Genomic DNA, 116119 nt, shown 5'->3' on the forward strand with positions numbered 1-116119 from the left:
GAGGTATTAAAACTTCAGTTCTCATCCTGCCTTGCTGCAGGTGGTCAGGGGGAACCTTCCCCAGCAGCAGGGCAGCACATGCTGTGTCAGCACATGCCATGTGTCCTGCTGTGGTCCTTCTGTGCTTTGGCTTCTCCAGGATGCAGCAGGAGAGCAGCAGAGCACAGGCAGTGTCCTGCTCAGGAAAGACTGCAGGCTCCTGTAGGTCACGTCAGGTCTGTCTGTCCTTCCCACTCCCTTTCAAACTGAGGGGGTACCCCCTGGTCCTTTGCTTCTGACTGGGAGGAAAATACTTGATTTAGTGAGCATTTAATGGCAGGATGAAATCACATATGAAAATGTAGCTGTTATGCCTGATGTGTTCCCTCTGCTAACAAGGCAGCCTAGGATTAAGTGAAGTATTGCAGGTGCTGAATGTTTGTGCCATATGCTTAATTAAGGCCAAGGGGTTTTTTTGCTGGTTGTTGAAACAAAACTGGAAAAGGGGAGTACGAGCACTTCACAGAAAAAAAAGTTTTGACATTGTAAAATGTTGGAGAAAATTAATTATTTCAGGATCAAGTTGCATCATTATGTTCTCTTCTTACCCTTTAAAACTAAAAAAGAAAATGGGTTTTATTTCACTTTTATTTCTAGTACAATTTACTAGAGCTTTTCCAAATACTTCTAAACTCAGAAAAGAGGAAGAAGACAAATTGTCTCAAACATAGAAAAATTTAATATTAAATGCCTTGTGGTACAATTGAAATATTCTATTCCCTTTCTATTCTAAATTCTATTGTTTTACAAAGCATTAATATTTGTCTAATAGAGTTATTGTTGGATTCTAGTAAACATCTCTGAATTTTCTCTGTTCTGCTCCATTTACAAACTCAAAAGTTGTGGAATAATTCTGGGTTTGAACATAAACTGAACTTCACTGATCCTGCTCACTGCCTGTTAGTCAAACTACATTTTTTTGATAGGGTTTTAAATTCAATTAAGTTTCTCTGAACATACCACAAAGTGAACTTATTGCCATTGCATTTTTTTGTGCCACTGCAGCTACCGTTCACTTAAAGTAGTAAAATGCCACTTTCAAGCTTAAAGCAAAGTTGCTGTGTTGGTGCGAAATAAACTAAGTAATTCAGCTTTCAACTGAGACACAAGCTGAAAGAATTGTGTAGAAAAATAAATGACTTGCAACAAGATGATAGTGAAATACAGGAAAGGTTTTCAGAACTGCAGCTTGTGCCCTATTTGTGGAAGGCAGGAAGGTGGGTCACACTAGGATTAAAGGATGAGCTTGTGCAAGTCATGCAGGCTGGAGCTGTTGTCCCCAAGAGCCAGCCTGGGTCTCTGCAAGGTGCAGCCTCCTGGATACATATTCCCAGGTAAGGATGCAAGACAAACTTTCAGTTGAGGCAGTAAATCAGCTTCACATGAGGAGACCAGGAGGAACCCACACCTGGACAGGAACACAGAGTGTTCTGATGGTTTTGTAGAATTTTAAAGAGTGCTTGCTGCACCCATGGAGGCAGAGGATAAGCTTGAAGACCCACAGTTCTTAGAAGACCCGTGTTCCCCTGAGCCTCAGGGCCTTCCAAGCAGGGACTCTCTCAGCAGGAATACAAAGCTGCTTTCTCCTGCTACAGGGAAGCCTGACCAATGCCACCTTGGAGGTGCCTGTGCCCCACACAAACCTGTCAGACACTTCAGCTGCACTGATCTGAGGCTCATGGCCATCCTTTCTCCAACCACAGCTAGAGGCCAGGAACTTTTTGGAGCTTCTGCTCCCCCTCTGCATATCAAAGGCTTTGGATTTCCCTATCTGTGTGAACTCTCTTCTGTGAAAATCCTATCCAGAGCACAGGAATTTTCTCTTTCATCAGGATTGTCACAGCAGCAACGCATCAAAGCACCCGTGGGCTCTGCTGCAAAGTACCACCCATGGACACACACAGTGAGTTAATTGCTACAGCAAGAGGGAAGGAGGAGGCTAAAGGACTGGCTCTTAAGGTGGCCACTTCCTTTAGGACTTCAGACAGGTGACTTGCCCTTCAGGATTCTTTATCTGTGAGGCAGATCAAAATTTAATTCATCAAGGCCTGCACTTGGCCTAAATGCAGTGTAGGCTAGGCAGAGAGGAAGATTGATGTCCTACATGGAAGAAATAGATCTTCTTCTGGTTTGGACTCCGCTGGTTTTACTTTTTTTTTTTTAAATATTGGCACCATTGGGAGAGTTCCCATTTGCTTAATTAGGCCACATGTGAGGAAATAGGAAAGACATTTGGTATGTTTGGCTTAACCTGCTAATTTTCATTAAGATCCTGAGCTGCCCGGGGTTCAGATAAAAGTTCTTGACATTAGGAACTGAATATCCAAATCAGCTGGGAAGAGTAAGTTGTTGGGAGATTTTTGGGTTGGCTTTGTTTTGTTTTTTTTGTTTTTTTTTAATAGCAGACAAACCCACATTTTCATTGCAGTAGACAGATGATTTTCAGTGCTCAGCTTATAGCTTAGAACAAAGACAATATTGATATACCATCATGTTTGGTTGGCAAACGCTTCTAGATACTATTCCGAGTTTCTGACAACACTTTTAAAAGCAAATGAAAATGCAATTAATTAATGGGCAAGTTATGGAAGGACTCTTAGTAAATCATGTCAATGATGTGGTGTTTGAAGGAAGCTCTCAGTTTCCTGGCACGGAAACTACATTTACTCCTCAGTCAAGTGTATAGCTTGACCAAAAATATAACCCGTGGTATATTTCCTAAGGGGGAAAAAAAAAACCAAACCAAATTTGTCAGCTACTGCTTCCTATTATTTCTTCTCAATCCTTGTTTCTTTCCAATAGCTGTAAACACACTTGAAAGACTGTCTAACTTAAGTGGAACTGACTCCAAAAGGTATATCTGCAATAAAAATATCTGCAAAATATAATCAGGGTTGTTTTAGCTGTTCACACCATTCAGTTAATAAACCATTTTTCCTCTATATGGGCCCTTATCTTTTCAAAAAATAAATTGAAGGGAGGAGGAGAGAGGGAGGAGCTTATGTTTATGACCAAACAAATAGTTTCAAAACAAACTGCTTTAACTCAAAGTCCTCATATGTCATGTAAGAAGAGCTGCACTTCTGCAGCACCTTCTCACCCTTGACCCAGGAAACTTACTGAGATCTGATCATCACGAAAGTCAGGATGAGGACTGTTTTGAACAATAACATACACAAGATAAGAGAAAGTGGGAAGTTCACACTACAGACACCTTCAGAAGGTGTGGTTTACAGAGATAGACTGAGTATCCTCATTGCAATAGAGCTTGTTGGCTACCTTGATGAAAATCAATTTTGAATCCATTAAAAGCTATATATTCACCAAATTGGGAAAAGTCAGCTCCTGAAGTACTTCCATTTACATCATGCTCAAACACTGCTCACCTAAGAGAGCAGGACCTGGGGCCACAGACCCACCCAAATTCAATGAGTGCTCTCCCTTGGGCAAGGAACTACTGCTAGGAAAAGGAAGCACACACACTGTGATCAAAACACCTGACAGTGTTTTGTAAACAAAGGCCAAATTTCCCAATGGATCACAGGGAAAAAAAAAAAAAAAAGAAAAATAAAAGTAGGCCACAAGGATCTCAATCAAACAGTAATAAAAAACAATTATGAAAAGAACCTATGGCCTAGAAATAACTGATTTCTGGTTCAATCCCCACCAACCCAGTGTCCAAACCACAGGTAATTTCCCTATGGATTTCAGGCAAATGAACTTCTGTCTCAGCATCAGAGATGGAGGTGTACTGGTCAGCCACAGCACAAACTATCATGGGCCTCTGACTGTGCACACTGTCACTCACCCAGCAAGAACTGGTACCAAGCTGTAAAAACAGCTTACCAGGTAGAATTAGAAGAAGGTCATCTTTCTTGCAATGCTTTACAGAACTAAGCAGTCCCAAGGACCTGCTTACTGAGCAGCACCTTTCCTCTACAGGCACCAGAGTAGTCCATAAAAAGGTCAGGTTAAAGTTAGCTGGCAATGCAAATGCTGTCAAATGAGGGAATGAGCATGGGGAGAAACACTGATGATCATGCCTCAGAAACAGCACAGCACCTTACAGTGCCCAGGTAAAACACACCATCCCCAAGTGCCAGCTAAAGGCTGCTGTGGCTGCTCACAAGGAAACCCTGAGAGACAGCAGAGGCTGTTCATCAGCCCTCTCCATGCACACATTCCCTTTGCAGTAATACTCCCCCAGGCCAGATCAAAATGTTGAACCTTCTGAGGTGAGCAAGGAAGGAAACCATGATGAAGTAGTATCCTTCCTCCAGTGCATCAACCACAGGGCTCTGCACCCTGGGATGTGGGAATCCTTGCCTTAAGCACACCACAGACATGCTCAGGAGCTCTGTCAGTGAGTCACACCCTTCCCACCCCTGCCTTGTGCTACCTGTGAGCCTCAGTTTCCCCCAGCTCTAACAGCACAGCTTAGTGCCTGCTAGGAGCAGAGCTCATCTGCTTGACTGCAATGACGAGGCCCATAGACAAATAGAGCACTTTGATACCACTGCCCCCACCCACCTGTAACTGAATCAATTAAGTTGTAAAAGACACGAGACCAAATCCAACCTATGGCCAAACTCCCTGATGTCACCCAGACCATGGCACTGAGTGCCACAGTCTTTCCTTAACCACCCAGGGACTGCACATCTCCTGGGCAGCCTGTTCCAATGTCGGATCACCCTGGCACAAAGAAATCCTTCCTGATGTCCAATATGGTGCAGTTTAAGGCTACATCCTCTCACCCCACCACGAGCTACCAGCCAGGAGAGGCCAATGCCCACCTAACTACAACTTTATCAGGAGATGTGCAGAGTGGCAAAGTCATCTCTGAGCCTCCTTTTCTCCAGGCTGAACACAGGACTTGTGCACCAGACCCCCCATGTGCTTCACTGCCCTTCTCTGAGCACACTCCAGCACCCCAATGTGTCTCCGGAATCGAGGGGCCCAGAAACTCCGGGGTGTGACTCCACCGGAAGAAAGGGGGAAATGAAACACTCATCGGCAAACTGTGCATCGCGATTCAAGCCCCCAGCACAGCCGCCTTCCCTCCAGTAGGTGCGGAGGGGCCGTGCCCGCACCGATCGCTCCTCACACGGTAGGCACCGATGAGATCGCAAGGAGACTGGCCGCTCCCGGAACAGCCCCACACCCCAGCACTAGCACCACCACTGCCCAACCCGCACGGCGTAAATAGCACCGGCGTTTTTATAGCGCCCCTTCCCAGCAGCCCCCGCGTGCGGCCGCGCCGATTGGCCGCGGGGCGGGCGGGCGCGCGCGGCCGGGCGGGGCGCTTCGAGAGCGCGCCGCGCGCGGAGCCGGGAGCGCGCACGGCCCGCCCCGCCCGTTTCCGCCGCCGCCGCTCGCGCTCGGGCCTGTGGAGCAGGAGGCGGCGGGAGCCGGACCAGCGCAGGCCGCAGGTACCGGGGGGCTCTCTGCCGACCGGGGGGCGCGGGGGGGCTGATCGCCGGCTTTTCTTCTCCTCTTCCCCTTTTTCCCGCCGCCGGGTGGGGCCCGCCCGCCCCCTCCGGGAGCCCGCGGCCTGCGGGCGGGGGTGGCCGGGCCCGGCCGGGCCTCTCCCCGCCACCGCCGCGCACAAAAGGGAAGGGCAGGCGGGGGCGGCCCCTCCGCGAGTTCCCGGGGCCGGTAACGGGGCTTTTTCCGTGCGGCGGGAGCGGGGGAGGGGAGGAAGGGGCGCGGCCCCGGGGCTCCCTCGCGGGAGCCGCTCGCGCCCCGCCCGGGGCCCGGTGCCGCCGTCCGGCCGTGGGCGGTGCGGAGGGAGGCGGGGGCGGCGCTGCCCCCCCGGCCCCGCGGGGTGACACGGGCGGCACCGGGGCTGCCCCGGTGAGTGGCAGCTTGTTGTGTGACGTCACCGCCGGCGGGGCCGCGCCCCGCCCGCACCGGGGGTCGCGCCCGGGGGTCGTCCCGGGCCCTCCGCGCGCACGGGGCCGCGCCGGGGCGCCTGCGGAGGGCTTGCCAGGGATTTGTGCGCCGTTGAACTTTTATCTTGGGGAGAAATCGGCCTTTGGAGCGAAACTGGAAAGTTTGGGCGGTGTTTCTTTGGTGGAGCGGCTGCAGCAGGCCGGGGAAGCGCCGGGGGTGGTTTGACACGACCGGAGTCCCGTGCCTCGGCTGCCGTACCTGGGCTCAGAACTGCCCGGTGTCAGCTGCACCCTGCGTGAATCTCTTCTGCCAGGAAACCCATTCCTTCGAGGGCAACAGGAACCTCGAGACCGCTGTTTAGGTTTTAAAAATAAGACCCAAAAACTTCTTCTAGAGGTCTGGAAAGTTACTTATTGCAGATACTCAGGATGAAGTATTGTTCCAGTCAGATGACACCACGACTACTTTGATATCTCTTTAAGAGGTGTCTGGAACGGGGGTTTGTTTGTTTTTAGTTGCTGCCTCATATCCAGCTTTTGTTTCTCTGCTGGTACAGTTCACCTGTTTGTTGCAGGGGAACCCTTCAGGAGCAGTGGTTCCCACCCACCCTTTCTCTGTGTGATACAGTATATGGAGAAAATTAAACCTTAAGACCTCCCTAGGTAATGTTAAGTTTGTTGTTGCTTTTTTTCCCCTCCAGAATTTAGCCTGTCAATTCTGCCATCTGTGTGAATTTGAAATGGTGAACTTCTTCCAGAAACAGACTTCTGTGAATCTTCTTTTTATCTCAGAAATTTCAGAAGTTAATTTTTTGTGCCCTAAATGTTGCTTGTCACTCTAAGTGTTAGGTTGTCTGATGGCTTTATTTCAGGATATTTTTTGCAGTATGGAAATATTAAGTCTTTCCCTTCCTGAAAAGAGTGTTTGCAAAAATATTTGCTTACTGTTGAAGGCTCTTCTGATACATGTATTCTTTCTTCCTGTCCTGTTCTGGTCTTATCCAGGTCTTCAGCCACACAGCACTGGCATTTCTCGTTCAAATATACAGAGTCTAATTCTGGCACTGATTTAGACCAAGGCTGCATGTCTAAAGAAAGAAAAACATTAGACTTATTTCACTTTAATTAGTTCACTGGAATGTTTAGCAGCATATTCAGCATAAATGCTTGACATAAATTAGTTTGAATGGGTGATTTGTATCATTAAACACTAGAATGCACGGGATTTTTAAAAATAATTTTTCAAGACATGAATGCCCCTTCACACAAGGGGCAAAATAAATTCAGTCACAGCAGAGCTCAGCTGAGCAGCTCTCATGTTATCCCTCCTGGTTCACCAAGCTCACGCTCTGGCCGAGTGCCACAGCAGCCGAGCGCCAGAGGCGGGGAGTTCTCTGAGCCAGGAATTGACAGTAAAAACATCCTAAATGATCTTAACCGCCACCAGGATGTAGGACTGGTGATGGCTCTTCAGATAAGCAAATTCCAAATGAAAATGTTTTGGAGGGGTCTTGGAAGTATTATCATCTTTCCTTATTTTTCTGATGGTAACTCTCTTTTTTTTTTTTTCTGGTTTTTACTCTTAATCTTTTTCTCTCAGTGTGCAGAACCCTGTGGACTCTTTCTTCATGCCATGTGTGTGTGATCTGCTCTGCACTAGACATTTATGACCTTGGCTACCTTTTCATTAGCCAAGTGTATCTTCTCAGTTTCTCTAACATTCCCTGCTGCTGTGGTATCATCAGGTTCTTTCCAAGTCTCAACTCAGACACCATCTTTTACCTTTAATACTAAATCTCATCTCTCTCATGTTCTACTCTGTTGCCCTACAATATGAATTTAAATGCAGTGTGAACTAAAGTGGAGGAGAAGTCTAATTGGGTGAGTTTGAGGAAGTTAGGATGTTGATAAAGTACAGTAAATGTGCCCTTGAAATCTTAAATTAATCCACGATGAGCTTGTCCCAGTAAAACACATAATAAGGGTGAAATTGTAATACAGAACAGTGCAATGCAAAATAAATGTGCCAAATGAAGGCTGACCTTCATTTCATTCCCAAGATACAGCTATGCCCCTGCACACACCTGAATGCATGATATAAATCCTCTGCTTCTTGCCTTTTGGTATAATTCCTCTCCTTCTATAAATAGTGGATAGCTAAATAGAAAGAGGTAGTTGCTTATTACTTTCCGGTAAATCTCAAAAATAAGCAAAAATACCCCAAAATACTGTCTGTGGTACACTGGTTAAGTTAATGCTACTTTTACATCTCTGTTTGGTGCTTTCAGGTCTTGGTGGGATCCCTGTTAGCACTCATGCTGAACTGTGAATAAAAAGCTAATTTGAGTTGGTAGAGTGACACTGCCCTATCCATCCTCTCTTCTGTCCTTTTCCTATCACCATATTTTCATGCGGGAAGGATATTTGAGACTATAAAGTTGAACTAAAATATCTCTAGACCACCTTTTAATTAAGATATTTGCCATCCACACAACTAACTGCCAGTCTTTCCTAAGTGAATCATCTAATTAAAACTAATCAGAAGAAGGTTTTCTGTCTTTCTCTGACCACCTTTCATGACCAAGGTCCCTTGTAAAACGAACAGATGGAGAGTCACAAGTATACCCAGTAAAATTGGGCAGTACACCAAATATGAGGTTTTGCTTTCCTCAGGCTCTGACAGTTGTGGGTTTTCTGCTTGCTTTTTTATTGCTGTTTTTTAATCAGAAACAGAGCTCAATTCAGTCTCTTTGCAAAGTTAATTAGCAGTGCTTTGCAACCATAAATAGTTCTGTCTCACCTGGCCTGAACTGTCACTTTTGGAGCAGGTTGCTAGTGTGGATGTGTACACAGGGATTCCTCCTCCTCATCCTCACACTTTTAAGGAAGATGGTCTTTGCATGTATCAGTGGTATGAAGGAACTAGCAGCTGTCCAAGTACGAGTTATCTCTGTTGGCATTCTTTGCCAGCATTTCATTTTTCTTATGTTTTACACCTGGAGGTTCTTTATTCTTCATCTCCTGTCTGCTCTGTTGAAATTGTGTGAAGTGAGAAGGCTGTCTCACAGTGGGATCTTGACTGGGTGCTGACCAAGTGAATTGGCTCTGTTTTTGAACCTCAGTCCAAGAGCTGTTTGGAAAGGCTGGGTTCCATGTAAACCACAGCAGAACTAGGCTTCTGCGCTTGAAATTGAAAATGTTGTTGGGAGGATTTGAAATTATACTGTGGAATGTTGACAGATGAGAATGAGCATGCAGTTTGGGATAAAGAAAGTGTTAGAAGTAAGAATACAGCCTTCAGAAAGTTTAAGTCATGAAGTTAACCAGAAAAGTAAATAAGGACATGAACTATGGCAAGTCAAATGAAAAATACAAGGACCTGCTAGAGAAACTCTTGAGAAGCATCATAATAATAGCAGAAAAAAAAAAATCCAAGTTCATCAGAAACAAGAAAGATGTAGGATTCTGGAGGGCCAATAGATGGAGAAGTGAAAGAAATATTTGATGATGAAGCCAGGAGTAGAAAGATGACTTATGTGTATTCCAGTTTCCTGTGGAGGAGTCCAGGAGTCCAAAGAGGTTCTGTGCCAGATATTCTCTTTATGGAGAGCAAGACTCATTGGAAGATCTGTCTCTGTTTGAATTGTCAGCAAAGTAATTTATAGAGCAAAGTGATAAATACAGTTACAAGATGCCAAGACCAGATGGTGCTTGCCCAAGGGTTCCAAAGGAAACTCAGGCCTGAAATGACCAGATTACTAATTATGCTGTGTAACTTCTCAATACCTTGAAGCCACAGAAGAGGAGTTACGTGGTAGCAGTTCTTAAAGATAGTTCAGCAGGATATCACAGTTCAGTGCCTTTTTAAAAAGAAAAAAGCAAAAAAAAAAAAGCTAACCAGATGGACCAACAACTTAGAGTAGCAGAAAGCAGAAAGTGTGGCTTTTGCAAAGGAAATGGTGCAGCTCATATCTACTGGAGGTTTTGGATGGCTTGAAAAGCACAGAGAAGGGAAAGTTGGGACAAGAGAAGAGGGATCTGTGTTACATCTCTACTCTTCAGCATATTCTTATATGATCTGGTGAGAAAGGTGTTGAGGAAGAAGGGAAGAAAAGACCAGGGCTGATGAAGAAGAATTGCAGTTAGTCCTTCTGATTGAATTACAGGCAGCAAAATGCCAAATGAAATTTATTCCAGATAAATCCAAAGCAGGGGATAATCTTAATTTGTTTATGCACTGATGGGGTGAAAGTTAATTATTGTCACTTAGAAGGAAGAGCTTGCCATATTTCTGTGAAAATGGAAGCTTAGTGTTCAGCAGAGATCATACGAGTTTGTATGAGGGGCTTTGGGAAAGGAATAAAAAAAGGAAAACAGGGATAGAGTCATGGCTCTTAGTCCTCAACACACTGATTACAGTGGGTTGGCACAAAGAAAGATGTGCTTTGAGATACATTGCAACTGGAAAGCAAAGATGAGGCTGAAAAGAGTGATCAGAGATAAGGAATGGATTCCATACAAGGGATGCTTAAAAAGATTTGAACTCCTCAGCTTGGCAAAGACATGACCAAGCACAGTCTGGTCTAGATCAAAACTGATGATGCCTCTCCCTCAGTCTGCACTGAGACCACAGAATGCAGCACCACAGAGTGCTTTGAATGGCAACCATTTACATGGCCTCAGAACTAAACAGGTGGAATCACAGGAGACAACACTGTCAAATGGACTGTTGGGCATAAGGAATAAAAAAAAAAAAATTACCACCAGGCTGTCAACTGAGAAAATGCACTTGTGGTGGTATCAGTGCATTTGCTCCTTCTTTTACTCTGTCTGGGATACTTGCATGTGTCAGGTAGTGCTGGGCTTGCTGGGTGTTTGATCTGAACCAGTGCAGTTTCAACAGATGTCTTGTGGTGGAAGAGCAGGAGGCAGGAACACAGGTGAGTGTCAGTTGTGGGTACAAGAAGATGGTTGTCTGGAGGAGTTAGTGTTAGTTTTTCTTGTCCATATGTGCTTTACTGCCAGCACCTGAAGACAGAGCCACCACACCCAAGCAGAAGCTTGCTTGGCTCATTGTGATGTGCCCCACATCCCATCTGATGTGCAGGAGATGTCTGGGAAGAGAGGACACCAAGAAAAAACTGGCCCAAATGCAAAGTGTTTTGCAGATTACACACGCATGGAAATCCACAGATCTACTATAATTACCTCAATATTAAGCCCTAATCCCATTTTGTGCAAAGTAATCTTGGGACTCGGTATTGCGTAAGAGAAGTGCTCTCCTAAGTCGTTGTGCCAACAGATAGCAAGGATGTAGTCACTGGGGACAAATGACCAAGAGTGTTCCATGGGGGACAAGGACAGCATCAACAGCCACAGATCCTGATGGCAGAATCCTGCTTTCTGTCACCAAAATCCAAACTTTACCATTACAAGTCCCTCTCCAAGGCTGAAGGCAGAGGAAGATAAGGCAGAAATGCTCTAATTAGTCTTCTTCCCTGGGTTGTGAAATTGTGTTAATTTACTAATTATGTAGCAGTAGGGGGTGAACAGTATAGGGGTGAACTTTGCAGGTAGTTGATCAGCAGCACCCTGCTGAGTTTGTTGTTAACAGAAAGTGCACTGACAATGTTAAGACATAGTTTTGCTTGCACATATTCCTGGCTTAGTTTCTAAAAAAAATTGTCTTAAACATGCTTTAAAAACATATTTCAGGAACCTTCTTTTGCAGTATTTTTCTCCTGCCAAGTGTTGAATATGAGTTAAATAACCTGGCTTGGAAAGGAAATGAAGGCATCTGTTTTGTTCACACTTAAAAAACAAGAAAGTGCAAAAAAGCTCTACAGATGAAATAAGAGAACAGTAGTAACTGAACACAGAAAATAGAAAACAGAAGCTCAAAATTGTGGAAAGTAACTGGGAGGAAAAAGGAGCTCAAATAACTATGAAATTATGGATCTAAAAAGTTGAAATGTGGTGAGGCCTTGCCATGTGTCCTGCTGAGAGGCCCCTCCTGCCTTTGCTTTCAAGCTGGCTTGTCCCATGTGCTCTGGTCCTTGTTTCAGGCCCCAGCTTTGCTCACTGCTCCTTAGGGTTTGAGAGAAGCATCCAGTTGTTTTCTTGTGTGATTGCATCTCTTCCAGACTGTCCTTTTTCCAGTTCTGCTGTAGCTGTTCCTCATATGGTCACTGTTGTGTAGTTTAATCATCCATGTGCCCTGCTCTGAGTCATTTCCAGTTCATTTATAGCCTTTTGACATGGGAGGATCACAGCTGAACACATCAGAAGATGCAGTCATGCGATGGATTCCAACATCATCTTAATGGTTTCTGGTTTGTTCCTTTCTCCTAGTTCTTAATACTGGAATCTTTAAAATTGTGGCACTTTGGAGTATAGAGCTTGTATTTTAAAGGAATTAACTATATGACCTTTGAATATTGTCCTTGGGTGGCAGTGATCAGCTCACAGTCCATCATTTTGTATAGGAAATTGAATCTGGTTTTTACATTGCATATCACTTCACATTTCTCTCAAATTTTACTGCCAAGGCACAGAGCCTGTTAGAGTTCTGAAATCCATCACAGTTAGCCCTTGCCTTTATTACCTCTGCATCTTGACATCACCAGTAAATTTTGTTGTATAGCTATTTTTCTTTGCTTTTTCAGGTCATTTATGAACGTTGAGCTGTGCAGGTTCCACGGGTGTTTTTCTGAGAGTGCTGAGCATTTCCTTCTGCCTGGTTTCCTATCTTTTGGCAGATACTTATCTGTACACAGAGAACTTCCGTGTAATCAGGTATTCTGATTATCTCATTAAGTTAAAAAAAAAGGGGGTTTAATGATGTTGCACACGTAATCTGACCAGACTTGGTAATTGACACCTCTGTTTTGATATATATTTTAGCTCTGAAGATCTCTGGCCTGAAAATGGAGGGGGTTTATATAATTTTTTTTCCAGAAAGCTCTTTACATACTGTAGCAGTTTGAGTTTGAGAATGCTAATATGCAGTAATAATAAAGAGAAGTAGGACAATCTTAATGATATAATCCCATCAGACTAAGACATCAATCCCAGGTACAATAATGGAATAAGTAACAAAGTGTTCAGGAAAGAATTAAGGCGATGTCACTCAGCCTGGACTGGGGGGAAATAGAATCGAGGTGTTAATTGTTTTAGTTAGGTTCTTAAGTGCAAGTGTTCATCTTAGCCTTCAGTTAGTATGTGACAGTAATTGCATGTCATTTTCAGTCAGAAACTAAGGCAGAACAGAATCAATATGGTTCATATTAAATTTAGTAGAAAGAGGGCAGCTGTGAAAGGCAAGTGGAGACTCAAGTGAATCTGTGTGTAGTGAGAAGATAAGGGAGTTGGATTCTTTGGCTGTGTTTTTTAGGGGTCACCTGGAATTTTGCATTTCCAGTAATGGGAAATTTGCACAGGTCAGAGAACTGAGGAAGTGACAAGGAAAACTTCATCATAATGCAGAAAATATAATTGACTGTGACTGTGGGAGTAAGGAGCATGGTATAGGATTCTCTGTTACTGATATTTTAAAGTCAAGATGGTCTGCACTTGAATTAATGCACGGGGTGAAATGTACTGGGGAATAACCAAGCAGTGGCTTGTTTGCACTTGAAGTGCATCTCAGGGTGTGGTTCTCTGATACTGTGTGGATGGATTTAAGGCTCCTGCTCCTGGAGCTGTGCTGCAGCAGCCCTGGGGCATTTGGAGCTGTGGTGGACAATGTGGGATGGGAAGGTACATACAGTGCTCTGCTGCTGGGTTCTCACGGGCCCTCCTGCCTAAAGCACTTCATCAGCACCTCTAGCACTTTGTTGCTCCTTATGCCAGGAATAGACAGTCACTACTGTCAAAGGTGTAAAGGTAATTAAAAAAAAACCAGCCAGCTCTGTGTTAGGGTGCTTCAGTCTGGAAAGGCTGTTATGTGAGTGCAGGAAGAGGGTGAGCGGAGGCAAATTGTTGACTCCCTTTCCATTTCTGAATTAGGAGGCTGTAAAAGAAACTAATAGGGACAATCTTGAATTTGAAGGAAGTGGCTTTACACAATGTGTAATTAAGTTGTGGGAACTCCCTCCACAGGATGTTGTGTGTGCTGGAAGTTTACATGGGTTCAAAGGGAGTCTGGACAAGCTCATGGAGGAGAAATCTGTTTGAGGTTACCAAATTCATGGGAACTACATCTGACCTGAGAAGGTCCTGAGCTGAAGGCTGGCGAACACGCAGGGAGAAGCTTCTTGTTCACTTTTCCTCTTCTCCTTTAGCACAAGAATCCAGTCCTGAGCTTATGCGAAATGCCAGGCACCGAGATGGAGAGACCTAAGTCAATGTCCCTATTTCTGTGTATGTAGGCCTGCTGTAGCAGATGGTCTGTGAGTCTCTAGGTGTAAGTTTAGATGCAGGAGCAAGTTGGTCTAGTGGTCAGTGTCTATGTTGGAGCTGCTTGTGGAACACAGTCCTGGGTGTAGAGGGTTGCACAGGTCATGATTTGGGTGTTTTATGAAAGATAGTTTGTGTCTTCCTTGGCAGTGCTGAGGCATCATTCCTGTAAAGCATGGGCAGGTGCTCTGTAGAGGGAAGGAGAGCAAAGCAAGATGCTTTGCTCTTTCCTGTGGTGCTTTATAATCAAGCATATTTATTAGAATCCAAAACAGTTTTCTTCTCTGAGAGGAATATGAATTGTGTGTTGTGTCACAGGTTTTTTCCTGAAGAGGAAGGCAAGGGCAAAGGCTGTAATTTGATATGATGAATCCTACTTTGAGACTTCACATGATATCTCGGATTAGACACTGTGTCCACATGACAACACGGATCTAGTGCTGACAGCTGATTCAGGTTTCCTCCAAAACATTGCACTGGCAGGCTTTATGCTGCATGAGGAATCTCCTGCCCCATCACAGCCATTGCAGAGGCAGCATGAACAGCACTCTTTGTCCTTAACGAAGATGCACTGTATGCCCATGCCTATTAAACACCTGTTGTGTACTTTTGGGTAACTTACTCATTGTATAAAATTGATCAGTCATTAAGGGTTCACTGGGGCTGGCAACCAGTGGTGCTAAGACCTAATGCAGTTAAGCTGACCCTGTTCCCAGTTCTGGTGATGTAGTACAAAGAGGCTTGAGCTGGTTATTTGTGGAGTTAGCTGAGACCTGGGGAGGTTTATTAGCTGGGGGTGAACACAGCTATGCTGCTGCTGGTTTAAACTGGCTCTGGAAATGTACAGCTCTATGTGCAAGGCAGTTTTTCCAAACTAGTAAAACATGCCAGACTTGAGCCTGGTTGACACAGGCTGAATGAACTATTATCAGAAAGATGAACACTCAGCTTTCCCTGTCCAGAGACCTTCCCAAAAGACCTGTGTTCAATGTTTAATCCCATTGGATACTATGCTGATCTTCCATGTCAGTTTTTCAATTGTACTTACAACAGAAAAATTCAGTTTCTGTGTGGATTAAATTTAATGTGCAACATCAGTAGCCTGCCCTATGCTTTGCCACCTTTGGAACTTCTTTTAAGTGTTAGATTTCATATGTAACCCTCCCAAAAAGCCCCAGCAGATAGCTTTTCCTCACCAGCTGCTCCCACATAGTGCTGTAGTTAGAAATAGGTCTATTTTGCAGTACTGTCAAACTGCTTTATGTACTGGCTGCAGTAAGGAATATAAATATAGCTATTTCTCAAAGGCCTTGTTAGCAACACTTTAAATAATGTGGCTTTTTGGTTTATGAGTGCAAGTGTCCACAGGCAAACTTGCACAGAATTAAGAAAATCTTAGTAACTAAAATGAAATGTGTTGACTGTCCCCTTGATAGAGGTGATCACATTTATATTTTTAGTGTTTTGATACTGGTAGCTTGGAATTGAACGGAGTGTCCATCCCAGTAATGCTTGGCTTCAGGTTGTTCATGGTGTCAGAAGAGCAGATCACTCTGAGCTCAGTGTGTCTGGCTTTACTGTCACTGTGGCTGTACAGATCAGTTCAGACAATAAATAAATGGTTGCTTGCTTCATGTTCTGGGGTATGTATGTCTTCCAGGATTTTTTAGGAACCCTGTAGCAGAAATATGTATCTGACTCCTTTATGTGATTGAGTCATGTTTTTCCATAATTTTTTTTTCTTACTTTTAATTCAGTCTCAAGGCTGTTGACTTTCCAGTTTGCAGTTTCTCTAAGAGGTGAACTGGTGTCACAGTTTCTTTTACTTCACAACTATTGCTGTGTAAGAGCAGGGCCATCCTTTATTGGTTTTGTGGGGGAAAATGGCATGATAGCACACAGGCTTACATATGCTGAAGGAAGCTGATTTAAGGGAGCAGGATTAGCATTTCAGCAGCAAGCTGCAGTATTTCTGGTACTAGTTTATATGTGCTTTCACTAATGAGAAGTGAGAAGCCAAAAAGGATTACAGAAGGCATAGTTGCTGACATTTTCCATTGGACTTTAGTGGAGGAGAGGTTTGAGATGCTTGCCTGCTGTTGGGAGATGTGGGAATTCTGGATTCTGTTCTGGTGGAGTGGTTACATCTTTCTGCTGTTCTCCTCCTCACCTATTTGCCTGACCCCTTCCCTGGTCATAGTCTTTGGGCCACTTCACCCACTCAGATCTCTGTGTTCAGTCTTCTTCTTCACTGACAGTACACAGCTGTCCTAAAATCAGTTCTGTTTGCTTCTGGACTGATCAACTTTGGACTCCAAACTGCCCTGCCAGTTTTCAGTATTGATGCCCAAGCTTGCTAAATGGCCAGAAGAAAATTGTGAGAAAAGCCTACTCATCTCCTCTTGATCCCTGGAATCTTTGGGAAAAACTCTTTCCTAATCCACCTCAGGCTTGAACAAAAGTGAGTATGTTTTAAGAGTAAGTGCAGGTACTGAGGCAGAGGCAGTTGAGGGACTGGCACAGAGTCAGATTTCCCCTGTGGTAGGTAGAGGGCAGGGCCTGACTGGTCAGGGTAGGAGACACTTGAGCAGGGTTTCTTCTCCTGGTCCCTCAGCCTCCTGCTGCCCAGGGCAGGGCTGGCTGAATGAAGGGAAATAGAACAAGTGAGAAAAGTGCCAGGCTGTAATTCACTCAGCAGCAAACTGCTTCAGTGCTGTGTTGAGGAGTCAGCAGCAAGGCAGTCTAAGATTTCAAAACCTTTACCTTCCAACATTTTGGTTTTAAGGACTTCAGCAAGATTAGGTGGGAAAGAATTTAAAGGCTGTTCTGCCATTCCCCGCAGCATCCTTTCTGCATGCTGAGCTGCTTCTGCTGAGTTCTTGCTGACATGCAATCATCCAGAAATTATTTTTTTTACAAAATTCTGCATCATGTGAAGGATCTGCCTGTATAGCATAGCAGGCAACATAAAGTTAGTAGTAGTTAATTGATAATTGAAATTAAATATAGTTGTGATACCTATGTGATGGTAAAGGGTTGTTTCTTCCATCAGTTACTTTCCCCGGGATGAGATCCAGAGTAAGACAGACAAACCTGGCATGTTTGTTGCCAGCCTATCCAACTTCAGAATGTCAACAGTGTGTCCAGAATCCTCTCTCATGCTGTGTGGCCTTGGAACCTGCAGGAGAGGAGGCACTAGAAAAGTTGTTCCTAGGAAAAATAAATAGCATGCTGAAGAGGCAAATTCCCTTGCTGTAAAGGGTAACACTGGGGGGAGTATGTTTAGAACATGGGAAAAAATATTTTCCCCATTTCTAATTTTTCTGGAGTATTTGATGGATTCCTTTAACAAGCAGGGCTTTATGCTGCAGGAGTCTTGGAGCGTCACTGCACTTAGAAACAGCAGCCTCCTGTAACAAGGATATTAGTCTGGCAACTCAGCAAACAGGAGCTCCTTGTGTTGTAACCTCCTCTGATGTTAGTGGGATTGAGTAAATGATGTCTAAAGCTCCTGCAATACCTGTGAAAGACACTGGCTAAGGCTGGGGAAATGTCATAATTGAATCTCTTCCATTCAGATGAGTCACTTGAGTCATGCTGTGAGAGTTTCCACTTTGAATCTAGCAGACTAGCTGGTTTTGAGAATCTTATAAATTCAAAGGTGGGAGGAGTGGTTCATCTAAGAGTAGGAAAAATTGCAGATCTCTTGCCTTGCTGCAGAAGACAGCACAGATTCTCCTAGAAGATCACTGCAGCCATTCTGCTACACTAATTGGGATAAAATATTGCTTGCTCAATGTGTGCTTCATCAGTGATGCAGTCCCAGCAGCTTTCTGGGTTTATTGGAGTCACCCAGCTCTGTGTATTGTGAAAAAGGATGGATGTGTGGTACTTGTGTTCAGTTACAGTGAGTTAGCAGTAGCATGGATTTGGTCTGTTTGTTACATCCTCTCAGGTAGTTCATAGAGGTGTTTTAGCTCTTCATGTAGGCATGTGCTCACTGTTGAAAAGCTGTGCTGCAGCAAATAGTAAACTGTGTGTTACATGAAACTCTTTAGGCCAGCAAAGTGCTTTGATTCCCACATACTGCTAGTACAAATTTGATATATTTCCATGTTTCAGAATACTTGATGAAGAGAACCAGAGCATGTCAGAATGCAGCAGAAAGACCCAAGTGCTGTGAATGCTGTTAGTGTTGTCCTTGCGACACGCACCACTAAGATGCAGCTCCATTCTAACAATCCATGTTTTTCTCTATTGTGCTACCAAGATGATGTTTTTCTGAGTCTTTGCCAGACCTGACAACCCCTTACAGCTGCCCACTGGAGAGGAATGTATTTATTTTAGCTAAAAATTACTGGCTGAAAGGTGCTGATGTGTAAACTGAATCCTCTAAATTAGGAAATTCGAGGAATTCCTAAATTAGGAAGTTCAAGGTTGGATGAGGCTTTGAACAACCTGGTCTAGTGAAAGGTGTCCCTGCCCATATCAAGGGGTTGGAATTATATGATCTTGAAGGTCCCTTCCAAGCCAAACCATTCTATGGTTCATTTTTAATGATAAGTAGAAAGAAGTTGTGATTTTTGGTGGCGTCCTTCCAAGGTGAATGGAGGTGTCTAATGATCAGAGATGACATATCTACCCAACATTTATAATCTGGGCTCTTTCTGAAAATTGGAGATTATAAGTGGTGATCTTTCCCTCCTGCATTGAATTTTATACAGCACACTTGTTCTGGAAGGAATTGTTTTTTGGTAATGCTGTGGAAGGTGAAACTAAAGTAAAAAATATGAGGATGCCATGGGTCACCAAAAAATGACAATGTGGTTGAGGCTTTTTGTGATGGTCCAGAAGGATCCTCTAGAAGCTGTTGATGAGGGAATATTAATTCCCTAGATTTTGAATGTACAGGATAGAAGGAACTTTTGGGCAGGTTTGATATGTCCTGGTGATGGTCCTGCACAGAACTGTGAGCAGGAGAGCCTCATGGGGCGGGTCCTGAGCAGTGGGAAGGAAGTGGTTGAGCACACACTGCTGAAGGGCATCTTGGTCCAAATGATCTTAACACATCTCAGGAAGCATTCAGACAGATGGTTTCGTGATAGCTTTTCTCAGGAAAAAGGTACTGAGGAGGTAAAATAAAGCTACTGAAATAATTTATATATATGTATGTACACATATATATACATACACACACATACATTTCTTCAAGCTTTTTTTCAGGAAGGGTTTGTAGAAAGACCTACATTAAATAATGGGATTGGGGTTTTTTGCACAAGTGTAGTTTCCTTGTAGACCTTAGGCATAGGTATGTTGTAGGGCCAAAGCATAAAATTCAACTGGCAAGGAACACTTAAAAATAATCCAGGTGACGGAAGTATTTAGAGGAAGATAGAGTTGATCTGATAATCCGTTGAAAAATACAGTTATCCGTAGGTGATATAAAAGGTCACCTACCCTGAGTGATATTGCAGGTAACTCAGGGCATCACAGGCCAGTCCCAGCCACCAGCAGAGAGGGGAGAAGGAGGGAGGATAGCAGGGAAAGACAGATTATCCCATTCCATCAGCTGCCCACTGTGTCTCCAGGGCGGTTTCATCAATGGCCTAGATAATTATCTGGGAATCATTACTATTAAACTTGCATCTGACAGACTGTGATTAAACTGGAAGGCAGAGCTAGAACCTGAAGGCAGAATAAACCATCAGTCACTGTAAGGATAAATAAAAGTCTGGCAGTGGATATTCAGCTGTGTCAATAGAGAGCTGCTCACTGTATAGAATCTGAATGAAAAAAAGTCTGTGAGCTATCAGGATTTAAAAGCTGTCTATCAACAGTGTTGTCTTCTGGGGAGGGGAAGAAGAAAGAAAAAGACATATAATTCCGGATTGGTGTTTAAGCAGCAGGGTATCCCAGAAGATTAATGAAATTAATCCTTCAGCTCTGGGCACTCTACATAGAGCCCTAGTAGAAATACTGGATTCAGCTTTTGGGCTCCACACTTTGGTATATTTGTGCCAATTGGAGTCTGCCCAGAAGAGAGCAATGGGAAAGTCTAGGAAATATGATTTACAGAGAAGGCTTGAAAAACTGGCATTATTTTGCCTGAAGAGAAGACTAAATGAAAGCATGTATTCTCAACTGCACTGGGGAGAGGGAATAATCCATTTCTTTATGGCCACAAAAAACAGCATAAACAGTAATGAGCTTATATCACATCAAAGAAGGGTAAGGGTACACATTGAGGGAAATTTTCTCATTGTAAATATTGTGGAGCACATGAGTAGATGACTTCAGAACTTTTGTAGGACTTGAAGGGCAGATTAGCCAAAACTGACATTAAATAGAGGTTACAAGTCATTAATCTTGAGTTGGTACAGAGGACAGATAATTTCCAGTTCTGTAAAATTCAAATATTACCATTGCTAGAAAGTATTCTAAGCCATCTAAAATGATGGACAGAAAACTTTAATAGGGCTTGAACAATTTAAAACTGTCCACAAATGTAAAAATAACCCAAGTCCCTAAGGTAAATAATTTTAACTTGTGTACATATATATTTACAAGATGGAAGAAACTCACTTTAGACATGGATTTAGATCACTTGAGCAGTGATGCCTGACCCTTGCTGCTTGGTGGGTTGAAATGGTATCTGGAGCATTCTCTGTACCTGGAGCAGAAGTACAGAATCTCTGTAATATCCACTGCTTCTCCACCATCTTAACAGTACCAAAGTTTGATTTTAGATGGTAGTTTTACCTTTTTACTTAATTTCATGAGGCAAGAGAAGAGGTGAAAAGGATAAAATGTTGTTGCTCTGTCCTTTAAATCTCTCCTGTGCTTCTTTGAGGCCTTCTCCCCTTGCCAGCAGCCCTGGTGATCCTCAGAGAACTTTTTTCTGGGTTTGTCATGGCAAAAGTTAGCTCACAGGGTGCTCCCTGTGTGCTGTTTTGGTCATGCAGTCATAGGTATTGTGGTGGCATTGCTGTTTGCTCCGTTTCCAGGAAGCTTCACGGGATGAGTAAGCGGCTTCCCCTGGAGTGCCTGTATGTTATGGAGAAGAAAGTTGGATGGTTCTGTCCTCATTGCACTCCCCTGTAGCCAGGTCACTCCCTAAATTTCTGGTTTGTCCCTGCATTGGGGAAAAACACCTGGAGAAAAGAGAGAGCAGGCACATACATAGTGCTGGTTTTGTTTGCTTTGCCAGATCCAAAACAACCATCTCCTTCGGCCCCACCCTGACTCCAGGCTTTCCTTAAACCTTTTCAAGCTTCTCTACTGCCTTTTTGAGGCCAGAGTTGCTTATGAGCAGGTTATAGATTTGTATGGTCCTGATACAGATCAGTTCATTGCACAGCAGAGATCTGTGTGGGTCTCCACTTACTGCAAGCCAACAGCAGGCTCTATTCCTGGGATCAGCAATGCCCAGGAAAGCAAGTTGAGGAGTGAGATGTGTCCTGCCAAAATCCTTTGCAGAGTGGTGGTTGTAATCTGAGGAACTGAGTCCCTTGAGATCCTACTGTTGGTGCTCTGATGTGGCAGCAGGTGCTCCTCAGTCCAGCTGACTGGGACCGTGTAGTTAAGACAACTCAGTGTGATAAAAAAGTGTTACTCCACTTAAACTGAAGCATCTTGTATATGATTACCTGGAATGCACTTCTGAGAGGGTGCCATGGGACAGTGCTGCTTGCTCACTTGTTATCTTTGGGTGCTGCTATCTCAGCCTTTAGAACAGATCAATATCTGCCAAACTTGACTTTCCTTCCTATTGTTCTTGCGCCTAATGGGCTCAGTATGTTGATAAGTGCTGGGGAGTGTTTTTTCTGAAAAGAACAGGAATCTGAATTTACCCAAGTCCAGATACGTCTGTCTCTCTAATGGACATGTATAATCAATTTAAAAGGTCTTGTTCATTGAAGACTCGGGGTTTATTAATTATTAGCATCTCGGTTAAAAGCTGCAGCAGTTGAATTAACAAGTCGTTTTGTTTTTCAGCTATGGCAGCCATTCGAAAAAAGCTGGTTATAGTGGGAGATGGTGCCTGTGGAAAGACCTGTCTGCTGATTGTATTTAGCAAAGACCAGTTCCCTGAAGTGTATGTTCCCACCGTCTTTGAAAATTACGTAGCAGATATTGAAGTGGATGGAAAGCAGGTATGTGAACCTTTCTCCAAGAGCCAGAATGAACTGGTGTTTGTTAAGAATAGCATGGACATCTCTACACTCTACACTTCCTTAATATGTGGTTAGCACACGTGCTTAGTGCTTATATTGTAAATATATTTTTAAATATTATGTGTATTTCTATGGAAAAAAACACTGACCTTGCTAGAACGTGCTCATATCCAGTGTCTGTTTAACAAAATGCATCTAACTGTACACAGTCTGAGGTTCTAAAAGCTGTGCAAGCAGTCTGAGTAGAATGTTTGCAGCAGGTGAGAGGGGATGGAGCAGTGCAAAGATGCTGAGGGCATTGGGGCTACTAGCCTTTGGAACAGAGTCCTTGTGTTCATAGGGAACCTGGTATTGTAATTAATGATGATTAATTCCTGGAGAGTTTGTTTTTTGGTTTTTTTTCATACCAACTCATTGCAACGTACAGCATCCTTCTAAGAACAGATGACAGGTTGATTTTTGTGGTGTACATCAGCATCTGTCCTGCTTTTCTGAAGGAACACAATTCTTAGCACCCAAGTGTAGCCACAGCTCACTGAGCTTCATCTTTAGTTTGTACTTTAGTATAAAATATTTCATTTTAGTTTTAAATATTTTAAAAGTCAGTTTTTAATCAGTGGGACCTCTTGAGTCCTTTTTTACCATACAAGCAGACACCTGCTCCAAGCTGTAGGGACTGATCTCTGGGCAGGTTGCCTTCTGCACTTCTGTCAGCAGAGTGCTGGGTGATGTGCAAAATTGTCACTTTCCAGGATACCCCAGAAGCACACAAAGCAGGAACTTTGCACCTTGAAAAAGCTCAGCTATTTACAAACCCTCTCAAAGCAGCCATGGCCTGTGTCTGTTTGGGTACTGTGCACAGAGCTGACTCTGCCATGGGACTGCAGGTCAGTCATGTGGCAGGTCTTGGTCCTGGTGGTGCTGAGCTTCCCTGCTCTGTCCCTCTATGACTTTGTCTTTGCTCTGGGGTCAGGTATAGCCAGCACTTTTTTCAGCCCATTCTAGTTGAGATGCAGTGACTGATGAATTGAAATCACTCACTCTTGATCCTGACTGGAGAAAAAGAGGTTTTTGAGCTAGTTTTGGACTTTATGATAAATTTGATTTCCTAATGTTGCAGGAATGGGTTAATTATGGCTTTAGTCCTCATAGTTTATGCTATCTGAGTCTAAAAAGCTTTCCTCTCCCATAATGTCAATCAGTAAAAGAAAATTTACTTTTAGACTAATATTAGGACATGGTTTTTCCCCAAGTGACAGGTTCTACAGTTTCTATATTGTATCTTAGGCTCTAAGGACTATTGTTTGAAATATGTATGGTATTAATTTCTCTCTCTCATCACCAAGTCTAACTTCCTCATTCCTTTCTGCCTGAATCTCTGCATCTCTGAATGAGTGAACAGGGAGTCATGCCCTATCAGCTATATGCAGCCAATAGCTAAAGGAAAAAACATGAGCAGCTTGAGCAGTATCAGCTGATTTTATTTTTCCAACTAGAGGATATATTTTACCTAAGGTCTTGGTCTTCAGAAAATTTGATTACAAAAGTTTGTATGAGAGCAGTACTTAAGCCTCTTGTGTTTGATAGCCACTTACCTCTGTCTTCCTATAAAAGCATTATCAGAAATGTCCAGAAGTCATATGAAGACAGAGGTGATGGTAGGAGATGTGGTTTTTTAGGAGCTGATTCCAGTGTAATGTGAAGGAACCTTCAACAGATATCTTAACAAAGAGGAACATTTGCCACTGAATTCACATTGGCAGCTGCAGAGGTGACTCTGAGAAGAGGAGTATTTCTGACTGAAATACAGAAGATTATTTTAGTATATGTGTGCAGCTTAAGGCTTTGTCTCTTCACAGTTTAAACAGCCAGTTGCATTGCACATGCAGGCTCGTGTTTGGGTTCCAGTTCTGCCTATCTGTCTTTATCTGAGCTGCTGTGGGCTTTTCCTCTGGAATTTTTAAATGCGAGAGTTTAAATGAGAAGGCAGACTCATCAGAGAATCTTAAGCAAGAATATATATACCTAAAGAGCTTGATTATAGTTTTTTAAGTCCTTTGGTTTAAATACCGGCTATTCCTTTTTACAGTTTTAAACAATCCTATTGAGGTCTTCTCTAGCTTCACCAAAAGTAGAAATATCAAGAACATTAAGTACTTTACTTCTTAGTAGCAAGAAGCTTTACACACAAATCAGTTTTATTAAATTTGTGCAAAAATAAGTACAATTTTGACATTTCTTAGTACAGGTTCTATCTGTAAACCCATCGAAAATGTGCATAATCCTAAAAAGCATATACTTAGTCCACTTTACACTGAAAACTGGTATTTCTGGGATGCTTGTCAGAGTTTCCCAGCCTTTTAGAGCTGATTCCCTTAGATTCTCCTGTTTTGCTTTTCTGTTGGTAGATTTTACATTCTTTTAGAGAATTGAAAGTGGTCATGGGTATAAAGAAAATACTCATAAACAGCAATAAGTTGATTTTTTTAGTTACAGAATGTAAAATTCTTGATAGTTCTCCTGTCAAAGGAGAACTTGTAGTCTCCTCCTTTTGAATGGTACTGACTGAGTGCTATTGAACTCACTCCTGTTGAGTTCCTGGCTTCTGAATCAGAACTTTCCTGGTGATCTGACTAACCCCTTATCTTAACTTTGCAGGTTGAGTTGGCTTTGTGGGATACAGCAGGACAGGAAGACTACGATCGACTTAGACCGCTTTCTTATCCAGATACGGACGTTATACTTATGTGTTTTTCAATTGATAGTCCTGATAGTTTAGGTAAGTAGATCTCTAACTGAATCAGAACCACTTCTCCATACCAATATATTTCCCTTGGAAATGACACTGTAGAATATCTTTTCCCTTGGGAGCTTTCCTAGTTTCAGAATTGGTGCTGGTTTGAGTGTGGTTTTCAGACATGAGGGAATTGTCTAATTGCAAGAGCTGCAGCAGCACTCTGTGTTTGCACAGATTGTAAAAATTCTCTTCCCTCTCCTTCCCTTCCTACTCACCAGTATCTGGGTGCCAGGGTCTCTGAGAGAACTGCCAGGCAGCTTTTCAGGTGTGCAGCATCTAGAGGCCAGCACATTTGTGCACTCCAGGTGCAGCTGCAGAATTGATATTTTGGCTGTAGTGAAAAAAATGGCTTCAAAATCCTTGTCTAAGTTGCTCCTCCAAGCAAGAAAATATGCCATAATGCATAATAGTGAATGTCTTTTCAAAAGCTGAATGGAATTTTATGAAGATAAAAAGTGGTTATGCAGCATGCAGGTACATCCACTGGTGAATCTCAAATGTCTTAAGAACTTATGAAAGCACAGCCAGATGTTTTGGGCTGTTCAGCACTTCCTGCTATATAGAACTTGTCAAGGTTTTCCTTTCAAAACCCCCCAAGTCTTCCTTTCACTAAAATAATAAAGTCACATAGGGTCGTGAGGAGGAGGTTGCTTGTATATGAGAACAAATTCATTTGCTGCATGTAGGAAGAAATGCCAGATTGGAAATTACTTACCCCAAGCCTTTGTTTCTGTGTATCTGTGATTAGTGTGTTGAGCAGTTCTGCAACAGTAAGGGTAGAACTGAGAGGGGTTGTTTTTGTGTTACTGTAGGAAAAGAAGTGAGGTTAAAACTTGGGCTTCAGTGTTGTGCTCATCTCTAGGTTCTGGAGATAAATAAAATGTTTCTCTTGAAGCAAAATATTCCATAACTTTCCAGTCCCTTGTGCTAACCCTTGTCAGGTGGCTGCTGAGAGAAGCGAAGATGTTACATGTCCTTCAGCCTTCAAATTACCACAGACAGGCTTGTCTTTTTTGGTAACACCAGAACAGCTCTATTTGCTTCCTTATGAAGAGTAGAAAAAAGGGCATCAGTGTGGATTATCAAGCTACAGTGATTCAGGCAACATGTAAAAGGCATCAAATAAAACTCTCCCCAGAAGTGGGGTCTTGTACAGCCATGCCTCTATTTATTTTTTTCAGAAAACATCCCTGAGAAGTGGACCCCGGAGGTGAAGCATTTCTGCCCCAACGTGCCTATCATCTTGGTAGGAAACAAGAAGGACCTGAGGAATGACGAGCACACAAGACGAGAGCTGGCCAAAATGAAGCAGGCAGGTTCCTTTCAGAGTCTTACAATAAATGGCAGAAGTGTGTGGTGGCTGTAGCAGAACATAAACAGGCACCTACAGCTGGCTACTGGTTTCTGTGGGCTGTGAGATCAACACCTGCCCATAGCAGACACCAGGGAGTGTCTGTTGCCTTTAACTGAGTGCACTCTGCGTGCACTCTGGAGCTGTTTTTTGTTTGGTGTGTTCAGGATGTGACAGCAAACACTTTTATTGGTGTGTGTTCTGAGGTAATAACCACAGATGCTGTTGCTTATTCCTGAGCAACACCAGGTTTCATTTACTGATTGAGCCTGAAACCCCCAGCTTGGGTATGGGACTCCAGATGGTCTGCTCTGTCCAGGAATTTTTGCACCTGTAGCATATCTTTTTACAAAGACTGAGGCATTGATTTGGGGATTTGTTCATAGGCTTTTTTGCAATGGTAGCAAAGTATTGCATAAATGTTTCATCAGAAATAGGCAATCCAGTTGCTCCAGTTTCAAAAAGTCTTGCAGCTTTCAGGCTCAGATATCAGAAAACTGATCATGCCCTCTGACATTGGATTTTTAACTAACCAGCTCATTACATATACTTAATCCAGAGATTCCTTTGCATTAGTTGGGAAGCTGTGTAGGAGGGGCAGGAGCAGTGTGGGTTTGGGCTGTTCTCACCTGCTGCTTTTGTGCTGTTCCAGGAGCCTGTCAAGCCCGAGGAAGGCCGGGACATGGCAAACCGCATTGGTGCATTCGGGTACATGGAGTGTTCGGCAAAGACCAAAGACGGTGTCAGGGAGGTGTTTGAAATGGCCACTAGAGCTGCTTTGCAAGCCCGGCGTGGCAAGAAAAAGTCCGGGTGCCTTCTCTTATAAAGCATGGCCAGAGGAAGATGGCCAAAGCAGCACCCTGCACTTGAGTAATTTTGAAGTGCTGTTTATTAATCTTAGTGTATGATTACTGGCCTTTTTCATTATCTATAATTTACTTAAGAGATTTAAAAATCGAGTCATCTTGCTACCAGTATTTAGAAGCCAACCATGATTTTTATAACAATCTGCATCAAATTCATCTGTGCACCCAAGGTTAACCTCAACATTCCTCTAACAAACCTTTTCTGCACTCACAGGATATGCCAGGCGCTAATTGAAGACAATTCTCTATCTTCTTTCTTGTCTCTATAAAGAGAAAAAGCTGTCAGCACAGAGGATTGGTCTGTAACTACTTTATAACTAACGTCCTATTCTAATTGAGTACAACCGTTACATGGCTGTATGGAATCAAGAGTAGCTTCAGTGCTATCACATTTAGGAAGATCTGATTTTCATGGCTTGGTGTAAAACATTAGTTTGAAAATGTGATCACTCTGAAATGACCAAGTCCCATTCAGCTAAGGAAAAGTGAGGGTTCTGTGGTTTCATGTTAGTTACCTTTTAGTTACTGTGTAATTAGTGCCAGTTTAAATGTATGTTACCAAAAATAAATCTATTTACCCCAGCTTAGATGTAGTATTTTTTGTATAATTGGATTTCCTAATACTGTTACTTGTAACCTCTGCGTTAAGGTGTTCTGGGTTTTTTAAGAAACTGTATTTGAAAATAAAGTCCGGTGGAAAGCAGCTGATCCTCTTCCCCTGTTCATTTGTAAGAGTCTGACCCATTTGAATGATTCGAGTGGTCTGCACACCCAGGAGGAATTTTTTCCGTAAAGTGCTGTAGGGATGAGAAAAGACAGCCTGCTCACACTCAAAGCTTCTGAACTGTTCAGTTGCCTTAAATTCATTGCTGGACCCAGTTTCAAAACTTAAAAAAAAAAAAAAGAAACTTTTTGTGTAAGTTTGGTTACCATGTAGTGATCAGACTCCTAACCTGTGAACTTCTTGCTGTTCTGCAGCCAACTAAACTCTTTCTGTATTTTCATTTTTCCAAGAACTAATAGAATAAAGGCAGTTTTCTAAGCTCCCTGTATCCTGGTGTCTGTATTCCTCACTCTGGGTTTTTGTCCCAGCATCTGAGAGCCTGAATTAGAAATACCATTTTTGATAAATCTGAGAGAGAATTCGTTGAGCAGTTGCAAGTGCTTTAATACTTATTTTTATTTCCCAGCAAGGGATATCCATCTGCTGCTGGTGGTGGTTTCCAAACACTGCAGCAGAGCTGAGCTGCAACATCTCACCTGGGCCCCTGCAGTGAGCAGCACAGCTTCCCAGGAGCTTTTGATACTCAGCGAGATGCAAGTACATCAGTTGAGTTGGATTTGTCAGTCCTGAGCATGGGACTAGAGGAGCAGGAGGAGGCTGTGTAGGAGGAAGGGAGGAGCAGATGCAGTGTTGCTGTGGGAGCATGTGATGGTTTGCAGCAGCCAGGCTGCACTGGAGCAGCAGCAGAGGTGGCAGGGTGTTTGCCATGGCATTGCCTGAGGGATGACTTCAATTCCTGCAGCACGGGTTGGGCTCAGGAGTGGGCCCTGTGCTGCTGCCATGCTGGAGAGTGGATTGTGCTGCTCCTGGGGAAGAAAGGCCAGGGAACAGCAGTGGGCATTTCTATGCTCATACTGGTATTTACAGCAGCTGCTGCTGAGCTGAGAGCCTCCTCACTGGGCTGGGTAGGAGGGAGTCCAGCTGCTGATGACAATCCATGTCTGAGCACCTGGCTGCATCCCATAATAGCATACAAAACACCTGTGTCACCTTTTTTCTTTTATTGGACAATTCCTGATTGTTTTTCTTGCAGCAAAGGAGAAACAGACCCAGCCATAGGAGTGCCCTGTACCTCTGGTCCTTGTCCTTCCTCTTCAGCCACAGACATCCAGAGTGAATTAACTGACGAGCCCAATGGTCTCATTCACCCCACCCTTCCCTCCTTCCTCTCCTGGGTGTTTGTCCTCCCCCTGCAAGGTGACTGGGTGGAACAGAGCAGGAAGTTATTAACTGCAGCTGTGTGGCTACCAGGGAGGATTTAATTTGCTGGCCTGTTGACAAATTTGGTTGCTCATTTGTAGTTCTCTTTTTTGCGGGGGGTGTTGCAGTTGAGCAAATCTGGGGGTTTTCAGTATTGCAGGGATGTGTGGGGTTGCAGTCTGCTACGGCCACAGTTACAGCACAGCTCTTACAGGGGTTTGGAGTCAGGTTGCCTGTTCCTCAAAGCCTGTGGCCATGTATCTGCTGCTGTTTTTCAACCCAGCAGTGACTGTTAGCCCAGTGTGACTCTAAGCTTTTGCTGACCTACACCATCATCTCAGTTATCAGTCAGCTTTCCTGCCTTTGAGGGCTGGCAGCCTGACTCTCTCTGGGTTCCTGCCACATCTGTCACCTCTGGAAGCCACTTTGCTCTGGATAAAATCGAGTTGAGGACACAGATGGCCAGACCTGACCTGGGAAATGAAAGCTCAGCACTAATGGAGAGTGATCCAGGCAGGAACTGTGGAAGAGGCAGGGGAAAAGTGAGGAGCCAAGTGCCAGCCCCCTGGGCAAGGGAGGGAGGAGTGGAGACAAGATGTAAGCAGGAGGCCAGGTGTGGTTGGTGGCCTTTGTGAGAGTCATCACTGCTGTTGTGTTACTGTTAAACAGCAATATTTTGACCTTGCAGGGCAACTGTCACTTGTCACACCGCCCAAAAAGGGTCCCCTGAACCCATCTGGTCCCCCTGGAGTTTCTGGCACTCTTCTGGATCCCAGCTGAGTAGGCTGCACAGAATGTGCACAGGCACAGACCATACCTCTGGGTCAACAAGGAAGTTCTTTCCGTGCCCTTAAACTCACTCATCAAGGAAGGGAAAGCCCTAACTTGTGCTTCTCTGGAAAGGGCAGGGCCCCAGAAGTAAACTCCCCTACTTCAGAGTAATTCCCTGAGACAGACAGAGGAGTGAATGTGCCAGTCTGAGGTCAAAAATGGCAGCAAAGATGTGGCCCCGCCCTAGAGGTCACCCTGAAGGGAAATTCCTCTTTTTCAAGAACTGCGGCTCACTGTGCCCAAGGGCTGGGTGAGGAGGAGTCTGTGTCTGTAACCATCAACTATTTCAAGAGCAAACATGGATCACGTGCCCTCTGCTCATCAGCCGTTTTCTAGCACCGATCTCTCTCAGGACACTTGACATGGCTCCTGCCATCACTGCTGCAACACACTTGCAGGTCCCCAAAGACGCAAGATAATCGGGAGTCCCCAAAACTTGCCACAGCCAGGAACTGGAACTATTCCAGTTCCCAGTCATTTGGGCAGGTGCCAAGAGCGGCTCAAAGCAACCCCCCAGATCCTGCAGTCACCTGGGCACCCAGAGCAGCGGCAGCATTATGTGGTGCCTGTTAGTGACAGCTGGCATTTCGTGACAAGTCCCTGCTCCCAAGCATGAAAGAGAGCAGACAGCAAGGGGGGCAGAGCATCCTCCCGCTCTGGCGGGCCCAGGCTGCCTTGGCTGGGGGCCAGGGCTGATAAGCAGCTGTCTGACCTTGGGCTGTTGTGAAGGGAGCTCACTTGGCGCAGATGCTGGCAGGAGCCTCAGCAGGGGCTCCCTGCTTCCCCCTTAGAGCTGCACCGGAGCTGAGGCCCTGCCTCTTTGTTCCTGCCGGGCTGTGCTGCTCCACATTCACTTTGGCCCAACCCATGGACACAAGGCTGACCCCGACCTGCCTCTTCACAGGGTGCTCTGGGGGAAGGCAGTGGTTCACAGACCTGTGGAAGGACAACCGGGCCACTTGCTTGGTGTGAGCACAAGAAACAGCCCAGTTCACTCAGGGCTGCCTTGAAGCTGTGGGGAACAGAGTCAATACCGCATGATGTAACGCTCCTGCAAACAGACTGAAGCAGTTAGGCAAGAAATGGAAAAGTCTAGGATGGGGAAAAGCAACCCCTGAAGTTGAAGAAGGAGCCTACTTTTCTTTATCTAGTAAGGATATACCAGGCTGTAACCCTATGTGTAGACTTCAGCAGCCTCAAAGAGGTGCAAAGATTATAGGAGTCTGAAGAAGGGAATTTGTTGTCCCTCTTTCTTGTACCTCTCCCGTTCCTCTTCCTGATGCACAAACTGAAGGTGTTTCTCTCCCCAAAGCCACGCTCGGAGAATTCTGCAGCCTTGCTGCCACTCTGTGCCACCCCTGGACGCGAGTGACCGTGTCACTAGGAAGGCTGGGACCGCTCTGCGTTTTACTGCCTTAACTCAGCGTTTCCGAGAATCGGCGATACTTCGCGTTAGCCGTGCGTTTTAAAACCACCCCGCTCTGCGCCTTTTACTATTCGAAAGCCCCCGAGCCTTTCAGAGCCAGCCCGGGCCGACTCGCCGCGCCCTGCCAAGCGCGGGAGGGGCGGGACAGCGCTCGGGAGCGGCGGGGCCGGGAGGGGCGGGACAGCGCTCGGGAGCGGCGGGGCGGGGCGGGGCAGGACAGCGCTCGGGAGCGGCGGGGCGGGGCAGGACTGCGCTCGGGAGCGGCGGGCGGTGGCTCGGGGCGGGGCCGGAGGCGGCTCCCGGCAGGTCGGGGCGGGCCGGGGCGGGCGCAGCGCGGTGTTGGCGGGACCGGGCCTCTCTGCGGGCAGTGCGCACCATGGCGGCGGCAGCGGGCGGGCGTGCGGCGGGGCTGGCAGGGCTGGCGGGGCTGTCGGCGCGGCCCCTGGGCGCGGCGGAGCCGCTGTCCCTGGGTTCGCTGCAGGGCAAGGTGCTGCTGGTGGCCAATGTGGCGTCGCTCTGAGGCACGACCACGCGCGACTTCCTGCAGCTCAATGAGCTGCAGCAGCGCTACGGCCCCCGCGGGCTCCAGGTCCTCGGCTTCCCCTGCAACCAGTTCGGTCACCAGGTAGGGCGGGCGGCGGGGTCGGGGAGCGGGAAGGAGCCCCCGTCCCGGCCGGGCTCTCACGGGCCGTGCTTGGGGCGGGTTTACCTTTGTTTCTTTAGGAAAACTGCACCAACGAGGAGATCCTCCCCATGCTCGAGCACGTTCGTCCTGGCAACGGGTACAAGCCCAATTTCATCCTGTTCGAGAAGTGCGAGGTGAACGGGAATAACGCGCACCCCCTCTTCACCTTCCTGAAAGAGGCGCTGCCCTTCCCGCACGACGACCCCTCCTCGCTGATGACCAACCCGCAGTACATCATCTGGTCCCCGGTCTGCCGCAACGACATCGCCTGGAACTTCGAGAAGTTCCTCATTGGCCCCGACGGCGTGCCCTTCAAACGCTACAGCCGGCGTTTCGAAACCATCAAGATCCAGGATGACATTGAGTTACTTCTGCAGAAGGTTGCCTAGAAAGTTCTTTCCCCTTGCTGCGCACCTCCCTGTTTTTCTTGCAGGGAGATACTGCTCTGGCAGAAATCCCAATGTCTTGTGCAGGTTTTGCTTATGATGGTGCATCTTCCAAATCCTTGAAGTGTGCTTGATGTTTTTAAAAGTTGCACGGGAATGTTTGGGAAGGTATGCCAGGGCAAGCAGCTGTCTCGGTGATTCTCTGAATAAAAAATGTGTACTTTCTTTAAGGCTGTGGCTTGATAAATCTGGGTGAGTTGGGTAAAACGTGGTGGGTCTGTTACCTGTTTATCAGCCTATGTGGGTGCTCACAGGGCAGACTTGGAGCATTCGAGCACGGCTGTGCAGTCAGGCTGAACTAAACCGAGGGCATGAGCTCTGCAAGCTGTGAATCAGTACCGAGTCCTGTCCCACGTGTAACAAGCCTGGCAGAGCAGGAGGGTGGCAGGGAACAGACAGACCTTGCCCTGCTGCTCACTGGACCTCCCTTAAGGCTTCCCTGCACAGGGAACACACGGGCACACGTGGCCAGGGGGTGTTTTTACACTGGCTGATGAATTCCCAGTGTGGCTACCAGCAACGGGCCACAACAGGCTAAAAGCCTTTGGGGCAGGGAGATGAGCGATCCTGCAGCCTGGGGGGACCCAGACCAGGAGCAGCACCCATTGTCCCTCCCCTTGTCCCAGAGCCACTGCCCTCTCACTGGCTCCATCCCTTTTTGCACCAGTGGTGGCCCAACACATGCTCCCATGCTGGCCCGGTCCTCCATGAGACCTGAAGCACCTTTGTGCATCCCCAGCACCTCGTGATGCAGAGAATCATGTGACAAACCAGTCTGTTCATGTTCCCAGTGCGATACCACCCCATTCAACCACTCGGCCCATGGAAACTGTGCCTTGCCTCAGAGTGTCCTTGATTCCCTTTGGGCACAGGAATTGTATATGACACTCTCAAGTGCAGATGTGTCAGGAAACATTTCCTTTTTCTTTTCACTTCTTCCCTAACAAATTTTGGACTCCTGCTAACCATGGAGCTGAGAAGTGTGGGAGTCTTTGTATCAAGCTTAATGAGAAGTTGCTGCAATTGTACCCAATGATCTTAGAGGTCTTTCCCAATCTTCTATGATTCAGTAATAATTCTGACATACTGGTCCTGCTCAGCAATCCTGGTTTTACAGGCTGCTGCTAAATGGCTGGAATTATGATTGATTTCCTGTGGAAAATCATGAGCCTGTGCCAAATTTCACCTGCTATCCTTCTGCCCAGTAGCTCTTACAGAAAATTTTTCACTCCTTAAATTGCTCTGTGAGCATATTTTCATTACAAGCCACTCCTCACAAAGCCTTGTAGCACTGAGTATAAACTTGGTTTGGGACTGAGGAGTCCTAACCCAGACTAGAAACTTGGGCTCTCCAAAGGAAGGCATAATGCTTTCAAGCATTAGTGCACTGTTTTCATAATAAAAACACCCATGATTTGAGGGTTTGTTGGTTTTTTTTTTTCTTGTTTGTAGCTTTTCACTTCACAAATTCACAGTTGCTTTGTTACCGTACCTATATCCAAGAATCACTCAAGGTTGAGAGAGACTGGATAAATCCTCCAACCAGCACCACCCTGCTTGCTGCTACCCCTGAGTCACTGAGCTTTGAACTCAGATTGCACAATCCTCACCGGGCTATTTCTTAAATCCCAAAACAGCTTCATAGAAAAAAACAGGATGTTTTCAGCAGCTATGTAAGCTTTGCAGCAGATGATGCATGGTGTAGTGGATTATTTTTTCAGTTGGTTCTACTTCCCTCATTAATGCAGAATGTTGAAATAGGTGGAGAGTACAGGGGTCGTGAGCAGCAGAAACTCAGGGCACTGAAAAATCTTTCTCAGTATAAACTGTGGCACTTCCTCATTCCTGACTCACCAAACCCGAGCCGTTTGTGTGGGTCCTCCTCTGTTCCTAGGCAGCCTCTGGCTCTGGACAAGGTCCACAGTTACAGCAACACCTGCTGTAGTTCCATCCTGCCAAAAAGGGTCTCTCACTGAGTCTGCTGATCACAAAAGCACCTTGCACTGTGCTAATCCTGTTCCTATATCCAAGGGATTAATTTACCTTCTGACCACTGGGGCTGTGCTAGCAGAAAAACAAAGCAACAGCTCCAGAACAGCTCCAGCCGTGCCAGAAGCAGGACAGTGACACGATTCCAGGACAAAAATGAGCCATGCCAGCAGCAAAACAAACAATCCCAATGTAAGCACCAGCAGGAACTCTGCAGTGTGGCAGAAAGCTGCCCAGCCTTGTTGTTCCTGGTCTTGTTTCAGCATTCCCTGGAGCAGCTGGCTCTGGGGTCCAGTGGGCTGCAGCAGAGGGCACTGGCTGGAGCTCTCTGGCAGTGACAGGGACAGTGGAACATGGTCCCCACACAGGATCTCACACCCAAACCTTGGCTGGTGTTGTGAGACAGGAGGTGAACATTTCACCACAGGCAGCAGCTCTGTGCTGAGGGGAGGCATGAAGAATCCCAGGCAATTCCTCAGGGATTATAAACCAGCCCAGTTCTATTTCTGTAATTTCTGTAATTCCAGGGAGAAACAGACTGACTCAGAGGAAAACCTTAAAATAAATACTACTTTAGCACAATTGGTTGCTTTTGTGGCTTGAGGATGTTGTCCTTTCAACATCTCCTGTCTGTCACATACACACTCCTACATTCCACTTCAATGCCAAACACTTAATCCCTCTTTTAGTGCTCCTGCTTTTCCATTCTTCTGCACATCAAAGTTTCATATATTCTCTTCTTCATAGAAAATGTTTGACCCCTACTGGGACAAATGATCTACTTCTTTCCCCCTTTAACTTCCCCAGATAGTTGCCACCAACTTCTTAAATCCTTAAGTTAAAATATTAAAATGTTTAAAATGTTAAAACAAGTTAAAATATTTGAAGCTTTCAGAAGCGTTAACCAGTTCCAAGAAAAATTATCCTTCCTGGCCCTCTCTCCCTCTCCTAGATTCCCTAGTGTTCTGTCCACCAACCCCTGAATTATCTGCTGAAATCCTGGCTGATGAGATGTGGTGTTCAGAAGTGTCTACTCAACAGAAGTGCCCTCAGCCTGAGTCTGAGACCTTTCTTACTCAGCCTGTAGCAGGTTCTTTCAGCTATTTAAATTCCCTTTCTCCTCGGCAGCTTTCAGTCACTGTGTTTGATCATTGCCATCCTAAGGCTGAGAACACCTGCCTCCAGTCCTGTGGTACTTGACAGGGCTTTGCTGCTGTCAGTGATACTTTCACACCCATAGGGATGAGCTGGAGATCAGGGCAGAAGTCAGTGGCTGAAAGGAAAATGCTTGAAGAGAGAGTAGAACACAGACACATCTGTCTACAGTGAAACTGTACCAATATAATTTTCTTACACTGAATCAGAAAGATCTGAATTAAACCATTTAATTGTTTACCACACTTTCTATGAGGAGTCAATAATTCATTAGCAGAGTGAGGTCAGCCACACAAGCACTATCTCAGAATAGCTGACTCATTTTAAAAACACACCCAGCCTTGCCATAATAGGGAGTGTTACAGCCCGAAGGGGCCCTGCCCTCTGAGAAAAACTGAACAACATTCAGCTCTTACTGGAAGGAGAAAATGGTCCTTTCAGTGTAAACTGAATGGACTCGCCCTGCTGTCAGGAAGATAAAAGGCTTTTATCGCCTTACCCCGCTTGCTGTAGCCGTGCCAGGCTGGCAGAGCCCACCTGCCCATGGTGCTGCCAGAACGCTCCAGGCACAGTCACAGCACCCCCACATCACCCTGCCTTTTTCACCTAAGGAAAAGGGATTTCTTTGGTGAATCCGTTTAAGGCAGATTTTTAAAATGCTTCTCAAGACCTCCCCCCCCGCTTCTGAAGGACAAGCCCCTGAACAGCACAGGACACGCTACTCGAGGGATCAATGCCTAAATCTCGAGCAGCTCTCTCCTGAGACAATTCCCAAACTCCTGAGCGCTTCCCGGCCGGTCACACTCACCCCTTCCTTCTCCGGTTTATTCCCGTAACAACTTGGACTCCAACGCCCTCACCAGTGTGCTCCACGTGAGAAAATGGAGCGTCTAAAACTGAAACCACGGTCCAACCAAATGGTTCTGCCACCTGTTTTGTCAGAGACTGCCCTGAGATAAATAAAACCTTTATGAAGAACTAAAGGTTTCAACTTGGGCTCGATCTTCACTGCGCCATAATTCAGGGAGGAGATTCTTGGTGATAAAGTGAAGTAAGTACACGGGCGCAGTGGGCTGGCAGCAGCCACCCTCAGCAGGTTTGGGGAAGGCTGGGCTGCTGCTGCTGCAGATAAGGAAGGGAGCAGAGTGTTCGCAGAAGTTTTTATCTGAGGACTTAAAGAGACCGGCCCGGGAGCCCTCTCGACCACGAAGCCCCCTCGGGGACTCGGTCCATCCCCGCGGGGCTGAGCGCTGCTGCTCCCAGGGCTCTCCCTGCAGTTCCCGTAAGGACGCTCAGCGCGGCACAGCCCCGCCCGCCAGAGCCCTCACGCTCCCGCTGCAAGATGGCGGCCGCCGCCACGGCGCGCGGGGCCCCGCCCACCTGGTCACGGAGCGCGCGCGGGCGGGGCCGGCCCCTCCCACTCGGCCGCGCGTGCCCGCCCGCGCTCTCGCGCGCGCTCCGACCTCCGCCCGCGCCGGGTCTCGCGCATGGACATGGCGGCGGCCGCCGCGGCCGGCGGGGAACGGGCTCGGCCGGACCCGGCCGAGCAGCGGGCGGAGCTGGGGCCGCTCCTGGCCACGGCCCTCCGGCCCGGCGAGTCCTGGTGAGCACACTCGCGCCTCCCCTCCCTCCCCGTCCCCCTCCCCTGCGGGCGGCGGGGCCTGCGGGCCGGGCCGCGCCGCCGCTGAGGGGCCGCGCCGGGCGGTGCCGTACGTTGCAGGTACCTGGTGGAGAGCCGGTGGTTCAAACAGTGGAAGAAGTATGTGGGCTTTGACAGCTGGGACATGTTCGGCGCCGGCGATCCCAACCTCTTCCCGGGCCCCGTCGACAACGCGGGCCTGTTCCCGGGGCCCATCGACAACTCGGGCCTGTTCGGCGGTGAGTGCTGCGGGCAGCGGGTCGCGCTCGGGCTCGGCCCGGCCGCTTCCCCGCGCTGCTTTCGCTTTCCAGCCCGGTGCTGGCAGGGGCGCGCGGCCGCACCGCCTGTGCCTGGGGCCACCGCCGGGCTCTGCCTCCTGGGGAGCGCTGGTGTTTCTTAGTGTCCTGGCTGTACGTGTGGAGAAGAAAAGGTGTGTTTGATGCTCTCCTCTCTGCCCTCTGTCTCCCTTTTAGATCCAGAAACTCAGAGTTTAAAAGAACACCTCATTGATGAGCTGGATTACGTGCTGGTGCCCACCGAAGCCTGGAACAAGCTAGTAGCGTGGTATGGCTGCATAGACGGGCAGCAGCCTATTGTGAGGAAGGTAAGTATGGCTGAATCAACTTCTCCTCCTCCCGGTTTCATCTTCTGATCTCCATCAAACTTAAGCGGTTTATTTTGCCAGATGTCAGCTAAGACAGGATTCGCAGCAGCTCATTGGAGATAGTGATGTTATGTCTTTTTGCCTTGTCTGAAAGAGCAACTTGCCTGTGTTTCAGCCAAAAAGCCAGAATGTTCAGGGGTTTTGAGTTGATGGTTTATTTGAGACAAGAGCCCTGGACCTTGCCCAGGTTATGATTCTTTGGACTAGTACAGTGCTTTTATATTGCATGGAGTAGTTTGTACTTTGTGGACAAGTGTAAGTTGTTGGTCAGACTTGTTTATCTTCCAGGACAGAATGAGTCTTTTAGTACAGATGGATTAGGGGCTTCTTGTTGAGTCTAAGGTCATTCTTGTTTTCTCTTCAAAAATTGTGTGATTCTAAAATCTTTATAAAGAGATGGATATATGGTTTTGTCCAGTAAGTCATATTTTTGGTTGATAAATGCAGTCATGTGTGCATTCTGAGTATTTAACCTATTCTGGAAGGTGAGATTGGCAAGTGTTGGTTTTTTGTTTTGGTTTGTGCTGGTTTTTGGTTTGTTTGTTTTTTTGGTTGGGTTTTGTTTGTTTTTAAAATGTGTGTAGGTAGAAGGTTTTTAGGTTTTATTTTAGTCTTAGGCTGTTGTATTGACTTGATTGAACAATGCCAGACAGTGGGACTCATTAAAAGACTAATCACTATACCAAGTGTTGTTATAATGTATGGAATTAGCATCAGTTATGTTTACACAGCACTGTGTTGTAAGCAAGGGTTACTCCCAGGTGTGCAAGACCTAGGAAAGTGTGGCAGCAAAAGGGAGCTAAGATCAGGAAGTGCTGATCAGTGGTGCTGGAATGTTGTCATTCAGTGCGGGCTAGAAATTGCATGTAGTAAGAAATTCTGATGTCTTCAGGACACCAGGTGACCTGGGGTTCACTCAGCTGAATAGACAGAACTCCCAGGGAAGCAAGAAATAGGAGAGGAGAAAATAATTATAGCATGTGAAGGAGATGTGGTTTTAGAGAAACATGTAACATCTTGAGGAACTGCAAGTTTGCATTGAGAGAGAGAACTGGTACTGATCAGTACTCTCCAAGTGAGGGAGCTTTCCTTCCTGAACTGGCTGATTGCTCTCACAAAAACTGGCATGTTATTGCACACTCCCTTTGCTGAAACATTTGACAGTTGACAAGAGATTTGGGATCTATTGGGGAAACACTAGGGCCTAACTGCATGAGTTTTCTTTTTGTTGTGGTGTCTGATTCTGCTTTCAGTGGTGCAATAACCAAGGGGGTAGAGCTTGTGCTGGTTTACAGACCTAACATGCCAGGTTATTCTGGGTCTAGTTAAGAATAAATGTTTAAAGTTTTGAATTGCTATGAAACTGTCAGTCTCTGTTGTTAATCTGGTAACTGAAAGGGATTTTTATATTTAAGAAGATGCTAAAATATAGCAGAATAGTAGGTTTGTGGGATGTAACAGGCTCTTATGAAAATCCAGTGGGTCAGTGAGAGACAGAAGCTGCACTGCTGCACCTGAGTAGAATGTGGGCAGGATCTTACAGTATTCCCCAGACAGAATTAAAAGTCAAGCACTTAAACTCGTCCTCCTTGAAGGCTTTAAGACTTTCCTAAAGATGGATGAACTGTAATTCATACATTAAAATATCCATATAAGTAGGATCTGGAAAGCAATTTTCAGGCATTTTTATGGTTTTAAAAAATATTTTTTCCATCTCTGTGTTTGTTAATCAGAGCCAAGTACAGGAGGATTAGACTGGATTTATTTGTGGTTCAGGTTTCCTTTGATAGTCTCAAGCCATATTTTTGAGCATTCATCTATAGAGTCCTACTGGAAGGTTTATTGATGTGCTTACTCAGTGGCTGAGTAGTGCTGAGATTGCTGTCCAGTGGCATGACCTGAGTTGTAGTTTGGCAGAGAACAAGGAAGCTGGTCAAATGCAGTTTAAAAGACATCTGCAGGTGGTTAGAGACTCTATTCCTCTGTCCTAAAAGGCACAATGATCTGATCAGGAACTTCTTGGAAAGAGTTACTTTCATTTCTGAGTATAGCTCTTATTTGTTTCTAATTACAGAATGCTGGAGAACAGGAAGTCATGTTTAGTGACATTTATTTGGAAAAAAAACCTGAAAGCTTTTGACTTGGTTTCTTTTCTTATTTAAAAAGTGTCTGCTCTGCCTATCAAGTATCTGTTTAAACAGGGAGCTTTACTTTCTGTTGTAACAGCAAAGTACTGAAGATATTTCCAAATGTGTTTGTTAATTATTTACCTTTAAAGTACCTTGCATATCTAATACAACCTTGTGAAAGCAACAATCCTCAGAAGATGAAAGCATAATTTAGTGGAATTGTCACTGTTAGTCTAGGTTTTAATTCTTTGTTTCTTTCTAAAGCTGAGTAGTTTTTTCTGTAGGTCATACCACTTCTGGTGTCACACGAATATAATGTAACATTTCATTTGGAAGGGACTTAATGATCTGGTCCAACTGCCTGACCAATTCAGTTCTGACTGAAAGTTAAAGCAAATTAAAGTCATTGTCCAAATGCCTCTCACTGTTAAATTATATCAACTTTTTCACTGAAATATGGTGTCAGTTTCAGAGGCTTTGTAGATGCCAAGCACTCTGGAGAGAACTGAGGTGTAGGGTTTTGGTTTTTTTTCTTACTCCTCCTGTTACATTGCAGTTGTCTCATAACTGGCCTGTGAGATGTGCTTTTCTTTCTGGCATAGTATGTTTTATGATCTGTAGGTGGAGAATGGTGTCCAGTTTTAGGGAAGCTTTTTTAAAAATATGCTGGAAGTTGGTGGCATGAGTGAATGCACCTACTGGAATATTCTCTCAAATGCAAAATTGATTTGAAAAGTGCTCTGAAATAAAGCAGTGTCATCAAAACAACTTCAGAGGTACTTTTCTGTTATTGCTAGGAGAGAGTAATGAGGCAGATTAGGTGTACCATGCAGAAAAATAGATGATGCTTTGGTTTGCTCTCTTCTGGTAGAAGAGTTTTTGGTCCAGTGTTCCAGCCTGGTTTCCTTCTTTTTATAAAATTTAGCCAAAGTCTAGAGGTAAAAGGTAATTTTCTTACAGAATGCTTTGTGTTGTAAAATATTTTTCATTAGTAGTTAGTTGACATTGTCAGTTCAACTGTGATGATGGACCTCTGGAACTTTGCACTGTGGAAGGGAAGCACAGGGATTTCCTGTTTTAAAAACCAAACAAAACCCCCCAAACAAGTTGGTGACTGAATCTGGGAGCGAGTCAGTGTTCAGTTTATGGCTCAACTGTCAATACTCCAAAAGGCTCACAGTATTTAGAGCTGTGTACTTTAGGGCACTGCTCAGGATTGCAGCTTTGTGTTGCTTTGCTCCCTGTGTGCAGGTGGTGGAGTATGGGCTGTTTGTGAAGCACTATAAGGTTGAGGTTTATCTCCTGGAGCTGAAGCTGTGCGAGAGCAGTGATCCTGACAATGTCATCAGCTGCCACTTCAGCAAGGCAGATACTGTTGGTAAGTAGTTCTGATAGATTAAGCTGTGCTCTGAGGCTGTCTCAAGAAATAATTTTTGCCCTCCAGAACCTCCAGATTGGAGGAAAATCTGACTTTTTTCTATCTCTCATTGCTATATTTTTCACGTGTAAAAATGCTGGATGTCAGCTATCCTGTATCTACATCACTAAACTGAAGAAAGCATCTGTCGTGGTTTGACACTGGCCAAATGCCAGGCACCCATGAGAACTGCTCACTCACCCTCCCCTGCCACAGCTGTGAGGAGAGAAAAAAAATTAACAAAGGGTTCATGAGTTGAGATAAGGACTGTGAGAAAACACTGCAAGGGCAAAACAGGCTCAACTTAGAGGTACAAAGTAAATTTCTTGCTAACAGAAAAAGAGGAGGATAATGAGAAATAAAATAAGCTCTTAAAAACACCTTTTCTTCCCCCTGCCCCTCCCTCCTCCCATTTAAAGCACAGGGGGAGACTGGGCACAGAGGGTTTTGGTCAATTAATCGCTGAGATTTTCTTCTTCTGCTCCAGGACAGAAGTCCTTCCTCTGCTGCACTGTGGTGAGACTGTTCTCTGTGAACTTCTCCAGTGTGGTTCCAATCTCACGAGCAACAGTCCTCCCAAAACTGCTGCACTGTGAGCCCCTCCCACGGGCACACAGTCCTCCCAAAGCTGCTGTGGTGTGGGGTCACTCTTCCACAGGGTGCAGTCCTCCAAGGACAGGCTGCTCCAGCCTGGGACCAGGGCCCCTCTCTCTACTGGGTCTCCCACTGGATCACAGCCCCCTCCAGGCATCCACCCCCTCCAGCATGGGCACCTCCTCCATGGGCTGTGGGTGGATCTCTGCATCCCATGTGGATCCCCATGAGCTGCAGGGACACACCACAGCCTGCAGAGGAATCTCAGCTCTGGCCCTGGAGCACCTCCTGCCCCTCCTCCACTGACCCTGGTGTCTCCATGTGGTTTCTCTCACATGTTCTCACCTCGTCTTCTTCTCTGACTAGAAATAAACCATCTGCAGTTTGTTTTGATTGTCCTCTTAAATATGTCATCACAGAGGTGTTACCACCCTCTCTAATTGGCCCAGCATTGGCCAGCAGCATGTACAGCTTGAGAGCCTGTCTCTGGACTGTCTCTGCTGGGCATGGTGGGAGCTTCCAGCAGCTTCTCACAGGAGCCACCTCTGTGGCCCCCTCTCTACTGAAGACCAGGCCATGCAAAACCAACACAGCATCTTTATGGGCAACTTGACAGTAGTAACTGGAAATTTAAACCTTTGTTTTCAGATGAAGAGAAATTGGCCTTTGGGCAGAAAGTTCTCATTCTGCATGTTATTGGTTTGAGGGCTTGAAAGGCAAATACATGACTGAAAACAGAAGTTTTCATTCTTTCAGATTCAATATAAGACAAACTATATGAGCAATTATAACTTCCATAGTATGTTTTCTACTTTGAAGGATCTTGAAAGATAAGTGATGTACCTCCTTGCTGAATGAATGTCTTAGTGTTTTTTCAAAAGCACTCATGTTTTAGAAATGTTGGTGTTTTTTCTTTTGTCCTGAACAGGTACCATCGAGAAAGAAATGAGAAAACTATTCAATATCCCAGCTGAGAAGGAAACCAGACTATGGAACAGGTATATGAGTAACACTTATGAGCAGCTCAGCAAGCTGGATAGCACAGTGCAAGATGCAGGTCTCTGTCAGGGTCAGGTAAGGGGCATAACTTTTTCTCTCTCATTTCATGTAGTGCTTTTGCTGATGTGTATTTTTTCACTTGCTTTTATGTACTTTGAGCAAACATTGACAATGGGATTTGCTAATGCTTTTGCAGAATGTATAACAGACTTGCAGTTACCTTTATTACCTGCAATCTCTTTCAGGTTGTTTTAATAGAAGTGAAAAATGAAGATGGCACGTGGCCTGGACAGCATTGCTTGGCAAAGTAAGCAAGTGTGTTCTAAAGGTTTCTGTTATTTTGTGCAGCTTGTTTGCTCAGCTTTAGTTACCACATGTTCTCTGTGAAAGGCTGGTTATCATTGGCTGTTGTGGCAGGCTTTGTTTTGATATTTTGAAGAAGACAAAATCTCAAATACAAATATTCTTCAGTGGTTCTGCTGCTGGTTTCTTAGTGAGGGTGTGTTTTAAAGCCTGTTTCAAACAGATTGTATGAGGATTAAATAGCTTAGGGTTCCTGTAATGCTTAGGAGACAAAAGTGCTATTTGTGTTGAACTAGTCTGCTTAAAAACACCTCTGCACGGTGAAAAAAATAATCTGTCCTTTGCTGTTGTAGAAGAGGTAGGGTCTTGGAGTGTATTTCCAAACCTGCCTGAAGTGACTGCTCAGAGTTCTGGTAGTTCCCCCTTACAAAGGGTATAGAAATACTTGACCAACACCCCACCCCCACAGGAGACAGCTGCAGAAGCCTGTAAATGTGACACAGATTCTCTCAGTGCTATCTGATTTAGAGAAGAGATGGGTAATTGCAGAGCTTGGTGAAATATTACATGTATAGAGTGAATGGTGTAGAATGGAAGTTGCTTGCAATGATAAGGAAATGCTCATATGAAGTCCTGCACAGAAAATAAAATTTGATGATTTTTCCCATCTGATGCCTACTCAGTTCCACCCCAGGAGCCATCAGACTTGATATTGATAAAAAAAATGCTTTTATGTACAACAGTCAATTTACAGAACTTGATGCCAAATGATCTCATTTGAAATCAAGATACACTCATGTTAAACTTGAAGAGTTGTTCAGATAGGTCAGTGAAATCTATTTTGAAACAGTACATTGAGGGATCATACTGGGTAAATGAATCAGGGAATGTCCATGGCATTAGAATGAACTTTCTGTAGGAGTATCATGTGAAAAGCAGCTAAACATTCATACCATGTACCTGGTTCACAATCAGCATGGGAGAGGCAGCTGTGCAAAACCAGGTCCTACCCTTTTGTTTCCACATGAAGCAAAGCTGAAAAGGAGCTGTGTAGCATTCTCAGGCCTCAGAGTAGTCCTTTGTCAGCAGCTAGTCTGATATGTAAAGGCTTTGATTTAACTTCTAGTGATAGATAAATGGAAGTGGTCATTGGTATGTAGATTAGTATTTTCTAATGACATAAAAATATTTATTTATTATAGCATGAAACTAAGGAAATTGACTTGATGCTGATAATGGTGGCTGAAAGAATTGTATTAAGTGATATAAGGATTATATATTCTTTTGTACTTTGTCTTGAGCTTCATTCTGTCTCAGGCAAACTTTTGCTTCAGCTCCAAAAAATACATAGGAAACTTAATATTTGGGTTTTTTTTTTCTGGGCTGCATCAGTTTATTACTGAAAGCTTATGAGGGAGTCTTTCTTGAATTTAGAGTTACAATGACCCTACATCCAAACAGGATGTAGGGCTCTCTGCTGTTGATAGAGAAATGGTGAGCACCTGCATCACTGCCCAAGTGTCAGAAGAGGTTCTGGAAAGCTGGGAGTTCATATCCTTCCTACTGCAGAGCATGTGTGCAAAGTGACCATGGGTTGGGTGGTACTTTGTCATCAGGATTTTTCCCCACCATTTGCTGTTTGTCAGAGACACTGGCTCCCTACCAGAGGAAATAGCTTTTCCTCAGCTTTGGCAGCCATCCTTGTGTTTCCCCAGCCATCAATCTGGCTGACATTTTACAGGAAAAATGCTCTTAAACTCCACAGCAGTACTTGGGTAGTATATTCAGCCTATGCTTGGCCACTGCTGTTTCTTAGTTTGCTGCTCTCTAAAAAACAAAGTACTTTCTTCTTACTATAGTTTGAAGCTGCTTGTACTTCTAGACAAAGTTTCAGAAAATATAATTGATTATACTTATTTTAGAAATTTCAAAATTAGAGGCATACTTTGTTTTTGAAGGGAGATTATATCAATGACTTTGTGGAATTTAGTACTCCTAAATTGTTACTTACAAGACTACCAAAACAAAGTCCTGAACTAGCAGAATTCCATTTCAGCTCTAGCACACTTTTTTTTTTTTAAATCCTGGATATAATTTCCTTAGCAAAAGCAAACAAGAAGTTGTGCCTGTTCTTTAAAAATAACACCTTTTCCACCAGGTATTGTATTTGAAAACTGGAGTGAAGTTGTATTTAGCATCTGCGTGGTAGCTGTCTCCCTTTGCAATATGCAGCAGTAAAATACCTTTTGGTTCTTTGGTTGGAGGTAGAATTTTCCTGCTGTTTCCTCTTCCAGCTCCTCTGTTTACTCATGGCACTATGTGCTGACACTGTGTGATTTCAGAGGACCCCTTCAGCAACGGGACTAAATATTCTGTTTGCAAATCTTTATTCCATGGCTTTGAAGTGCTTGAGTTTGCAGCAGATGCCAGGCTTGCAGAGAAGCCCTGAGCATGTAATGTAAGTTGTGGAGGCTTTTGCATGTAAGAACTTTCTAAATGGGCATCCATTATGGCCTCTGCTTTGTCAATTGAAAAAAATCCCAGCTAATCTGGCTCTGACAAAAACTTTTTGTCACAAAATTCCTATTTTATTATTGATTGTGTGAAGGAGGAGGAGTGACTGTACTCTGTGCTCTGAAGGTGGCCTCACCTGAATTGAAACACTTTTTCTGTCTGTGTCTTTTGATCACTTGAAAGCCTTTACAATATCTTTTCAAATTGTTTAGTTGTTTGTTTTTGTTTTTTTTACCTAATCCATTACTTTATGGATTCACAGTGATTTGATTTTATCCTCTTTGTCCTCTAAGTCTCCAGATTTCTCCTCACTTTCATTTGTGAGGGTTTTTGACAGGTTTTGTAGCAAGACATAAAGCAGCTGTCTTTACCTGCAGATGGGGACAATGTGCTTCTTTTTTGTGAAGATGAAGTTGTGTTTCAGTGATAACCCACTGAGTTGGCCAGAACATTTTGGAAGATTCCAAGTCACAAATTTCAAAGATGAAATAACTTTATTCTCTTACTTCAAAGCAATGGGGCCTCCATTTCTGAGGGAGAAGAAGTCATGTACTTATCTTCCCAAATATATTTGATTTCTGTTTTTTTAATCTCACATGGAAAGTTGTTACCTCTCTTGTTTTGCTACTTACATGAACCATCCCAGTTTTCCAGCTGGAATTTGCTCAAGATCCAGAATGACTTTGTGGGTAGACTTTTCCCCACTCTGTGACTTCTGTCTTACTTTGCTTTGTGATCTGTTTTTTATCTTTCTTTGTAATTTTTAACTTTTTGTTTGTGTAGGATGCTGTTGAAGTATTTGAAACTCTTTAGTTGCCATATGACTCTTGATGAAACACTGTCTGTGTGCTTCTCTTGGAAATCTTGAAATTCCTTAGGAGGTTGTCCTTGTTTTGCTATTGCACCAGCAGATTTTCTTCATTTGATTTTCTGAGTTTCTCTGCTCTCTCTCTGGGAGATCAAATGTGTCAAGCAGAGATGCTCAGTTCTCAAGTCTAGCATTTTCTAGACTGCTCCCCTTTGCTTCTAGATAATTCACTACTTCATTTTAAAATGCATTCTTGCTGGATTTACATGCTGTTGTTACCTAAATTGTTTTATTTTTGACCCTTGAAACCCACATGTATGAGCATGACTCTGGTGATTGTACAGTCTAGACCTTCTGTTTTCCCATTGATACCACCGTGGTGTCCAGGTAATTTTGAAGTTTCACCTCCAACATATAACAGAATGTTATATATTGTCCCAGAAATGGTTCTCTCAGTTATTCTGGTAGATCTCATTCTTTCTAGGATATTTTCCAGTATACTTTTTTGTTGTGCTGGCTGCTGAGGTTTTTTAACATGGTTCAGGTTTTGACTGTGTTTGGGGTTTTCCAATTTCATCTGGAAGCTCCTCTTGTAACTTGTTTACTTCTGTATTTATTTTACTGCTATTGTATTTCCAAACTATTGAGGCTGTCCAGCTGTTCTGCATTGTCATGGCCATTATGGCTTGTTCATTGTTGTATAGTTTTTTTTCCCCACAGAGGTTTTCCAGCACATTTTTTAGTACCATCTGAACTATAAATATCCATTTTTAGTTTGTGTCATTTGCAAATGAGGGCCACAATAAAAAAGAATAAATGGACAAGCTGAAGCTTGAGAGCCCTGTCCTCTGCTGGCTTTCTGCTCTGTTTTGGGGATAGTAGCCACTGCTCTATGGCTGTCAGTGTCACTTTTTTGCTTTTGGTTTTGTGTTTATTTGGGCAGACATGGAGAGATTAGACCAAATCCCAGTCAACTCTTACTATAGAGAAATTAATTCGTGTCAAAATTAGTACTATCTTGTGTTTGGTTCTTTTTTTTTTTGTTTTTTTTTTAATGGAACTGTCTATGATAGGACACTGTTAAGTTTTAGTGCCTTATTGGTAGTCTTCTTCCTGATAAATGTGTTTGAATAGATGGTCTGAGTTTCAGGTAAGGGAAGGACTAACCTGGTCACTTTTTAATGCAGGTAGAGTGTTTTGTGGTCTTAACATCTGGGGGGTTTTGCTTGGCATATTTCCAGGTGGTTTACTTCTAAAATTAAAGCTTGCTTCCCTCTCACTCACACTGTCTGAATTGCTACTTTTTTCTGGTTGGGACCCAGATTTGCCTTTAAGCAATATTTATTGCTCCTACTTCTAGTACTTTTTTTTTGTTGTTTCTGTTCCAGACAATTGTTTGGAAATGTGATTAAAGATCAAAACAGTAAATTCTGTGTGGGGTAATGAACTGTAGCTCAGCAAGTCCTTGGAGTTTTGTGGGAGGTGGGACTGGGAATAAAAAAAGTAGTAGCACTGTTTCTACTTCTTTTTCCTTTCTCCCAGATCAAGCACTGCAACTAGCAGAAACTTTACTACCTCTTCAAAATCATCAGCAAGTTCTTATTCCTCAGTGTCTGCCACTTCTGTCATTACTAACGGTGATAGCAGTAACTCCTATGGACTGAACAGCTCCCACCTGGGCAGGGGGTAAGAGCAGGAATGTTCTTTTTGTTTTGTCACCCTTCATGTGAGTGATCCATGCATCCTTGCCTGTATAGAAAAGGAGTGTGATGGTGCCCTAGAGGAATCTATTACTCTTGTGTACCTGTTTATCAAACTTTGCTTTTTGAAACCACTGCCTTCTGCTGTTCCTTGCTCACTTGCAAAAGTAGTGCATGTTCCAAAGCTTACTAACTGCTAGAGCATTGCCTGTTTATTGGGGTGACTCAGAGCATGAGGGAAGGGATTATATTCCTTAGTCTGTCTGCCATTGTGTACAAGCCTTTCCAGGTACAGATCATAATTTTCTTATTATTTCCCAAAGTTTATTATATAGACTCTTGCTGCATTAGGATAGCATGCTGTGTATTTAAAGGGGAAATGAAAGTGTTGTGAGCCATAAATTAATAATAGACTTTGTGAGGATTACTGTTTCCAAAGTTAGTGTGTACATTTCACATTCCTGGTATTCAGCATTGGTCCCTATGAAGCAGCAAAAAGAGGCTTGGTTAAAAAACTTAAGTGAACAATTTTTGGACTTGTATTTGATGTGACTTTTAGGTAATATTGAGACTCAACAAACTCACTGTGGAGTTCATTGTATTGTCTTTTTTTCCAGAGGTTCTGGATTTGTCTGTAACTCTTACAACTGCAGGGACAGTGCTTCCCTGTCACAACCTGGACTCTGTGGACTCAGTAACCTTGGAAACACCTGCTTCATGAATTCTGCATTACAGGTAAGAATTAGAAAGAACCCTCATTAGAATTAAATAAAAGATCAGTCTCATACATATTGTGGATTAAAATGTATTAAAAGAATATTTAATGTGAGTCTATGAGGAAACTACACTTCAAAAAAAAACCAGACCAAAAAATCATGTTAAGTTTGGCTTATGTTTAGCTTATTAGTACTATAAGACATATTACAGTGTTAAGGACTGAGTCTGAAATATGTGGCATCTGAAATGGTCAGGGGAACTTGTATTAAACAGGTAACTGTAACATAAGGTCCTAGTGCTGTGCCCTGCCAAAAATGTGTGAGGTGTTAAGGTTGTTCATTGTGCAAGGTTAATGTTGAAACAGTCATTCAAAGATAGTAATTATTTCTTTACTTTTAAACTTAATTTCATGGGATTATTTTGTTCATTTTAAAGAATGCAAAAACTTGCTAGGGTTAGTTTTTTGCTAAGAAAATAAAACAAAATATGAGACAATTTGTATGGAGTTTGATTTAAGGAATGGGCAAACTTCTAGTGTGGTACCAGTGCTGTGAAATGACTTCAGTCACTCTGTGATGGCTTTGAAATCTGGAACAGGTCTTAAAATAACTAGTTCATTATGCATGTGGTATTCAGGACACCAGAATAAACTTGGGCTGCCCTGCTTTTTTGTTCAACATGACTTTGTTTTCAGCTGTGTCATGTTAGCCTTAAGCCACTCTGTTTTCTTGGACTTAACCAAGAGACAACTTTAAAATTTTTTGTTGTCAAAGTGACTTCATTCAAGCACACTTCAATCTTAATTTATCATGCAAACTAGTCATGTTAAGCACCAATTTCTTTCTTTCTTGTATTTACCATTATGCACTAATTTTCTAGATATCACTCTTTCAAATGCAGCTTTCTGCCTTAATTTTTTCTCTTCTTTTTTTTTTTACTAATCAAGTTCTCGAGTCTCACCAGTTAACTTGGTACATGTTCTGATGTGAAAGTTAGTTTTGTTGTTTAATTGTCACACATACCTGTTGTCCTGTGCAATAAATTAATTTTTTTAATACTTTTTCAGTGCCTGAGCAATACTCCTCCTCTGACTGACTACTTCCTGGAAGATAAATATGAAGCTGAAATAAATCAGAATAACCCTCTGGGGATGAGGGGAGAAATTGCAGAAGCATATGCAGATCTCATTAAACAGATGTGGTCTGGGAGACAGTCTCATGTGGCCCCACGTATGTTTAAAGTAAGTGTGTCATGTTCCTGTACACATGCATAGAAGAATCAGTGAAAGCTAATGTGCCTTCCACATATTTTGATGTTATGAAGGCATTAAGGAGAGAATTGCTCCAGTGTTTTATGGTTTGTGAATGCTATTTGGGGTACAGAGAGGAATTTGCCAGTGAGTAGTGTCATTCCTCAGAGCTGGCTACTGCTCTTTAATATAACTTAGTAAATGACCTCCCAGCCTGAGAGCTGTTTGCAGATGAATCACAGTGATCTTTGCTGCCAAACCAGGCAAGGTCATATGAGTTGCCAGCTGTGAACTTTCGTCAGTGAGAGTAGGTGTGCAAATTACAAATCTAAAGATCTGAATTATAAAGTAAGGATCAAAACACATCCCCTTGTCTATAACTTTATTTATTGATGTAATGTTCTCATTGCTTCAGTGTGAAGAGCTGCTTTCTGCTGAAATACTGAAAGTAGCTGGGGAAAGTGTTCTGGAACCTTTTCCTGCATTAGCATCCAGTTCACCATGGCCTACTGCCAACAGAAGGTGGCAGTGGGCTGACCTCTGCAAAAGCCACAAGCTGAGAGTTTTATATCCCCCACTCTTGCCTTTGTGTTTCAGACACAGGTTGGGCGGTTTGCTCCTCAGTTTTCAGGATACCAGCAGCAGGATTCCCAGGAGCTCCTGGCTTTTCTGCTGGATGGCTTGCATGAGGATTTGAACAGAGTGAAGAAGAAGCCCTACTTGGAGCTGAAGGATGCCAATGGCAGACCTGATTCGGTACAGTGCCCTTTACTTAAGGATAGGGCAGGTGGTGCTTCCCAGGGCATTTAGTTGGGTTCTGGGACACTTCCTGCTCACAAGCCACACAAACATCCTTCCTGCAGAGTGTCCCTGGCACAGGATAGGACAACCTTGTCATGCCTTGTGGCACTCTAAATAAATAGAGAAAAGTAATTATCTTATAAGGTTTACCTGATAGAGGCTGCCTAGTAAGTTTCTTGTTTTCAGTTGTCTTCTTGAGACTAAAAGTCTCATGCTAAGAGCAGCCTCTGATTGCCCTGAATAGATAAATAAGAGATGCTTTTTGGTAAGGAGTTCATAAGTTATCCTCTGAAGGAATTGTAATTTGTCTTCTTTTAGACTGTCTTTGTGAAACATGGTCATGATTTTCAAAGAAAAAGAACCTCTTCTTTTTTCTTGAAATCTTTCCAAAGCAAGAGGAAGCACTCTATTCCTTCTGAAGAGTGGAGCGTATCTGGTTGTCCTGAAGAGCAGCATGTGACCCTGTCACTGTCCCCTTTAGCTCCATTCATGCTTCTGGCATTGTGTGCACCAAGGAATACCTGATCAAACTCAGCTAAAACAGATAGATTAAATTTGACTTGATGCTAGGCCCTAATTCCACTGAGAAGAAATCCCAGTGTGTTGTGCTGGTCATACACATACTGGTAGAACCCCTTCCCTATGAGATTGATATCAGTGTCAATTTTCCAAGTTTTCTTTGGTCGTGGTGCTCACCCCTCTGTAGAAATCTTTGCAAGAAATAACTTCTAATATATTTTAATTTTTTTTTTAATAGGAGGTGGCAAAAGAGGCATGGGAGAATCATAGGCTGAGGAATGATTCCATCATTGTGGATATTTTTCATGGTCTTTTCAAGTCTACCCTTGTTTGTCCCAAATGCTCTAAAGTTTCTGTGACCTTTGATCCCTTCTGTTACTTAACTCTCCCACTGCCCTTGAGGAGGGATCGTCTCATGGAAGTTACCTTGGTATATGCAGACCCACAGCGCAGACCTGTCCAGGTGAGGCATGCTGAAGACACAAATTTAGTCATCTGAGTTCTTTTAGATTTTAAAGTTGAGACTCTTAAAGTAATCGAAAGGATAATGATGTCCACCTTTGAGTGAGGTAGTATAGATTTTCTGATGAAAAATCTGGGATGTGAAATCAAGTGGCCTAATAAAATCTTTGCTCATGAAATTAAAGGTCATGGTCAGCTGGTAGCTTCCTGTGGTGAGATGACTTGTGTGATGTGCTGCTCCCTGTTTACCTGGTGTTACCTTGGAAAATGTAAAAATGTAACTTGTATTGTGCCCTGGGGAGAGACCTCCTTGTGGTCTTCAACATCCTCACAAAAGGAAGCAAAGGGGCAGGTACTGACCTGTTCACTTTTATGGTGGTGACAGGACCTGAGGGAAGGGCCTGAAGCTGAGTCAGGGGGGTTTAGGTTGGATATCAGAAAAGAATTTTCACCCAGAGGGTGGTCAAGCACTGGAACACACTCCCCAGGGGTGTGGTCACAGCACCAAGCCTGTCAGAGTTCAAATAATGTTGGGACAACACTCTCAGGCACATGGTGGGATCCTTGGGGTGTCCTGTGCAGGCCAGGATTTGGCCTTGATGATTCTTTTGGGTCCCTTCCAACTCAGCATATTCTATGGTTCCGTGATTCTAAGTGGGTAAGGTCTCTGAATTTCAAACAGAATTGAAAAACAATTCCTCTTTGGGGGGAAAACAAAAAGAAAAATTACATATCTGCTTTTTCAGCCACTTTAATAGACCTGTTTTAAATTTGCCCCCATTTTATTTTCGTATGGACACACACATCCCTAAAGTAGCCTTGTGCTTGCCACATGTCACAGAAGCACAAGCTGGGGCACCCAAGCAGAGTGACTGGATGTCCTGATGCAGTTTTGGAGGAACTGATTGGCAATATATCCATGTCTGTCAAGATTTTTGCCTTGACCTTTAGCAGCATTTAACAAAATGGCTCTAAGATGCTTTTTATCACAGAGAGAAATAGCAATTTTATATTCTGAGCATGCTGCTGTGTCTGGGGTTATTTTTTTTTTTCCTGGGTTTTACTACTGCTGAGCCTGATCACAGCAGAAGGCCAGCTGTTCACAGCTTTCATTCCCTCCAAATCCCTGCTTTGTAAGGTAAAGCTGAGATCCAGAAGACCTTGAAGTGTGTAGTTATGACCTTAACTTCAACAGAACTCCTGTAAATAAAAGATTTAAGAGTTCTAAGATTTTATTTTCATCTTCTGGCTGTCTGCCTTGCATGGATTTATTTTGCCTGGTGTAAGCATAACATTATCTTTGTTTCTAGTACCGAGTTGTGGTGCCAATGATGGGGGCCATCTCAGATCTGTGTGAATCACTTTCCAAACTCTCTGGTGTTCCTGCAGAAAATGTAAGGATAAATGCAAACAGTAATTTTGATAAATGTTTGTTCTTCTTGAAGCATTTTGGTGGCCTAGCTTTTTTATGGGCGATAAGCTGAACTTAATGGGCTAGTGACAAAACTGCAACAAGTTAAAATGCTGTTCATTGCTTGTAAGATTAAAAAGATGTATGAAACAGTCTTTGTTTATTCTGATCATTCCATTGTAGTAGAGAGGTTTAAGAGAAGGGTCAGAAAAGTAAAGTACAACAGATGTTGGTGTGCTGACACTTGAAATAGAGAATTGGAATAAACTGTTGCTTGAATTTAAAGGTAGTTTGCCTAAATTTATGTAAACTTTGACTATAGTCACTTTGCACATCTCACTTGCTGTCCTAGATGGTGGTGGCAGACGTGTATAATCACCGATTCCACAAAATCTTCCAAATGGATGAAGGTTTGAATCATATCTTGCCAAAAGACGACATCTTTGTGTGAGTAACTGAGAAAATACCATGTGTGAAGAACACTGCTAAACATGCACTTTGGTTTCAGGTTCTAAAACCTCATTCCTGTACCCTCACAATACCTAAGCCTTCTTGTAGGTCTTCTGCATGACTCAGCAGTAATGCAGCACTGCTCCTACCAGCAGGTCAACATGTGCAGTGTTCAGCTGGTATGTTTCTAACACAAGAGGTCATGGCCCTTGGGTCATAATGAGCTTCTAGTCTGGTCTGTGTTATGCATTTTAGAACTTCCTACAAGCCTCTTTAAGATGTAATAATGTCTGGATTATAGTTATGCTCTCACTGACATAATTTTTAGTTTTTGCTCAAGCTTGTTCTTACGTTTTCAAAATCAGCCAAAAGCCTCAGGCTGTTACTAGGATAGTATGAAGTATAAGCTGTTGTACTCTGCCTTTCCAAAATCCATCATAGTTATTAGAGCACCATGACTTGGAAATCTTTGTAGACTCTTGATGGTGCTTAACACTTGTCTGTATCTAAACTGTGGTTGTGAGGGCAAAGCTGAGGATTTGGTTGTGCTGGATGTTCTACGTGTGTGTGGTGGGCGAGATATTTCCAGTCACCTCTGATATCTGGTGAGGTTAGGAGAGCAAAAGTCGTGTTCCTCTATTGCAGCTGAAATGTGAGAACATTCCAGTGCAAGAATGTTATTGCCATTAAGTTGTTGGGTCTGTGTGGAGACATGTGCTGACATCCTCTGGTGCCATGTGAACCTTTCATGGGGTGAGATGCTGTGGCACACTGGTGCTCTTTTGACATGCTGTCTGTTGTGACCTTATTGCTGAGATGTAATGGAGTTTTGTAAAAGTTGTCTTCAGTTGTGTGTCCAGTTAGGATCCCTGGGAAGGATGTTTAGTTTCTGTGAAATCTCTAGAGTGTTAGTTTGTAAGTCTGTCTTTGCAGCAAGGAAAACATTTTTAAACGAGAAGCATGAGAGGTAGTTGCAAAAGAGCTCTGCTTTCATACAGGCATAAGGTTGTAAATCCCTTCACAGAAAACAACTGTGTCTGAATCAGGCCTGCTCTGGGATGTGGGGCAAGCACTGGCTGACCTGCAGCTCCAAGTGTATTTTCTTTTGCAATTACCATTTCCTTTTATGTGCAGGGCAACTGTGGATGAGGTGCTGCTGTGAGTCTGTGAGTGAACTGACCTGGGTTAAAAATAGCCTTCCAGGGAGGAGGAGAGGTGGCAGGAGGAAGTTTGGCAAATCCTGTTTTTCCGTGTACACCTGCCAAGATCTTTTCAGCACTGAGGGGCAAAAGCAAGCAGCCAGGCACCAGGGCAAGAATTAGGAAAAAGCTGTTCATAGGAAGTCCTTTTAGTGGGTAATGCTGCCAGGAAAAAGATGTAAAGTAATTTTCTAACTACAGATAAAAACCAGCATTATTTTACTGAAAGTAAGTCTTGTCTCAAAAAAGCAGCAGAGAAACACTTGTTCATAAAGAGGAAAGTTTTTTAAAGGCAAATTCATAATTCATACTTCTAGTGCAGACAATCTACCTGCCTTGTCTGGTTATAAAAAGTCTGCTGTTAGGTGTTCTAAGATTTAATTAAATAACTCAATAAACAGTTAGAGTAGTGTGAAGGTTCTAGAATTCCACTTTGTTTCCATCTATTGTTATTTTGTCCTGCCAGCTTCAAAACCTGTTTTTCATTAGGGAATGTACTTGTAGTCATGGATGTACATCTCTGCCTTCTGCTTCTTCCAGAAGGGATGGTTTTACAGTTCCAGAGGAACTTGCCAAGTGCTGCTCAAGCTGTTGGGTTTCTGCCAGGAGTAATGGACATTGATTTGGCAGATCAGATTTCTGCCCTCCTGTAGGTACTGTGTAATGTATGGCTGAGGAATGTGGTATGTGGTGATTGTTTGTTCAGACTGCTGCTGTCAGTAAATTCAGGAGTTTCTGATACCTCAGCAACTGAACTTCTTAGATTATAGGCTAATATCTCTCTGTATATTAAAAAGAATAAATAAAAAATAAAAATAAATAAAATTAATAAAAATATTTTTAAAAATAGATCTTTTAGAACTTTCCACCTTTAAAGAGCAAGTTTGTTTCTACTTGAAATGTTGAGAGACATTTTATTTCCTCAAAGTCAGTGAAGAAGAGTTTCTCACTAAAAAGCCTTTTTTTCTTCTTAAATTAAGGCACATTCTTTAGAGGTGTGACAGGAGAAGAGTTGCTGCTTATGACTTGAAGGATGCTCTGTATGCCTGCATAGTCCATGAAATGTTCAGCTTGGAAAAGGTTCTCCTGTGCTGGTGATGGAGCTGCAGGGTATATTGCTGGATACATGGAGTGATGCATCTCTCTCTCCTAAAAGAAGATTGTCTTTGTATCACTTAATGAAGGAGAACAGATGTCTTTTATTAGAAAGTACAGCAGTGTAGAGGCTTATAGTCACAGTATTTTCAACCAAAATTCATACTTGAAATAAACAACCTAAAAAAGACTCACTAATTCATCAAATATTTGTTTGTACTACATTTATACTGGCTATTGCCACGGAAGAGTCTTTTAAGAACACTTTCTAGAGTGTTGGGCTGGCAAGATAGCAGTTGCTTTCTAAGAAAGAAAGAATCCTTCTGGAAGCTGTTTGTAAACCATGTTTTGAAAACTTAAATTTTTCCTAAGATTTGTTTGAATCACTTAATGGCCTTGTGTGATAGGACTAAAACATACCAGCTTCAAGTCTAGGAAGATAGAAGTTACAGAACAGATGGGTTCTTTAAGATGAGTTTTTTAATAGCATTACTTGTTTATAAATCAGATAGGGAAGCTGAATCATTTCAGGGTGTTGAGCTCAGTGCAGCAAAGCCAAGTGAGAGCTATCAGGTGTGAAAAACAAACTGGAAAAGCATTATCTGCTGGTCATGGTACCTTTTGCAGGGTGTGTTCTTAGGTGCTAAATATTAACATAAATGTGCTTCAAGCTGACATGCAATGCAACCTGGGATATGACTGTGTACCATTAGTTTTTTTTTTTTTTTATTCAGGTAAAAGATGTTTTCTAGAATCAAAGTATCTCTTGTATTTAAATGATACTTCATGATACTCACTGTCTCATGTGCTTGAACTCTTTCCTAATTAATGTTTTATTGATCCTGTCCCTTTTATATGCTCATCATGTGCTCTTATTTCCCAGTAATGTCCAGTAGCAAGACTTCCCTGTAGGAAAACTGTAATGTGTATATCTTGCTCTTTGTTTTAAGTAGTTGCAGTTAAATGCTAAGTTTCTTTCACTGGCTAGAAAACAAAGAGAAAAACTATCCAAAATAGAGTTAAATCAGTACAGCATATTGAGAAACAGATACTTCTCATATATATTTTCTTAAAACTTGTGTACATTCCCCATACATACATTTTGAAATTATGGGTGGCTCAGTGGGTCCTATTGGTTTTTGACATTTTTTTCTGAAGGATTTTGCCTTTTATTTTGTTCTTCCTAATAGCCACACTGAGTGAATTCTGAGAGAAGCTGTGATTTAAAAAACAACAAACCCACACCCTTCCATTTAAATAATGTTTTTAAAGGTGTAACAGTTTCCTCATCTGAAAAGCACTCCTCCCTTCCACTGGCAGAAGCAAACCAAAGTTGTTTTAGTAGTCATCTGTGGTTATTTGCTGGACTCTGAAAATCCAAAGAATGAGTGGGTAATCATAGGGCAGTACAAAGCCTCGGGGCTCTGAGTTCATGAGCAGCTGCCATCCAATTGTTCCTTTCTTCCTTGCTCTCATTGTCCCCCTCTAAACACAACATTGCTCAGAGTCCAACAGATTTTCCACCTGTGATCACCTTTGTGGCTGTCTCCTGTAACAGAAATCTGTTGTTTCTGTGGTTCTGAAGCTGTAGGATCTGCTTGTAATTTAAAGTTGCAGTTCTTGCCTTCTTAGCATCATACTAAGGATGTCTCAGGATTGAAAAATTTAAATATGAATGTCAGTCTCTTACAGTGTTTCTGCATGTTTACTTTGCTGAGAGCAGTAGCCAAGGCCTGCCTGTGACAACAATATCCCTGTGGTTTGCCAGACCTCTGGTTTTATTGTATTGTGCACTGGACAGCTGGCAGTACACATCTCAATTCAAAATTCAAAAACTCTTAACACTGCAGGAGATCTGTCTTCCAGCAGGGTTGTGACTTAAGGAAATTAAAGTCAGTACTTTTGTACTGGTGTCTTTCTTTTGACACCAGTGTCTGTTGAGTCTCAGCTTTTGATTTGGGCCTCTGTTGGTTTGTTACTGAGCAGATCATGGATTTCCCTGAAATGCTTGGGGTGGAAATGTCACTGAGCAGGAACTCTCACAAAACATTGCAGCAGGAATAGAGAGCTGGAATGGGCTTTTCTGAACGTATGCTTGACAGAGGACATGGTCTGCAGACATAGATATTGTAGTCCAGACTGTGCTGTTGGTAAAATTTGGGAAATGTGTGGTATGTGGGATGTATGGAATATTGAGCTGCCATCTTTTATGGGTTATTTCAATGGTGGGAAAAGCTGTGGGGTTTTTTCTGGTTATCACCATAGGATTATGAGGGAAGACACATTCAGACTTTTGGTTTTCCAGGGCATCTTGGACATCTTGAGATGTGTATGTGAATTTTAATGTGCCACTAAAGTGATGGGGAATGAGGAAGAGGGCAAGAACTGGACTCCATTTGGAACTTCAGCTGAATGGATTGCAGTATAGAAAAAAAGGATGTGCCCTGAATTTCTAAGATACATTTTCCCTCTGAACTGCTCAGTTTCTGGTTCATCAGTTCTTTTGGTGTATTGTCTTATCTGTTGAGGTCTCTGATAGTAAAATCTCAGAATGAAGAGATGCAAATACCACTGAGCTTCTTGATATTTATGTGACTTTAAATAACTTCGAAATGCATCCTGAAATAAACCTGGCACCTTTTACACAAGAGGACAAAACTATACATTTTCTTCTCCAAGTCCACTGAAAGGGAAGGAAATTTGGAAATTCTCCAAGCCTGTTCTTTCACAAGGCTTTGTGCTCATCTCTTTATCATCTTGACAGGCTTGGAACTGTCAGGTAGTCCTGGAGCAAGTTGTGTTAATGTTTATCAGGGAAGAGCTGAGATGCAGAAGTGGAGGGGATTGATAAAAGCTGTGAAACAAGATCACTGACCCAACATGCAGGGGCAGTGCAGCCAGGGAATGGTGGGTGTACCCCACTTCTCACAGTGTTGGAAATGGCTCTCTCCAAGCATGTTGTTCTGTGGAAGGACAGGAAGGTCTGTGGCAAGTGATCAGAAATCACTCCTGTAAAGGTGGTCTGCAAATCAATTTGATGACAATAGTTCAGTGTTTGTGCTGAATGCTCTCATTGCCCAGGCTAAGCAGAGCACAGCATTCAGCACACAACCCAAACACTTGCTATTTCTTTTCCTCAGGTTCTGGGAAGCCCAGCCCCACTAGGACCTCCGGCTCCCGCTCCAATAACCCCCACACATGCACCATGCTGGTGATGTCCCATCACCAGGGATCCTGCTGGAGCTTGGAGCCGGCCTACAAGGGCTCAGGTAAGCACCACATGAAAACAAACTTAGTGTTTCTTCTTAGTTCTTAGGAACTAAGAAGAAAAATGTTCTGATGGATAAACTAGATACCCCTGTTCTCTTAGCCTGGCTAATGGGGCATATTACATAACGTGCATTGTTTATGTTGATAAAAGTTTCACAAATTGATTTGCAGGTCACCTTTAACCTATAAAAGTGTGCATATTTGAATAGGATCTATTTAGTTTGCCATACATGCCATGTTTTCTGCCTTCTCTTACAACATGCTGTGTATTACATTCAGATGAGTTCATGGGCTTGAACAAACACCACTGGCTGCAGAGATGTCAGGTTTGTTGGTGTGACTGAGGCTACAGTAATTATTGAACTGAGTTAATGAGATCAGCAGACCAGCAGGTCCGGTAGTTTTATATGAAGCATTTGAGATGTGTGGGATCTTATAGCAGACTGATCTGTGAAGTTTGTTCATACTTGTTAGAACTGAGGTTTTCTTGTTTGAAATGAGGGTTTGCGTCCTTTCCAAAATGTACTTGTATTTATTTAAGCCTTGTGTAAACCTCCGGTGTGAATTTCCTCATCGTTTCTAATCTTGCTCTGCTGCAAGACTGGCAGAATCCTTTGACCAGGTTCTATGGGGCAAGCTGTCCATTGTCTAAGAAAGTTGCATTTTCAGTCTCTGATCTCTTAGTTTACTTGTTTGTGTGTGTTCTGCTGTTACAAAAGAAAGTAAATAGATTAGGAGTATCTCCACTTCCTAGAAGGGATCAGAATATGTGCAGCAGTTTCTCCCAGTTTTTTTCCAATCCTGTGTTTATTCTTACTGTCTACTTTTTGACCCTGTTGTGGCTTCTCAGCAGCATCTCTGGGTTGGTGTGCATTAGGAATCCCCTTCAGGCAGATCTGTTTGGCAGCTTCTGTGGTGGTGTTTTTTCCTGCCCTTCTCCATTCTCTCTCAGAATAGATGTCTTGGTTGTTGCTGTAGATGGACTTGTTGTCCACGTAGTTTTTTGCAGCTGGAATTAATACCATAGACCCCAGCACCCGTGAGGGAATGTTTCAGTAACATACAACCTATTATATTAGCCTGCTGTTTAGTTCAGAGTATTCTTGGCTTCCAGTGTCCTTTCATGTACCTCCTTCATAGCTTTTCATCCTTCTGTGCACTTGCTTACCTTAGTTGTGCAATAGAACAAAAGTTACCTTGTTTCTCACTGCCTCCTTTTTGAATTGAAATCACAGACCTGAACCTCCATAATGCTGATAGAGACTGGTCAAGTCCTACCCCATTGCTTAGCCGTTTTCAGACACTTTTCTGAGTTGTCATGAATTGTAGAGGCAATTAGCCAGTATCTAGCAGTGTGGTAGCAGCTGAGCTAATGTTTCTGACAACTGAAAGCATGTTGTGTCATCTGGAGTAGCATCACCTTCATGTTCTGTTATCTCAATTAAGTTGTAACATACAGAATTGTGGGGTGTTGTCCAACAATTCCCAGTATTCAGCTTTACAGCCTTCCTTACACTGTACATAATGTATTTCGGTTTTCATTCTTTTTTTTCATGGGATAGCTGTTTCTCAGGAGCTCATAAAAATGACAGATCTTGATTCTGATATGTCTGTTTTTAGTACTGGTATGTAAAGGGTGTTCTGAGATGGAGTGGGTAGAGGGGCATTTGAGTAACCAGATCTGTTATGCTGTGGTGAGAAGTGTGTGAGATGCTCTCTGCAGAGTGCTGTGGGGTGCTGCATGCTGGCTGTTTGTGATGAGTGACCCCTACCTGTGGAAATAGTCTTTCATTTCTGTCCCATCTTTTCCTTCTCGTGGGCTGGGCTTCATTCAGGTGCACGAGGGTGGAGTGTAAATGGGGCTTCATTAATTGCTGCTTGCAGAGCAAGGTGTAGGTTGTGTGTGAGGAGTCACAGGAGTGTCATGCACTGAGCTGTGTTGTAGGAGTTCGAGCTAAGGGTCTCGTAGGACCTGGTGTTAATCACAGCTTGTATTCTGGGACTGACTATGCCCTTTTGTGGTTTAAACAGTGCTAAATGAAATAACTCACCCATTTGTGTGCTGTTTCTCAGGAAGCTTTAGGAGGTGTGGACTGTGTGCAGTGCTGGTGTGCAGCTGAATAGCATTGACAGCCTAGAAAACCTCAACAGCTGTTGGCATTGGACTCTCTTATGCTGACTCTTGAGTTCTTGTGTTCTTGGTGGGCTAGGATTCCCTGGAAGGATGTTTTTCTTCATGTGCTCTCCTGACTCAGTCCAAGTTCCAAACTGGGATACTTTTTTGTTGTCAGTAAGATGAAGCAGAATTACAACTCTGAAATTTGTTCTGTCTGCTCTGAACACAGAAATAAAAAATGTTTCTCAGCTCTTGGGAGCAGGAAAGTGGCTTGTCTAATGTAAAATAATTGTTAGGAGTTGAGGCATTCACATATGTGATTATGGTCTTGGTCATTATGTGTCGTGATAGCTTTCATGAAATCTTTCTTGCAGTTCTAAGTTAAATCTAGGACAGGTGACTCACTAAATTAAAGAGCAGTGTGACTTGGCATTCCTGAAAATGAATCTTTTGTAATGAATAGGCCTGAAGCAAACAGTGTGATAGTGTTGGACAGCATAGTTACTTTTGCCTTTCCTCTGACAGCTGCAAATACCTCATTTGCTGTTTCACCCAGGGCACAAACTGCGTCACAGTCTCCTCACTGTTCTCCAGGGCTGTTTGTTGTCTTCCAGATTTTTTCTTGTTTACTGTCCTTGGATTTTTCTGTGAAGCAGATGTTTCCAGACTCTTGGTTTTATGAAACATTAGCTGTTCAGTGATGTGAGCTCAGGCCATAAAACTGATAGAGAGGCTGGGAGAATGCAAGACCCAAGGTATCAAGAAGATTCCTTTCTCCAGGGGGAGCAAACACTGTCAGAGGGATTTCAAAGTACATCTAGTATTTTTCACTGGTTGAAGCACTGTGGAGTTGTCAGGGTGGTGTCTTGGGAGGTGATTGGTAATAGGGGTTTGAATTAGGATTAAAGACAGAGGGAAGGTGGAAACTGAGTTGTTTGCAGGTGTGTCATGTGCCTCTGTGAGCCATGGGGAGCATTCAGGAAACTGTTCTCTAGCATGAGGACAGCACAACCCTCTTGAACTGTTGGAGAGACTTGCTGAACTGAGTTCATATTGGTCCTACCTGCTGTGCTTCTCAACAGTGGAAATAACCATGGAAATACCTATCTTTCAAACAGGTATGAAGTGTGCAAGCCAAGTGAGGATGGCTCAGAGTATGTTACCCTCTCCATTTATTTTCGGGAAAAGATGGTGAGGCAATCCAGCAATACTTCAGGGACTGTGCTCTTTGGGCAGCCACTGTTAATATCTGTGCCCAAACACAAGCTCACTGTGGATCACCTCTACAGTGTGGTTTTGGAGCAGATCAGGTAAGTCATGGCTGTACCTTTGAATCCTATGCCAAGCTCTGTTCAATTACATTGTAATAGTAATCCTTGTTAACAGGGAGAATTTTCTTTTATTTGTGTGGGTTGTATAAACCGGGATTTGCATTGCATTGATGTGTGGAGGCTCCAGGGACATTTCAAGGTCCTGTTTTTTTGGGCTTTGTAGCAGATATTGCTTGCTCAGCCTTACAAAAGGAGTCAGGAGCAGAACTTAGCATGTTTTCAGGGCTTACAAACGGGGCCACCATAACTTCCTTCTGCCCTTTCAATATACAGCCAGTGAAACATGGAACAACCAGTGAGAGCAGAGATGTAGGGAATTGTTTAACTCATTCTGAGCGCTCTTGGTGCTGTCATGTAAGTGTAAATGGGGCTGTGCAGGGTGGGTTCTGGTTTGCTGGAGGAAACTGGGCAGCAAGAGCTGATGGTAGAGGGGGTGCTGCTGTTCTGGTGTACAGCTACAGTAGGGTTGGGTAATAAATGTCTCCCTTCTCTTCAGCCGCTGTGTGAAACTCCCTGTGGCAGAAGAATACTCCACACCCTGCCCAGACAGAGGAACCTGCAATGGCTCCAATGGTGTGGTTGAAGGTAAAGCCCTTTGAAAATCTGCTGAAACCTTTTCAGGACTCTGAGCTTTCTAAAAGCATTTGTTTTGTGCTGTATTTGGCTTAAGCTCTTGTAGGTTTTCTCCACCCTGATTAAAGCACTGTTGTGCTGAACATCTACTTGGTACAGGGAGAGAATCTTGTAGACCATTTCCTTCCTAGGGAGATCAGATGTGCAGCAACTGGAGAACAAGGTGTGGATGTGCATTCATCCTGACCAGTGCTAGGGAAGTTCTTGCTTAATTGAGGTGTCCAGATGCCTCCCTCCAGAGGCAGCCCTTCCTGATATGCCTTTTGATGATGAAAACTGGCCTGTTAGGTCACAAAGATTGTGGAGAAATTTGTCTGTTGGAGGACAGGGAATCAACAGTCTCATTCCTAGGCCGGGTGCTCACTAGGCAGCTTTTATTGCTGGTGTGCTATGAGTGTTTTCCTTTCCTGTATTATTCACTAGTGCAGCCCTGAGGGTAATAGCTGGAATAAGTTAAATGGGGAAAAAACCTGCCCATTTTTCTCAAAGAATGGAAATAACTTTCCTGGTGATTTACATATTTCTTTCTGTGAAGACACCCAGCTGCAGTCATGCTGATTCTCTCTTGGGGATGCATCTTAGGGTGTGCTGTCAGGAGGAGTCATTGTTAACCTTCATGCTGAGCACTCTCCTAAACTGGCATCTGCTGAAGGAGAAAATACAGTTTCAGATGGAGTGGTTAGCAAGCAGAGGGTTCTTTTACTGTGTGCCTTTCCATTGCTTTCCACATAACTGGGGTGGGTTGTACAGTCTGATGCAAACAGCTGTCCATGGGAGGTGTCAGGCTAAACTTTCACTGAAGCCATGTAATATTGTCCTTGTTTGAAATTCTTTTCCAGGTGACATTGAAGAGATGGAGCATCAGGATGGTGGAGAGGAAGGCAAGGAAAAACTGACAGAAGTTGATCCCTGCCACTCTGAGGGCTGTATGCAAGTGGAGTCAGCAAGAGACCTGCAGCCTTGCAAGAAACAGCATTTCACTTTTAGCCTTGTGAATTCCTCTGGGACCTCAGAGATAAACTCCATTGTTGAAGGAAAAATCTTAAAACTGAATGGTAATTATTTTCTTGCTGTATTTTTTCTCCTTCTTTTTCCACCTGTGCAATAAATATTTCTTCTTTCTTGTAGCTTTTTCTGCAGTTGCCATTGACTGGGATTCTGAGACACGGAGGCTACTTTATGATGAACAGGAGGCACAGGTTGTAATATGCTCTTTTCATAAGTAATCTATGTAAATTTGCATGGTATTTAAAAGGTGACAGTAAACAGTGTTCTGCTGAGTCATCTTTTGTAACAGAGTAAACTGGATTTTTGTAACAGAATAAACAATTTTTGTGACAGAAGAAGACAGTTTTTACTGTCTGGATTAAAGCTCTGAACCCAAGTGAGGACATATATTTTCTCTTATGGACTATTTAGTGTTAGAGAGGAGTGGCTGGAAGCTGGAGATGATTGTCTGGATGGGGAAGGAGATGCAGAAATAGGCAATGTGGGGAAAGTGAGCAAGCATGTAATTTCTTGATATCAGGGATTACAGAGTACATGGAATTGAATAAAGCACCCATCTCTTTCACTAGGCATTTGAAAAACATGGAAGCATGCTACAACCACAGAAGAAGAAGGCTGTAGTAGCCCTCAGAGACTGCATAGAGCTCTTCACTACTATGGAAACACTTGGTGAACATGACCCATGGTAAGGACCTCTGTCTGCCTATAAAATAGCATAACTGTCTGAGTTCACATGATTTTTCATGGGGTTCTTGTAATTTCCCAGTTCTGTCTTTTTGTCCTCATCTTTGAGAAGTCTGTCAGATCTGTATTAAGTCATTGACTCAGTAGGCTGTGGACATGGGTTAATAAAAGTATTTGTTTCCTGCCTATATTTAAGAGAAAAAAAGTGTCAGTAGCTTCCAACATCAGGCTATTTTTAAAAGTTAATTTTTTTACAATGTGTAGTTAGCATACTTGCTGTAGGATTATAAAGTGAAAGCAAGTTGGAGTTTGGAATTCTCTGAGATAGTGTGGTCACCTGCATATTCCACAGGCAATGTGCCTTCTGTAAGGCAGGGACTGTGCTTGTGCTAGTGAGGCATATGGAATGGAAGGACAGAAGCTTTTCTTTCGATGCACTCATTAATTTCCTTGTTTGTTACTCCTTCCTTAGGTACTGCCCTAACTGTAAGAAACATCAACAGGCCACAAAGAAGTTTGACTTGTGGTCTTTGCCCAGGATTTTGGTGGTGCATTTAAAACGCTTCTCGTACAGCAGATACTGGAGGGATAAACTTGACACTGTTGTGGAATTCCCCATCAGGTAGGATTCTTCTCTCAAGCTAGGAAGAGTTTGAAAAACTTTGTCAAGAAAGATGCACTTCTAATGTTTCTGTTGGGTGGGCTTGTTGTAAAGGCTGTAACTGGAGCAGGTGTTTTCTGGGTTTGAATGGCTGGACAGCAGGCATGAGTTGAGAGAGTTAATTTTTTGAGGGGTGGTTTTTAATATTATTCAGTTTTATACATCTCAAAGAGCATGGCAGGTACTGTTTCTTCTGAAATTTAGTTAGCCCATGTGGTTCAACCAGGAGAACTTCTATAGCAATTTTAGGAAATTTTTTGGGCAGTGCTGCACTTGAAATACTGAGTATTGCATAATTACAAGATGAAAGCTTACCTCGTCCCTCTGCTTCTGCTTGCTAGCATCCTGCTGTGGGATGAAGCATATCCCTTACTGTTCATGCCTACACAGGGACACTCCAAGCTGTATTTTATTCAACACCTCCCTCTCTAAACCTTCTGGCAGTGCTTGGTGTGTTTGTCAGGATTTGCCTTGTGTGGGAGGGGTAACAAGTCTGGTCTTCACACTAACAACAGCTGGCCCCTGAGCAGCAGAGCAGCGCTGGTGCCATGCTTCAGTTCCTAAAAAAGTGATGGTTGCTGGTGTACTGACAGTTTTGTGCTTCCTTCCAGGGGTTTGAACATGTCCGAGTTTGTCTGCGACCCAAGAGCAGGCTCATACGTGTATGACCTCATTGCAGTTTCCAATCACTATGGAGCCATGGGAGTGGGCCACTGTGAGTACTGCTGTTTGTCCTTTGTGTACAAGGAAACTGGAGCAGAGGGGACATGGGAGGGCTCTGCACTGGGACATCTGCAATAGCCCCACCTAAGGTGTCTGCTCCAAACCTTACCTGTGTTCTGCATGCAGGAAAGTATCATATTGGCATCCTGTTAGAATATGGAGGGCAGATAGGTAGCAGCACTCAGGCCTGACTGATTCCTGTGTAACCCTGGTTAGTTGTCATTAGTTTGTGTGATGCTGTTCCCCAATTAAGGAGCAAAGTCAAAAATTTTCAATGCTGAACCTGAAATTGTGTCACTGGCTGATAGTAGAATGTCTCCACCTTTGCACTAATAAGGACTGACATAGAAAATGTCATTTCATCAGGAGGAAAACCCACTTATAGTCAAGTTTGGTACATGATGAGTCTGTGTTTTCTGTCACTGGTTTTGTTGCAGCATAGATGAAAAGTGTCTGTAGGTGAGTTACCTGTGTCAGGTGTCCATGCAAATCCATGCTGTAGAAGACACTTGCAAAACCACCCAGAAGCAATTTACCATGAGAGGAATATGATCTCCTGTAGCTGAAGGGGCACATGTTCTGAGGTTAGAGATCACAGTCACAGAAGTCTTGACTGGAAGAGACGTTGAGTGATTTCTGACTTAATTCTTGAGTGAGGATTCTTGCAAGAACCAAATCAGATCCATTAGCAGCAGAAAACTTTTATTTCAAGTGAAAATGCAGTGTCTTAAACTGTGTGTGTTTGGGGAAGGTTCTGTCTAAAGAACAGTGAACAAAGCCTACTGTTGTTTTTTCCTGAAGTTTCCCTATACCTCAGCTGTTAGGGATAAGCCTGGTATATGGAACCTGGTCCTAAACTAGCTGGGCCAGCTTCCATGATGTAGAAGATGTTTATGTTGGTTAACTAGGCTTGGGGTGGACAATGCCAGAGCTGGCTCCTGGCCTCCCATGCACACGTGGTTGGAATCCCAGTGTCCCAGGTGTGCATTCCCTGCTGGCCTTCCCTGCCCCAGAGTGCTGAGCTGCAGTTTCTCACCCTGACAGACACTGCCTATGCGAAGAACAAGGTGAATGACAAGTGGTACTACTTCGATGACAGCAGTGTCTCAGTGGCTTCAGAAGACCAAATAGTGGTGAGTGTTTGACTTGAGGTTGTTCCAGGTCTGTGCTGAGAGTTCCCTGCTTTGGCTGTGACATTGCAGCCAAGCTGTGTGGATGGTTTCAGATGGGTTTTCTTTTTGTTTGGTAGACAAAAGCCGCGTATGTGCTGTTCTATCAGCGCCGAAACAGCGAGGAACATTCTGCCCCCTCTGCTCCCCAAGAAGAGTGTGATGGCATGGACACCAACTGAGCACCACCTCCAGCACTCAGCCACCATGGCAGTGGTTGCTCTTGTAAAGCAATGCCTGAGGCGCTTTTTCTTCCTTCTGTAGGGGTCAAGCAGAAAATCAAGCACTGAAAGATTCAGTGCTGGGGGTTGCAGAATAGCACTGAAGAGCCAGGAATAGGTGCTGACACTTGGGTATTTAGAGGCCAAAAATAATATATACTGGAGCTTCAATAAAGTTCTTTTTAAAATCTGGCTGAGCTGTGTGGCTAGAGGCAGGGGCTGGGGCTGTGGTTCATGGGCTGAGGCTTGTAGCTGGGGTTGGGAGAGGACAGCCTGAGCTGGAGGCCAGCACAGCTGAGCCTTGCAGGGGCCCATGGAGGACAGTGGTGGGTACGATTCTGTGAATCGGCTTTGGGGCTTCCTGCCAGCTCTTTGGTGTTGCTGTTGGGCCCTGCCTGTGTCAGGGAGGCCTCCTGCACCCTTTCTGGAGCTCAGTTTCAGATCTTTGTACATCTGGTCTCTTGCAGTCTCTGCCATTGTACCTAGGTCCCTTGGCAAAGCAACAAACGTTTCTCTTGCTTGCATCCTTTCACTGATGCAGTTGAGGCTCTCCTGGGCAGTTTTGACTCAGCATTTTTCATGTGAACACTGAATCCAGTGATGCAGGAATCTTGACCAGAAGTGAATCATACCTGCCTGTGGTGTGGCATATGTGCAGGCTGATCCCCATGGAGATGCAGGATACAGCTGCTCTGGCTCCTGTTCTTCTGCAGAGAAAATACCATCCATAACATTGATGGTTTCTTGTCTTTCCATCTCCTACACCCCTCACTTCCAGGCTGCTCTGTAAGCACTCTTCTGTTGCCAGCATTTCTCCAATGGTTTGTGCAGTGACAGCATTTTTTTCCTTTTTTGCTCATTTATGTCTCCAGCCAGGCTCAGTGCTGTGTCCCCAGAGCTGTCACCTATATGGGTGACAGTCCAATGCAATGGACTGCATGAATTTTCAGCCTTTTCTCTTGCAACTTTGGTTTTTTTGGACTCCTCTTTCATCTCTCCTCCACCTTTGAGTGCTGCCTTTTATATCCTCACCTGATCACCCTCTGTGGGGCTGCAGGTGTGACAGTCTTGTCCCTGGTCATGTTTGCCTCTGCTGTTCAATGCTTCTGCTCCATCCTTCTGTCACAACTGGCAAATGCTCTTCATTCTGGCCTCCTTTGCTGTGTATTGCTTTTTAGGACTCAAGTCCAGCTTTCTTGAGACCCCTGTGAGTCTCAGTGGAGAACTGGTCTTCCATGTGAAAAATGGGAAAAAATTTCAGAGCCTTAGCCTGTATTTTTTAGGGAAAGATCTAGCTCAAGGTAGTGAACCAAACAGGAGGGTTTTTCCTTCTTGGATCCAAGTGTGTTGGCAGAATGAAGGGCTGAGACTGGCTATCTGTGTGCTTTTTGTTGCCCCTAGAATATCTGCTTGCAGCTGCTATGGCTTCAGTGCTGGCCATCACTTTCTGCTGTGGTGGTCAGCAGTGCTCATCTGTTTAACTGCCAGCTCAGCCCCACCTTTCTGCAGCTCTGGGCAACAGGCCTTGTAGGAAATTGCAGTGTGCCTGTCCCTGCTCCCTGGGAGGGCAGCACCAGGCTGCCCTTTGCCAGGGCACTGGAAAGTGATGGGGAGGAGAAGGGGGCACTGTCTGCAGCCAGCATGCTGCTGATGTGATTTTCCTTTGTGGAATTTTGCTTTTAAAGCATTAAAATTTGAATTTTTAGATCACAATTGCTTAGTTGCTTCTGCTGATCAATTTTATTTTTATTTTTGCAACTCAATATTGTATTTTTTTTCCTTATTACTGAGGGGAGCATGCAAAAAGCAATTTTTAAGCTGTAGCACTGCAATGAAATTACTCTAATCAGCGTTTGTTTGTTTTACCCTGAAAGTAAGTCATGTGGGCATTCCAAAATGGGGAATAGAGGAAAGGGATGACAATAAAAGACCTTTTTAATAGAGAAATCAATCTGAAATAGCCTTTGTTCTCCTCTTTGCCTCCCTACCTGTGCTGACACTGAGAAATGCATCTGTGGAGCTCAACCTCAGATGCTGAACTGACTCTGTTGTACTGCAGAACAAGTGGCCCAGCTCTGCTTTCTCTGCCTCTGAGTGCTGGGCTTTGGCTGGTGTGTGTGTGCTGTAATACCAGACTGTTTTTTAGACTAGCACTTTGTAAGTGGCTGGCTCTGTTGTACAAAGAGGAAAATTAAAGAGTGGTTTGCACTGAAACTGGGTTCTGTTGTATTTTCAGCTTTTATTTGGTGGCCTAAGACTGCTGTTTTTGGGGATGCCCATACTAGGAGTAATTTGGCCTGGGGGAGGGCAAGTCCTGCACAGCCAATGGGGAACTGGGAGAAAATCAGCTGTTGAGAGCACAGCTCTGCTCAGCTGAGGGTTCTGTTTGCTCCAGGGTTGTCTTTTCCCCCTGCAGTGCTGGGTTGCTGGTACCTGGTGCTCTAGCAAAGCTGACCTAGCTTTTTGTGACACTGGGCAGCCTCAGTTATGGTTCCATCCTTCTTCTTCCTCTGCAGATCCCTGAGAGATCATGGTCTTCCTTCTTTCCATTTTCTCCAGGGATGGTATCAGGGCTGCCTGTGACTGTACCACTGAGGCAGTTGTCCTGCAGTCTCTGTCATTTCCTCCTCAAGGCAAACTGAAGACACTTATAAGAGCAGGCTGGAAAAAGCTGAGGAAGTGCAATGAGCTTGTGTGTGGGATTGTCCCAGTCCTGCAGGTCAAGCTGGGCTGTGAAACCCTTGTGAGAAGGTTTGGAGTCTTCATGCCAAAATTACATTGTAAGAGCAGAGGAGCTTGATCTTGGCTGGAGCTCCTGAGGGTTACTGAGCCTTAATATAGAACAGCAGCTGCTGAGCTTTGCTGTGAAGGGCTGACCAAAACATGGTGTGCATCCCATAGTGGGAGTAAGGGAAAGCAAAGGGGCAGCTTCCCTGTTTACTGGGAAAATGATCTGGTGAGAACAGAAAATCAGTCTCACAGTCCTGGCTCAGCTCTTGCTTTGAAAACGATTTACAGTTTCACCCTGAGAAAAAGGTGCTCAGAATAAAGAAGGGGGAAAAAATAACAGCCAGAGTATGGAAGACCTTCTTTTTACAAAGCATTTCACCAGGCTGGGACAGTTCTCCCTGGGGAAGAGGTCTGAGGAGTTCCTACAGAGGGATAAGCCAGGAACAGTTGCTCCCTGTTCTCTATAGTGCAAGGTGAGCAGCTTAAAGCATTTATTATCCCCACCTGGCCCAGTAAATAACAGCCAAGCACTCTTTGGCAACACCCTGCTCACAGGCAGGAGGAGCTGTGTGGGCACTCAGGTGTTTACAAATGCACTTGGGAAGGACTAAATTAATGGGGAAATAGTGTGTACGTGTGTCCTTGAGCTCAAATCAAAGTGAGGGCACTTTGTTCTGAACATGATGTTTTTCTTTTATTCTCAGCCTTGCTAAAATACATTATATAGTTTTAGATAACAGATTTCTTTTCAAATAACTTTTACAAGAAGAGACAAAAGCATACTCTCAAATTCAGAAGATGGAGGTCTGAAGTTCTTCCTTAAACATGCCTTCAAAATGGAGGTCTTTTGCCATGAGCTCTTCTTCTACATCTTCTAAGGCCCACTGATGATCTGTCAATTCTAAGGCTTCCCATTCCGTCTGCATTGGCAGTGAACAGAAGGAGAGAAGGAACAGCAACAAAAGATTAGTTAGACAAGAACTCCACAAAGCAGTGCTTGCTTTAAAAACTGCAACAAATGCTGATTTCTATTAAAAACTGTAGGAGCAGACCATCCCAACTTCCCAGGCAGCAGGTTGTGTGGCTAAACCTCTTCTACAGTACACAAAACCAGAAACCAGATCTGTCCTTTGTGCATAAACCTGGCCTGTGGAAGGAAGAGGCAAGTCTAACAACAAGTGCTTCAGGAGGACTTCAAGACAATAAAATCCTGATGGATTTTCACTGAACTGATTCGCTCACTTGATTTTATTACCACACAAAAGTACTGCAGGTGCCTGCTGGACTCATGCTCAGCTGCACTATTAACAACTTTTGCAGAGCCAGTTTCTGCTTTGGAGCTACACCTCAAGGTAAAAAAAAAAAACCAACCCTTCCTTAGCAAAAGCAGAGGCTGGGAGAATTTTAATTTTCGGAACAGGAATCCAGAGCTATTCCCTTACTCCACACAGGGAGAGGATGAGTTACATGAAGCCTATGACACTGCAAGCTCACACAAACAGGAATGCAGGTGGGAATACTGTACCTTAAATGCTTTGTTAGTATCTGCTGGCATGGCCATTGCTGCTCCTGTCATTTGTTCTTGCATCACCCTGGATTGATCTGCAGCTACAAATGAGAAATGAGAGGTTGATTTCTGTGTTATTAAACAGCATTCCCTGGAGCCTGGTGCCATTGGGGAGGTTTTTATCTATAGATGAGAACATTGCAGCAACAGCCTGAATGCAATACTGCTGTGCCAGGAGTCCTCTCAAGACATCTTGCTCCCACCTGCTCCATCTTAGCCAGATTTACATAAAATACACAGAAGAATTGAGGAAAATACTTTTCCACGTTCCCAGTGCACATCTAATATTAGGAATCTTTGCAGTTTCCCTTAAAACCAAGACTTGCTAGAAATAAACCTGAGTGCAAAACTTTTGCATACTGATTTGGTGGGACAGAAAGCCTGGGCTAACAAACAAAAGTTTATGAGCCAGTGGCTGGTGCAGGAGATTTGGGTACTTGCTGCAGATGATGTCAAACCTGGCCCATGGACAGTAAATAACCACAGAAATGAGAGAGGAATTCAAGAGCTTTTTGGCTGGAAACTTAGAAATCTTTTCCCCAGCCTCCCTCAGACAACATCCCATGGAAGGGGCAGCCAGTTCCCAGAAATGACAAGTGCCTTACCATTATCTTGGCCCAGGATGAGAGTGTAGATGCTTCTGAGTCCAAACACATTCAAGAAGTACCAGGAAGCAGAGCTCACCCTGACAAATCAGAACAAGCACAGTTGTCAGTTCAGAGCTGGCTCATGACCTCATTCCAGCAATGCACACAGACCATCCAAGGGCTATTAACACATTCAGCATTTTCCAAGTGGAGGTTGGACCTTGCTTGCTGAGGACAGGGGCTTACCAGGATGCATCTAAAGTGAGCAGCTCAATTCCCTGCTGCAGCATTGGCTTAAAGCGCAGCGTCAGAGGAAATGGGACCTTTGCTGCAGGACAAAGAAAAAAAAAAAAAAAGCCCAGTTTCACAAAGTGACACTGCACAATTGCAAAGCACAGGGCAAAGTGAGCAGGTAGTTCTTTTATTACAGCTAATGTACTCTGAGTGCAACATGCACAATAAAAAGTTAACTGGGATTTTTGAAAAAGCTGCAGTTCTGTATTCCTTTTAATATGAAAAGACCTTCTGAAACTTAATTAGATGACCAAACCCTCACAGGTATTACTTCAGTGGCTGTGAAAGGGAATGTCCCTTGTTAAATAAACAGTTATCACATTAACAGTACAGAACCACCCCCCTCCCCCCCAGAATTTTGAATTTAAGTGTTTTAATGTGTACACTCCACAGTAACCAACAGGTTCAGAGGAATATCCACTGTATCAACCTGAAGTTTGGGCACTTTTAATAAAATACTAGTTTTGTCACTGCAGTTCCCAAGTACATGAGTTATTTTCTTTGAGACCATAGCCAATACTCAGTAAACAATTTTCACCCTTTGCAATGGGACAAGCAAATCTGTCCAGGTCATCGAATGAAGAGTATCAGTGCCACAAGCCAAATTTATGCTGCTTCTGATTGACTGCTTCCAGGTCAAGGAGCAAATCTCTGATGCAGCTCAGACCCTCCAGGTCATCTTCAGAAACACAGCCAACCCCATGTTACTCTAGACACTTACTTGTGACAAATCCTGAAAATGTCATGTTGATCCAACCACCAATGAGGATCATAGGCAGAACATTGGTTACATTCCCTTTCATCATATCTGTCAGCATGGTAGGATCTGCAAGTGATAGATGGGGTTTGAAGTCATTATATGTCAGCTAATTTAATTAAGAAATTGCAGGAGACAACAGTCCTATCCCAGTATCTATAATTTTCCAGTGCTGACAATACTTTGCTAAATGAGATGAGCAGCCCATGTGGATGCTGTGCTGTGTCTGACCCCATCCCTCACCCCACAACTCTGAACCTGCCTGACCCTCTGTCAGCTGACCTGGGTAGAAGAAGGACAGCAAGCTCCTGTTTTGGTGTATACATTAGTTAAATCACTTTAGAGAAAACTCTGCAGGAGCTGGAGCAAAACACTGGCAAGAGGAGACAAAAGCAGGACTCCCACTCCTGGCTATCCTGAGGTCAGTTCTCCTGAGATGCTGCAAGCAGCTCAAGGCTGAAGTTAAGCAACATGAAGCAATCTAATGTTTTTGTTACCAAGAGAGGGATCTCACTCCCACCCCCTCCCTCACACTGCCTGAGCTCCCTGCAAAGCTGATTCACCTTCCACCCTTGGCAGACACTGACAGGTTTTTCTATCTGGCTGCAGTTAGGGTATCTTAACATACCTGTCATTGGTGAAGGAGGCACTACCTTTCTTTTTGTTTTCTTAAAAAATCCATCCTCGGGGTTATTAAAAAAATATTTCCGGGACAAGAAAGACTGAAAACAGAGAAAGACAATGCCAACACCATGAGAAGTAAAAGAACAGAAGCATTAGTTCTTGCTCAGACATTCAGACATCTCATGAGTTCTTGCACAACACATCTTCCTGGGATAGTGCCTCACTGCCCATGTGTTCTAAAGCTCCTCACGTTTTTCTGCATCCAGAGTACCAGAGTTTAAAATTCTTAAAGCAGTTGTAAGAATTCCCTGAAGACAAACCCATGTTAAAAAGCTTTAGGTGTTTTGTGTAAACTCTTTGTGCTGGTGGAGAACCAATACTGATACATGGAACATTTTCACTTGCCCGACTGACCCCTGAATTTCACAAAATGCACATTTGGTACCAACAGAGCCAGCATGAGCGGTGCATTTTTAGTTTAGCAAACATTTTAGCTGACATCGTACGACCACCTCGTTATCCCAAGCTTGCATTACATCCCTGTTTGCTTGCTGGCACATACTAAACACGACAGTTTGGAAGCACATTCACGTCAGCATGCAGTTAAACATCGAGCAGTGACAGCTAACATACATGTCAGGGAAAAGATATATACAGCGGTGCTGTGCCCAAGATTCTAAGAATGTGCACTCCCGGGCACTGCCCCGGCGCAGGGCTGCCCCAGCAGGTCGGGCCCCGCGGGGCTGCGGGCGCTGCTCTGCCGCGGCACCGCCCGGACGGAGCCCCGCGCTGTGTGCTCCTCTCCCAGCCACCCTCCCAGCTCCGTACCTGCTTTGGAATGTATTTCCCGTTTTCCCGAAGGACTCTGCTCCGGATCAGGACTTGGCTGGAAGAGAGACACGCGGCGTTAGCGGGCCGGGGGGAGCGGGGGCGGGCGGGGGCGAGGCGGGCCCTGACCTGTCGGACACCTGCTCCTGCGTGAGGCGCTTGTCGCTCTGGAGCAGGATGGACACGTAGTGCCGGATCATGCCCACGAAGAAGGTGATGAAGACGATGGGCAGCACCACCCATAGCCGGATGTTGGAGTCCAGCAGCAGCTCGGGCTCGCTCATCGCGGCGGTGCCGCCTCGGGCCCGGCTCCGGCCGACACCGGGCCGCCGCCGCACGCCCCGCTTCCGCTTCCGGGACCGCTCTTCCGCCGCCGGCGGAACGGCGTCAGCGCGCGCCGCTGGCGGGAAACTCGAGCGCGAGCGGCGGGAGCGGCGTGAGGGGACAGGGAGGTGGCCTGTCTTACCCTGTCCCGTCCCGTCCCGTCCCGTCCCGTCCGGAGGGAACGAGAGAGGACAAGGGGTGAGCTCAGCTCGGCTCGGCTCGGCTCGGCTCGGCTCGGCTCGGCTCGGCTCGGCTCAGGTGAGGCGGGCTCAGGTGAGGTGGGTTGAGCTGAGGTGAAGCGGCCGCCTGAGGCACTGCCCGGCCTTTGGCAGTAAGTGCGATGGAGAGGTGCCAGCCTGGCGCCTGGCTGGGCTGCCGGGCTGCACCTCGCACCCAGAACAGAATCACAGCAGTGGCAGGGCTGGGAGGGAGCTCTGGAGATCGCCCAGTCCAACCCTGTCGTGCAGGGTCACCCAGAGCCGGTGACACAGGGACGGCTCCGGGCGGGTTTGGAATGTCTGCAGGGAAGGCTCCACGCCTTCCTTGGGCACCTGTTCCAGTGCTCTGCCCCCTCAACCTAAAGAAGATTTTGCTCCTGTTGCAGTGAAACTTGTGTTTTAGTTTTGGCCATTGCTCCTTATCCCGTCACTGGGCACCACTGAAGAAAGTCTGGCTCCATCCTCTTGGCACCTGTCTTTCAGATATTTATACACCTAGAACAGCTAGGTGTACTTTTATGTTTTAACTGTTCCACTTCCATGCTGATATTTTAAGTAATTCATTTTACTGGCCTCTCCCCAGCAGCTGAAATTTAGCATGAGATGCACACACATCTTTTCTTACTAACCTTTAAGTTTTAAAGGTGAGTCAAGTTTTCTTTTTTCTTTCTAATTTTTGAGACCTCCCCCAAAAGAGGATGGGTTAGATGGAGGTCTGTGCTGACAGAACTCACTGGCTATAATTTGTGGTTAGAGGCATGAACAAGATCACTTAATGTAGTTGGGCTCATGTGGGGTTCACACTCATCTGTGAATTCTTTATTGCTTTGTCCAGGCATATGGAGAGTGTCTGGAGTTTAGCTCAGTGGATATAATCTGAGTCCTCATAATTTCTCACTTTAATTTGCCATTTAATTTGCCTGGTGTCAGAATGAAAGGCCAAACCTTGTTTTATGAGGAACTGAATTTTAGGAAAAGTGATGTATTGTGCTATTTAAATATGACAAGCTCTAAAATTTCAACCTGCACAGCAGAAAAATGTGGTGTGATATTGGTTACCCAGGCAATCTGCCTCTGTTGGAGCACTCTCAATTTCTGTCACGTTCTCTTTTGCTATTCACTAGTACATTCGAGGTCTGCTTAAAAAATAGATGAATTAAACACTTGTCTTTTTTCCTTAATTTTTTAGGCAACAACAAAGATTTTATTACCATGGTTTCAAAAAGGAAATCGTGGAAAGTTGATGCTTCTGAAGAGAGCTGCAAGACAGACTTGCCAAGTAGGTGCTTGGGTGTCATCTTAGTGGGGTGGAGACCCATTAATAGAGGCAACAGCTCCCAAGCAGGGACAAGGCCAAAATGGCAGTTTTGATAATGCTGGTGGTTAATGACACTGTTGATTTTTTAATATATTTGATGCAGCATGTTCTATTTTCTCAGAAACTAAGAAGTCACGGATTTCTGATAAGGAAAATGCCTCTGCCTTCTGTGGATTGGAGAATGAGGGAGTCTTTGAAGAGCTCCTCAGGACATCAGGAATTGTGCTGAAAGCTGGGGAGGGACAGAATGAAATAGGTATGAGTTTTAACATTTGCTCTTTCTGAGCAAATCTTTAGATCTTTAGATCAAAACCTGCAAGGATAGATAGTACAAAGTAATGATGTGTTTTACTTGCAGCAGAAAAGTTCCTGAGCTAGCTTGTTTCAAAATTCAAGCAAACCTTCATTTGGCCTCTTATTTATTATATATCTCTTGCTCCTGCTGAATTCAATGCATCACCTAAACTCATCAAACCACCTCTTTGGGTGTATACCTGTTAAGTTTGCAGATTTCTGAAATATTATTGGAGGTATATAGAAAAATATTAGACTGAATCTGTGGTTACAGTACTGAGTTGCAGAGGCAGGAGCTCTGAAATGGGGAAACAAAGGTGGCATTGTTGCCTTCCATTTCAGACAAGGCCTTCAGGAAGTTCTGTGTTCAGTGTCTTCAATGCTACCCTCAGCCCTGACTAGAGAAGGGACAAATGCTGATTCCAGTCAGGCTTTTGCCAACTGGACTTCTGAATAGCACAAATGCAGAAATGTTGGTGGATGGGCTTGAGAGCTTCTACTTGGTGTAGCTGTTGTGATGTTGTAGGGACAGAGTGTGTCTCATTTTTTTATTTCCTTTCTAAACTGTCTCCTTAGCTGTTGATCAAATAGCTTTCCAGAAGAAGCTCTGCCTGGCCCTGGAGAAGCATCCTACTTACCCAGCTGTAAGTAACTTTGGCAGGAACCACCTTTAAAGCTGTTTGCTGTGTAGGAAAATATGGAAATGCAGCTGCTTGTACCTGCTAGTCCTACAAAAAAGTGTGCAACACAGCAGCTTATCTTGGATTTCTATGGTTCAGATTTTCCAGTTCTCTCAGTGCTGCTATTCCAGCCTTTTAATCCCACTCTTTTTCTGACCACCAAAGTAATTTTCATTGGCATTATCATTATTATTAGTAGTATTAGTATTATTCTATTCAATAGACAAAGACTTACAGCAGAAAAATCACTTTGTGGTTTGATTTTGTGTTGGGTGGGAGCTGGCAGCATTAACACTACCATGATGTGGTGCTCCTCCCCAGACAGCAAGTCCAGGTGAAAGTCCTGAGGCCAGTGATTTGACTGCAAATGTTTTTGGGTGAAGCCCTCACCACATTAAATATTGCTATCTCAGCTGAAAAGGAGGAAAGACAAAGCCTTTTTAAATCAAAGTAAAACATGCTTTAGAGACACTAAAGAGTCACTTTGCTTGGCAGAACAATCAGTGTTTCCTCTAGTTTCCTCTGTTAGTCTAGACTAGCATTCATTTATTATCCAGCATTCCTTCCATCACAGTTTCTGTCTGCAGTTCCCTGACTGGGGTTCTCATCACCCTTGCAAAATGCATCCTAAAGGACAGCAGTTGACTGGAGTGTCCCTTCAGGGTGGATAACTTCTCTCTGCTTTGCAGGTTGTGAAGCAGTTCATCAGTGGCCTGGAATCTCACATCAAGGACAGGAACCAGTTCAAGAACTGCCTCTTGCCTTGCACTCCTGTACGGACTGAGGGGTCGAGGTAGAGAAAATGTATTTTGCCTTTCCCTTCAGTCAGAGCCAGTCTCTAGTTACATCCTGTGACATTGACCAGAGTGCAGCTAAAGGCTCCAACTGGTGCACACCAAGGCAGGATAGCTGGTGTAGTCCATTGCTGTTTAATAGCAGGGAGTTTGGAGTGTTAAGTCACAGAATTTACTGTCTGCCCATGGCACACATTGGATTCCTTGCCATTTTATGGCAGCAACCAAATACTCTGAAAAAAATTTGCCAGGACTGGTGAAGGTCAATTCCTTTTTGGTATTTATTTTTTTCCCCCAGGAGATACAGCTTTACTACAGACTTACACATTCATAGAGAGTAGACAGTGAGCAGGTTCACAGCTAAAGTGCAGTTTTAAATCTTTGTGTGTGTCTGTGATTACCATGTGTTACCTTAAATCACTGTATGTAGGGTTTTTTTAAAAAAAAGTCATGGGAAGAGCTACAGCCTGTTCTCCTAGCATGTTTTTGACACAACTGTGTTGAAATCTTTCATCTTACAGGAATCTGGTGCACTCATATTGTGAAAGCCTTATTAAACTGCTTCTTGGGATTAAGATCTTACAGGTATGGGCACCTTATCTTGCTCTTTACAATGGTTTTGATTGTAGGGAATATTTTGCTTACTTAAGTAAAGGATTAATAGAACTGATTTTGAGGCAGATGAGGCTGCATCTGAAATAGTGTCCAGTTTATTTTTGTAGGGACACAGAGATGTTTAGGGCCTGAGACACATGGCAGACAAGTAAGACAGAGGGAACTAGGTTTATTCAGTTTGAAAAGAAGATTAAGGGAAATTTCATGGTCTTCAAATACCTGGTAGCAAGGTGTAGGGAACACAGAGCCAGACTCTTCTCAAAGATGAACAGGGGCAGAATGAGAGGTGATGGCTCTGGTCAACCATGGGAAATTCTGATAAGATATAACCACTTCCACTGTGGAGAATGTTTATTTAAGTGCTAAAGTTGGGCACTGTTTTCAAACTTATCTAAAATTGATGCTATAATTTTCTGTGTGGTGAAGAGCAGCTCAGGGTCTAAGAAAGGTTCATTGGCCCAGAGGAATTGTACATCCTGCCCATATGCTCTGATTCTGTTGGGTTGTGTGGGTAGTTTATACCACCCTCTCAAAAGTGGTTTTCACTTCTTAGGCTGTGTGCCTCATTTCTGGCATTAGGCAAGAGATTTCTTATACAGGAAGTACTTACATTGAGCCTTGCAAGTGTTTTATTCTCTGTGCATATTTCATCTTTTCAGAAAGGTCAGTTTTGGTGGCAGTACCACAGCACAACCAGTAAATCACCCTAACACTGTCTTTTTCCTTGTTTTTTAGCCTGCTGTCATAACACTGTTGTTGGAAAAGATCCCCGAATTCTTTTTTGACATGTGAGTATAAACTGGCTTCTCTCTGCCTTGAAATGAAATTTCTTTTGGACAATCACCAAATTGTTTGACTAAAGTTGTTTGACTTTAGCTGTTACTTCAAATTTACCTGAATGTCAATTTGCACTGATGTGGGGTTTTTGTTTTTTTGGTACTTGTTTAAAATAATCTGTGAGGTACCGTGACCTTAAATTTGTGAGTCCATAAAGCAGAAAACAAATTTCTAGAAGGTGAAAGATGGAAGCAGCTGCTGGCAGAGTTCTAGGAAGCTGAGAGGTGCAAACACATCTCCTTTTAAAATTGCAAGTTGTGTTCAAACAAGGGAAATTGAAAGAGCATCTCTTGGTTTTTGAACACAGAACACCACAGTGGAGTGAAAGATCTTGAGATGTAACACAGGCAAGACTTGACCACTTCATCTCTTCTTCCAGTTCCCTGGGTGCTCACTACAGAGTTAGTGGGGCAGGCCAAGGGGCAGAAAGAAGCTGGGGCTGTTCCTGCTGCAGTTTTTGTTCCAGTGCTGAAGTACAGGATAAAAATGCTGCACAGGGGTGTAGTCCAAGAAATTGTCTCAGACTGAAGTCTTGTTTAACTTAGGCAGTCAAAAGGTCTGAATTGTTTTCACCCAAGAATTCTAAAGGATCTTGGATCTAGAAGTGGCAAGCTGTTAATTGTTCTGTGAATCCTTTGGGAATTCTGAAAAATGGATGTTGTTACACTTGACTCCTATCAGACTGTAAGAAGAGTGAAGTTCTTTCTGAGTATTAATGACCAGTTAAGAATGGGATTAGTTGGTCTTGCTGACCAGCAGCAGAGCTTTTGAGTCTGCAGGTCTCACTAACCTGTGTGTCCTTTTCTGCTGTTTCAGTGTGGGCACCTTTGGAACAAATTTTCCCCGGCTCATTGTCAATCAGTTTAAGTGGCTTGACAGGCTCCTTGACGGCCAGGTGGGTACCAGAGGTACAAACAGCTTTCCAAACAACTTCTGCAATGCCTCTCAGGTGGGATTAGATTGAACTGTTGTGCTGATGAGAACTGATGTTTTTGTGTTCATATGCTGAAGGAAATTTTTTGTTTTGTTTTGATTGATTGCCTTGAGTGACTCCTGAATATCTTTAACAATTTTTCTTCTTTCCTTGCTTTAAGGCATATTTTACATAAATTTATATCTGTGCACATGTATTGAGACAGATGACCCCATTTTAAAGCTGTTGCTGGCAGGAAGTTACAATCCCCTCTTGTTTAATTTTAACGAGGTACTGGATACTTGCAAGTGTGTGGGAGTTAATTTTCTGTTGCTGCTCTGGTGATTCTTTTCCTTCTTTCCCTAAATCAGTCAGTCTCTGTGGGTTACTCTTTACTGGAGTACTAAACACTGGGAAGTTTCTGTTTCCCAGTTTCCTCTGCTCACCAAGATCATTATATCCTAGCTGTAAAATACCATTGTTCCACAAAAGTCTATGCTCTGCTTCATGACATCAGCAGAACAATGAGTTAAGGGACATTTGGCATAAACTCAGGCAGATGTTGCACTGAGGGGCCTTAGATGCGTAATGTTGTGCTGAGAGATTTGTGCATTTCACCAGTGCTCCTCTTGTCTGCAGAATCTGGTCAAGAAGTTAATGCAGATGGTTAGTGTCTCTCCAGTACCAATCCAGCACGACATTATCACCAGTTTGCCTGAGATCCTGGAAGATTCCCAGCAAAGTGAGGTTGCCAAAGAGCTCAGGTATGGATGATTTGGTTGGGAGAGTTTGTTTTGTTTTGGTTTTCCCCCTTGTACTTACCTGAAAAGTACAAGAAGGCTGTTCTGGGGCTGACTGAAGTATTAGGGCAGCACTGTGTTCCTGTTAACTGCAACATTTGGGGACACCTACCACTGCCTTAGGACATTCCATTTGTACTGTTATGCTCTTAAAGAGAGCACAGGAATCCAGCAAATGACATTGCATTTAGGCAGTTCTCCAAAACTGCTTTTATCTAAATTATTATTAAACTCTTGACTACCCAGAGACAGCACAGCTAGCATCCAGTTAAGTACTCACTACTTTTGCTGGATAATCTATGATCAGTCACCTGGATATTACTGCTGACAGCTTTTGACTTGTCTTGGATTCTGCTGTGGCAAGATCAACATGGCTTTTATTAATAAAAAAAAACCCAGACCCACAACACAGTAAATGTGTGCATGAAACAGAACTTTCTGGTTATATTATATACTTTTCTCAAGTATGATCCAAACAACTGGGGAATCTAATGCCAAGCTTTATCCTCCCAGGAAGCACTACCATAGGCTAGTCCTTACATCTGTCTTCTGTAATAATGTATTCATTTTACACAATAATTTGAATAGTCCAAGTGTTTCTAATTCTTGTTATTGCACAGATCACTTACATTTATGCTGGTGTCAATTACCTTTTCAAACCTGTGATCACTGTTGCAGATTATTACTGCAAGCAGTGCATCCTGTTCCTTGTACCCTCTCAAATTGTGACTTTGTTTTCATTCTCAGTTCATTGCCTCAGCTTCTAGATAAAAAAACTCCACATTTTTCCTATGCTAATCAAACTCCTCAGACTTTTCTTCTCTCTGTGTATTTTGAAAGATGAGATCCAAACAGTATCAGCAAGGCATGCTTATTTCCATATTCTCAATAGCCTCTACCCATTTCTGATGCAGAAACCAACTCATTACTTCAAATGAATTAGAGAGCACAGACAGCTACCAGGATGCTGCAGATGAGATGTTTTTCAAGTAACAAAATTTAAGTACTTCTTCTGCTAGAGAAAGTTTGTAAGAAACTGAGATGTCAGCCAAGAATGCTTACATGAGTTTTGGGAAAGTCCATGAGGCTGTTAAATACAGGTGCAGTTCTTACATGAGGAATAATAATTTAGGGAACAAGTTTTCCATAATGCCAGTGGCACATGTTGTTGTCAATTACAGAGATTTTTTTTTTTTTTGCAGTGGCCACAAGAACTCCTGGAATCATACAATACACTAAAGATACATTCTTGATTTTGTTAATATCATTTGTTTTCTTTTCCCTGTGTATCAGCTGCTTGCTGAAGCAGGGCAGACGGCTGACAGTGCCAATCCTGGATGCCCTTTCTCGTCTGGATCTTGATGCAGAACTTGTGGCTGAGGTGAGAGCTTTTACTGAGCACTTCAGCAGACCCCAACCCCTGCTTAGCAACAGGAGAGCTGGAACTGTTCCTTCATTCTCAACATGTTGCTAAATCTGACTCCTGTAGGCCTTCAAAAATCCTGAGCTCCCGAAGTCAGAGTTCAGAAGCTAAGGCTGGTTTTCAAAACGTGTGAGGGGTTCAGCAAAGAGCAGAGAGAAGTTTTCTGAATGCATACTGTAATAGCCAGATATTTCAATTACAGCTCTTTTAGCAAATGCAGAAGCACTTTATCCTGCTGCAATATTTTTTTACTGCCTGTCTTAAATCTTCTTATTGTCAATATTTAATTTTTAAGTACAGTGATCAGACTAGACTGTTATATTCTAAGGAAAGGCAGACTGGTGATTAAATAATTAAATAGGTTTTCTCTGCAGAGTGCTGATAAAGGAGAAGAGATGATGATGGGCCTTATGCCTTTTGGATATATTGCATTGCTGCACTTTTTGAAGTTGGGCTTCCTATGAATGCAATAAAATCAGTTTATTTGAGTGTATAAATAGTGTTTTACATAGTCCCAAAAGACTGGTACTGCATAGCAGCCTATACATCCTCCATGATTTTCCATTTTGAAAACCAGTTAAAATGTGATGGAGCCAAACTCTTGTTGAAGAGTGATAAGGGGCAGTGGCCACAAGAGGAGGTTTAGGTTGGACATTTGGAAAAACAAGTTAGGGTCTGCAGCATTGATATATATATCAAAGAGGTGAAAGGGATTGGAGGTTTTCTCCATCCTTCAAGACTCAGCAAAGCCAAGGTGAATCTGATCTAGTAGTGAACAATATTCCTGCTCTGAGCAGAAGGCTGGGCTGAAAGTCTCCAAAGGCTTCTTCCCACTGGCATAGCTGTGTTTCTGTGAAGTTTTGTCTTCCAGCTGATGGAGTGTTGCTCTCTCCTCAGGTGCGACAGTCTGCCATGACCATTGTGCCTTCTGTAAAACTGGAAGATTTGCCTGTAGTAGTAAAATTCATCCTCCAAAATGTCAAAGCAGCAGATGCAGTAGAGGTACAGTATCTTTATCATAATGAAGTTTGTATTTTCCACACTAGCGTGTGTTTTAACAGAGGGAAATTGCTTCACACACAAAGCTGTATGTTTTTAATGTTTTCAAGTAAAATTTTAATATTGATGGGGATCAAAGCCCGCCTTGCTGAGCTATCAAACATACTTTGTTTCATATGTTGAAGAAGCCTCAGCCTAAGCCAAATGAGGTTTGTGATCTGCCCAAACCCTTCAGGGAGACCCCTGCAAAAAAAAAAAAAAGCCTAGGACACGGAAGCCAGTCTGTGCTGGTACATTGCATTTGAACAGTCAGGTTGGTAAACTTGCTTGTTCCAGAATTTCTGAGGCTGTCATGTATCTTGCTCAGCTGCTAAACAGAATAAAAACAGTTCACAGCAATGTAAAGCATATATAGGTGGGAATTTCAGAGAGTAGGCTTTAAAAAATTCTATCTTTTGTGTGACATGCAGGTGAAGAGAAAAGTTTTGCTAGTTCATTTTCTAAGTTAAAAAAAATTAAATTTGGACAAGATTAAATACCTCTGAAGTTTTACAAATATATGAGTTTTGATTTGTAACGTTAGGGTCGTTATGGGAAATTATTTTCTTTTCCTCAGCTTTTTCTGTTCTTCCCTCATTTGTCACAGTGATTTCTGCATGGATTTGTACTTGACAGGTGATTTCTGATCTTCGTAAGAACTTGGATCTGTCATCGTGTGTTCTGCCCCTGCAGATTCACAGTTCCCAGAAGAAGGTTAAAAGCCAGGTCCAGGCCAGGTACTTAAACAGGTTTACCTGATTCTCCAAGGGTAGGATGAGACAAGAGAACTTAAACTGTTCCTCTTCTGGTCTCTCTGGCACGACTGGCTAAGTATATGAGCCTAATTTATCCTGTGGAAAGGCACAGACACCTTTCTTCCTTCCTGCTTGGTACTAATGCAATACATTTGTCACTCCTTGCTGAGCCAGCTTTCCCTGCCATGGATGTAGTTCCTTTTGAGCCATCTGCCTCCATGTCTGCATTATTTACAATAATGTTGCTACCAGTTTATCTGTTCTAAGTTCCCTCCAGTATTTTTTCCATTGATTCTGCAACCTTTGTTTCCACCCTCTTGTGAAACTCCCTATCCTTGCCAGAGCATTCCCTCTGGACAATGGCTGCTTTAAGTAACTGCTGTGACTGCTGGACTGCCTTGCTCCTTCTGTGACAGTATTTGCAGAGACTAAGTCTCCTCCTTTCTGATAATTTGCAGTTCTTCCCTGAGCCAAGTAACCACCAGCCAGAATTGTGTGAAACTACTTTTTGATGTGATCAAGTTAGCTGTGAGATTCCAGAAAGATGTCTCTGAAGCATGGATTAAGGTAAGATATATGCTTCAGTCCCAGTTTCCTTAATTATATAGGCTCCTTGGTTGAGCCTGAGCTTTTCTTGTAGTCAAATGTGGTATTCAAAGACAAATGTTAGCCTTTAATTTTATTGATACAGATTTCATTCTGCAAGAGAGGGAAAATGTATACCCATATATTGAGACTGAGCTATGTGAAGTGTTAAGGTGCTTGAAAATGTCCTGCTGCAAATCAGTATCAGCTGGTATTAGGCTAAATCTAATTTTACACATTTCAGTGTAAACCATGAAGCTGTTTCTTGTCCTCATTACTCAATACCTCAGTTCCTTTCTCAAGCCTGATGTTTAAGAATGTCCTTGTCAAGCTCAGTTTTCAGCTATGTTTTTGAATGCCATCTGGATTCTGTGTTATTGGCCAGATCCAGTTTGCTGACTTTGATAGGCATCCTGCAGTAGAGGAGAGAAATCTGTGAGCAGGGTGTCACAGACTTTTGGTGTCTACCTTTTTTTATTTGGTTTTGGAATATATTGTTGTACTGTAGTCTAACAGCTTGCTTGTTTTTTTTTTTTTCCCCTCAGGCTATTGAGAACAGCACATCTGTGTCTGACCATAAGGTAATAGTTCTGCTCTGTAAGTGTCCTCTTCCCCTGGTTTCTCAAGGGTTTTCTTCATGGTTGTAGATTTAGAGATTTTTGTAGTTGGAGGAGAAACTTGCCAGTGATGTTTCATGAATAGTTCTTTTTGGATGCTATAACAACCATCCATTTTCTTTGTAACTCTTTGTTCATCCCTTCCTAGTGTTAAGGGACAGAGTTATCCTGCTTTAATTCTGTCCTGTTTGACTCAAGGTTTTATTTAGTTTGTGACTCTTGGAACTTTATGAATTCTCTTTTTCTTCTCAGTTTAGACTTCAAGTTTTGACTTGGAGTTATCTGGACTGTTTAATATTTCAGCATAATGAGTCATGGTTATTTCCTCTAAAAGGTTCTGGATCTGATAGTTTTGCTGCTAATCCATTCTACAAACACCAGGAACAGGAAGCAAACTGAGAAGGTCCTGAAGAGCAAAATCCGACTGGGCTGCATGCCAGAACAGCTGATGCAGAATGCCTTCCAAAACCATTCAATGGTCAGTGCTGATCCTGCTTTGGGACTCTCTCTTTTATCTCTCAAAGATCCTGTCACATAATGATTTAGCCATGTGCTGCATTATTTATACCTTTCCATTATTCTTCATGTACTTTTTTAGTCCAGATCAGTGTCCTCTGTTGTAACTGTCATGTGGATTTTGGAGTTGAGTTTTCCTCAGCATTGGATATGTTGAAGACAAGCAACAGTAATCTCCTCTTTCCTAATTTCTTTCTGTATTTCAGGTTATCAAAGACTTTTTCCCTTCAATCCTTACCCTTGCTCAGACATTTCTGCACTCAGCACACCCAGCTGTGGTCTCCTTTGGCAGCTGCATGTACAAACAAGCTTTTGCAGCCTTCGACTCCTACTGCCAGCAGGTAGAGTGTGATGGATGGCAGCTGTTTTATTTGAGTTTGCACTTTGTTTTAGAGTGTATATCATGATCCTTCAGGGGACATGGTTTCAGGCATTTGGAAGCCTTTGGAGAGAGTTCTGTGCCAAAGAGAAGGCCAAGGAGAAGATGGGGAACAATCACAGCAAGACTGGTATCAAGTTACTTCAAGCATGAAGACTGCTGTGATTATCTGCACTTGATGAACATAGTTCATATGAGCAGAGCTAGGCAGACATTTTTCTGTTGATATTTCACTGTGGTTCTTTTGGTGGCTTTTTCCTTAGGAGGTTGTGACAGCTTTGGTGACTCATGTGTGCAGTGGAAGTGAGACAGAACTGGACATTTCTCTGGACGTGCTCACGGATTTGGTGGTGCTGCACACGTCCCTGCTGATGCGCTATGCCACCTTTGTGAAGGTATGTGCATTTCTGGGTTTGTGCTAGATTTTGGGGCCTTTATACCACTTTGCCTCAGATCAAGAATAGGCCAGTATGTCTCCAAAACTGAGGTATTGGAAAAACTTGTACCTGTAAAGCTTTTCTGTCTGGAGAAAGGCAGTGGTCAGAAGTGAAAGGTATCTGCTGCCAAAGCGTGAGCTGTAAGATAGGACTGTATGGTTTTTTGATAGGGAAACTTGAGATAGATAATTCCCTGTAGCTGGAAAATGCTTAAATTCCAGGCATGGAATGGTGCCTACCATGGAAGGAAAATGCTGACTTTATTTACATGTGCTAATTGGAAACTTGGCAAAACTTTGCATTCTGTCTACTGAAAGACTGACTTCAGCCAATATTTAAATGCTAATACAAAATTGCTTGCAGAGATGGAAAAAGAGCATATCCTAAAATTTAAAAGAAAAAGTACTCAATGGGGAGAAAAAAAATTGTCTACTGAGTTCTACGAATAAGCAGGGTCAGACCTGCCCAGTTGCCTATTTCCAAAAGTAGTAAAAGTGGAGATTGAGGGAAGAGCTAAACAGCAAGGCAAGCATACTTTCCTTGAGCACTTCCTCATCTGTGGTGGTTTGTAACTTAAGGGCAGCTTGTATTTAAGAGCCCTTGGAAAGGGTGTGGGTGTTCCCACACCTCTCTGGTATTTTGGTGCTTCCTGTGATTTAATTATACATTGTGGAAAAGCTGTATACTTTTTGTTGTTTAGTTGGTTGGTTGTTAAATGACAATTACTTGCTTAATTACTTGCTTGTCAAATACTTTAAATCCTGTGACCAAACCTGTGATAGAAAATAGACAGGTGTCACTTGTCCTGAGCACTCCCAAAATACTTATGGTAGCCAAATTATTCTTCCTATTTAGCCTCTGATAAAATGAACTCCCATAATTAAGGCCACAGCAATAGTCTGGCATTTGAGTTTAATTTAAATGTAGCTTTTTCATGCTTTTTAAAAAAAGGTAAAGTGAATTGTCTTCCCTGAGGTTGATGATTAACGTGTTTTTGAGAATATGGAAGGAGATTCTTGGTATTGTGAGCTAGTTTGTGGCTTCTCTTACAGACCATTTTAGACTCTACACAGAAACTGAATCCATGCCAGATCCGGAAGCTTTTCTACATCCTCAGCACTTTAGCATTCAGCCAGAAGCAAGAAGGGAGCTACATTCAGGTAAGCAGGGACACAACAGAAAGTTGTTCAGGCTGTGCCTTGGTTGTGTTAGGTTAACTAAATACTGGCATCATCTATGAACAGTATTTGATGTCAGGATATCCTTCAGCTTAAAATTCTCCCCATGTGTCAGCTTGTGGCTCTAGACTTTCCATCCTGATACCAAGGTCTTATCACAGTGATTATGTCTCTCCTCTTTCCCAGAAAGGTCCCCTCCTCTTGCACATCTAGGAAAGGCAGAGTTGGAAGGGTACTGATTGTAGTCCCCAATTGAACCTCCCAGTCAAAGTGGGACTGTCACCAGCATGGTGCCATGTTGATTATTGCTTTGTCTAGCTGAGTGTTGAAGGCTTGCAGAAGTGTAAATTCAGCAGCCTCCTTGGGCAGCTCTGTTTCTCTATCACTTGGAAACCTTCAGAAAGCACAGTTCAGCTTCTTCCCTGAGATATTTGTATTGATTCAGCCACTCAAATTCAGCAGATAAAGAAATAATTCAAAGATACTTATTTCACAACAGAGACGTCAGGGTTTAAAATCTTCCCATTCATAAGGTTCAGCTCTTAGATATTAGGACTGTGTCTTTCTTTGAGTCCCTGTGTAGTTTGTAGATGTAGATATGTTTGCACATGCTAAATTGAGACTATAAAGGAAACTGCTCTTCCTCTCCTGATTGGTCTGTGGCATGCCTATAGTCATTTTGTCCTTCCCACTCACCGTGTTAAACTGGAGCTCTTCACTGCCAAAATTCCCAGTGGTATGGCAGGTTTATCTCCCTTCTGAACTAGTTTCCTCAGCGATTTCCCCAACTCCCACCCTGAGTCTTACATGTGACTTGTGAAAATTGCCTTGGCAACACACAGTGTGACTTTGCAGCCCAGGAGGACTTGCTATCAGGATGTTCTGCCTGTCACCCTCAGAAACTGTGAAAAGAAGGGGAGGAGTGTCTAGAATTTGAGCTGAGAGTTTGTAACTGTGAAGATCCAAGGTTGGCAATTTGACTTTTATCCTCAGTGATACTGGAGACTCCAAGAGTAGGTCAGCAAAGAAATCAGTATCCTGAGAATCAACTTCCTCTTCATCTTCTCTAAGTTCTTCTAATCAGATGCCTCTTAGACATGAAGATCTCTGCAGGCAGATTAGGCATTTTTCCTTGCACTGCACAGTTTGTCTGTGGACCTTCACCACAAACTGCTCCATCCCTCAGCCTCCTGAAGTTGACAGTGTTTTGAAGTGCAGCTCTGCAGCTGCTGTTTGGGTGTGACAGGCTCCAAGACCATCTGCTGTTTTTTTAACATACTCTTCTTTTGTAGTCGAAACCTGGACCAACTACGTGTTCTGTGTAGTAGTTAGAGCAAAGTCAAACCAAATCACTTTTAATGCTGTTTACAGCCTTACTTGGAGTTTGGGCCAGTATTTTCATAATAAATGAAACATCAGAATGTGCATTCCTTCAGCAAAGCTGTAATCCTAATAAACCATCCCTCTGTAGCCCTTGGAGATGACATTAAGTGAAGATGCCAATAGAACTGTGAGTGGTGCATGTAAGTACCTCTGTGGTGACATGGTCTGTGTCTCTTTTCAGGATGATATGCACATGGTGATCAGGAAATGGCTCTCCAGCACGGTTCCCAACCACAAACAAATGGGGATTATTGGTGCTGTTTCCATGATAGGCAGTGTGGCATTAAAAAGGTGAGAGAAAACGTAGCAAAGATGAATTTAACATGGTTTTCAGTTCAGGCCTGGAGTGAAACAAAGACAGAAGGCATTGCCTTTGAGTTCATGCACATTTTGGGTAAATCCAGGAACTTAAAACTCTTCTGCATACTGTGGTGTTTGGTATTTCAGCCTGTGCAGTGCTGCTCACCTGCTGCCAGTCTCAAAGGCATCCCAAATTCCTTGTTAGTACCTGTTTGTGGATCCCTTGACCACACTGCTGCTTGGAAAACATTGAACCCTGGTCGACTCACTACAGATCAACTTCTAACTCTAGGCTAAGTAGCCTGAAGTGCTCTGTGTTTGAATCCAGGGAAATCTAAAAGAGAAGTCCCAAACAACACCAGGTCTTTTCCAAATGTGTTCCAAAGAAATCTTTTTCGTGTGTAATTCTCTGATTTCTGGAGAGAGAACCTTGTGTGTGTTGGGTTTTGCTGTCTCTTCAGTCTTGTGCCACAACAGCAAGGTTATCAATTGCTTCCAGGAATGAAGGAGATGCTGCTCCACTGGAGAGACCAGAGCTGAACAATGAATGTGAGGGGCAGGTGAGTACCAAGAATGGGACAGTGCAGGACACAAGGAGGATATGGTCAGCAAGGAGGGGTGACTGGAAATGCAGTCTTAACTGAAGTACTGTGTGAGTCTAGGAGTTGGCTTTCTTGAGCCTGGGATTCTTGTACATTGACTGCAGAGCCAAAAGTCCATTAAAAATGGTTTTGGAGAAACAAAGGTGCCTGCTGGTGTTGCCTCTGCTACACCAAACAAGCAGCACTGCAGCTATTTAGTGAAAGTCTTCTGTCCAGCTGTTATTTCAAATACAAAGGATAGAAGCAGGACAGTCTGCTTCAGTGAGCCAAAGGTGACTATGGCAAACACCTCAGCTTTGGTAGCTGTGCCTTTCAGGCCATCCAGAGAAAGTATTTTTGCTGCATAGGATTGGCCTAGCAGCCTTTTTTCCTTGGTTTCTGTTAAAGAAAATTCTTCTCTGGCATTCTATTTAAGGGTGATCCTGGGCAGACTCTTTGTGTTATTTCATGGCAGAGGACACTAAAAGGCCCTTGTTCCTTCTTAAATCTGTGTCTTTCAAGAATATTCACTATGGGTTGTTACTCTAGTGATGAAGCTTTGAATATGCCTCATAATAAATGAATGAAAAAATGACTGAAGGTAAAAGCTTGAATTGGATCCATTTACCTTATCCATGTGTGCACTGTTTTCTCTCCTTTCAGCTCTCTACCCTGCTGGACCTTGTGGGCTTTTGCTGTGAGCAAACACCAGAGATTTTGGCTCTGTACTACGATGAATTTGCCAGTTTGATTGAGAAGCAGAAGGGCAATTTGGACTTGCACCTCCTGGTATGTTGGAGAGCAATTTGAACTTAATAACTTACATGAATTCTTCAGAAAAAATGATGTTCATCAAATATTGGCAAGATAGAGTCAGTTAGAGGGTTTTACTCTAGTCTGGGAACTTTTTTTGTTCTGTGAGAGATTGGTCACGTACAAAATCCCCATTCAGCTCTCTTGGCTTTTTTTTTGCTGAGCAAGTTTTTTTTTTTCTTTATAGGTTGAGTTTGGGAAGAGTTTGGTGGAGGATTTTCCCAGTGACTTTGTGGTGGATCTCAGCCCCACAGTACATGGGTATGCTAATTACAAATAAAACATTGGTAGTATTTCTGTCACTGAGAGCTGAGATTGCCAACAAGACCTTGTCTACCTTTCCTTGCAGTTCATTTTTGTTCCCAGTGAAGTCCTTGTACAATCTGGATGAAGATCAAAGTCAGGAAGCAATTGCCATTAACCTCTTGCCATTGGTGTCACAGAGTGAGCTTGGCAGGGTCACCACTGGAGCAAGTAACCAAAGTAAAAGGTATTTGACATTTATCTGTGGGATGGCTGCAAAATCAACTGAAAAATCAGGGCATTGTCCTTGGCAAATGGAATAGGAAGCCTGTAAGATATAAAAAAGTCTGAGTAAACAGGAGGACACCTAAGTTAAAAGAGTCATAAGAGTCATAGACTTTTTAAGGTTATAAAAGGCTCTCTTTTTTCGTATTTGCATCTTTACATTACTTGTAATTTATTGTCATAAGATTTTGTTGATATTTTAGTTGTTCTTTAAAAAAGACATGATCATTTTAAAATTACAGAAAATATAGCTTCTTTGCATGCATCTGTGAAAAAATGCTAATTTGTGTCACTCAGAATTGGAGCAGTGGCACACTGTGAAACACTGAAAGAGGTTTCTTCACTACTTATAATTGTGTTGTGCGCAATTTCTTACAATTCCTTATGAATTACTCAACTTTTATTTCTACCAGAAGTAAATTTGACTCCATTTTTTGGTCATTGCAGTCATTTTTCTGCCCTGACATGGTTTTCCAGAAAACTGGTAATCACCAGTTATTAATTTGTGGGAGTTTTTTGTAACCCTAGCTTTGTGTTGCTGGGACTTTCAAGAAGCAAAATAGAAGGCATAGGCAAGGTAACCTGGGAAGGACACAGGACATAATGGAAAAGGGATGGGCATTCTGGAGATCTATAAAACATAAGACCCACTCCATTTCTTTTTTCCCCAGGGCAGTGTCACCCATGTGTCTGTCACCCTGTTTCCGGCTGCTGAGGCTCTACACTGCAGAGCAAAACAGTGGAAGCCTGGAGGAGATTGATGCCTTGCTAGGTATGGGAAATGGACTTTTTATAGAGCCTGGCTGCCTGTCTTGCTCCTGTGCTAGGTCTGTACAGATTTCCTCAGCTGCAGGAGGAGTTCTGCATTTTGAGAGGAGGCTGAGATGCTCTGTTGCCACAAAGTGGAAGGGAGGCCAGGGACACAGTTACTCTGTGTGGGGATGGAGTGGCTGATGGGCCTTTCTCCCAACAGCCACTGGAATTGAGGCTTTTGGTCTATGCAAAGACCAAAGCATAGGTAGCACACAGTCCAACCTAAGCTTTTCATCCTCTGTGCCAGGTTGTCCCCTGTACCTGACTGACCTGGAGGTTGAAGGGAAGCTGGACTCTCTATCCAAGCAGGAGCGTGAATTTCTGTGCTCACTCCTGTTCTATGCTCTCAACTGGTTTCGTGAAGTGAGTAGAGCCTTGTCTGCAGGTTCTGGAGTGGAGGGATGAGGGAAGCCTAGGAGAGTAGAGGTTGGTCAGCCAGGAAGGGGGAAGCTGGAGGGGAGGAAATATTGTAGTCTTTTACTGTGGTCTTTTGTTACCTAACAGAAAGATTGTGCTCCACTTTCAGAGAGGCTGTAGAATTTCCTTTCTTGAGGATGCTCTGTACTCTCTGTTCTATACCTCTATGGGTAAAATGCAGAGTCTTCAAACAGATTTGGAAAATGTATTGACTAACACCAATGGTCAGTGGGATTTTTCCCTGCTGGGGTTATTCTGATAATATGAGAATGGCAGATTTGGTGCAATTTCACATTCCCTCCCAGTCCTCCTGCTCTTCTCCCAGGACTGCCTCTTTCCTGGCAGACCTGGGAAGTGCCAAGGGGTCCTCAGAGCCACAGGGATGACAGACTTTGACAATGTGCTGTCCGCTAAAGTCCTCTTGTCTAATTTAATATTTTATCTATAGGTGTTGTCCTATTGCTTTTTATAGATTGCACCAATTGTATCCATGTTCTTATGGACTTCTGAAGACCTTTGTTCATGCAGTCTGAACCTGGTCACACGGGCCACTTGTGCTGTTTTGTGTATTCAGGACTTGAGAATGTTATTCAGAAAAGAAAAAGTAGCCAAGTGGGTACAAATCTCTCTAATTCAGTGAGCTTGGTTTGTATCTCTAGGTTGTAAATGCCTTCTGCCAGCAACAGGATGCTGAGATGAAGGGGAAAGTTTTAACTCGATTACAGAACATCACAGAGCTGCAGAATGTGCTGGGAAAATGCTTGGCAGGTGAGTATGAAATATTTGTACATTCTGGGCCTGTACCAGCTGTGAAGTGGAAGGGGTTACCTTAGACATCAATGGAAGAAGGAAATGGCAACAGACACTGCAGTTTTACAGTGGTAGTTGTACAGTTTTAGAAGTTTATGTGTGGACAGCTATAATTTTCAGTTTGTCCAAAACTGCTCTTCTTAATCACTTCCTCAGTGAGGAGCACACAAATTACACACTCTAGAGTCACAAGCACACAAAGTATTGACACACCTTGTCCATCTCCCAGTAGCCTGCCCGGATCCCAGAGACTCTAATCTGCTCCACTGCTCCCCTACTCACTGCTATTCCAGCTCATTGCTCATTAGCAGATACACACACTCTGACACTTATCTCACAGACACTTCACTTCAGACTACATTTTGATCAGGACAGTGAAATTTATGATACTTTCTTTAGGTATGTATCTGGCCTGTATGTTGTCATTCAGGAGCTGAATTAACCCAATTTCTACATTTTGGCTCTTTCAGCAACCCCTGGCTATGTCCCACCACCAGCTACTTTTGACTGTGAGGCCCTGGAGGCCACACCATCCACTGGTGCTGCTGGTCCAGCCAGAAAAAGGAGTGGTAAAGAAAATTTAAAATGTTTAAGCAAAGAGATGTGGTGGGGGTTGACTGTCAGATTGCACTGCAGCCTTTGCACTTACATGTTTCTAAAGCACTAAATTCTTGGCAAAGTCTATATAGTGGGAAATTTTACCTCATCAGCTCCTGTTGCAGCTGAAGTGGAGAAGGGAGAATATCCTACACTAAATGGATGTTGGATAGTCTGTCTCCTTGGGAAAGCTGATGCATAACATGTAACAGTGAGGATCTAAGGCTTTCATTGGTTGCTTTCACCAGTTGCTTTCACCTGCCAAAGTACTTTCTGCAGCAATGAGTTCTGTCTTTGATGGGTTTGTGGCATCTGGTACTGAATCTGGCTTGAATCAAGTGGCTTGAGCTGTCTTGCAAACCCCTAAGCAATGTCCTAGGAACTTTGTCATAGCTCTGCTGCACAAGGAAATCTTCCCTTCATCCTTTCCCATTGCTAGCTCCCATAGAAAAGACACAGAACTTGCTTCTCAGTTTTCAAGCTGAATCAAATTTGCTTTGTTCTTCATGTCTCTAGTTCTATTTCTAGCTTAGACTTATTTCTAGTTTAGATTAGCATTTCCTGGGAACATGTCTGCCTTGAGCCAAAGCGTACAAAAGTTCACATTCCATTCAATGAGAACAACTGGAGGAGGCCACAGATCAGAGTGCCTTTCCCTCCTGTGCCAAACCCATTGTGCAGGGTCTGGGCCTGTCATGTAGGAGTGTGTTGGAGACAGAAGGAAAGTTTTGACTGTGTTCTGCAGAAAGAGGAGGATTCATCATTTTAGATACTGTATTTTGAAGGAGCACTTCATCTATGGACTTGTGCTCCATGTTTTCTTAGTGCTGATTAAAGTGCAATGTGTGCTGGCTGCAATTGCTGCCTAGTGCTGAGCACAGTGTGTAGCCTTTGATTCTGAAGTTGCTTTTCTGTTTTAGGAAGGAAAAAGAAGGCTGATGGCAGCAAAGCTGGCTCTGCAGATCGTTCTCAAGCAGATGACAGTTCTGAGGGAAACCAGCCTGATACTGAGCTCTCTGAGCTGGACAAGGTAGGTGTACAGCCCTGGGGACTGGCAAGGAAGGCAGAACAGGGAAGATGCCATAGAAGCATAAATAAAAGCTTTGAGAAAGGGGTTGTTCATTCCTAAATTAATCACATTCCAAAGTTAAGTGGTTCAGCTCTGCTTTCTCGCACCTGCCTCCCATCAGAATTTTGTAAATTGTCCCTGCAGAGGCCACTCTTCTGCAATTTCCTTTTCAGACTGCTGCTGATAGAGAGGCAGGAAATCCTCTGGCACAGCTGCAGAGTTATCGCCCGTATTTCCGAGAGCTGGACCTCGAGGTGTTCACTGTGCTGCACTGTGGGCTGCTCACAAAGTCTGTCCTGGACACTGAGATGCACACAGAGGTGAGGGGAACAGCCTGAAACACACACTGATTGTGTAGTGGCCTCTCTGAGGCCTTGGCCCTTTCTGTTCCACTGAAGTGCATAACAGGTTGGTGTTGAGATGTGTTGGTCCAGGGCTGTGAGCTGGGGACCAGGAGGGCATTTGCCCCAGGAGAACTTTCAAGGCACTGAGAAAAAGAAGACTTTCCTGAGGAGAGCAGACATGTCATACAGTAATGTTCAAAATAAACTAATGTGAATATTGTATAAAAGATGAAAGATACTGTATAACATGTATAGACATAATGGAAAGAAAGCTTTAATATTTAGTACAGGTAGGATATAGGGTAGTAAATACACTAAGTATTGCTTGTCAAAAAGAAACTATGACATAAAGTTTTTGTATTGCAAAAACTCAAGTGTCTCAAGACATCAGGAGATCATAAACAGGACAAATGTGGGACTGGGATCGTGGAGGTGCTCTCAGTGAGCAGGGTGCTGTGTTTCATCTAGGAGCTTGTTAAAACTGCATTGCTATAGCTGTGGAAAGTGGAAGTGCTTAATTTTGTTGCTCTCTTTGTGGGCAGGCTGACTTCCTCTGGAGTCTCATTTTGTCAAGCTACAGTAAATGCATAAAATGTGAAAGGCCATGGCAGGCTGGAGCACAGCCTGGTCTGCCCTTGCAGACAGCTGTCTCTGTGCATGCAGGTCACAGGCCAACTGGAAGACTGTTTGACAAGTCTCTTGGGCTGTGTGGCATTATTTCAAAATACTTCTTGACAGTTATTCAGTGAATTTTGTGACTTGGCTTAAACCTCTTTTTATCTTTAGGAACTTATTTTCAATGCTAATGTATATAAATCAGTTCTTTCTCAGTTGTTAAGTTGTACTGACATTGCCTCAGCTGTTTAGAGCCTCAGGATGGCTTCATGCTTTGAGTAACCAGAACCAATGATCCATACCTGCCATGGGGGAGCCATAAAACCATCTACCAAATAAGGGCCTTCTGAGGTTAGCTGGTTCAGGAGTCATAACTGGAAGCAGAGAGGGTAAACTTGGGCTTCAAGGCACTGCAGTTACATCTGGGTCCTGGGATTGACTGTTCTTTTAATTGCAGGCTCGTGAAGTTGTGCAGCTGGGGCCTGCTGAGCTTTGCTTCCTTCTGGATGACCTGTGCTGGAAGCTGGAACATGTGCTGCCCTCGGGTTCCACAAGGAGGGTGCCCTTTCCAAAGGCAAGAGCAGCAGCAGGCCTGGGCTGAGCCACAGCATGTCAGGGGCTTCCAGGCCTTTCCTGAGAAATGTTTTTCACAATTATTTTCACTGGTTATTTAAATGGAAGTGTGACACCCAGCTGTGTGCCAGAGCAGCACTTGCTCTTTCAAAAGACTTGTGTACACTGCTCTTGCTGAAGTGTTTGCAGCATCTGGTTCTCTGCATATCTCAGGAGAGGTTATTTAACTGAGGGAGTCTTGTAGCCTCAAAACTCAAGTGACCCTTTTCCTAGCCCTCCCTGGGGAGACTGGCTGTGCTGTTTAAAATTAGCCAGACCAGATGGTTGCAGCAGCCAGCAGAAGCTGCTGCATCCATGTTTCTGCTCTTTCTGCATTAGAAACCCCCCTGAGTGCAGGGACCCCTTGCTGATGCCTTCAAGAGGAAAGTAAATGCACGTCCCCCTGCATTAAACTGAGAAATGCACTGCAACTGGATAGGCTCCTCATATTCATTGTTACTTCTCCTTGTCTTTCTACCTATTCTAATTCCCACATGCAGAGACTGTTTCCTCTTGGTATTTGGTAAAGTGTTGGATTCTCTGATCTTAAAGGATTTTTCTAACTTAAATGATTCTGTAAGAGAGCTATGTGTCACATCAGTTTTATCCTTTTAGTCAAATGTTATCCACTTGTCTAGTGTTTGTCCAGCAGAAGCCAACTTTCCTACCCTGGGATCCTTCCTGACCCTGTATGGCATCAGGAATTGCACTGCTTGGCAGCAGTCTTAAAATGTAGCAATTGAAGTTATTTTCAAGAGAGGCTAATGAAGCAACTTTAATCTTTTGGGTTTTCTGCAGGAAAAAGGCAACAAGGATATTGGCTTTTCCCATCTGTGTCAGAGATCTCCCAAGAAAGTTGCTATGTGTGTGGTTGATCTACTCAAGCCATTGTGTAAGCACATGGAGAACATGCATAACTACTTTCAGGTCAGTGGACACCAATTTTGACCAAAAAACCCTCCATGTCTCATGTAAAGATATTTTTCATTTTGTTTGGGGGGAAGAGTCACTTTGCTTTCTTCAGGTTTTCTAAACATGGAATTTATGGAAATAAATTCTTGTGCCATTATCTTGGTTTAGAATAGTGTTTAATGAATTATTTGTTCTGTATTAAAGGCAGCAGTACAAAATCAGGGTGCAGAAGATGAACCAGGAGTGAACATCCAGGAGCACCAGCTGATGTCCTCTTGCTACCAACTGCTGTTACTGACTTTTCGCTCCTTATTTGCTTGGTGAGTTTAAAAGAAAAGTCCATAGAAGTATCCATTTATTTCTGCTCTTCTTGTTTCTTTTCTTTAAATGTTTGCACTCTGCCAAAGGCCTGTCAGCATGGAAAGCAACCCACTGCAGTGGGTGAAGACTTCTAAGCACTTCTTAGTTAAGCTGTTTTGTTGTAGGTCAGACAACCATACATTGGTATGAGCTGTCCAGCCACTAAAATTCAACAACCAAATTACAGCTCTTCTTGCATTTGTTTAGTCAAGGCCTCTTACACTGCCAGTTGTTAATTAACTTGTGTGGTACAGGTACACTTGAGCATTACCATTACCAAGTCCACTTGTTCAGTCTACAGAATTGCAATGTGGATGTATTTGATTATTTCTAACATACATATACTCACAGACCCTGGGAATTCAGAGAAATAATGTCTCTAAAGTTCCCCCCCCCATTAGGCTCCTATCTGTTTAGGTGACTACCCACGATACTGCATTTGTGCAGCAACTGTCATTATATATCCCTTGTTTTAGGTCTACACAGCATTGGCTTAGTATATATGAACCTCCACTTGAGGGGAAATGGCCTCTCCTCACCAAGCTAGATCTGCAGTCTAACTGAAAAGTTAATATTGTTTGTGCTCAATGCTTTCCATCCCATTGAGTTTTCAATTTTTTGTGTCCCTTTATAACTTTGGTATTGCAGGACTTGTCTTGAGTATGTAGCTTCTGTATTTTTCATCTTGCCAAATAGGCTTAGATATGCATTTGCATCTGATATCTCTTCTAATCTGATGATGAACTGGATTTTTTTTTCCCCCTCAGGAATGGTTTTTCTCAGCATGAAAATAGTGACTTGCTGAGGTCAGCTCTCCAGGTACTTGCAGACAGGCTAAAACCAGGAGAGACAGAGTTTCTGCTTCTTGAGGAACTGATAAGGTAGAATCTATATTTCACAAGGTTTGAAATGAACAAATTTCAGGGACTTTGCCTTGTTTTGTGTGGGCATTATGGGTGAATGGGTGTTTGGAAGCTCTCATAGAGACTACAGTCACTCTAAACAGAGCTTTGTATTTAATTGCAGTGTAGTCAAACCTCATAAAAGGAGTAAAAATGTAAAATCTCCATGAATATGTGGATCTCATATTTTCATATGCTATTTGAGCCAAGGAGATTAGTAGGATTCACAAAAGGAATTACTGTTCTGGAGAGTTAAAATGCTTACAGCTACACTAGGCAGAAACAGTATATAAAGCTGTTGCTAGACTCAGAGTGGCTGGGGCTTAAGAGAATTTTCTCAGTGACTGAATTCCTGTTTTTTAGTGGCTTATCACCCCTTCTTCAGAAAGGCACTGCCACAGACAAAACACTGGGATATGGAGACCTTGGATCTGAGATAGTCTAATGCTTCCTTTTTATTTATATGTCTGAGACATTACCCTGTCCATACTGTTTTTACCTTTCCCCTTTCCTGTCATCCCTAGTGAGTGTTTTCAGTACCTCCTGAATTTCCAGCAGAGTGTTCCCAGTTTCTACTGTGCCTATATCCTCACTCAGCTCCTGATTGCCATTGCTGAGAAACCCCTGTCTGGCTGGAAGAAGGAGAAAATGGGTAATGTGTGAAGAGTTACTTATCTCAGATGAGTTTTTGTGTGGTCTTTTGTCTTTCAAGGGAGAGATTTTCCTTTCACATCCTGGTAATCTTACTGGGAGAGCAGTCCCAGTAATAAAGGGAACAGCAGTAAATATATTGGACTCTCTTTAGTATTTATTCTGCTGTGCCTCAGTCACATGAAGACAGGCAGACTCCAGCTCTTTCAGCTGGTGTTTTTAAAAATCAGAGCTTCACAACTTTTAGGAGTTGCAAGCATGAGCCTGTTGTTCAGTGTTGGTACCAGTTTAATCACTGGTTAAGGAGGTGAGTGATCACAGACTTGAATCTGATGTAACTTCCTGCTGTAAGTGCAGATGTCTGTGACAGCTTGTTTCCAAAATTTGTGGAAATGAGCTGCAAATACAGATGTTACTCCAGGGCAGAGAGAGGAAAATCTGTAAATTCTCAACCCATACAACAAGTATTTTCAGTTAAGAAAGCTTCTCTCATGGATTAGAAGCCATTAAGATAAGTAAGATAAACAGCAGATAAAGGACAGGTTGCAAGGAATATACAAGAAAACTAGTTGATCTCCACTTCAGCATACACTGAAATAAGGACTCCAGACTGCTGCCTCTCTCAGCCATTCCTTGTCATACTAAGACACCTCTAGAATTCATCCTCTCCAATCCCCATAGCCATACAGAATTGTAAGTTCCCTCCTTAAAGACAACTTTACTATTTTAAACAGTCCCACTCTGGGAGAATGACTGACTGAGTGTGGCAGGCAATAACCTATTTTAACTAATCATTTATTGGTTTTAAACATTTCTGCAAGAGACAAGGAGGATTGTTAGCAGTTTTGATTTCAGAGATCTTTAGACTTTAAACTTGTCTGTTCACATTTATTGTTGTAGTGCTGTGGCCAAAAGGCCAAGTCACTTGTTATTTGAATTCCATTTCTAGAAATGGATAGCCTAAGGACAGCATATGGCCTCATTAAAAGCAAATAGATGGCACACAGTAGGAACTACCAAACAAATAAGGGTTAACTTAAATTTGTCAGAAGTGGCAGGGGTGGATCATGGTTCTGTAGTGAACAGGTATTCCAGACCAGGAACATGCTGGATGTGCAAATACTTTGTTATCATGATTTATGTCCTTGTGGCCTTGCAGCTTTTTAAGGAAAATGCATTCTGACTTAGAAAGTTCAGGCACATGAGGGGTAGTGATATTGTGATCTTTCAAAAAAACACTTGCACATGCTGCTTTTATATGAAAGAAGGATTTTTTTTTTTTTTTAAATTCTTCTTTCACTAAGTTATGCCTTATGTTTCCCAGCTTCTCTAGCAAAGCAGTTCCTCTGCCAGTCCTGGGTGAAGCCCAGTGGAGACCGAGAGAAGGGCAGCCAGTTCAACACTGCCCTGCACACCCTGCTCTGGTAAGGCCAAGCCATTCCCTTAGGCACACCAAGACACTTTTTTTTTTGATGATTACTGTTGCTGCAGAGGAATGGCTCCTCTGAATCATAACCCTCATGCTTGCACAGCTTGGCCTAAAGCCCTTTTTCTACACTGTTTCTAAAGCACAGTTTCTTTCTTGGTTTGAAGTGTGAGGTCCAGCTGAGCACCTTTCCTCATCAGGTCCTCTGTTATTTGTGTCAGGAAGTTCTCATCAGTGCCCTCCAGGAGATTTCTGGATTGCTTATGCCTTGCTGGACTGTCCTTCTAGGAGGAGTCACAGTGGTTAGTCTGCCATGAGGACCAGGGCCTGCAGCATGGGGGTACTCCTGGCTGTCTCTGAAAGCTTTGTTGGCTTTTTCTGTTCCTGGTGGCCTATAACAGCTATTTCAATGTCACCCATCCTGATTGGGTGTTCTGTCCCATAAAGGGCAATTTCATCTCATTCTCTTCCTAAATGCCAGAATGAGGGAATACTGAATCCATGTATGCTTCAGATCATGGTAGCTTTTAATGGCATCACTGTGCAGTTCTAAGAAGTGCTTTGGGTTTCCTGCATGTGATTGCCTTTGGCAGAGAAGAGCTTGACAGTTTTAGGCCACATATTTAAGGTAGGGCAATGTTCAAGGCCTTGTTGTGTCATTCTGCATAGTATCTACTGATCAGCTGTGTTGGTTTTGGATTTAGTGTCTACCTGGAGCACACAGATAACATCCTGAAAGCCATAGAGGAAATCTCCAGTGTTGGTGTTCCTGAATTGATGAACTCTGCCAAAGATGGATGTTCTTCTACTTATCCTACCCTAAACAGGTAATTATAGCAATAGAAACTTTGAATTGTATTAAATACATAATAATAATTTCTGCTTTTAAATATTTCGTTTTCTTATTTTGTGGTCTATTGTGATTTCATGTTAGTACTGTGGTGGCTACTCTGGACACTTGTAAACATTGTTTTGGCACTATGCAGGAGGTAGCATGTGGTAGCTTTATGCCAAAGTGGAATGGCCTGTGTGCTTAACATGATGCTGAGTTTGTTGCTGTGAGCCATTATAACTGGAGAATTAACTGCTGTCTGTCATCAGGTGTGTTGTCTCTTATATAGCTTTTATATTTTTCAGATTCTCTGCTGCTTATTGTGAAACTTCATATTAGGTGTTAGTAAGTTCTCTTCACAGGATAGTTAGACAAAACAATCCCTTCCTAGCAGGAGAATCAAGGATACCCATTACCCAAAAAGCATAAAAACATTGAAGGGAAGAGGGCAAGTCAGAGGGTTCAGACTTCATAGTCTGGGGCTGTGGTTAGACAGTTGACCCATTTGTCCACAACTGACAAAAAGATGAACCAAAACTTATAAAAGTGTAAAGACTCATGACTGGGATCCATCTTAGATTACACTTGGATTTAGCCCCAGCTGGGCTCTTGCACTACTCAAGGTGTATCCTTTCAATAAATACCTATTTTATTCCTTTTGTTCTGTCTAGTCTCTGTTCTAGGTCAGCCTTTCCAGGCATCACTACAGCTACAAGAAAGTGGTAGTGTCTAAGTGTCATTCTCACTGAGGAAGTTCTAGTGACTTCCCAGGATTCTCCATCTGTCTGGGCAATTGGGCTGGACTAGACCTGTTATGAGTCCTAGGGACAATCTCCTGTGATTTCCTACTGAGAAGGATGCCCAGCTGGGCAACCTTTGAGTTTTCCACATCATTCTGGTGGCAAACAGCCTATCAAAATGCTCAGAGCTGACTTTCAGTTTTTTCATTTTCTCCATAGGCAGACATTCCCAGTTTTCTTCAGAGTAATGATGGCTCAGCTGGAGAGTTCAGCAAAAAGCATCCCAGCTGGGAAACCATCAGACTCAAGTGAGGTAGGAAAATGAATACACTGGACTCTGTAAGGGAAAGAAAACTTAAGCTAAACTGGACAGTACAATAAAGATGTATAAATTAGAAAGAAGTTTACTTCTGAACTTTGTCTAGGAAGTGCAGTCAGACACCTTCATTCATCTATGTATCTCAACATTGATATATAATATATAAATAGCATTTTTTTTTTCTGATTTGCATCATGTCAAAAATCTAGTAAATCCAGCAAAAGCTGCAACCAGCAAATAGGCAAAATATTAACTCTGCAGGTGGTCTGCACACCTGTGTGGGAGCACAACATTATTTTACAACCAAGAGCTGCTCTGAGAGCAAGGAAGTGAGTTAACTCCTAGCACTTAAAGCCACTGATCAGGCTGGAATTGCCATGGAGTGTTTCTGCTGTGATAAATATGCTTGTGGTGAAGCTTTGTTCCTCTGTCTTCAACAACTACAGTGCTTTGGGTTCAGCAAATGCTGAAAGCACATCCAGCAAGGTGAGAAGAAATGCATGCTCTTGGGTTATTGTCCCCTTGCCCCCCACAGGTGCAGCTGGAGAAGCTGCTTCGCTGGAACATCACCGTGCGGAATTTTCACATCCTCATTAACTTGGTCAAGGTGAGGTTCTGGTTGTTTTTCTGCTTTTACCTCCAAATTCCCACAAAGGCCTGATGTTCCCAGGCTCATGAGCACCAGGGGAAAACATGAAGTGTGACTGAGTAATGGAACAACCTGGAGTGATAATGAAAGCCAGTTATAATCTGTGCCCAGTCTCACTGGATGAAATATCCCCTTCCATCAGTTTTGGAGCTGCTTCATTCAATGTCTCTGAGTGTGATGCTGTTTGGGCTAGAAGGTGATAGATACACCTCCACTTTTCTCCTTGCTTTGGTTGATCATTACAATTTATTTTTACATATCTGAAGTGGTAATTGGCAAACCCAGGTTTTTCAAGTCCAGGTTTTTCTATACAGCAGCATTCACTGGTGCCCCACCTGAGCTCCAGATGCCTCGGGAAAGCACAAAGGATAGAGTTGGACCACTTAGTTCAGTTTTGTCCATAGTTCAGTTTAGTCCACAGCAGCACCAGGGTTACCTTCACATTATTTTTCCCATCTCAATTTTGCTTTGTCTGTTATGTGATTATTTGCCCATCACCTGGGCTTAGGTTTCTTGAGTCCCAAGCTGTTAAGAACTTTAGACTCGTTGAGATAATTTTGTGCCATCTGAAAAAGGTGCACCTTAGATTACTGAACAGCAATCCTGCCAAGGGCTTCACCTGAGAGCCACTGCAGTTCATGTGCTTATGTGATGTTCCTGCTGAAACTTGAGAATGGATGTTGCCTTAGAGCAGGGTTCACACATTCACAGGGGTGTGCCATGAAGGGTCATTTATAACTGGGTGCTGTGCTTACATGGTTTTCTTTAGACATGGGGACTGATCTGACTCTTTTTTCCTCTTGTCCATGTAGGTATTTGACAGCAGGCCTGTACTCAACATCTGCCTGAAGGTAAGCAAAAGTTGAAGATAACTGAAGAGAGCAGTTTAAGTACCAGCTTTATTGAGTCATTGTCTCAAGTGCAGTAGAGTAGGTACTGAATTCTCTGGAAGAAGCAAATACTGTGCTCCTTACACTTTGCTATATATATACGTATAGTGATTCTAATATTTTGCATTTAGTTCAGTTTCATTCCCAGATGCCTGGTGGATAAAACCAGGGATGTGTACAATGATGAGATCTTGACCTTCTAGCCTCTCTTTGCAGTGATCAAAGTGGAACCTTTTACTAATCCTGTATATTCCAGTACAGCCTTCACATGGATATAATATTTTTCTAAGCAAGAAGTCTCTGGAGTAGCTTGGAAGATTGTATCATTATCTCCTCTGACTTTGTGATGGCTCTTTGAGCAGGAGTTTCAATTTGCTTAGTGATATATTTATCTCTCTTTTATAGTATGGCCGCCTCTTTGTAGAAGCATTTCTGAAGCTTGCCATGCCTCTCCTGGACCACAGCTTTAAAAAGCACACGGTAATCCTGGGGACAGAACTGGCTGCAACCAGTTGGGAATTATGACAGATACTTGCTGCATACATGCATCTTACCTCCATCCCATAACCCTTTGAAAGGATTGCTAGGACTAAAGCTGTTTCAGTATTCTTGTTTCACTATGGAAGAGTCCTTTGAGATAGATTTTCTGGTCTGCTTGTTTATTGCAGGATGATGTGCAGAGTTTGCTGAAAACCTTGCAGCTGAGTACCAGACAACTTCATCACATGTGTGGCCATTCCAAGGTAAGATAAGTTCCAATTGCAGCACATACTCCTCTCCTAAGGATGTATTATTTCCCTTCCACTGCTTTTCCAGGGCATTGGCAAATTCTACTTGCATGCTTCCAGCAGTGTCTGTGCAAGCAAAAACTCAGAGAGAAGGTGAAATAGCCTTGTTTAATGGTCCAAAAGTTGAAGCATTTATTCTGGAAATTACTGATTTGGATATTAGGTCAGGTTGGCATAATATTTTTTAGCACAGAGGTTCTGGACATCTTTGGTTGTTGGCATCTCTAAGGGGTTGTTTCTGAGGACACAAGTTAGGACCTTGGACACCCTGAACAAAGTACAGATACCAGACTGATAATACAGGAGAGAAGCTTTGCCAAAGACGAACAGCCTTGTGAGTCAGAAAATCAGCAACAGGAGGTGGGCAGGGAAAAACCCTGCTCAAAGTCCTCTTGAGATGGCTTTTATGGATTTATGTTGGTAAGGGCAAAGGGAGAAAGAGGATGGTGGTAAGAGTGTCTGTCTCTGTGGGAGATTTGGGGCAGGAAGGAAGGAGAGGATTAGAACTTTGCTTACAGTGTAGAGAGAATCACATAAGAGGAGACAGGACTTCATGTATGCTGCTTTGTTCCTGATACCTAAAAGGTTCATGAACACTTGTCCAAGAAGGGAGCTTTGCCAAAGTACTTGAAGGGAGAAAGCCAACTAGCTACCAGCATGGCTCCCAAATCAGATTTGCTACCCATTTAGGCCAGACCTGGCATCAGGATCATAGATATTTAACTGAAGATCAGAACATGCTGTTGCAGCTCTCAGCACAGGGTGAGAATTGGAAGCTGGCACAAACCCTGACAATGCTAAAAAGTCCTCACATTTGAAAGTGAAATCCTCATGCCTGCTTTAAAGTCACAATTCACCTTGTAAGCAGGATAACAGCACTGCAGCTTTCCAGGTTATGTTTGTCTCTGCACTTGACAAGCATTTTCAAGTCCTGTGTCCCAGGGTCCCTGTTAGCACAGAGCTACAATTAATGAACACGTGTTCTATCACTTCTCTGGTACCGGTGTGTGTGCCAAATCATTTTGCAATAATGAGAAGGCAGAAACTGAATCTGGGGCAAGTAAATGTATGCAATGAATGCTCCATAGTTGTTTGAAGAGGAGTTGACACCAACATTTGTTAAACCAACCTTGATTTCACTTTCATACAAATCTCAGGGATGCTAGTTAACCTATGGTGCAATGTAACCTAAGGTTTATCACTGTCCCTCAACACGTCTTTAAAGAGCATTACACAGCAGGCAGTAGCAATTATTTTCACCTGTCATTTCCTGAGTATTTGTCATTTCCTCTTTCACACCAAGCCTCTTTTCTGTTTGCATATCTAACTCTGAGCATGTGGACAGTTTGTGGAGACAGATTTTTGCCAATGCTGTACTTTGCTGAGTCTCCAAACTGCCTGCACACTGCAGGCTCCAGGGCCCAGGGAGCACCATGAGTGTTGATTGTGTCATTAGCAAGGGTTCTGCTGATTTGGTTCTGATCAGTGCTGATGATTGCTAGCTCCTGCCTGTGACATAGGCAAGAAAACAGCTTGCTGTTGGTAATCAGTTACCCATTCCCTGTTGGCAGAGCTTAAAGCAAAGCAGTGTCACTCTGCCCAGGCATGTTGAACTCTTCCAAGAAATGCAGGTGGCCTGAATTCAGAGTAGAGTTAATGAGAGCATCTTAATCCCAGAAGATTACAAAGTATTCTTATGAAAGAGGAAAATACTTATGTACAAAATAATTGTGCAGGTTTTGGCAGGTTGACAGGCTCTCTGGTTTAGCAATGACTGTTCTGTACTGCAGATTGAAGCCTAGCAGGAGGAGATGCTCACCCAGAGCTAAATCTCTTCGGATACCTGGCATAGCTGCCCTTCCTCTGGTGGTTTTTATTCACACAACTCCATCTGTTCCTCCTGTCCTAGTTCTCCAAAAGCCAGTGCTTCTTTGCTCCAGAGAAGCTGTCTTTGGACACACATTCCATGTAAAGGAATTGCATGAGGCACCGAGCAAGAAAAGGTTGTGATGGAAGTGGTGCATTTAACAACTTTCTCGTTTTTTCTTTCCTGAGCTTGGAAATTCGGCATAGGGGTTACTAACTTCTCTCTAGAGTTTATGACAAAACCAGCTTTCTTTTCTTTTAATCCAGGTGAATGTGAATATTTGAATTGTTGTAAGGGATCAGTTTACACAAAATCCTGATCTTTGTATTTTAACAATTCCTATAATTTGACCAAGAAGTGATGTCATCTGGGCAAGCTTTGTGAGGGTCATGTCCATCTCACCTGATACCAATGCCTTTTAAACGACCAGAACACTTAGGCAAGAATCAGTCAATCCTCATCATGTTTTACTGTTGTGTAGATTCACCAGGACATTGGACTGACCAACCATGTGCCTTTGCTGAAGAAGTCCCTGGAACAATTTGTGTACAGAGTGAAGGCAATGCTGGCATTCAACCACTGCCAGGAGGCCTTTTGGGTTGGCATCCTCAAAAATCGGGATCTTCAGGTGAGAACCACTGCCCTGCCTGGGGCACTTGAAATCTGGGAGAGGACAATGCTTATCTTGTCCCAACAACTCTAACTCTCCCTTTGTGTGTGGGTGTAGCTAAAAGGCCAAATTCAGTGTGAATGCAGTACAGCCATGTCTAGTGCAAGAGAAAGAAGCATTTTATTTCAAGATTAAGAGTCTGCATCTCTAGGCTTTAGCACTGAGGGGTCAGATTTGATCATAATGAACATGTATGGGGATTTTTTGGGTGTTCTGTGGCAAGAACTACATGCAGAAGAGGAAAGACATAAAGGCCACTTGAACACCTTCACACTTTCATGTGTGGCTTTAAAAGAAGCCAGTTCTCATCTTTCACTGTAGTAGAAGCAGGAAAATTAAACAAAACCTGGTTTTTTTAACTCTGAAGCTTTTTATTTAAGAAGGGAACAAAACGCCACCCTGGTACACTTTGGCCGTTTCACATACACTCAGTACAGATCTTGCGTCCAATTTAGGGAGAAGAAATTTTGACTCAGGCCTCTGAGGAGAAGGGCTCTGATGAGGACTCGGAGGACTCGGCAGACGGCCCCGCTGAGGAGGTACTTTAGGGGCCGCCGGGCTGCGCCTCTCCCAGGCGGGGGAGGGCGGGAGCAAAGCGCTGACAGCGGCTCGTCCCGCAGGAGCCGAGCGGCAGCGACACGGACGGCAGCGAGGAGGGCGGCGGGGCCGGGCGCGGCCCCTCGGCAGCGCGGCCCTGAGGGCGGCGAGGGGCGGGCGGGGCGCGGCTCCCGCGCAGGCGCGGCGGCGGCGGCCATGTCGGTGCAGGAGGACCCGGTGCAGCGGGAGATCCACCAGGACTGGGCCAACCGCGAGTACATCGAGGTGATCACCAGCTCCATCAAGAAGATCGCGGACTTCCTCAACTCCTTCGGTGAGGCGCGGGGCGGGGGCTGCGGGCGGGCCGGGCGGGGCCGTGCGGCCCGCGGTGTCTCACTGCCGCCTCCCCGCAGACATGTCGTGCCGGTCCCGGCTGGCCACACTGAACGAGAAGCTGACGGCGCTGGAGCGGAGGATCGAGTACATCGAGGCCCGGGTGAGCAGCGGGGCGGTGGGCCGGGTGCGGGCCGGGCCCGGGGCGGCCCCTGGTTGAGGCTTTTCCTTTTCCCGTAGGTCACCAAGGGGGAGACGCTGACATAGGCCCGGGGCGGCCCCGGCCCCGCCGCCGGAGCACCGCCGCCCCGCACCCCGCTCGGGGCTCGCCGCCACCGCCGCCGCCTCTGCTCGTGTTGCCAATAAACCGCTGTGCTCCTGCCCTGCCTGCTCTCTGCGTGCCTGCCTGGGGCCGGGCCGCGGGATGCCCGGCTCCCTGCCACCTCCCGGATGTCCAGAGCCTGCCCTTCCATCCGCCTGACCCACGGGGTTCGGGCACACATTCCTCCCCACGCGTGGGGGCTGTGCCGCAGGGGCCGCGGGCTGTTGTCAGCTCCTGGAGGCACCTGACCGGCCTTTAGGGTGCTTTGTGCTCCTGCTAGGATCACAGCAGAAAATCTGGTGATCCCTATGGTCTGAAGGGTGCCTCAGCCTTTGCATGTGCACGTCAGGACAGTGTAGGGACAGGAGGCTCACCTGGCTTGGTGCACATGCCATAGGAGAGGGCCCTTTGCCAACACACGGGAAGAGCTGTTTCTCCTCTCTTCAAGTAGCAAGGAGAAGGAAGTCTCTCAGCCCTTCCCACCACTCCTCTATTTATCTCAGTTTTTCAGTGGGTATCTAGATCTGCAGATTCACTGCTCATACTTAGCATTTGTTGGGAAGTCCATAGAATTTGTGTCAGCAAAGGTTTTATTGCTTCCCAGCAGGTTTTAAATGTCTTGGTATATTCTCCAGCTGTAATCTTAGCTTTTTCATGATGGCACTGTCATGCCTGCTGTGTTTACTGAGCACCTAGGTTACTTAATGTCTGTTACGTTTTTGAGGTTGTCTGATATCAGCTGGTTCCTTATTGCCTCTGAGCTCACAGTTTTGTTCTCCATAGGAATCTCTGTTTTCCATTGTTGGAGTAAGTGCTCCTCCAGCTTTTCCCTCAGCTCTTGTGGTTACTGTCAGGTTGGGCTGCACATCAGGGAGGCTTGGCTGTGTTTTGAGTGTAGTACCTCTGGAAATGAGTGCTTTGTAGCAGCTCTGCTGTGGAGTGAAACAGCCATGGGTCACTGCCCTTAGGTGTAGGGGCTTTATCAAATTAGACTGTTGTCATTGGAAGATTGATAGATGGAAGGACAGTAGCTCTCTCTTGACTCCAGGGTGGCTGCTTCAAAGCCAAAGTATAGGAGAAGTACTGCCATAGCCCATGCATTGCTTACTGTGGATGTGCTGGAGTCCTCAGATCCCTGTCACTGGAGATAACTCAGTGTTTATGTGGAGAAGGCCCTGAACTAATTGGATGTTCAAGTAGACTCTGCTTTGAATGGCATGGGGTTGAAGCAGAGACCAGTAGAGGTTCTTGCCTAAATTATGATAATATTCTTCAATCCAAAGACTGAATGAGAGAGATACACTACCACAACCATCCCTGGGACTGGGTCTGTACTGGGCTGACCTCTTAACTCAAGATCATTGCTTGTTTCTGTTCCCAGCTAGTAGTAAGGTGTGTCTCAGATCCCTTCCTGGTCTCCTGACTGGCTGTTGTAATGGCTCTTTTTCCTCTGACACCAGGATTTCTCAAAGGACTAGATTTTGCCACACAGTTGGTGGGATTTGCTGGATGGTACCACTCCTTGCAGGATATCTTCTCTCACAGAGCTTCAGCACTCTGGAATCAGCCTGTCTGGTTCATCTCCCAGCAGGGATGCTGGGCAACTCACTGCAGTACAGAGTTCTGCCCTTTCCCTTTCAAAGAGTCTTGCTTGTTCCCTAAGGAACCAGGTTTTGTGGTTGGGTGCTGTTTATTCCAGGCCATCTCTGGGAGGTGAAGCATCGTGATCCTCAGGCTGATACTACTTCCTCTGGCAGCCTAGATGGAGCTTTGATATATTTCATTATTTTAAATACTGGCGAAATCTGTTTGCCTTTTTTCTTTGTACTGTATTTTGGGGTTTGGGAGGTTTTTTTTTTTCAGAATATGATGCCCCAGGAACCTACATTAAACTTTTCTGGAGTGGATTTGTGTATTCTAATTTAGATGACTGATTTACGTGTTAGTGGTGCTGTTCTTCCCGCCACACGTTAATGTAGCAGGAGATGGCAGTGTCCTCTGTGTCATCACACCATGCTGTCCTCATCTCCTGAGAGGGCTGGGTGCTCTACTTTTGATCAGCAGAGACCTGCTGCTGCCTGAGACCTTCTCCCAGAGCCTGAACTGCAGAGAAGCTGGTTTGAAGCCTATTATGAAGGTGCCAGAACTGATCTAGAGAGCCTGAGCCAATCTGCAGCTTGAGAAAGGTTTGCACTGTCAAATGACAGACACTGGGCTTGTGGTGCTCACTGGCTGCTGGACAGGCATCCGGGCCTCATGGAGTGATGAGCAATCCAGCAGTCCTCATTAGAGGCTCTGAGGGTTGGGAATGGGCTGTAGTGTTTTGATCTGGGTAGAAGACAAGGTGTATTGGCATCACACTTTGCATGGTGTCAGCAGAGGAGGCATCTAAAGCTTGATTCAAGCTTTGCATAGCCCAAAAAAGTTGTGGTCTCTGATCCAGAGTACGTCTTTTAATATGAATGGATTGGACCAGACTTCTTAAATAGTTCTAGCTTTTAGTAAATACCTTTTGAGCTCTCCCATTGCCTACTGTGAGCAGACCCTAGATTTTAGGAAACAGTTTTAAAGTCAAATGTACCTTCATCCCCTTTATGTTGCAGGTAATTGAACCTCATAATTCATTGAGCTGAGATGATCTCAAGAGAGGAATGTTTTAGGACACAGCTGAGTTGTTGAGGGAGGGCTGCACTTTGATCCTAAGAGCTTTGCAAGGCTGAATTCAAAAGATCCCAAAGATGGTGTCTGCTTGCATCCTGGTGCCAAGGCACCGACAGCAGTGGATGTCACTGATGTAGTTGTCTCACAAAGAGAAGATTGGCCCTGCCAGCCTGAGATTGCTGCTGCTCCCCAGGTCAGTAAGATGGGATGGTTGCAGGAGTGCGGGAGGTCTCCAGATTCACTGAGACTTTGTGTCCAATTTCCAAAAGCTGCCAGCAGTACAGCTCTGAGCTCTGCAGGTTCTGGGAGCTGGGGACTTGGCCTTAGAGTTTAAAAGCTTTTGGGTGGCTGTACCGTGAGCTCACTTTTCCACTTGCCTTCCCCATCCCTCTCTCCCTGTGCAGTCTGACACAGCCTGTGTCTTTTCACTTTATATCACAGAAGTGTGAAGCCGATAGTTGACACAACCCTTTTTTGGAGGAGAGGATTGTTGTTGAGTATGTCCTGAAGCAGAAGTTCAAGAATAATGTCCTGGGGAAATAATAGATCAAACTGAGTCCTGCTGACTTCAGAGTTGGGCCTGTGGGAGATGTGAGGTTCACCTTGGCTGGGGGATGCCCCAGCCAGTTTAGTCAGTGCTGCACAGAGCTGCTGGCCCAGCCCCATCCCAGCTCTGTGACTCTGTGGTGCCCCTGTGCCAACAGGTAACCCCACCAGGTAACAAATCCGTGCCTCCTTACCTTTGTAGGCTGTTCTGCTTCCTGGCTTGCCATCTTCTGGCAGTACATTGCTGACAAAGCAGTGGGGGACAGGTCTCAGCCTGCTTTACTGACAGGGTTACATAATGGATTGCAGGACCAAACCCATTCCATAAAACATCAGGATTAAATATCAAAATCCTTGGCGTTGCCTGTGTGCTTAAAAGTGCTGAGGAGAAGGGCTTTATCAAGAGGGAGGATCAGCTGAAGCTGGGAATTGTCCCTTTGCTCCTGGTGCTTCCCAGGGAGCATCTGTGCTCCTCTGCCTTTGGCTCTGCTTCCATGAGGCACTTCCAGCCCTATTGCTAGACCAGAAAACTGAGGATGGAAAGGGAGCCCACTGAACTGGGAGAACAAGGAAAAGGCAAGGAGCAGATTTTTTTGCAAGTTGCTCATGGAAGCAGTTCTTCAATTAGGGCAGTGGGTGGGGAGAGTATCCTTAGACCCCCTGCTTATCCCTGTGCTTGCTGCAGCACTTGGCTCAGCCAGGCCAGAGGCCAGACAACCCCTTCTCTCATCCCTCAGAGCCCATTTGTGAGCCTGTAATGTGCTGACCATAATAAAGGGGAGCTCCCACAATGAGGGAAGGTTTCCATCATTACCTGTAGCCACCAAGGGGAGGATCTTGTGCTTGTCAGTACTGGAATCACTCACTCTTCTGCCTCGTGAGCTGTTGATAGCAGCACCTGAGGAGGTCACTAATCTTCCAGGAAGTGAGTGATACATCCTGGCCTTTCATTTAGCCTGCTCAAATAGGCCTAGTTCTTAAATTTATTGGGCTTTAGCAAAAATTTTACTGTGTTAATTTAAAATACTGATACAATGAGTTATTTATTATGGCAAGTAATTCCACAGAAGGGTACAGAATGAGAAAATAATTTCCAAAATATCCTAGTAAATTACTACATGATCTACTCTCATATGATTCCACAAAAGCTTTAATGGCTAAACCTCAGGCTTTTTCCCAGCCAAAAGCAAACATCTTTCACATTATTTCAGCATAACAGGGCATTAGTGGTTCAGTGATGGTCTGGAAGGAAGGTTAAGGAAGCAAGTTGCATTCATTGCTTGTTGCTTTTTTGTTCTCTCTCAAAGTCTCGCAGTTTAAAAATGAGAAAGGTAGCTGTAAACTATCTGTAGCTTGCAAAGTGCAGTGAGGTATAATCCCCCTGTGCTTACCTGTGCTTCACAGGCTCACAACAATTGTTGAAGCAGACTATTTAAAGGAAAATAAGTAGAAAACTAAGTAAATGTACAGGAGGGAGTAGTTTAACCAACCCGTTGGATGAAAGGGTAGGGCAAGAGGAGTCATGGGAATGTTGAAATCTGTCAGAAATGTGATGACTTAATGAGCAATAACTACTCTGTGTACCATCACTGGGCCCCTCCTACACTCACTTAGGAGTATTTCTACATTTCTCATGCAACCTGCCTCTGTGACAAATCTACACACACACTGCACCCAATTAGTGTCAGACATAAGTGCTGTTCTGCCTGTGTCTCACCTCTTTAAACCCCTCCTGGAAGCAATTTTCCCAGCATCCAAAGAATAAATCACCTTTCTAAATCTCTTAGAGCACGGTTCCCAAATAAGGGCTAAGTCAACACATGTACTATATGGTAAAGCATTCTAATGCATTAGATAATCTTCCCAGCAGTAGATGCAGGGTATTAGCTGCCTTAAGTGTTCATTGTTACAGGTGATTAAAAATGTCAGGGGAGGTGAGACAAGGCACTCGAATAGCCACCTGTAGAAAAGTAGTGGAATATCTTGCTGAAACAAACACAAACACCAATCCTTTCCCCCTCTAAAAGAACACCAGAAAACCACAGCAAACAGCCAAACAAATTGGAAAAGAAAAATAAATGCATACTCTAGGAAGTAGAACTTAATTTACCTGTGTCTCAGTCTCTCCAGAAGCATCAGGAGATGAAGAAGTGAGGAGAGCAGAGGAAAGAAGTGCAATCCTTCCTGGGGACTTAGTGCACCAGGGT

General features: G+C 43.9%; 5 protein-coding genes across 7 annotated transcripts; 4 read left to right on the forward strand and 1 right to left on the reverse strand.

The window, feature by feature from the left end:
* Positions 1 to 5309: 5309 nt before the first annotated feature.
* Positions 5310 to 28567, forward strand: RHOA (ras homolog family member A). 2 transcript variants are annotated; one of them, XM_079316874.1, is made up of 6 exons: positions 5313 to 5468; positions 12596 to 12725; positions 22323 to 22480; positions 25160 to 25280; positions 26480 to 26610; positions 27302 to 28567. In XM_079316874.1, the coding sequence occupies exons 3-6, from the start codon at positions 22325 to 22327 to the stop codon at positions 27473 to 27475; spliced, it is 582 nt and encodes a 193-aa protein (XP_079173000.1). In that variant the 5' UTR covers positions 5313 to 5468; positions 12596 to 12725; positions 22323 to 22324; the 3' UTR covers positions 27476 to 28567. The 2 variants fall into 2 exon arrangements, with proteins under 2 accessions (XP_079173001.1, XP_079173000.1); XM_079316875.1 differs by lacking the exon at positions 12596 to 12725 and having other exon boundaries at positions 5310 to 5468.
* Positions 28568 to 32079: 3512 nt separating this feature from the next.
* Positions 32080 to 33057, forward strand: GPX1 (glutathione peroxidase 1). The gene is made up of 2 exons (XM_079316871.1): positions 32080 to 32381; positions 32480 to 33057. Exons 1-2 carry the CDS (start codon positions 32133 to 32135, stop codon positions 32828 to 32830), a joined length of 600 nt encoding a protein of 199 aa, XP_079172997.1. The 5' UTR covers positions 32080 to 32132; the 3' UTR covers positions 32831 to 33057.
* Positions 33058 to 37448: 4391 nt separating this feature from the next.
* USP4 (ubiquitin specific peptidase 4) lies at positions 37449 to 68709 on the forward strand. Of its 2 annotated transcripts, XM_079316839.1 has the most exons (22): positions 37450 to 37634; positions 37752 to 37909; positions 38144 to 38274; positions 41715 to 41841; positions 43403 to 43548; positions 43719 to 43780; positions 48641 to 48784; positions 49416 to 49533; positions 50582 to 50755; positions 51362 to 51520; positions 52323 to 52547; positions 53857 to 53940; positions 54310 to 54404; positions 63206 to 63397; positions 63915 to 64003; positions 64891 to 65106; positions 65180 to 65250; positions 65629 to 65744; positions 66216 to 66365; positions 67016 to 67119; positions 68172 to 68260; positions 68377 to 68709. In XM_079316839.1, the coding sequence occupies exons 1-22, from the start codon at positions 37519 to 37521 to the stop codon at positions 68476 to 68478; spliced, it is 2868 nt and encodes a 955-aa protein (XP_079172965.1). In that variant the 5' UTR covers positions 37450 to 37518; the 3' UTR covers positions 68479 to 68709. The 2 variants fall into 2 exon arrangements, with proteins under 2 accessions (XP_079172966.1, XP_079172965.1); XM_079316840.1 differs by lacking the exon at positions 48641 to 48784 and having other exon boundaries at positions 37449 to 37634.
* A 3206-nt stretch (positions 68710 to 71915) lies between these two features.
* EMC3 (ER membrane protein complex subunit 3) lies at positions 71916 to 76260 on the reverse strand. Its single transcript, XM_079316869.1, has 8 exons — positions 76034 to 76260; positions 75905 to 75962; positions 75081 to 75174; positions 74417 to 74521; positions 73648 to 73729; positions 73420 to 73499; positions 72773 to 72855; positions 71916 to 72167 (listed from the first exon to the last, which is right to left on the reverse strand). Exons 1-8 carry the CDS (start codon positions 76186 to 76188, stop codon positions 72039 to 72041), a joined length of 786 nt encoding a protein of 261 aa, XP_079172995.1. The 5' UTR covers positions 76189 to 76260; the 3' UTR covers positions 71916 to 72038.
* Positions 76261 to 76446: 186 nt separating this feature from the next.
* On the forward strand, positions 76447 to 110547 carry FANCD2 (FA complementation group D2). Its single transcript, XM_079316880.1, has 45 exons — positions 76447 to 76486; positions 77636 to 77725; positions 77886 to 78020; positions 78635 to 78702; positions 79428 to 79531; positions 80054 to 80117; positions 80883 to 80935; positions 81801 to 81879; positions 82537 to 82661; positions 83991 to 84078; positions 85018 to 85122; positions 85795 to 85895; positions 86372 to 86480; positions 87044 to 87079; positions 87450 to 87593; positions 87838 to 87972; positions 88274 to 88405; positions 89500 to 89607; positions 91190 to 91299; positions 91808 to 91868; positions 92553 to 92678; positions 92890 to 92963; positions 93052 to 93192; positions 93902 to 94002; positions 94291 to 94406; positions 95120 to 95228; positions 95741 to 95839; positions 96788 to 96897; positions 97110 to 97256; positions 98353 to 98469; positions 99306 to 99434; positions 99624 to 99739; positions 100547 to 100660; positions 101206 to 101333; positions 102657 to 102756; positions 103463 to 103585; positions 104550 to 104643; positions 105185 to 105256; positions 106111 to 106149; positions 106594 to 106668; positions 106857 to 106931; positions 109325 to 109471; positions 109969 to 110052; positions 110134 to 110384; positions 110464 to 110547. The coding sequence occupies exons 2-44, from the start codon at positions 77659 to 77661 to the stop codon at positions 110209 to 110211; spliced, it is 4338 nt and encodes a 1445-aa protein (XP_079173006.1). The 5' UTR covers positions 76447 to 76486; positions 77636 to 77658; the 3' UTR covers positions 110212 to 110384; positions 110464 to 110547.
* Positions 110548 to 116119: the final 5572 nt, after the last annotated feature.

Source organism: Erithacus rubecula (assembly GCF_903797595.1).
Source record: "Erithacus rubecula genome assembly, chromosome: 13".
Lineage (NCBI taxonomy): Eukaryota > Metazoa > Chordata > Aves > Passeriformes > Muscicapidae > Erithacus > Erithacus rubecula.

Bases quoted from the DNA above. Each gene is read 5' to 3' on its own strand.
- RHOA (XM_079316875.1), top strand. From the start codon at position 22,325: ATGGCAGCCATTCGAAAAAAGCTGGTTATAGTGGGAGATGGTGCCTGT. The intron at 25,281-26,479 runs GTAAGTAGATCT...TATTTTTTTCAG, and splicing joins TGATAGTCCTGATAGTTTAG to AAAACATCCCTGAGAAGTGG. The intron at 26,611-27,301 runs GCAGGTTCCTTT...GTGCTGTTCCAG, and splicing joins AGCTGGCCAAAATGAAGCAG to GAGCCTGTCAAGCCCGAGGA.
- USP4 (XM_079316839.1), top strand. From the start codon at position 37,519: ATGGACATGGCGGCGGCCGCCGCGGCCGGCGGGGAACGGGCTCGGCCG. The intron at 37,635-37,751 runs GTGAGCACACTC...CGTACGTTGCAG, and splicing joins CTCCGGCCCGGCGAGTCCTG to GTACCTGGTGGAGAGCCGGT. The intron at 48,785-49,415 runs GTAAGAGCAGGA...CTTTTTTTCCAG, and splicing joins AGCTCCCACCTGGGCAGGGG to AGGTTCTGGATTTGTCTGTA.
- EMC3 (XM_079316869.1), bottom strand. From the start codon at position 76,188: ATGAGCGAGCCCGAGCTGCTGCTGGACTCCAACATCCGGCTATGGGTG. The intron at 73,500-73,647 runs GTAAGCCCCTGT...CTGATTTGTCAG, and splicing joins CTCACTTTAGATGCATCCTG to GGTGAGCTCTGCTTCCTGGT. The intron at 72,168-72,772 runs GTACAGTATTCC...CTGCCAATGCAG, and splicing joins ATACTAACAAAGCATTTAAG to ACGGAATGGGAAGCCTTAGA.
- FANCD2 (XM_079316880.1), top strand. From the start codon at position 77,659: ATGGTTTCAAAAAGGAAATCGTGGAAAGTTGATGCTTCTGAAGAGAGC. The intron at 85,123-85,794 runs GTACAGTATCTT...TGTACTTGACAG, and splicing joins AAGCAGCAGATGCAGTAGAG to GTGATTTCTGATCTTCGTAA. The intron at 99,435-99,623 runs GTCAGTGGACAC...TCTGTATTAAAG, and splicing joins ACATGCATAACTACTTTCAG to GCAGCAGTACAAAATCAGGG.